We start from the raw sequence: 144,179 nt of genomic DNA, 5'->3' as shown, positions 1-144,179 counted from the left end.
AGGTGTGTGGTTATCATAACAGAAAAAAGACAAAAGAGAGTCAGATGACATTTAAACAGATCGAGTGGTGTTATTTTCCTTTTGTGCTGCTCTTTTGTATACACGAGACAGGGCAGCGTCAGTGTGGGCATGCACCAAAACAACAAAGCTAAGATCTAGAGATTTTCAAGAACTAACTTACCTATCTGAAACAAAAACAAGAAACAAAAATTACAGCCAGTCTTCCCTAACTCCTCCCTTACACCCTGGTCGGCATAAGAGTGAAAGTGTACAGAGAAAGATCATGAGCTTACTGCTAAACAGTAGAGCGAACTGGGTAGAGAACAAGATGGAAAAGCTAAGCTACATTTATGGCATTTGGCAGCTCTTATCCAGAGCGACTTAGAATTTTTAATCATTTTACACAGGTAGGCCAACGTGGTGTTAGGAGTTTTGCCCAAGGACTCTTACTGGTATAATGCAGGTTGCTTGCCCTGGTGGGGGACTGAACCCCATTCTACAGTGTAAAATGCAGAGGTGTTACCCACTACACTAACCAACCACAGGGCATCTCAAATGAAAGCTATTTCATTTGAGATGAGGACAGACAACACACTAGCCATAAAACAAACATTACTGAGCTGCAATTCAGACCTAAAAACAGTGGTGGACAGTAACTAAGTAAATGTAATTCGTTACTGTACTTAAGTACTTTTTTCATGTATCTGTACTGAAATTTTTTCCATTTTGGTGACTTTTACCTTTCACTCCACTACATTTCAAAGTCAAATATCTGACTTTTTACTCCACTACATTATTCAAAATCTGTCATTCCTTTTGGTTTCTGTGTGTATAAAAATGTAACATGTCAAAACAAAAGAAGCGCAAAGCCAGAGCACCAATCAGGGCACAGCGGTCACTTTGTTTAGAGCTGGTTTTGACCTGTTGGTCATACCGACCCAGTGCAGCACACGGTTCAACGTCAGCGCAGCAGCGTAAAATTTTAGGAGACTCTATTCAACATAAACGATGAACTAACCTAACTTTGTGTAAATAGAGCACAATATAGAAATATGTCCACATATGCAGTCGAGACTGACGCGGCTTTTTTCTGAATTTCTACAAACACCATTTCATTTTATAGTAAATTAGTTTGGGCTGGTTTATATTTATGAACAGAGGCCTACAGATCAACATAGTAAAGGAGCTCATCTGTGATCCTGAGTTTAAAGCCAGTTTTTATTAAACTTAAACTTGGAACTAAGTGGTAAATAAATCTGAAACTGAAACTTTGCTTGTGTGTAAAAGTGATTTCAGAGCCACTCGGTTCTCCCTGATGGAAACTGTTTACCTTCAGTGTTTTGTGTTATGATCATTTTAATAGACGTCAGCGTCACTAATTAATGACGTTCTATTAAAAGACTGGTTTACCAAGAGAGACGCTGGAGGATCTTCACCTGAAATGAGTTCATGAAGCGAGTCTTGTTATAAAAATGATAATAGGACATCAGAGCCAGAATTACTCTTTTAGTACTTTTACTTTATACTTAAGTACATTTGAAGGTAAATACTTTAGTACTTTTACTCAAGTGGAGGTCTAAAGGGAGGAACTTCTACTTTTACTGGAGTAATATTTTACCTTGGGTGTCTCTGCTTTAACTCAAGAACATGATTTGTGTTCTTCGTCCACCACCGCCTAAAAACAATTGCCCCAAGGCGGCCAAGCCTCTATGACATCTCGTGCGGACTTTGGAAATATATTCTGATGCAAGCATCATTACTGTACTCCAGCCAGTCATACGCAAGATTGGGTGCGTTCCTAGTAAGCAAGAGTGAGAGAGGGGGAGAGAGAGAGAGAGTAACAATATTGAATTGAACTGTTTTATATCTAAGCTCCTCATATATTTCTCCCGAAACTTGCATATGAATAACTTAATAGCCGTTTTGACTGGAAATTAAATAAATAAGAGAGTATTGATTTTTGCACTGTACTATAAAATGATCTGGTGTAAACACTTAAAAGGAAGGTTCTTAAAGGGTTCTTTAGTAAAGGTAACAGTTCTGTTTAGAACCAGAGTTCTATATAGAATGATTCCTTGTTTAAATGGTTCTTTGCATGGTGAAATGGTTCTTCAGATTGATGAAGAATGGGTTGTATATGATTCTACATACAATCTTTTTGAACTCATTGCCTTTATGAAGGAACCATTGTTCTTTGAGAAACCATCTTTAAGTATGTTGGCTTCCTGTAACGCTGGGGATCGAGGAGGTGGATGCATACGCTGAGATGACCGACTTTTATTAAGGGCAAATCTAGGGTCATGGTCAAAGCGGTCCAGGGTCAAACAGCCAACACAGAGAGAAGGAAGGACAGACATGACAAAATGAACACAGGATCAACAAACAACGGAGGCCGGAAGAAACAAACACCAAACAATATCAAACAGTATATCAAACAAAGACCAGCAAAACAAAGGGCAAAGCACAGGGCTTAAATAACGGGGTAATACGTTCCCCAGTATGTAGAATGAGGCAGCAGATTTGTTTTAAGAAAATATAAGATGTTATGAATGTTTAAAAAAATAAGGTGTTATGAATAATGTGGCTTTTTAATTTTACCAATTTTTAGTGCACACACACACACACACACACACACACACACACACACGCACACACACACACACACACGTATAATAGAATCAATGTATCAATGAATCAGTAAATATCAGCAAAGTAGCTGGGAAAGTTGTTTTCCCTCAGGCTTGCGTGACAGGTAATAGGTCACTGCAAATGAGTTGTACTCATGAGTTGCAAAATTGCAAAACATTTATTTGTAGGTCACACATGCAATTAATTTACCCTCCAAAACCTTTTTCTTCTTCATAGGTCAATGTACAAAGTTGTACAGGGTGTGCCAAAAAAACGGACATCATTTCATAGTCTAATAACAGCCCGTTCTCCCTCAAATGATCTCAAATTTGAATAAAATGTGTAAAAACTAGTTTTATTTTTAATGTTGTTTTTTCAGGTTGAGGAATGGTGTTCACTAGAAATGAAGAGGTATTTTGTGTGTTAGAATATGCTCGAACACAGTCAAACCAACACAGCGTGTTTGGCAGGAGCTGGACTATTGATTTGACACCTGTCATGTCACAGGCGGTGCGCATATCGAACAGTTGTGAAGCTGTGAAATCAGTTAAAAAATCTACATCCCTCTGAATTTCTTGTTCTTGTTCTATATATATGTATACAGTCACTGGGATGGTTGTGTAGTGTAGTGTCTCTCCTTAATTCTTTGTTTGTTGCTGAAGCCAAAAAATTAAGGCTACAAAGACATCTACAAAGTCATTCAGGGTAGTTTAATGTGAAATGCTTCGCTCTATAGGAACTTGTCAAGTCAGAATTGTTCACAGTGGTGGTGATAGAAACCAGATATCTGAGGAGTTTAAGCCACATCACATAAAGTAAATGAAGGAAATGAAGTGGTTTTGAATATGCTGATTGACATCTGGGCATTGTTTTATAATCATTTTTGGATTTAAGGGTTGTAAGTCAAAAAGTTTCCTAAAGAAAACTTTCTTCACATTTAAAACTATTTTGCCATCATCAAAATTATACATTACACACTGTTGTATAGGTTCACTGGTGGTTTTGGATAGTAAACAAAATAGCTATATTTGTGTTGTAGACTTACCCCTAGTTCCTATCTGTATTGAACCATTTCATATCAAACCATTCTGAATGGCTCTGTTTACACCTCAAAAAATGTCAGAGGAATTCCCGTTGAAGCAGCTGATAACTTTTTCCTTTGGTCATTGAGCTGTGACAGGTGTGCTATGATGGAATGAACGGAAAAAAATCCTACCACTTCAGTCTTCAGCTTCAGTACGTAGAGGGCCATTAACATTTCTTCTCACTATTTGTAAATGAATTCCAGGTTTACTCAGCGCTCTGGTACGAAGGAGTGCCCCAGTGTTTGTGACGTGAATAAAGAGATAAATATATCCAGAGAATGATTCACTGAATAAAATTCACAGGCATCAAACTCCTACCCATGCATCTGGTTACAGAATACTTGACACACAAGTGCTTATGTTTTACAAAATACATACAGAATAAAATAATGGACATCAATTGGTATTACCTATTGGCAACACCAGGACTCATTAACATCAGTAGTACTTGCTCCTGGATCTTGTTGAATCATTGCCAATTGAATATGCTGAACATGATCTAATCCAGAGCACAGGAGCATCATTGTCACTGACGCAGGAGGAAACATTCACATGAGGTGGGTTTCCAGTCCATTTTTGGTTTGAGCAATAAGCTTACACTGGAAGCCAGACAGATGTACGGGGTTTGTGGGTGAAATATTTGCCATGTTACTTACTGTATATCTCTAATTTCTTGTGCAGACAACACATTTACTTCAGAAATATATATAAAGCAAGCCAGCTGACTCAGTTTTGGGACATTCATTTAATTTACTTGGCTGTTTGAGGAACATTGTGTGGCCCCTGTGTTGCTAGGCAGGCTGGTAACACAGTGAGAGCTCACAACTGTGGCCAATCTTGGTAGAGTCATCTAGACAAAACTCTCCTTGTGGCTAAAAAAATGACGGTGGAGTTCACACAGCTGTGATACTGCCTTGCTCATGGCTAAAGGCAAAGTCCTAGCTCCATAGTACTACAGTATAATACTCAGAATCACTGTAATACTCAAAACTACTATATTGCTCAAAAATACTAAAAATGCACATTTGTCCCTTAAATGTGGAAAGATGTTTTTGCTCTATAATTTTTTGAACTATTCTTACTCACAAAATCATTTTATGAACCCCACCGCAGTGGGATTCTGTGCCATGGGCCCTTCTTCCCCCCTCAAGAACTGTTCTGGACTCGCTTCTGGTTTTAACTCTAACTCTGATTTGTAGATTTTGATCATAAACTCTCCTCGTGTGTATGTGCCTGCCAGTGTGCAAACATCTGCCTGTCATGACTATTAAATGATTCTGCTCATGTACTCCTCAGACTCCCTCTCAGAATGCGAAGATATCCAAATCATGTAAGCCCTATTTTTCACTGGAAACATGACATATCAAATGTAGATTGTGTTTTTGAAAAATAGGATGTCAATGCCAAAACCAATGTCTGTGAACATATTTTGTCACTGCATCCACAAATATAAGTTAAAATTCCTCTGTGCAAGGAAGAAACCGTATATGAACATGATTCAGAAACACTGCCACTTTCTTTGGGCCTTTAAGATGGACTGAGAGGAAGTGCAAAAGTGTCCACTGATCTGATGAATCAAAATTTGAAACTTTATTTTGGAAATCATGGATGCTGCGTCCTTCAGGTTATGGAGAGGGGCCATTTGGCTTGTCATCACTGCACAGATGACATGGGTGACTTACACATCTGTGAAAGCACCATTAATGCTGATATATACAGATTTTCACAGCATGTGCTGCCAACCAGAAGACATTTTTCAGGGGAGGCCTCGAATATTTCAGCCAGACAATGCCAAACCACATTCTGCGCAAATTACAACAGCATGACTCCATAGTAAAAGAGTCTGGGTGCTAAGCTGGCCTACAGTCCAGACTGGACACCACATGTGGCTCATTATGAAATGAAACATTTGGCAAAGGAGACCCTGAAATGTCAAGCAGTTTAAATTCTAGATCAAGAACAGGAAAACATTTTACATTCAAAACTACAGAAATTGGTCTTCTCAGCTCCCAAACACTTACAGAGCGTTGGTAAAAGAAGAGGTGATGAAACACAGTGGTAAACATTTGTGGTGAAAACAAGTGGTAAAACAACTTTTTTGGAATGTGCTATTCATTGTCAGAAATGTGTTTCCGCCAAAGACAGTTTAAATGTGAGAGTTCATGTATTCATTTGTGTTGCCTACCTTGCTTATCTCTCTGAGTTATGTGAAAGCAGAAACTGGAAAATGTACAAACAGATAACATAGTGTGGTGTGATATAGCCAGCCTATGACTGCTTTACATGCTGGAGACTGAGACATGCAGGGATTTTCCAAAATAAGTTCTTTATCAACACTTGGTGTCTCCCATGCCATTCACAAAAGACAATGCAGTCAGTCAGCCACTGCTTGTGATGAATAAGTGAATGAAACTAGAATTGTCACTTCTATGTTTTGCTTAGCTGTTTCTTTTGTTCTGTTATCTAGGAGAGATCAAGTAAGACCCCGCTGTTGATGAGTCATAATGTACTTTGCTGTTTCATGTACTTTGTAGTTTCATGCTTATGTACAACAGAGGAGTACATTTCAGCTTTCAGGCGGCTTTCTCACGTAGACTGATATGACTGCTGATTCAGAAGTTCAAAGTTGGCAACTCTTTCTTTTAACAGTGCAAAATGTGATGCTTTGCTAATGCTTGAATTGTCCTTAATTTACATTTAACTGAACATTTCAGCCATAACTTAAACCAAGCATGCACTCTAATGCTAATATTAACCTCAACTCAAAGCCTAAACCCAACCCTCACTCTAACAATTATTAAAAAAACAAACAAACAAACACAAAAAAACAAGCCTGAAAAATTGAGATTATATTTCACTTTTCTGTGCCTTTTGACCAATGCTAATAATATGTTTTGGTATTTTTTTTTTTTGCAGCAAGAGCTTTAATAAAGTGCAAGGTGCTTAATAATTAGCCTTAATGTAGTGCATTACTGTGTTATGTCTACATTGGAATTGATTGTGCTTTCTATGTGTGATTTGAAGTTTTTTGAGTCGTGGTTTCTTCTCTTTTTCTTTCAAATCAAACCAAGTCTTCACCATCACACGCCATCTAATGTTGGGTTTTCCAAGCGATTTCACTATTACAAGCCAGTTTCCCATCAGCTCCATTGTTTAGTCTGAGGTGGTCAGGATGTTGGCCTGAAGTCACTCTTTTACTCGTTTTGACGATGGAACCAAATCAACCATGTTTAATGTTCTGATAAGTTTTAAGTCTTGGCTCAAGCTAATGGTGGCATGCCAAGGGCATGTGTGAGAGAATGTGCAGAAAGACAGAGAGAGAGAGAGAGAGAGAGAGAGAGAGAGAGAGAGAGAGTACAAGGGAGTACATGGGAGAGAGTACAAGAGAATACAAAGGATAAAATGCATGAATGAGTGCCTGGAATCTGCTCCACTTTAAAATAATAATCATATCAACCTAAAAATATGAACTGATTCAAGATTCAAGAGTTTTATTGCCATAATATTTGCTCTAATATTTCAGGTTCACTCAGCCTGTAACAGTCATGTAAGAATGTGCAGGGGACTTTAAGAATGGCATTCCCGAGCAATCATCTCTTTATTTCCTTTTCTTTGTGGTTTCTTAATGTGTTTGTTTTTCAGTGGTAACTTCATAACTCATAATTCATAATGGTTAGCATAATGCATCTCATTTAAACAACAATAAAAACCAAATATCATAAGAATATGAAACATGAGGGGCCTGAGAGCAGATAACGTATTTATTTGTCTGTATTCACTGGCTATTTGTTCAGCTCAGTCACAGGCCAATGCGCACTGGCCCCACTGGCCTTGTTAGTAATCCATCCTTGGAAGCCTAAATCTCATTCTATACCCAACACTCACTGTAACGCTAAATGTAACCTCATGATATCTAAATCTAAACCTTAACCTACTGCTGTTCAGAATTGACTGTTTCACCAAATAGTTTATTAACAATTTGTGCATATGTATATAACCTATGACTGACTGAAGCTGCAACCTCATTATTAGGAAAGCCGACTCCAGGTTATTGTGAAGCAACGCCATGTTGGATTTGAGGATTTAGAGACCACTCTGGTGGAAATATGTAATTGCATGCAATGTGTGCGATAGTATTTTATAATGTCACTCGTGCTTCAGACCCCCACAAGTGGATGAATCTGATTTTGAGAGCACATTGAAAGAGAATTCATAGAGAACTGACTTAAAACTTGGTAAACAGCATGTCTTCTGAGGATATGAGTGAATTATGTACTACTCTCATCACATCTTCATCAGTATGTTGATTTAGCATTGGAGACCTAAACATTGAGTCAGACCATCTTTTTAAGCTTATGCATGTGATGGTAATATGTAAAGACATATGACGCGGTGTGAAAAACTCCACCCAAGTCTCCCACTGTCCTGGTAACTCTGACCTTCAGGCTTTGCTGGGTGACCTGCAGCAGCACATGCACACCACATTTTAGTGTGAGCTTTTCCCCAATATTCGGAATTGCTACCTATTTCAGTTTGAACAAAAATAGTATGTAATTCTGTTTTAAGAGAGAGCTTTTTTAGAGGTGCTCTGGGTGTGTCTACATATTTATCTTGCTGATTACTCACAGTAGCCCCATTTAAAGTCTAATTTTAGAAGAATTTCATGTGTATTGTCTAAAGAAACCTGACTCACTAGAGGCATATCCCATAGGCCTTATCAGAGCCGAAGCTGAAAGTTGGGCTGATAGTTTTCCACGAAAGAAGTTAAGAATGTACCCCACACGGCTCTTTTTCTAATGAAAATCCGACCAGCTGATACTGATACTGCTACTGACAGAATGTTTTTTCAACATTTTTATGTTTTATAGATGCTATTCATATAAATAGACACAAAACAGCAGACAGAATGGAGTGTATGACGAAGCATGACAAAACAGCTTGGTTTATCAGCATAAACCAAAACAGCCTAAATAAAACCAGCACAAGACAATATGAAACCTATCACACCGACCTTGCAGCTTTCAACATGTATAATAGCCAAATACCCACAAATACAAAGACACAACAACTTGAAAATACTATTATATATAATTATACAAGCCCTTTATGCTCACCAAAATGCGTTTTGTCCTATTTAAACATGAATTATAGTGCCATGAAAAAGTATTTGCCCCAGTGATTTTATTTGCATATTGCAGTAATTTTTGCATATTTATCAGTCTTAAGACAGAATAATTACACAAAATACAATCTTTTAAGTGACCATTTCACTTTTTTAAGGAACAAATTGGAAGTGCCATTATGTAAAGTATGTAATTGTCCTTTTCATTACTCAGAAGTCATTTTTAAGGCTCAGAGACTGCAACAAAACACAAGAGCCCTTATTTCTAAATGGAGAAAACATAAAACAGTGGTGAATCTTCCTAAAAGTGATCAGCCAAACAAAATGTCTCCTAGAGTGCAGAGACAATGCATTCAGGAAGTCACAAAAGATTTCAGAACATGTCAAGAACTGCAGGCCTCGCTCACCTCAAATAAGGTCAGTGTTGATTACACTGTTAGAAAGAGACTGGACAAAAATGTTATCCATGGAAGAGTTGCAAGGTGAAAAAAAAACAATGCTAACCATGAGGAACAGAAAGGCTCATCCGATGTTTTCCAAAAAACACCTTTAAGACCTCCTAGCCTTTCTAATAATATTTGAAGGTGGAAGTTTTTGAAAGACAGGGGTCCCATCATATCTGGCATAGAACTAACACAGCATTCCACAATAAGAACATCATACCAACAGTGAAACATGGTAGTGGTAGTGTGATTTTGTGGGGATGCTTTGTTGCTTCACTGCCTAGATGACTTGTCATATTTGAAGCATCACTTCTGCTCTTTACCTGAAAATCCTGCAGGAGAAAGTGCAATCAAGCTGTAGAAAGCCCTCTGATTCAGCAAAGATGATTGAATTAAATTCCTCCACAGTGATGCGAAAGACTGGTCTCCAGTTATAGGAAGCATTTGGTTGCTGTTGCTGCTGCTAAAAAGTTTGAGGAAGGGTTCAATTACTTACCTGATAGGTGCTGCAAAATGTTTTTTTCTCCTTGTCTTATATTCATCTCTTTATGCATTTTGTATGAATATCTGAAACAATTTAATTTGACAAATATACAAACAGAGTAAATCAAATTTAAAACTTCATTTTTTCAGTGTCTTAAACTGATTGAAAATTAGTGCTTCGACTATTTTATCGAACTGTTAAGCTAGCCATGTTTACTAAACCTGGCTTCAGAAACTGTTACAGAGAAAATGTATCAGTCTTTTTAAAGTGATGTGTTAATTTCACATAGCCACAACAATTAGATTGGCCATGGGCTAATAGGCCAGTGCATTATATCTGATGGTCTGTTTGGAATTCAGAGCATAGACACAGCTGTCACCATGGACTCAGCTGTTACCTTAACCCTAACCTTAACGTTACACCAGTTCCACAGACATTGATCAAAATAACAAAAGTAGAAAATTCAGTAGAAAACTACTTACATATGTTAATATGGTTATTTATAGTTACAGGTAAGCAGTAGGACAGTGACCAGCACACACAACCAAGGAAATATGCCTGGACCTGGGTTTTAAATGTAGTCAATAATACTTATTTACTGTTGATTTATAATATTTACTTTTAAAATTCACTCTTCCTGGATTGGGGCCTTGTCATGGTGGAAGTTTGTTTGGTCTAGGGATCTTCAGAGCTAAGTCATCGGGAGCAATATGCTCCTGGTACGGTCTCCCAGGGTGAACAGATCTGGAGTGAAGACCCAGACTAACACGATCCAAAAAAACCCACCATGAAAAATGGGCACAGAATACCATGTACCCTGTGTGGGATAGGGTCACCGGGACCTACCCCTGGAGCCAGGCCTGAGGGGTAGTGTCCCCTGGCAAGTGCCTGGTGGCCGGGCAGCCCACGTAACCTGGCCAGGCTCAGCCCGAAGAGGCAACGTGGGGGGACCATGTGGGCCCACCACCCGCAAGGTCCAGCATGGGGGAGCAGTGCAGTGCTGCACAGACAGTGGGAGATTGCAGGGGGACCCTTGGCGGCCTAGGCCCTTGCGGCAGATACGGACTCCTGGCATGTGGAATGTAACCTCACTGGGGGGAAGGAGCCGGAGCTTCTGTGGGAGGTTGAGAGGTACCAACTAGATATAGTCGGGCTCACCTCCACCCACAGTGTCGGCTCTGGAACCAAACTCCTTGATGGGGTTGGTCCCTCTCCTACTCAGGGGTTGCACAGGGTGAGAGGCGCTGGGCAGGAGTGGGGATACTCACGAGTGGCGGCTGTGCAGTAGGAGTTTGTCCCAGTGGATGAGAGCGTTGCCTCAATGCGAATTAAAATTGCAGAGAGGAAAACTCTGACTGTTGCGTGTGCTTATGCACCAAACAACAGGTCAGAGTATTTGGCCTTCTTGGAGCGAGTGGGTGGAGTTCTCGAAAGGGTCCCGCGTACAGACTCCATAGTCCTACTGGGAGACTTCAATGGCCCTGGGGTTGTCCTAGCATCCTAGTTGGAGGGATTACATCTCCAAGTTGGCCTGGGAGCAGCTTGGGGTCCCTGGGAATGAGCTGGAGGAAGTTGTGGGGGACAGGGTCATCTGGGATTCTCTGCTCTCCCAACTGCTACCACGTTCCTCATGAGACATTACAGTTGTTTTGACAAAACCAAAGCTGGACATTACTCTAAATTACACTTTACTCACTCTTTCACTTTCACAATTCTCACTCATTCCAGTAATAAGTTTAAAAGTACCCTCAAACAATGAGTCATCCAGCTTAAATAATAAAGTAAAAACATAACATTACTTTGAGGATGAGGATGAATAGGGCTCTTCAGTGATGGACTGAGTAAAATTATGGCCTAACAGTTGCACTACTGTTAGTGTAAAGACACTCATGCACACTCATTTTTTAGAGTACACTGAGACTACATTGTATAGTAAGTTCACTTTTAGTCTGCAGCAAGTCTAAATCAATTTTTGGGAAACATACTGTGTCATAAGCCCTGAAACTGGCTTCACAGTTTGTTTCAAAGTTTTGGTTTGGCTGAAAATCCTGGTAACACCACTGTACCTGGGGAAATGGAAGTAGTGAATCTGCAGCATTCACAGATTCCAAGACTGTAACTGCAACTGATAACCAGAAAGAGCATAAAGGCTCAACTCACATTTGCCAAAAAAACACCTTCATGACCCCAAAGCCTTTTGGAATAATGTTCTGTGGATTAGTGAGTTAAAAGTGGAAAGTTTAGTAGACACATCTGGTCCAATGCTAATACAGCATTCCACAATAAGAACATCACACCAGCAGTCAAACATGGCAGTGGTAGTCCAATGATGTGAATCTCCATAATTGACAGAACCATGAATTCTGCTCTCTTCTAGAAAATCCTGCAAGAGAATTTCCTGCCATTTGTCTGTGATCTGAAGCTCAAGCAGCAAGACAACGATCTAAGATGCAAGACCAAATCTACATCTAAATGGCTCAAAAGAAACAAAATAAAAGTTTAAAGTCATGAACCCCATTGAGAGGCCATGTCAGGACCTAAAATGGACAGTTCATGCTAGAAAGCCCTTCAATTCTGTAAAGAAGCGAGGGTCAAATTCCTCTACAGTGACGTGGAAAACTGATTTCCAGTTACAGGAAGCATTTGATTGTAGTTGTTGCTGCTGAACGTAAGTTTTCTAAGTATATTAAAGACCCATGTGTGTTCCCGCCAGACCTGCACTGTGTGATTTTGGCCTGTTTTTAAAAACAAATACAATGTAGTATAGCTACTGTATTAGCTATACAGTAGCTAATACAGTAGTTTAGTAGTAGCTAATGTCTCATGTTTTGAATACTGTCATGTATGTGGATAATTGTCCAATATAAACAACAAAAATTTGTTTTGCATGATGTCACATATACAGCTTCAAATCTGAGCAACCCTAATTGAAAACATTGTCCCTGGTCACAGCTACACTGAGAATACACTGAGAGTCCACCAAACAAATAACATCTGGCCAGCTGTGGTCCTATAGTAGTACCTTTGCGTTAATGGATGGAGTAGATGAGGAAAAATAAATAATGAATTCTGCAGCAAAAGATGAGCTACAGACAACAATTGTACACCAAGAAAGTGAACCTATATGGTAGGCATTTCTGATAAAATGTCCAATAAGTAAAGTGTGTATAATCTGGCAACTCCTAATACATGCTAGCAACTATCAAATCCTAGTTTCCCAAAAGTGTCAGTTGCTTAATAATGACAATGTCTACTAAAATGTACAAAGCAATATTTGTTCTACCAGCAAATAATGTCCTCATGATGCTTCTTGGGCCCCACAGGAGCATAAACCAGCATAAACTTACTGAAAAATTCAGACTTGCTGTGTGATTTTTAGTTATGGCAATCATGGAGTTTTAATGTAGGAACAATTTATAGATATTGCGTAGGAGGAAACAATGAGTTAGGAGTAAGTGAGTGAGTAAGTGGTCACATGACTACACATGATCACGTTTCAATAAGGAAGTGAAAACTCATGCCAAAACCAAAAGAATCATAGCCACGTAGCAGACAAAAATAGGTTAAACCAGTAGTGCACAATCTAATGGAATGAAAGTTCAAAAAGTGGTGAGAATTCCCATTGTTCCCATGGCTCACTGTGTCTCCTGACCCTTACGTCACTCTGGATGAGGCTTATACAATGAATATAATTCAGGCAGCATTGTTTTACAGTGCATGAGAGTGGCCTAAAGTAAGATGAGTGCTTCACCACAATTTTCCCATCTATTTCCTTGCTGTTTTATGTCTTTTCATACTTTCAGTCTTCATAAAACAAACCCAATTCCAAGACAGTAGGTACAATGCAAATAAAAACAGAAAGCAGTGAGACTAATTTGACCTGCATTTAAACAAAACTGGAGAAAGACAAGGTTTTTTTTAATATAAACACACTCTTGTTCTAAAATTTAGATATATACAACGCGTTCCAAATAAAGTTGGAACAGGGGCATTTTGAGACTAGCAACATTGCAAAATTTTCAAAAAAGCATCATAAATAAGTGATGCAATCAAGCTTGGACAAAAAGAACATTGCTCAAAGAGATGTTTCAAGTATTTTAGGTATTTCACCCTCTGTGGTGCATAACATCATCTGAAGATTCAGGGAATCCAGGAAAATCTCTGTGTACAAAGAAAAGGTTATCAAATTTTTTAAATAAAAACTGGGGACATTTCCAGGTCGGTGGCCAGTATATTATTGAAACATCCAATGTTTTTATTTATCTCTTAAAAAGGGCGGCAGGAAGGAAAATGTTGTACTGTAATACAACCCCAATTCCAATGAAGTTGGGACGATGTGTAAAACATAACTAAAACAGAATACAATGATTTACAAATCCTTTTCAACCTATATTCATTTGAATACACTACAAAGACAAAATATTTAATGTTAAACGGATAAACTTTATTGTTTTTTGCAAATATTCACTCATTTTGAATTTGATGCCTGCAACATGTTCCAAAGAAGTTGGGACAGGGGCATGTTTACCACTGTGTTATATCACCTTTCCTTTTAACAACACTCAATAAGCGTTTGGGAACTGAGGACACTAATTGTTGAAGCTTTGTAGGTGGAATTCTTTCCCATTCTTGCTTGATGTACAACTTCAGTTGCTTACCAGTAATAGTCCGGGGTCTCCGTTGTCATATTTTGCGCTTTTGTGCCACACATTTTTAATGGGAGACAGGTCTGGACTGCAGGCAGGCCAGTCTAGTACCTGCACTCTTTTACTATGACGCCACCACATGCAGAATGTGCTGAAATACTGCTATTAACATAGGCCATATATGGACGGCAATAAATGTGACACAATTTTAAAAAAACTATTTGTAAATTGCATTGTAGCCACATTAAAATAGACTGTATGTGTATCCAATCAGATGGCTTACCTATCACTTGATAGTATATTTCAAGTGCCGTAAACCCACCCCTACTTTTAGTCAATAGCTTAACTTGTGTATTGAAAAGACATTTGTGGTAATGCTGTGGACACTTGCTAGCTTATGGTTGAGTTTTATGCCGCAGTAATCTCTAAAACTAGGTGAGAAAGTGGTAGGTGTGGTTAGGAGACAGCTCCTTCTTTTGGCCAAAACAAGCACAATGCGAGATGTCTGCCTATCTTCGCTGCTGCCTCTTTCTTTGGTCTTTCCTGTGTATTTTTAATTCCCAGTTAAAAACAGGGACATTTCCAGGGTCAGTTCCGGCCAGGGACAGACCTCCAAAAACAGGGACTTTCTCTGATAAATGGGGTCTTTCCCAGGACACCCACACTTAGTGCAAAATGACAACGCTGAGCCACGTTCTGCATAGTATGATTGTATAATGTGTGTATGTTAGACTGGCCACTTTGCAACTGTCTCCTATTAAAAAATGTAAACGATGTAATGATAGAATATGTTTTTTTTTAACATGTATTTATTGTTACTACAGGCCTATGTAAAGAAGTTATAATCTTAAATAACTGGACTCCTAGACTAGATTTAGGAAAGAAAGGCTCTCAGTTCCCACAATACAGGCTTACAAATAGTAACACGCACAAACACACATACACACACATTCACAAACTAGAAATCTTAGAATGGAAAAATCCAAGAGCACATCCTCAGGAGTAAAAAAATAACTGTCTTGCTTACACATTGAAGGCCTACTGTATTCTTCCTCTCAGTGTAGTTGTGGACAGTCACAATGTCAATGATTACATCCTACATTGACATTCTTTGTCACCTGAGGAACAGTTTCTCTTCCTTTTTCCTTACCACTACACTGTCATGCTCAGTGAATGTGTACTTCATCAACCACATTTTCTGATGTCTTTTCTACTGATTTAAACACAGATGTGACCTTAGTTAATGTTCCTGTTGAAACATTAGTCAGTTGAGCAGTCTCTGTGACTGAAGCTCCTGCCATACAATAATGAACCTTCTTTCAAAGTTACTCAGATCTTTCCCTCTTGGTAATTTTTATCCAAAATCTGGTTCTGCAGGAATCTGCTCAGCATATACTGTTATATGCAGTTTATATTTAACTTCTTAACTGTCAGACACAGTTCCTGTCTGAGATCTGCAATCACGCAGTCACTCCAGTGACTTATGTGTCACCACTTATTTATTTTCATTTCCTTTTCCTTTGCACTCATCTGTACATCAACATTATAATGTATAATGTATATTTCAGCCTGGTGTTGTTTTTCATTGTATTCTAAAAACCCTAGAAAGCACTGGTAAAATGGGAAATGCATACAAAAAAAATCTGATAATTATTCTTTTTTTCCATGGCTGTTTGGTATGATGTTCAATTACACTAGATCTGAGACATGACAATGCTTGTCCTGAGAAACGAAGTTGTTTAGTCTGAGAAACAATGCCGTTTTGACACTGAGATCTAAGGATGTCCTAAAATGAACACTGTAGCCCCACCTAGGGTAAATGGGCATAAATTTACGTGTTGTTTACCTTGAAAATGGAAAAGCAAAGTGGTAAATGAATAGTCAATCATAGCAAATTTCACCTATGCTTGTTTCCATTTCCCTTTTTAGTCTGATGCTTAAAATGCATCCACACCGAAAACTGAATTGCAAACTGTCACTTTGCTATTGATTTATTGCATTTTCATTTTCTCAGATACGCAGTCTATTGCTATGAAAAAGAACTAAGAACATATATATTGCATTTTGATTTTAGCTTTGACATGTATTACGCATTTCATGAAGACAAGGCAAAGCCAAAGGGAACGTTGCATTTTCTTTTCTCTATTAGCTTTTCCACTTTAGATATGGCCATGAAATGCTAGAATAATTGCTAAATGTTAAATAATGAGAATAAATGCTAAATAAATGTATTTTTATTTTAGACACAACTGATGTGTGCTTATGTCAAAAGTTAAATAGCACATATATATATTTCCTTTGGTCATTTTGACAGGACATTTGTTCAGATGTTTGGAAAAAGAAATGGCAAAAAGTGGTTTTACATTTTATTGTTTAATTATCATATATTTTTAATTCCTTCCCATAGTAAACAACAACATTCAAGTAAAAATGTGAAATAGTGTAAATGAAAAAAAAAAATTCTTCAAAGAATTGGTGGGCCAAGTAAAATCTGTCAAAATGTATCTATACTGTGCTTACAACAGGCTTTCTTATAAAATGTGTTGGGATTAAACTGTGTTGTGATTAAAGCCCTCACCCTCCAAATCACTGACAATTAATGCACCCTTACCTGAAATTATGTTGAAATTAATAGAATACAGGATCATTCTCTTTGACTGGCTATAGCAAAGGTAAGAGGATTCATAGAGGATTTGTGTTTGGAAGCCGCCAATTGTAATGTCTTCAAAACCATTGTTAACGACTTGGATTTCTATGCTGATAAGTCATTTTTTATGTGGGTGACACACGTGCATCCCAAAAATGATCATTTACAGGTACAACCACAACAATCATTAGTTATCTGCAGATCTTGGAAAACTATATTCAGCCAAGGAAGAGACCTAGAGCAGTCGTGGCTGTAATGTATACATTACCCAGGGCTGCAAAACGCAAGTAAGTGGAATGGCATGTCTCCTTAAATAACATTTCATCCATCAAGAGGCTCCTGACCACTACAAATAGGGTTAAAATTTAAAGTCAGCATGGGCAAGTGAATGTACACCACCACTACTTTAACATGATGTTGTAAATTCCATAGAGATGCTAACAGAAATTAGTGTTATCATCAGTTTAGAAATAGTTATAAAGTCAAGGTGTACACGTTATTTGCCACTGTTTAAAGATATTTGCAAAATCCTTCTTTGTGTCTTCTTGAGTGCTTGCTCAAGATTCAACTCTCTCCAGCCTGGTTATAGTCGGTCTACAACTACCTTTCTGCACTCTCTTCAATCCTTGTCCCACCTGTCCTCTGTGCCACCTACAACCCTAATTATTTCCATCGTTATTATTAAGATCGATCAATAAAGCCAACTATTTTCACAGGTTACAGGTTTCAAGCTAAGACCACAAAACTATGCAGGATTGTAGTGCCTATATAAGAAAAGTACACTTGTGCCTTTAGGATTACTCACATATATGATTTTTGTACAGAATTTACTCAAACAAAGCAATTTTTTCTAATAAATGGCAAACTGTTAAGAAAATCCCAAAGTAACTGCCACAAATGAGGTCACTAGTGCAGTGAAACACCACATACACACTAGTGAATGCACACACCAGGGGGCAGTGAGCACACTTGCCTGGAGCCATAGTGCCCAGAGAGCAGTTGGGAGTTAGGTGCCTTGCTCAGGGGAACTTCAGTCACGTACTGTCAGCTCTGGGGACGGAACCAGTGGCCTTCCAGTCGCAAGGCTGGTTCCCATGACTGCCCCCAGCCCATGACTGACTGCTCATAGACATTATGCACTGTAATATACACATATTAGCAACCACCTGGTAGCAATGACCACCTGGTAGCAATGACCTAGCAACATTTTGGCAGCCACCTGGAATAACATAGCAATGGCCTAGCAACACCTTTCCAACCAACTAGGACACAAAGCAACAGCTTTGTCAAGCCAACAAAAAGTTTGTTCACAAACTTCTTCCTTCTGGTTCCCCTTATTACCAATGATGAGTCCACACTGAGTCATCAGAAACCCCGGGATCAGAGGCTGAGGAAGGTGATTAGCCTTAATGGTGTCACTAACCCTCAGACACTGTGCTAAACAGACGTTCCTCACTGGTCTGATCTTTTTAATGAGTTTCAGTGGGGTCCAGTGTGCTGCCTCTGCTTGTTTCAAATCTGTCATCAAACCAATTCCCACAAAACAGATGATCTTCTCCTCCATCATGAATTGCTTTGAGAGGCTTTTCCTTTTTTATTACTTTTCAAATACTTGTCTGTTTTAAAGTCATATTAAATAAAGACGGGTTCAGACTAATTTCATGCATTTCAGCAAGACATCTTTATACCAGGGAAACAGGAAGGCAGCTCTTATTTCCAAAAATGAGTGATTGATCTCACACACACACATACATATATATATATATATATATATATATATATATATATATATATATATATATATATATATATATAAATATAAAAATTAAAAATTACATTGACAATCAGATTTTTGCAGTTATCTAATTATTTACAAGGTCATGTAAAGAGCATCCTCTGATTTCTTCCGATTGAGAAATCCACTAAGGAGAGCTGGATTTTAGCTCAGTAATCAGATTTTTCGGTGCATGTAAACTCTTACTCAGATTACTTTCAGATTTTTCAACCTGCACATGTGCAAAAACACAAAAACCAACTACATGCTTGAGGAAATTAAGGATAAAAATGTTCTTCATCTTCTATGTGATGTATGCTCATATTTTCAGGTAAAGTGGTGAAATGTTTAATAAAAACAGCAGCAGCATGAAGTTTGAGTTTTACATTATGTTTACATCACGCCGCCTTCTGTCAGTTTATTGGCCGGTTGCAAAAAGTGAGCACTGAGCTTGGCTGTCTAATAAAAAGTGGATTTGAGTTCCGCAGTTTAAAAGCAGAATAACTGTAGCAGTCTCACCCCATTTTCTGCATTTTACAGGTGTTTGTAGAAGGTCAGTATCTGCAGATCTAAGATGATGTGTTGGAACATAAACAGACAGACATTCTATGATGTAAGCAGGTGCTTTAAAGCCATTTAGTGCTTTAAATCTAGGAGAAAGTTTTAAATGTATCCTGAAAGATACAGGTCACCAGTGCACGGGAGTGATATCAGCTCTCTGTTTTGTTGTTGGTTAGATCCACATTTGGTATGAATTGTTAAGGATGGATTGTTTTCTCCAGTAAGAAGTTCATTGCAGTAATTAAACCACAGAACCAAAGTTGTAGGACTGTTTTCTAAAATAAACAGCGGAATAGGAATATAACGGCTTTTGTCCAGTTCAAATTTACAATCTGCCTCAAAGGCCTCTTAGAGCACCACTGACTTCATGCAGCCCTGTAAATAAGGTATGATGAAAGAAAATATGAGTAAAAGTGGGAAAAAAAAACTCAAAAATGTGCTTCGGTGTGAAAAAGCTTAAAGCACCTGGTATTTCCAGACAGTCTTCCCTCCAAATACTAACCAGGACCGACTCTGCTTAGCTTCTGAGATCAGATGAGATCGGGCGTTCTCAGGGTGGTATGGCCGTAAGCAACAGTGACACTGTACATAAGACTATTTAGAGGTCTGGGCCAAGAGCAGCGTGTCATTTCGAGGCTATCAGAAAACTAAAAGAGCTCTGCTGCCCGAAAAGCAACACAGATTAGTAAGTGACCGTCTGGCATTGCTGCTACTGATCTCTGACTGTCTGGCATTGCTGCTACTGATCTCTGACTGTCTGGCATTGCTGCTACTGATCTCTGACTGTCTGGCATTGCTGCTACTGATCTCTGACTGTCTGGCATTGCTGCTACTGATCTCTGACTGTCTGGCATTGCTGCTACTGATCTCTGACTGTCTAGCATTGGTGCTACTGGTTGGTGAGCTGATTAGCTTATTGGCTAAATGAAGAAATTTGCTCTCACTGAGGTTATGAATGTACATAACACCTTTTCTTGCTCAATGTAGAAAAAGTGAGTACAAACTTGTGCATAGATAATTTATAAGCTAAGATTTTTCACAAAATCTCCATAGGAAACTACGTATTAATTTTGGACCTGCTCAAGAGTGCCCTGCAGCATCAACAAACCCAGAAAACACTCGAGTGGCAATTATCCTCATTACAAATACTCCAACCCATCCATCCAGTCAGCTTGGATATTCCTATGCCAGACCCAGAGACAACAGATAATAATAGAGCGAGTTTTTCTCCTTCGAAAGTCCACAAAACTGAACACAGGGTGAAAAAAACTAAGACACTTTTTTCCACCTGAAAAATTTATTTTGGTGGAAAAGTAATCCTGCTAGTGATTTTTATACAGTGTCTGGAATAATACAAAGTTACCTTTTTTTTAAGATCCTGATTATAATTATACCTCCATTCTGTTACTAGCCAGCCTTTGCCTTAGGGTGAGGCTAACAACCTCCACAAAAACTGTGGAGATGATTAAAGGACCAAGCCCACCCTACTTTCTCCCCTAGGACAAATCAATAGGACAAAAACAATACCACACTTACCAAGAAAACCCACATTTCAGAGGTTGTAAGGAGACATGTAATTATTTTAGTGTATTTTTTTGATCATTGTGTAAAATATGTATAGCCTAAATATTATGGGTGTATAGCGTCAAAGATTGTATTGGCTGTTTAAATAACAAACAATTAAAGATATATAAAATATATTTAAAAAATTTTAATACAAAAGTAGCCTATTTAAGCAATATCAGGAACTATGACCATTCCTGTGTCTCTGGGTTATAAATATGAGGTTACACACATATAAAATCCTTTTATAATCCATCAATGTAGGTAACACAGAACAGAAGTCTACTCCAATAAGACAGATGTTTTTTGACCTGCAAAGGTTAGGTGATTTTAATAAATCAGTAGTCAACTGAAATTACCATTATGCACAATGAGGGCGTTAATAATTTGCCCAGGATGAGGATGCTAGAGTAAACTGCCTTGACGAACAGTGAGGAGAATGATGAGAGGCAAAGAAGAGCCCGATGTTTTAAAACTGTATATTTCCGTAGAACTTTTAGTGGTTTTGACCTTTCAGTCGCCTTTCAATGCAAAATGTCATTGGTACTACAAATAGAATTGTGTAATGCGGCTGTGGGTGGACATTTCAGCAAGATAATGATCCTAAGCATACACCAAAAATGGGAACCTAATATCAGACATTTGCAATGTCAGTAATTTTTGAAACCTATGTTCTAAAGAAATGTTTTTTGTTCAAAGACAGAACACACACACACAGACGCGCACACACATTTTCCAAGCCACTTCTCCCTCAGGGTCACGGGAGGTGCTGGAGCCTATCCCACTGATAAAGACAGAACATAAAAGCAAATATATGCAGCTTACCCTGAAATATTAGTTATAGCACATGTGGTTTATTTACTATATTGTGTGTAGCTCATTTTCATGAAGAATGCCAATAATTCTGGAGTTGACTGTACATATCAGTCCTTACAATACATATGTGTGCTAAAACTCACAGTGCCGATCACATGTCGGCATGCAAAAGGCTTCTATGCATATATTGATCAATCAAAAGCTTCTGTTTTTGTGCACACAAGATGCTTTAGTGCCAGGTTTAGTAAAACTAAAGGCTAAGTAGATGTGTCCCATATTGATTAAACAAGGGGAGCTGGAATGAGAGCATATTTGGCCCCCACACAGGACGAGGAGGATGGTCTGAAAGGCAAAACTTTCCCAAAGATTACAGCTGGAAGAGTGTGAGAGTTGGCTTCAGTGTGGGCTCAGCAAATCACCAAAAATACCATTTAAAACAACTTCAATGCCAACAAACTATTTGGAAGGCCCTGCTAAAAGAAGGCCCATACTGTCTTCATAGTGGAAATGAGGTGTATGGATATCACCTAACACCACTGGGATCATGTTCTCTGGTTAAGTGAAACAAAAAGCTCTACAGTGGCTTTTTGGTAACAAACACCAGACAGAGGTGTATCATAGGAGTTTAGGTCATACAGGATTATTGATTCATTACATCATTGCTCCACCAGAGGATTTACGTCAGTATCTGGCTACCCATGCCAGGAGCATAGTGCTGTGTCATGGGTAGTGTCTTCTGCATGGTTATAATTCAAAGCAAGCCTCCAGTAACACGCAAACATTCATTCATTGGCCGGTCCAGTCGCCTGAACACGATGAATCACCAATGTTAGTGCATTACCTCCCCCTGCTGTGCTGGAGTAGTATACACAATCTTGAACTATGAGAATTTTATTTTGAGCTGCCTCGTAGTATTAAGTCCAGGCAACTGGACTCGTGGTATAGTCTTGAAGAAATTTCACCACTCATCCAATAGGCTTCATCAGTTTACATGTTAACATCTGTACTTGATTGACACCTGTGATTGTGATGGCATTGGAACAACCATCCATGCACTCTCTACTTTATTGTACTTTATCTCTCCCTAATACAAGCCACCATCCCATCTTGTCTTGTCCCATTCACTCCACCAATACCAACACCACTATTAAATTTGCCGATGTCACTACTGTGGTTGTTCAATAAACAAACTGGTACTTAAAATTAGTGAAACCAAAGAAATTGTGATTGACTTTAAGAAGCACAGAGTGGAGAGGGTTTTCATCTTCAATTTCCTGGAAACCCAAACCTTCTTCTGCTCCATGATAGAAAGTCTACAGAAGGTCATTAATATTGCTCAAAAAAATCATCAGTTGCCCTCTGGCTCTGCCCTCTGCCCTCTCTGGAAGATATCTCCAGCTCCTGATGCCTCAGTAGAGCCAGGAAAATAACAAAAGACCCTTTCCATCCTGGTTACCAAGTGTTCAATCTCCTGTGGTCATGCAGACGTTACAGGCGTATCAAAGCTGGACAAACCGATTTAAGTATAGTTTCTTTCTTTGGGCCATCAGAACTCTAAATTCCACAAATATTATGTTCTAAGAGCAGTAAACACTGGAAAAAACATAAAAAATATGAGGACTACTGCCACCTGTTGAGTTTTTTAAAGATTAATTGTGATATAACTTATAAAAAATATATATAATTTATAAAAGCAACTTTTATTATTTTAATGATCTTATATTGTTTTTTTTTACATATTATTACATGCTATATATTCTTAACATGTTTTTCTGTCTGGGTTTGCACTGATTAGGAGTAGCACACTTAATTTCGTCGTATATTTTGTACAATGACAACAAAGGCATTCTATTGGAGACATCCTCTGAAATTCAGGTTCATCACAATGTTGTTAAAACAGTTGTTTAAGACTTCATAACTTTTGTTCCAATAGTGATGGTTTTCTCTCAAAAATAAAGCTTTTTTACAGCCATTGCCTACACTGTAAAATATGCAGCTTAAACAGAAAAAGCAAGCAACTGGAAATTTTTGTAAGCTACTAAAATAGAGCTTGTAATATTTAATTGACAGAAGACTAGTATGTGTTTTATGCTTGTTAACTCATCAGTTGAAGGTCAATGAACTGAACCTGTTTTTTTTAAGTTTATAATTATATTTACTTTATAATAATACTTATTTCAGGGTGTGTTTTGTACAGTGAGATATGAAGACTTACAAGCGTTTATTCATGTTTATGTTCAGATTTTCTCCATGTGGATTGGTTATTAATAGTGCACACAACCTTATCTGTTCCAGGTAAAGCAGAAAGTCTTAAGAAGAGCTCTTATTTTACAAAAAGTGAAATTTTGTAATGTCGGTCAAAGGAAGATTCAGCTAAAGCCATGGTTCTGCTGTGAGAACACCCATTTTAATTACTGAGCAGACAGAGAGGCACATCATGTCACCATGACCCCCCCCCCCACACACACAAAAAAAACAAACAACCCACACTCCATACACAAAATAATGCATACACACACCTTAACTAAAAACAGCAACATTAACAACAATAAACAACATAAACAGTGCCTTTTTAAATGGGGCATATACCTCCCAGGAGGTCTTTTATGTGATGCCTGCTCTGTGACTATCAACCACAATACTATTAATCCATTAGCGTGCATGTGTAATGGGAAGCGAGGAGGCGGACGCATACGCTGAGATGAGCGAGATGTATTAGGGGCAAATCCAGGGTCATGGTCAAGACTGTCCAGGTTCATATAACCAACACAGATAGATCTAGGTGCAGACATGAAGAGAAACACACCCAACAGATTCAAACAACAGAGCTTCCAACAAAGACTGATACATGAAACAAAGACCAGCAAACACAAGAGGCAAACACAGGGCTTAAATACACAGGGATAACGAGGTTCAGGTGAAAACAGTCAGGGGTGGAGCTATAAAACAAGGGGCAGGACTACAGATACCATAACACAAACACATGGACAGGACTGGGAGGGGCCAATCGTGACAGCATGGCAAAGTGGCAGTAGTGGTAGCAGCTACACTTGGTCAGCATGCAGGGCAGAGTGGCAGCAATGATAACAGCCACACTTGGTCGGCGTACAGGGCAGATTAGCGGCGGTGGAAGCAGCCACACTTGACTGGCGTGGACAGCATACTGGCAGCAGTGGAAGCAGGTCGGCATGCAGGGCAAAGTGGCAGTATTGGAAGCAGCCACAATTGGTTGGCATGCAGGACAGAGTGGCTTCAGTGATAACAGCACTTGGTCGGCGTACAGTGCAAACTGGCAGCAGTGGAAGCGGTCACACTTGATTGGCATGCAGGACAAAGTGGCAGCAGTAGAATCAGCCACACTTGGTTGGTGTACAGGGCAGAGTGGCGGTAATGTAAGCAGCCACACTTGGTTGGCATGGAGGGCAAACTGGCAGCTCCACTGCTGTGGAATGGAAGGCCCTGCAAAGGGTGGTCAAAACTGCCCAATCCATCATTGCAGCTGTCCCCCCACCTATACAGGACATTTATAGTAAAAAGATATCTGAGCAAAGCCAGCCTAACTACCCCAGATCCTACACACCCCAGCTACTTTCTGTTCCCCAAGGCTGCGATCTGGGAGGAAATATCAGAATATTTGAGCCAGAACTAGGTTAAAGAGCAGTGTCTATCCTAAAGCTCTTAAACTGGTTGCATCTAACAGATCACGAATACAAACACTACTTAAACTACAACCCCAATTCCAATGAAGTCCAACTAATGTAACGGGGAGTGAGGAGGCGGACGCATATGCAGAGATAAGCGACGTTTATTGTGGGCAAATCCAGGGTCATAGTCAAGATGGTCCAGGGTCATAGATCTGACACGGATAGACTGGGGGACAGACATAACAAACCAGAATAAAACAGAACCAACAACTGTACATAGACCAGTACGAACAACACCAGTACAACCAACACAGCAGATAACAATTCAGACAACCAGCAAACACAAGGAGCAAACACAGGGCTTAAATACAACAGGGCTGATAAGGGACAGGTGGAAACAATCAGGGATGGAGTCATGAAACAAGGGGGCTGGACCAAAACAAAATGCACATGGGCTAAACGAAAACACAAACACATGGACAGGACTGGGAGGGGCCAATCGTGACACTTAAACTGTTGGACTATTTGCTCATGCAGTTGTTCGCAAAGTGGTGAACCTCACCCCGTCCTTGCTTGTGAACGATTGAGCCTTTCAGGGATGCTCCCTTTATACCCAATCCTGACACTCACCTGTTTCCAAGTAACCTGTTCACCTGTGGAATGTTCCAAACAGGTGTTTTTTGAGCATTCCTAAACTTTCCCTTGGATTGATTATTAAATAAAAGTCTTTTGTTGCCCCTGTCCCAACTTCTTTGGAACGTGTTGCAGGCATCAAATTCAAAATGAGTGAATATTTGCAAAAAACAATAAAGTTTATCTGTTTGAACATTAAATATATTTTCTTTGTAGTGTGTTCAATTGAATATAGGTTTGCAAATCATCGTATTCTGTTTTTATTTGTTTTACACAACGTCCCAACTTCATTGGAATTGGGGTTGTATAACAGAGTGGAAGCGATTATGAATGACAGCAACTCAGCCACGAAGTGGTCGGCCACGTAAAATTACAGAGGGGTCAGCGGATGCTGAGGCGCATAGTGCACAGAGGTCACCAACTTTCTGCAGAGTCAGTTGCTACAGACCTCCAAACTTCATGTGGCCTTCAGATCAGCTCAGTGTAGAGAGCTTCATGGAATGAGATTCCAAAGCTGAGCAGCTGCATCAAAGCCTTACATCACCAAGTGCAATGCAAAGCGTTGAATGCAGTGGTGTTCTCTGGAGTGTGCTTCTGGAAGAATGGTCCAAAATTCCCATAACCATACTCCATGAAATCCTCACAGAAGAGTAGAGTTGAAGCTGTTTTAGCTGCAAAGGGTGGGCCCACATCATATTAAACCTTATGGATTAAGAATGGGATGTCACTCAATTTCATTTGTGTGTGAAGGCAAACGAGCGAATACTTTTGGCAATATAGTGTATGTAAATATGTGAATAGGAATGATCTTTTTGGTAATAGTAAACATAGAATACAGAACTACAGAAATGGTTTTACAAGCTGAAATAAACTGTTTTAGATGCATTAGTTGATAATATTCTACATGAAGGCTGTGGGAAGGAAATCTTTCCAGTTGAATCACTTCTGTGGTACCAGTAAAAACAGGATGTATCACAACAGGGAATCAACAACAAAAAATGTATGGCTATTAAATATTTGTCATGTTCTGAAAGGAAAAACTAAAAGAAAGGAAATGACAGTGGATGAAATACAAACAGGGCTATGATTTCAAGATTTGGCAGTTTGTGTTTTGACAATGCAGTGTGAGTTTAAAAGAAATGTTCCTGTGGCTCATCAGTTTTCTGACTCATGCAAACCTTGTGGATTCTGTTTTTTAATACAGGCGATATCACATTCATGTGACTCATCAATGCGTGTAAACAGAAAAGACAGCATGCCATGAGTTATCTCACAGGGTATAAGTGCTTCCACGGGGCATCTGGATTGTGCGGATATGAAGCTGTAATAAAGGCAGATAGTAAATGCTGAGATATTTTATATTGTATGTACTCGTTACAACGTGTTGAGGCAAGCCATTGGCCTTCTGGTGCTCTCTGCCGGAGCCTACCAGAGCCCTAGTGAGCTGCTGCCCTGCTTCAACACGGCATCTGATGACTGGGCATCTAAGCGAGAGGCGAGGCCTCTGGACTATGCTACCTTCCCTGTGTTTGCTCTGGAGGTTTTGTGCACGGAAGCTGCTTACACCGCTTCCCGCCCTGTGTTGAACTCTCCCTAGTGCCTTGTCTGTTGGCTTGTTCTCTTGTTTTCTGCCTTGGCTGCGCTAAGCAAGTTCCCTCTCACAGAGGACGAGGATGAAGACTTCCCTTGGCCCTCATAGCTGCAGTGGGCAAAATGCCTGGTATGCCTGTGTTTTTTCCATTTAATAAATCCAAAAACTATCACGCACAGCGTACACTTAATGCTGCTTCTTCATGACAAAAGCCAGACTGGCTCAATGCCATCTCCCTAGTTTTGCCCTGTTATTAGTGTTACCAGTCTAATTGGCTGCCCCTCCTTTCCCAGGAGTTTCTATTCTTGTCTGCTGCATAAAAAGCCCTCATGTTTCCATTCACATATAATAGCCCTTTTGTTTCTGTTTCTTTATCTTTGCTGTGGTTTTAATATTTTTACATCAGGTGTGTTTTGGTTTCACACAGCATTTCTTTTAAAGTGTAAACTAGACCAAACATCTTGCTGCAGCACCTGATTCATGACACTATGCCTGGTACTCAGTGAGGGTCATAGCATCTACTGTCCATTTTAACCCCTAATTTCCCTACTAAACCCGTATGGTGACACTTTATTTTGAGTGGTCATTTTTAGATGAAGTTAGCACTCAACTGGCTCTCAGTAACATCAACAACATATTAAAGGTATAGCAGCTAACTGCATAAACTAAATTTGTTCATAATCTGCTGTAATCAGTTGATTTTTACTTTATCTGTAGAAAGTAACCTGTCACTTACATGTTAACCTGTTCAGGTCACTGAACATGTAACAGGTCTAATACAGATTATTTCAACATCCTCAACAGGCTGTTATAGACACACCACTAACACCATTCTATGACTGGAGCTTAACTGGATTAGGGTTAAGGTTAAGGTTAAGGTTAGGATTAGGGCCAGGGTGAGGGTAAGGATTAGGTTTTGGGTTGATGTTAATCTTAGGGTCAGGATTACAACATATGTTCACTCTCTGTCCTGGTCTTTCTCTATTTTTGCTTTTTTCTCGTTTCCTAGTGCCATGTGTTTTTGTTAATGTCTGCCATGTGCCTTTGTTTGCCATTGTTTACTTGTGACATGTGCCTTTGTTGTTGTTTTGATCTGTCTCCTCACTGGTTCGGCCCCCTTGTCGCCTAATCCACCTGTATGTAGTCTGTAGCCCTACCTTCTTATTACTCTCACCTGTTTCTTGCTTCCCCTCAGGTCATTTATATCCCTCTGTTTACGCAGCCCTTTTGTCTTGCTGTTTCTCTGGTCATAGGTTTTGTTTCTCTGGCCGTAGGTTTTGTTTCTCTGGTCGTAGGTTTTTTTTCTCTGGCCGTAGGTTTTGGTTCTCTGGCCGTAGGTTTTGTTTCTCTGGTCATAGGTTTTGTTTCTCTGGCCGTAGGTTTTTTTTCTCTGGCCGTAGGTTTTGGTTCTCTGACCATAGGTTTTGGTTCTCTGGCCGTAGGTTTTGTTTCTCTGGTCATAGGTTTTGTTTCTCTGGCCGTAGGTTTTGTTTCTCTGGCCGTAGGTTTTGTTTCTCTGTTAAAGCTGTTATCATGTCTGGTTGTGTTGGTTTTGATGGCCTTGGATCTTCTACCACAGGAATGTGGCTGAAACAGATGATGTCCAGGATGAAAGGGGTCAGCTGTTATTTTGCCATGTCCCTTCATCACTGCTGTTGTAGATTTCCTGATGTGTTGGCAGACTGCATCCAATTATCCTGTCCGCTGTCCTGATTATGTGCTGGAGTTAGGTTTGTTTTTGTGAGGTTGAGGAACCAAACCTGATCAGATCAGATGGTTATGGATGAATGTGTGTCCTGTTCCAGTCAGAGCTCTGCAACGAATGTGTACAACAGAGATAGCAGCAAACTCAGCATCAGTGTGTCTAGTTACTTGATGTGAATATTTCATTTTTAGGACTTAGTCTTTAATGCTTTGAAACCAGTGCTTTATTTTTCCTTTTAACATTTTGAGAGATAACGTTTCCTGTAAATGAGATTTTGTCAGTAATATCATAATCAGGGAAATCAGCCTATTAAGAAAACTCTGGGTCTACGTGTCAGGCAGTAAAAGAACAGCCGTGCTACTCTGTGAGGAGTCCAGACGGATGGATTCACGAAACACCAGCCTACGCTTTTAGAGGTGTTGAGAAACACTGGTGCCTGCTGCCAGCAGGATACAGATATTTGGATGGATACAGGATACAGATTACCTGGCCTGTTTATTTTCAGGAGCATGAGGAATTCAGTCTCGCACGTCATCAGAAATGTGAGTCCGATTAGCTTCAAATGTAGCCGTGTTGTGATGTTGTGACACACCACCATGAAGTTCACCAAATATGCACTTGCAAAAACTAGGAATATAGCCCTCATCAATCTCCTCTCAAGTACTGTCATGTCAATAATTATGAAACCTTTATCACAACATCCCGATCAAAACTCTGACAGTTATAGACAACAAGACAAGAAGCAGTTCATTGGGGGCATCAAATGACTCCTAATATTAAATGTGTGCAATACAAGATATAAAATGCATTTAATAATCTAAAAATATTAGCTATCATGAAAGTATTGTTCACCGAGTTTTGTATTTGATTTGCTGTATGCCTACAGCAACCACAACAGTATGGCCTGTAACTTGTGTGACACCAGATGAACTACTGTTACGATGTGACTGAAACCCAGACGATCGCGGATGAAAGGTTAAGCGATTTATTCGTTTAGCTAGCAGCCAAGGAAACAAAAAAGGGGCAAAACACAAAGCAGTAATCAAAGTACAGTCCAAAAGTCCGATAACAAATCCACACAATCAGCAAAAGTACCAAAAGGGAAAGGCAACCCCCAAGAGTCCGGGCGGGCCACAGAACGGGGATGACCTGGATGACGACTCCCACCACCTGGTCCATGAACAGGGGTCGGAGTAAAGCTGTCAGAACGCTGAGATGAAGGGCCATCACTGTGGTTCCTCAGACGGGCGGGCAGTGAACAGGGGAGCCCACCATGTGGACGACCTCTGGTGCGAGGAGCTGGTTTGTCTGGGTCCCGGTTGTGAAAGTCCCAGATAAGTCCTGGGTCCAACACGTCCCTAGCTGGTACCCAAGACTGTTCTTCGGGTCCATACCCCTCACAGTCCACCAACTAGTGGAGCTGCCCACCTCGTCTCCGGGAATCCAGCAAACCACGGACAGCATAAACCGGAGCCCCTTCAATCATTTCTGGTGGTGGGAGTATGGCCTCCGGGGTCGCTTCGTCCATGGGCCACACTGAAATGGGGTTAATCCTGTCGTGGAGCTTGTCAATGAGTTCTGGGCTATCTCAGCCCAGGCCAAGAATTTGGACCAACCTGCTGGGTTGTTGTGGCAATAGATCCAGAGATATTTGCCCAGTTCTTGATTAGTCCTCTCACATTGCCCATTTGTTTGTGGGTGATATCCTGAGGACAAACTGAGTGACACTCCTAAGTGCTCGAAGAAAGCAGTCCATACTCGAGAAGTAAACTGAGGGCCCCTGTCAGATACGATGTCCTCAGGAATTCCATATAGGCGAAACACCTGTTGAAATATCGTTTCCACTCTATCGAAAGCATTGGGTAAAGCCCTGAATGGTATGAAACGGACTCCTTTGAATAAGCGTTCAACGATAGTCATGATGGTGGTGAAACTCTGTGATTCTGGCAGGTCCGTAACAAAATCTATAGCAATGTGCGACCACGGACGTTGTGGTACAGGTAAAGGAAGTAATTTTCCTGCGGGTAAGAGTTTAGGGGTCTTGCATTGAGCACAAACTGAACATGATGCAACAAAGCAATGTACGTCTTGTGACATTGTTTCCCACCAATACTGTCCAACGAGAAGTTGGTGGGTGCGCGTCTCACCGGGATGTCCTGAGGTCAAAGATGAATGTGCCCATTTGATAAGTGCTTCTCTACAGGAGGGGGGAACATATTTTCTCTGGGCAGGGCAATGCTTGGGGACTTGTGCGTGTTCTAACTCTTTCACGATTTCCTCTTCTATCTGCCAGCATAGCTGAAACCCTCATTTCTGGTGGGAGAATCCTTTCTGGACCCTTGGGCGGAACCTTGGGATTCTCTCTCTGATCCCGCCTCGAAAGTGCATCTGCCTTGGTGTTTCGTGATACCGGACGATTCGTGATGCTAAACTAAAAGCGGGAAAAAAAGTGCGACCATCTCGCTTGTCTCGCATTTAGTCTTTTGGCTGTGCGTAGGTACTCTAAATTTTTGTGATCCGTCAATACTAGGAATGGGTGATTAGCGCCCTCCAGCCAGTGCCGCCATTCCTCTAGTGCTAGTTTAACAGCTAATAACTCTCGGTCACCTATGCCATAATACCTTTCCGGTGGTGACTAGGGGTAGAAGGGAGGGTAGGAGGGAGGGGAGGGGGGGGCCTGAAGAAGGTGCCCTGCTCGGCATCCCAGTCCAGGTATCTCAGTTCGCAGGCTGGTATGGCGATAACACAGCAAAATTGCCATGGAGACAACCTTGATTGGGCCAAGCGTCTCGCAGCAGTGTTCCTCTGGGGGAGATGTGATGTATGAGCCAAGGCCAAGGCCCGTGCCAATACGGGGAGCTGAAAGCAGATAAGAAGGTTTTGCAGGCTTCGAGCGAGTAGCCGTAGTTTTTACGCTAGCTCACCAAGTCCATTATGGTCACTCCAACGATCCATTTTCCTTTGCAAAGCCGCCAACTTCTCCACGATGTTATCCATCATACGACTTACAGTCAAAGTCTGAGTGTTGACAGCTCTGCCCACCACGTCAATCATGTCGGGCAGCTTCAAGGGGCCGTGGGCAGCTGCCCCCATTCTGCGAATTTTTCGATACACCAGAGCAATGCCTAATCTAATCAGCAAAACACCTGTGATCATGGTTCCGAATAGGTAGACGTCCTCAATATCCTCCACGGTGAGAGCCGCCAGGCACGACACGCCACCTCTCCCATGCGTCCATCGTGTAGCCAGCTGCAAATGTTCCAGCAGGACAGGTTGGTTCCCCCGAACCAGAACTTCTCGTCGAGAAGATGGTGTCAATTGCGTTGAGAGACAATTTGATCAAATCCATTTTTTAGGTTTGAAGAACAGCGCGGAGAGAGTCTCTCAGTAAAGAGCTCAGACAGTAGACTAGACACAGAAGCAAAGCAGGAGAGATAAGGGAGAGGAGAGGGAGAAATTGCGACTGCCTTCGTTGAGGGCCAAAGAAGTGTAGGCTATCGTATAAGTGTAGGCAGTAGTGAAGGCTATCTTTAATTTCTGAAATGCCTTATCGGCTTGTTCACTCCAAACGATCCTGCGGGGTTGGCCTTTTAGGAGTGAGCTTAATGGGGCTGCGATTACACTAAAATTTCTAATAAAACGATGATAGAAATGGGCAAACCCTAAGAAATGTTGGAGCTCCTTTACTGTATTAGGTTTAGACCAATGTAGTACAGCATCTACCTTAGATGCTACCTTTCCTGCTAGCTAATAATATATCCCAGAAACGAAACAGACTGTAAGTGAAATTCGCATTTTTCTCCCTTCAGGTAAAAGTGGCTCTCTAACAACCTATGCAACACAGCCCTGACATGCTGGACATGGCTTTCAAATGAAGGCGAATAGTCTAGGATGTCGTCCAAGTATGCCGGGATGATGTATCTCCCCAACATATCCCTGAGGGTGTCAGGAATACACCTGGAATACAGAGGGGGTGATAGAGAGCCTGAATGGCATCACCAAATATTCATAGTGCCCCCTAGTGGTCATAAAGGCGATCTTCCATTCATCCCCGTCTGTTCTAACGCAATGGGGACTAAAGGTAGCGGGTAAGGATATGTCTTAGTAATCTGGTTAAGAGCTCTATAGTCACTACATGGCCTAAGTCCTCCATTCTTTTTTCTTAATGAAGAAGAAGCTAGATGCTATCGGTGATGTGGAAGGTTTAATAAATCCTTTGGCTAGGGCATCTTCTATGTACACGTCTAATGCTTTCTGTTCTTCCTGCGTCAATGGATAAACTCTCGCTTTGGGTAGGACTGGTTCGTCTATTAGATCTATAGTGCAATCATATGAACGATGAGGGGGTAATTTGGTAGCATTTTGTTTGTTGAAGACTTCTTTTAGGTCTAAATATTCGGGCGGAATTTCAAAAGAACTCCCCACATCTGGGCTCTCTATGGTGGTGGATACGATAGGTAGGGGTTGTTAAACAATGCTTTATACAGTATTCCGACCAGCGAATGATAGAACGCTGGGTCCACGAAATATCAGGATTGTGTTGCTCTAACCAGGGGAGTCCTAATATCATATCAATGTCAGACTGGTGAAGCACCAGGAAAGATATGTGTTCGGAATATAAAGCCCTAATATGTATTTCTAATGGAGTGGTGACTTGAGATATAGGTCCTTGTCCCACGGGGTCACCATCCAACGCGGTCACCTTCATGGCAGTGTGAAGAGGACTGAGTGGAATTTGAAGTTTCTCTACGATCCGGTTGTGGATAAAATTTCCTTCAGCCCCAGAGTCAATCAGCGCTGAACGACAAGAGACACACAGTGAGAGTATATCTCTACCAATAACCTCATGGATTTGGTAACCAACCCCTTTGTGAGTAAACTCCATGTGCTGTCCAGGGGTTGGTGCCTTGTTTTGTCTTGGATTAGAGCGGCATTCTTGAAGTAGATGGCCGCCTTGACCACAATACAAACAGAGATTATTAAGGATTCGGTGCTGTTTCTCCTCTCGTGACAAGCGGACGGAGTTGCATATCATGGGTTCGTGCATCGTGGGGTTCTCTTGGGGAAGGCTCAAATGAGAAAAGTTGCTTCGTGGGCGTTTGGGGATTTTGGTAGAGGTACGTGATTGCAACAGGTGTCCCAGTTTGACGGCCAGGGAGATTAGCTGATCCAAAGTTAGGTCATCATCTTTACTGGCTAATTCATGTAAGATCTCTGCGTTCAGTCCCTGTTGAAAGGTTACTAAGAGGGCTGCCTCGTTTCAGCCACTGCTCGCCGCGAGTGTTCGGAACTCTAATGCGTAGTCCACCACAGAACGAGTTCCTTGACTTAGCCGCGAGAGAAGTTCCCCACTAACCTTCCCTTCATATGGATGGTCAAAAACCAGCTTAAACTCCCGGACAAATTGCATGTACGACAAACTATGTAAAGTATTCCAACTAGTGGTAGCCCATTCCAGCGCTTTCTCTATCAGTCTAGAGATCACAAAAGAAATTTTCACCTGATCTGAACTGGGAGGTGAATTATCAAAAAATACTGAGCACTGAAGTAAAAAGCCCCTACATTTATCGGGGTCTCCCCTATATTTATCTGGTTTACTGACCGGGAAAAAAGTGGCTACAGCCTCCGTTGATGCGGACGGAAGAGCAGACGTGTCCGTCTGATTAGCCAAGTTCATCCCCTGTTGTAATTACCAAAGGGGAAAGGCAACAGATGTAGTCAAAAACACGATTCTAAATGGTCAAAATCACAGTGAGACAAACAATCACAAGAAGAATGCGCTCAGTAAGTTTTAGAGAAAACAATACCTTATACTGACTGATTGTCAGAGCCAGGCTTAAATGCTCAGCTCTAATGAGGCACATTCATCAAAAGTCTGGGGATTGTGAGCGCAGATAGGTGCGTGTGCCTGAGTCCGGAGTCACATGATCTCCCAGGGTGTTCTGGGAGTTGGAGTTCACTTGACGAGCTGATTGCGTGACAACTACAGTGTTTCATTTTTCACCTATGTATGTATTTTCTGAAAGAAAATAAGTGAACAGATCATCATACAACATAAAATATGTTTTCTGTAAATGTTAGTCCACAATTTCTATTTATTTGTTCAACATATTGGAAAGAATGTGCCATAATATTTACACAGGCCACATTTTATAATTTTATTTATTATGTTAAATTGAACAAACACGAATTGCGCATTAAAATGTGCAGACCTGTGTTCTCTGTCGAGGATCTGTTAACTTATTTTCAACAAAGCTCTCCAAACATTTGCACACAAGTGTTATTTAATTTGAACCAAATACTTTTTATTTAATTACACTCAGTACTTTTTACTGAATTACATTTCCAAAAGAAAAAAAGCATTCCTTCTAGTTTATATCAATGTAGAATTGAACTACAAACAACTATTTTGTATGCCAGATACTTCAAGAGATGAAAGTCTGAATTTTTTTTTTCTGAACAGATTAACATTACTCCATTATTTCCAAGGCCTCCAACCTTTTATTTCTTAAAATGAAAACACTCACTCTGCATTTTGCTGATTGTTGCAAAGAACTCAATGTCTCTTCCCAGCCTGGGTGTTTTCACTATAGACTTTATAATCATTAATGCTTTGATTAAACGCCAGTAATTCCCCTCCAGAAAAAAATATATTTCACAAGTTTGCAAAAACCATGTGCTTAAAAGTCATCACATTTTTTTAATCACATGTGAACATTTTCACATGATGGTGTGCAAAAAGCACATGTTTACAATTAGTCCCACAATTGTTCACAAGACAGCGTGTTGTTCACAACAAGCATGCAAAAAACATTTTTGTAAAACTTAACCCACAAAACAACTTGTTTGTTGAATAAGAGTGTCTGCTATAAGAGTCCGAAACATCTATGGAGTTCAAGAAACAAACAGTCAGGAAAATGGAACAAAATCTGTCTCAATAAATGTTTAAAAGCATCACTGAATTGATTGATAAAGTAACAATTAGAGACATTTTCTAAACATTAAACTAACAGCGCCACATGAAGTAATCGTCATTAAATATGTAATACCACTTTCATTGAAACTGCCATTAACTAGCAACATAACAGGAGGAACCCAAACTAGCTTTTCATGAAGGCAGCGGCTACAAAAAGCCAGGGAAACATTAAATGGCTGGTCAAAACCAAGGTCCTTCAACCAAAATACTAACCTACTTTCTTCATAGTGTGATCAAGACTGTCAGAAAGGTCCAGGGTACAATTGCTTTTTACCTTAGACATCACAGAGTCTTTATATTGAGATACCTAGATGGCTTGTAATGAATGGCTGGCCTTCGCATTCCAAAAAACACAGTGTACTGACGGACTTTATGTGTCACTGCCTAAGAGCTATCTGTTAGGTCTTCTTTGGAAATCAATAATTCAAGAAAAATTGCTGTCATCAGGAAATTCTGAAGAATCAACAGTCCCCAGGAAAAAGTGTAGCCACATAAGTGGGAAGATGAAACCTGAGCGATCACTTCTCACCAAATATTTCTCTTCTGTGCTCCTGTGATATGTGTGATAAGTGATATGATGATCTTGATGAATTTGTAAGATTTGACTGAGAAAAAGTGCTTTGTGGTGGATGATGCTTGGGAAAATCAGTTTTACTCTTTATTAACAAGTTTCTATTTTTATATTCTATAATCTGGAATTTTGCTGTTATCATAATGTTTTAGCTGTTTAATGTTTTGCTTGTCTCCCTGTCTAAATGACTTTTTTTTGTAACTGTCATTTATAGAGATAATAGGAGTAGTAGCAGTATTATTATTACTCTTCTTATTATTATTATTGTTATTATTATTGTTATTATTATTACAAGTACAACAATCCAAAAAGAGCTGTGTGCCGCCTATATTGTGATTTTGGTCCACTACTGAATGTCTTATCAACAGGATTTCACAATTGTGCAATTGTGCATTTCACACGAAGCAACCTGCCTGAGAAGATTCAAACAGATAAAGTAACCTGGGGGCAGTGTAACAAACTTCCTTAACCTGAAACTGTTCTAGCTAAAATAACTAGGCTTCAATTTATTAGTTTGAGTAAACTTCTTCATTCTCATCTAGATGCATGGGAAACGAAGAAAACATCAGTTTGCCTGTTATCTGAATGATTTACCTTCTTACACCACATTGAATTGCACTGATTCATTGAAGGTTCACATATGGTTCATATGGTTTCCCACTAACTCTCAGCAGTGGTTCTGTATTTACTGAGAGATGAATGATCCACAAGGCATAATATAACCTCAAAAATTAGATACAGTTCTGATGCTGAAAGTATGCTGTCTACACAATGTAGAATGTTCCAGTGTTCCTCTGTAATTCCTAGAAATCCACTTTAGTGACTGAGTGACTCAGTTTTACCCCTTAAATGGACAGGGCCCAATATTTATGGCTCATTTCTGGAGCCTGCGAATAACTCAGCCAGTTGGCTTGATGTTGTAGAATAATAGGCCTTAGTGTGATAAACATGGGGTTTTAAGGGGTTAGTATATATTATTAAATATATATAGAAATATTTGATAAAAGAAAGATGAACAAATAAAACATCTGACCGTAAAACTTCTGTCTGTTGAGCCCAGTTGGAGCAGGTTTTCTCATTGTATTCCAACCTGAGACATTGCGCACAATCACAGGGGAAAGCTGGCTGATACATGCATGCTGATAAACCACCTTGTGCATGTGTTTACCCATGGCTGCCTATCATTTTGCCTTCTCAGAAGCCCCTTTTGCAATCAAATGGCTTAATATGGCATTTTTCAGATCATTTTCTAATATAGCAAGACCCAAAATTAAACAAGATACTTCATCAAAATTGTAATCATTGTTCTTGTTGAGTTATGAAGAAGCAAATGTTGATGAAAAGTCTTTCCTTTAGTTTATTTAAACCAGACATTCTGTTGGTTCAATACAAAATTTAAACATGAACAAGCATGAAAGGAAAATTGCTCAAGAAAATCAGTGTGTGTGCAAATAACAAGTTTCATGTTTTCCTGTGAATTGCTGCAGTAGGGCGGGTCTTTACGCGTAGAACCTCAGGGATTGGTCGACCGCTATCCTGGAAGAAGTTCAATCCTGTGAGTAACTCAACATCACTGATACGTGCCTGATGGAACCACACTAGGTCCTCCACCCAGGTTGACTCCGCTTGGTTGCTCTGTGGTCAAAAACGTATGTCTGATTATTTCAGCAAATTAAGATTCATATGTACCATGTGCTCACCATACAACCATTGCTTGTTCATCAATAATAATGTCTGATGGTGTGATCATAACATTGATAATGACGTGCAGAACTAAAATATTAAATTCACAGAATACATTTGCAAAGGTTTGGGTGAACCTGGTCAAATAACTTCTTTTATTGATTAGCAAAAGATAAGTTCATCTACAGGTCACCTAAATATGCACATTTTCGACTAATTGTAGTGCACAGTGTATTTGCTGGGTGCGCAGAAGTGCATTCTCTATAGAGGATGTGTTCATTAAATACATTTAGAAAATCGTGACTGGAGACTTTCGCCTTCAGCTGTATCTATTTGAATGTGTGTTTAAAAAGACAGAACTGACGTTACAATGCTTTGGAAAAGAGGTGTCGGGATGAGATGTGCGTTAAGTGGTAAAAGTCTGACATATCTGAGTGACACATTAAGTACGAGTGCAACACCAATTGGTCTGATGTGATCATTTGAGCTTGGGGCTGCACCAGGCCTTCCCTTGTGTTATGTAGGTTAAACTCTTCATTTGCACAACACTCAGCCCTCAAGCAGCCAAAGAACACACTGTGCTGCAACTGGTTTCCCAGAAAAACAGCTCCTGGTAGTAGATTCAGACTTGAAAACACTTGCATGAGAGATCAGGGCTATTCCATGTCACATCACGTGACAAGAGGGAAAAACCCTGCGGGAACCAAAATCAGGAATGCAAACAAAACTGCACGTCACGAAGTGAAATTGAAAATAACTAGTTCATCTTTAAGGTTCAATGATTTAAAGATCAAGTTGAGTACACTCTATTTGCCAAAACTCCTGTTGGCACTTTATGTCTACAGCCCCTCCCTCAGCATAAGCATTGCCACACAAAATAATTTAACTATACTCAGGCTGCAGGACTGTAGAGCCTCTATGAGGAAAAGTGTGCTTCTGGGACAAACTGCAGTTTTCATAGTGTTCATTCAGACAGTTTGGTTCTTGGAAGCAATGAAAGGCGGAATATTAAGAAAATTCTAATCTTTCACAAATGATGTCACAACGGATACTGACTTTCATAGACATTACATATATACCAGCACACATTTATATATACATACATATTAACAACCACTGGGACACACATGTCCTGGCAACACCTTAGTAACCACCTGGGGAACCATAACAATGGCCTAGCAACACCTTAACAACTACCTGGGATTCTATAGCAAAGGTCTAGCAACATATTTAGCAACCACCTTGAATGAGATAGCAATGGCCTAGCAACACCTTGGCAACCACCTGAGATTCTATAGCAAAGGTCTAGCAACACATTAGCAACCATCTGGGATACCATAGCAACAGCCTAGCAACACCTTAGCAACCGCAAAAAAATTCTATAGCACTGGCCTGCCAGCACTTTAGCAACCACCTGGTATACCATAGCAATGGCCTAGCAACACCTTAGCAACCACCTGGGACTCTATAGCAAAGGCCTCGCAACATCTTTTTCAACCACCTGGAGTAACATTGCAATGGCCTTCCAACACCTAAGCAACCATCTAGGAGACCATAGCAATGATGTCCTGGGCAAAACAGCAATACCTTAGCAACCACCTGGGATACCATGGCAATGGCCTAGCAACATCGAAGTAACCATCTGGGATATCATAGCAATGACCTAGCAATACCTTAGTGACCCCCCGTGGGATTCTATAGCAAAGGCCTAGGAAAATTTTAGCTACCTCCTGGGCTAAAATAGCAACATCTTAGTAACCAACTAGGACTTCATAGCAATGCTTTTGTTATGCCAACTCAAAGTTCTTTCATGAACTTTTCTTTACAATGTGTTTTGTTGGATTACTGCTGTTTTCAAATCTTTCTAGTGTCCTGGTATTGGCTGGCTGTGTATTTGTAAATATGCCATCACATATTTTTTCACTTTTGGTCAAGCTGCCTGTTTTGTTGATTTTCTGAGTGAAAATAAATGAAGATGTCCTGTACTGACCACACAATTAAAATGGTGTCATTCTGACACTTTCTATGCATAATTTCTATTTATTTAGTTTAATGTAATAGAAAAAAATAAACGTCCCATATATTTTGCGCTAGCCACATTTCCAATCTGTTAAATTCTGCAAATAAACTGTACTTCTGCATCAAAACTTGTCACTTGACAGGGCCACCTAAACCTGTCCATCTGACTGTATAATGGATGAGTTGGGAAGACTCAGAGCGCTGTCCCTAGAAAGAAAGACAGAACATGGATTCTTAGGCTATGACTGAGAGGCATGGACCGTGACACTCCTCAGACTCAGACTTTTGCATCTTTGTTTAATTTTGCTCTCCAGAATGAACAAACAAACCATGTGTGCTTGAGCAGGGAAGTCACAACAAAAATGAAACAAGGACTAAGGCTGCCAGTTTCATGGCTTTAGTTTTAAAACACAAAGATTAGGAATATTTCAAAATCTGGGTTATTGAGGTCTTTGGCATAGAGTCCTCCATAAATGTCCATAAATATTTGAGCATCATAAGCATCACACACACAAGCAATATTCATATAATGTAGTAGATCAATGGGAGCTCTATGTGCTACAGACAAACGTTTGAGGAGATGATGAGATATATGATGAGATATATATCTATCTATGTATATATATATATATATATATATATATATATATATATATATATATATATATATATATATATATACACACACACACACACACACACACACACACACACACACACACACACACACTACAATAACCCATGTTGTATTGTTTATCCTAGTCAGACTTGTAGAGATGTGACCTGAGAGCAAAGTCTCATTGTTTTTAGACTAAAAGACAGATTGTGATGTGTCACATTACTCAATTACACTTAAATTAAGTCGATTGCTGTAATTTGTTGCTTTGTACCACGTCACCTGCAGCACTATGCAAAAAGCAAAGATGCCCAGTCTTCAAAATGTGTCTAGCAGGCCTTCATGTTAGTACAGGGACACTAAAAACATTTGCATTCCTTTGAGATTTCATTTGAGTTTAACATTAATCTGAGCAGACAGTTCTGATCTAGAATTTGGGAATAGGTGAGAGAGATGTTATTCTTTGGAGATGAAGAGGATTACATGGCATTAGAGTGATAGAAGCAACAGCATTTTGCTCTAGTTCTTTCAGTTGTGTGGGAAGTTCTCCCTAAACTAAACATTTTCAAGGACTTTTGATATGAAACAATCATCACCTGTGGATGCTTTTGATTTCCCACAAATTTTTGTGTGGGTGTGCATGTATGTGTGCATACTTACCATGCAGCTTTCTGAGTTGTCAGGCCTGTGTGGTAATATGAAACACATGGTGTATAACTCCCCCACACACACACTCACTGGTTGGTTTGAATCCAAACAGGTGGTCAGTACGGCAAAGTAATGGGTTGGGATGGGAATCCGCGTTCCTGCAACAAACCTACACACACATATGCACCAGGTACTGAACTCAAATACACCATTACTAATCCTGGCCTAACGCTGACCTAGAGCCTAGCCCTATGCTTTATTCTGAGTCTGTGCGCTTTTACTATCTGGCATAATTAATAACTAATAACTATAATTAATAAGGGCAACTTGCTACAACACACATCTGCATCTGCTTAACTGGAGTTCTCTAGAGAGGCTTCTCATGCTAACATGTGTTACATTGATGGACTAACAATTGCTGATGAGTGCACCATCATTCCCTATTCTGAGCTCCAACTTCACAAGGCATTGAATTGGTTTATTCCCACCTACATTTAGCACAAAATTTTTCATGGTTGTTCCCAGATGTATATACTATGCCTGACCCTGTGAGTTATGCTTGATGCATTTTAAAGTGACAAGCCTTTCATTACAGAAAAACCTTCAGTGTGACGGACAAGATTGAAGAGCTACACGCAGCAAATGCAGAGTTTAAAGGAGTAATAAGCAACATTTATGAGCAAAAAAACCCCTCAAAACGCTACGTATTAATGTGATTTGTCATTGTCTTTATGGATCTTTCATAACATAACTCAAATGACTCTTATGACATTTGGCAGACGCTCTTATCCAGAGCAACTTACAATTTGATCATTTTTTACAGAGGTAGGTGAAGGCAGTGTTAGGAGTCTTGCCCAAGGACTCTTATTGGTATAGTGTAGGGTGTCTACCCAGGCAGGGAATTGAACCCTAGTGTACAGCACAGAAGGCAGAGGTGTTATCCACTACACTATCCCAACCCTGAAAGATTACTTTGTAGGCTTGTATGAACCATTCTATCATAATTATGTGCGGGTCCACACAAGGACAGTACCGTGGTTAGATCATGTGTCAACAGCGGGGGCAAACTTGCTGTAGAAGAAAAGATTTGCATGCTGATTGGTTAAGACTGCTAAGACTATGCTAGTCACTTGCTCACAGGTTTTTCAATGGAATACGAGACAGGTGAGCTGCATGTTGCTTCATATTGGATAGTAAAAACCATGGAGGATCATCATTACTCTTTAGAAAAGGAAACGACAGGGAGATGGCAGCAAATAACATTAGGGTGTGTAAAAAACTGCAAAATAATTGGAGAGTACCATCGGCAAAGAATCAAAGTAAACATCAACAATGTTATGCCATTTTTTTTTGTGTAAAATAAAATGTATACCTATGCGTCAAAGTGGTATTTTGCTGCTATCGCACATGCTAGTAGCGTTCCTGCTACATACTGAGCACATGCTTTGATCAGTCTGTTGCGAAGTGACAGAAACCCAGACGCTAGCGGATGAGAGGTTAGACGGTTTAATCGTTAACCTAGCCAAGGCAACAAAAAGGGGCAAAATACAAAGGAGTCATCCAAGTTCAGGCCAAATGTCCAATAACGAATCCAATCAACCAGCAAAAGTACCATAAGGGGAAAGGCAAAAGACGTAGTCAAAAACACGAATCCATCTCCATGCTAGCCAGCTGTTTCAAGTCGTTCTACCTCTTTCTTTAAAACACTGCTTTTATTTCATGTAGTGTTTCGATCTGGCCATCAGACATAATAATGAAAGGCTTGTTATTTGAAGCTGTATTACATTTGATGCCACAACAAGCAATGACTGCACATGATTGCGTGACAGGCAAAGTCACACAGTGTTAGGGCTGCCTGAAGTAAATAAATACCGCATTGGGTTTTGCCCGTGTTTTTCCCCTAAGCTGAAATTTCAGTGGACTTCAATGGATCAGTTAAGGACAAGTCCGAGTCATGAACTGGTCAGCATGTGACTTGAGTGCGACTCAAGCTCGAGTGTCTGACTTGCCTCCCCGTCTCTGAGTCAGGGAAAGTTGATATGTCTATTGGCTGGATGCTGCACTGTAGTGCTTATTGTTGCGCTTACATTAGTGCTATCATTGTCCTAAACATAAGAAGCCTAAGAATGTGTTCCTAGTAAGTGGATATTTAGTTGGGCCTTAAACAAAATACAGAAAATAAGAAAAAGAGTCAGCAAATATACCTCACAAGTTGAGACTTCAAGTATTAAGTATTAATCAAGTATTAATACGTGAAAAAATCCGGGACAAAATATCACACATACTCCTCACAAGTGTAGAGATATACAAACATATAAGCCCACACAGATACATCACCAGAGTTCCTGAGCTCTGTATAAATTGCAACTCAACAATCTACATGCTGATAAAATAGCTGGTGATGCTATGAGATGCAGGACACATACTGTATCTGATCGGCAGCGCCATTGTGGTTATAGTAAAATGCAGGTCCAGTCACCACGTTGATCCCATTATACTGGGAGGAATACTTCAGCAGTAAGACTTCCTGAAAGTACTGCCATATTTCTGCAGAATACACACACACACACACACACACACACACACACACACACACACACACACACACACATATATATATATATATATATATATATATATATATATATATATATATATATATATATATATATATATATAAATACACAAACACCACACTTTCTTTAACTGATTTACATAATTGCTGCTCAGTGTTTGATGTATGAGGAAGAGCATCACTCTCAGGGAAGTGTGAAGGGATGACTCACTCTTGAACTCTGGGTACACTGGAACTACATTACTCAGAATCAGTCCATCATAGTGCTGTTCGGCTGTGCTGTTTAGACCTGCAACACACGCGCATACACACACACACACACACACACACACACACACACACACACACACACACACACACACACACACAAGATATATATCAGTGGCAAAAACCAAGGCTGTGGTAAAATATATTCAAAAGGCTCTTCAACAGGATTTTCTGGCCCATCACCTCCTTAGCATCTGCAGATTTGTATATTTTTTGGTCGGACTGATAGGGACAAATTATTGCTATACAGGTTTGCTGTAACCAGTAAACACTGCCACAGTAACATTTTGTTATCCTCTCCCACTGCCCTGGAACAGCTTGCAGGGCCTTGTTTCCTCAATGATTTGGAACTGCTGAGTGCCTACAATCCGGAATATAGGAAGGAGATGTGCGGAAGGCACTCCCACTACAAATTAATTACGAATATGTGGCAATCTCATATGGCTCCCCCTAGATCCCCCTCTGTTCTCATGAATGAAATGCTTTACATATGCAAATGGAACGTGATGAAAGAATGACAAAGATTTTTGGGGCCTGCATTTTTTAGAAGCGTGTCATCAGTAGTTTCAGTACTGTGGCAGGCCTAATCATGTCTCTCTTGGAATGAGGATACATCACGTGCGTTTGTGTCACTTAAGCAGATACTCAGACTGATCTCACCTTTTATGGCAGAACTAACGTTAGTAGAATGGCATCTTTGGCTGGAGAGGGCTGTTAAACCCTTCATGCTTTTTATGGACCAAAGAAATTTGTAATACTGTCAAGCAATTGAAAGCTTGACAAGCATAATTGCATAATAATGAATTTCAGAATCGCTTACCGACCAGGCTCAAGCAATGGTATAGCAGACTTTCTATGGTTGTGAACATGTCCCACAAAGTAATGCTTCTTTCATTAATGTGGCTCCTGTACAGTGGCATATAAGTGAGGAAATAAGAACAGCCCATCCAGAGGATCCTATTAATGGATCTCCTAATAATCTAGGTCCCCATTTTTTGCAGATATCAGCTTCTGAGGTTGGCTCACACATTGCTGGCTACTGGGCACCTTGGCATGGTGCTCACCACACATCTCCTGACTGAAAGCTACTGTTTGCCCTTGTTACCCACGAATGTTCACACCTATATCTAATAATGCTCTCTATTAAGACTCCCAGCTGGTAAAACTTGAACTGCGCCCTGTGCCTAATAAGTGCTTTGTCTAGTTGTTTTACCGTTAAGTAAGAACTATTAGGGAGAATTTCCCTTACAAAGGGAATGAATTAAGGGTACAACATAAAATTCTGCAGAAGTTTCTTTTAGCAATGGGAAAACGCTGAGGGTTTACTGCAACCCTAATTCCAATGAAGTTGGGACGTTGTGTAAAACATAAATGAAAACAGAATACGATGATTTGCAAATCCTTTTCAACCTCTATTCAATTGAATACCCAACAAAGACAAGATATTTAATGTTCAAACGGATAAACTTTATTGTTTTTTTGCAAATATTCACTCATTTTGAATTTGATGCCTGCAACATGTTCCAAAGAAGTTCACTGGAACTTCTGGAATTGGGGTTGTATTGCGACTTATTAGGAGGGCATTCTTTCCTTCAGTATATAACGCTGGCAATCAGGATTTACCAGTGTGGCAGTCGTGGTCATCTTCCAACTCACCAGCTATTTATACATTTAGCGATGGTCAAATTTGTCCCCTCTCAATATTTTTACTGCTTGTAATTCTTTCTTTCTCAATTTGCATGTCCTATTTTCAATAAAAATGACAAAATCTCCATATCTTCAGCTTTTCATTTTGGCCAATAATCTTATAGGACGATTTTCCTTACCTTACATTATCCTAAGGGAAGTGACAGTTAAGGAACTTTATGCAATGGGTGAAGGATTATTTGAAAGAGAACTCTAATTTTTCAAGCGTTCCACATAATTAAGTGGGTAAAATGTCAACATAGATAGATAGATAGATAGATAGATAGATAGATAGATAGATAGATAGATAGATAGATAGATAGATAGATAGATGGGTCATTCCACTAGAATGGTTCAAATTGGACTTTGACATTTTCAAATTTTTTGCTTAAATGTATCATTGATATACCTCACAGTCAAACGTAACGGGGTTGAGTGTGACGGGGTTGTGATTTTTGCACAAAATGGCCGCTGCTCTACATACTGTATACCAGAGAGAGAGCACATGGCATGCATGAGATTCAGAATTAGCATATAGTTTTGAAATAAAAAAAACTTTTTTTATAAGTAATAGTTTTCTATCTTTTTTTCATGTGACGGTGTTGAGTCACTGAGTTTGGCGACCACAATATCACAAGATAAATGACCAAAATTAAATAAAAGAAGGAAGCCACTTGCCTGTCTTTGCTGTCCTGTTGTCCAAAAGACGTGATGTCACTTCTTGATGTATATGGATCATATGGATCATACCATTGTTTTTGTGGGGGAGATTCATTTGTGTTACGGGGTTGAGGGGTTACTTAGGTACAGAACTAAATAATGTGATTTTAATAAATAATTATCAATTAATTTTGAAAAATAATATCACAAACAATTAAACACAGACAGTTGTTTAGGTTGACATCAAAATATATGGACTTTTTTATAGTTGTATTTGGTATATTCTAAGTATACTTTCGTTGAAGGCCATGAGGGACATGACAAAATAGGTGGTGTCAGCAAAAATAAATAAATAAACAAAGTTCTCATAAAAAGATCAAATAAAAAAAAATACACTGTATTAAAGGAGATATTTCAATGTATGTGTAAAGCTGTTAAAATATAGATTTTTGTGACCCAGTAGATAAAATACACCTAAAGAGGAGATGAGGACTCAAAATGTGTCATTTCCATGGAATGACCCAGATAGATAGATAGATAGATAGATAGATAGATAGATAGATAGATAGATAGATAGATAGATAGATAGATAGATAGATAGATAGATAGATAGAGGAATTCCTCTTTAAGGTTAGTTTGATAATCAAAGGAAATGTAAGGATGTACGACGATTTCACTTCAAGAAACCTTTAGTAAACCTTTAGTATATAGGTACTATATAGGTAGTATATATATGGTACATCTAAGTGTTTTTTTATATGTGCAACACACTTGACCTTAAGAAATACTGAAGGGTAATCTTCGAATCTTCGAATCAAAATTCACTGAGAAATGCCTAAACAGGCCTCACTTCTCACAATTAAGCACATGCAATCTCCATAGACAAACACTGGCAGTAGAACAGGCTGTATTAAACAGCAAAGTCACTGTAAACAATGCTCTGTTACCAGATGCCACTTTTGCCACAAGTAAGGTTGTAAAATTTCTGTCCTGCTAGATCTGCTCCAGCCAACTGTGAGCACTATTATTGTGAAACAGAAATGTCCAGGAGCAACAGCAGCTACGTCACGAATAGGTATCCACGCAAACTCGCAAAGCAGGGCTGACAGATGCTAAAGCATGTAGCACATAAAAAATGCCTTAGACATTACATAGTTCTGAACTGCCTCTGGAAGGAACATTAGTACAGGTACTGTGAGTGGGGAGCATTATTGAAATGGATTATGAACACACATTTTAGACAATGATATGCTTCCAGCTTTGTGTCAGCAGTTTGGGGAAGATCCTTTCTTGTTCAAGCATGCCTGTGCCCCTCTGCAAAAAGAGAGGTCCATAAAGACATGGTTGAAGAGTTTGGTGTGAAGGAACTCCTGTGGCCTGCACAGAGTACTGACCTCTGAATAAGAAATCCACTGAACACCTCTGGGATGAATTGGAACTGTGGTTGTGACCCAGGCCTTCTTGTCCAACAGCAGTGTCTAACCTCACAAATGTTCTTTTGACTGAATGGGCACACTGCAACATCTTGTGTACTTGCAACGGTTGGGGTGGTGCGGGTGGGTAGGGGTGCAGCAATTGGGTAGGGCAACTCTATTTTAATGCCAATTTGGAATAGGATGTCCAACAAGCACATACAGGTATGATAGTCAGTCCACAAGCAGGTGTCCATATAATGAATATCAGAAAGAAAGGACAGACTGCTATTACAGAGATTCTTGAGTATCACCTCAGAGACAGGGTGTGGCTTCTTACTAAAGACCTGAATTACTGTGAAGGATAAACCAGGAGACTTTTAGCATACATCGCCATTGCCATGTATCAATGAGCTTTTTTGTTTCCTTTCATAGACCAACGGTTCCTGATGCCTCTCTGCAGATCCATTTCTGTCTATGGACAATTGACGGAGGTCTGGCTTACACAATCCATGCCTTCCTGGATTCCCACCTGCTGGAGAGGCACATCTACTGCCTCGTGAACTGGGAAGGGTTTGGCCCAGAGGAGCAATGCTGGGTTGCTGACATTCATGACACTTCAGTGATCATGATTTTCCACTGGGTCATTCCTCGGCCGTTAATATTAGAATTATTAGTGCTCGTCATCCCTGGCCTTCTGACCATTGACCCTAATTGAGGCACCTTTAGTCTATATTTCCACATTGCTATCGTGGACTGTTTAAACCCTTCTGAATGGACCTGTTAAGACTTGTTTTTGACTTCCCTTTGCGCTTCATTCTATTAATAAACTCAGCACTTCCATCCCCAACTAGCCTCCCGGTCGTCACACTAAATAATACTAAATAAGAATCTAGACTCATCAGTCCAAGAAAACCTTACTTCACATCTCAGTGTTTTAGTGTAAAAGTTCTCTTTTTAGCCTGTCTCCTTTTCTCAGTAAGAGCTTCTTGACAGCTACACATCCTTTCAGACGCATAGCGCTAAGTTGTCTATTCACAGTGGAAGGATGGACAGAAACACCTGTGGAGTTTTTGGTTCTAAAGCAAGAGTGGAGCTTGATTTTCTCCTCTCTTTCACAGGTGAAAGTTTAAAGTACTGGTTATGTGATGGTGAGGGCTCTGGTGGTTTACATGGTCTTACATGGTTGTTAGGAGTCCTATTTTTGTCCTTTTCCTTTAATACCTTTGTGATCTCCAGTTTTGATGTTCCCATTCCTTATGAAGGTGGATTATCTTGTATCTGTGGTCTCTGACTTTTGCACAGTATTGTATACTGACAGTAAAATTGAATTGAACTGACTGTTCTCTGCAGTCCTAGTGGAATCTCGGTGGCCTCGGTCAGCCAAAGCACATATAGTAGTACCGGAATGCACCACTGTGAATGCTCACACACAAAAAAGTTATAGGGGTGGCTATGGTTTTCTTTCAGTCTAGGAAATAAAGTTGGTGATCCTAGTTGCACATATAGTGGCTCATACAGGGACTTGGGCACTTTAACTGTATGTAAAATTTAACAAAGTTCTTTAGGTTATATAATACAATACTTAACAAAAAAATGTTTCAGAAAAAAATTGCAAAAAAAAAACAAAATGAACCTAATACATTTTTGAGCTTGGCACAAATGTTGCTTTCTGGATCCACCATGTACAATTAAATCACTATGACATCGCACTCTTTTTAGTAAGCATGTATTATAAAGGTGCCAAAAGTGCACTAGTGTTGCACAAAGTAATGACTTAAATAACACTATGAACTCTTTATTTCGGCCAGGGCTACAGTGACGTATTCTGCCTTTAGTGGAGTCAAACTGTGTGGACTAAGATTCATTAGCTTATCTAAAATATACAAATGAAGTATTTTATTCAATCAAATATTGACCTTGGACACATAGAAACAGTCAAAAAAGGGCAAAGCCCATTTCTGTTTTTTTTAAAACACAGTGTAATGAATGTTACACTATATTGTATTCCTTCATCCTAGTGTTAATTTCCCATTCAGAACATGCTGATCAAGGTCATGTTTAAATTATTTTGTTACTTGATCTGTCCAGCATTTAAACATTTGTTCTGAAAAAAAAAATGTGATAGTGAGACGACAATTAAGCTTTAACTATTTAAATATTTTTCTGTGTTGAATCCAAAAAACATTGGGTGTTCAGATAGTAGAGTATAGTAATATAGCTTTGGTACTGAATATTGTGATGCTTCTATTGATATCAGTGTCAAAGTTCTGGTATCCGGTAACCCATGGCTGTGCATGTGTATATGATGGGGAGTGTAGTACATACTGGGTGGATACAGGAAGGCATGCGTGATGTTGTTAGCATTGTTATACTGGTCACAGGTCGCACTCTGATCCGCTGGGACTCTAACATCAGGCCTCAGACAGTCTTCAGTCACTGCTGGCAGTGAGCCAGCATTGTCTCCAGCCTAAAAAAAGAGACACACACTCACTTATAAACTTCATACATGTTTTCTAGATATATAACATTGCAGTAGAAGTCAATGATGTAATGAGGCATAAGTCAGTAATGCCTATTTGTGCCATTGTATGAAATATTATGTATGTCTAATATGCATATATACACTCACTCAGCACTTTATGAGGAACATTTACAGACTGTAATCCATCTGTTTCTCTGCATACTTTGTTAGCCCGCATTCACTGTGCTCTTCAAAGGTCAGGATGCAATAACAATGCAATAACAAAATATAATAACATAATATCTTACTTCTACAAAGTCAGTACCATATATGGGGCAGTCGTGGGCTGGAGGTTAGGGAACTGGCCCTGTGACCGGAAGGTTGCCGGTTTAGTCCTCAGTGCTGACAGCACATGACTGAGGTATCCTTGAGCAAGACATCTAACCCCCAATTGCTCCCCGGGCTCTGTGGATAGGGCTGCCCACTGCTCCGGGCAAGTGTGCTCACTGCCCCCTTGCGTGCATGTGTGCATGTGTGCATGTGTGTTTTCTAGTTTGTATGTGGTGTTTCACTTCACAGATGGGTTAAATGTGGAGGTGGAATGAATTTCCCTGTTTGCAGGATTAAAAAAGTATCACTATATATATATATATATATATATATATATATATATATATATATATATATATATACACTACTCACAAAAGGTCAGGGATATTTGGCTTCCAGGTGAAATTTCACGATTAAACAAAATGTACTCTAACCTTTACAGGTGAACTTAATGTGACCGTCTCTAAACTTTTGAATGCACATGTCCAGCTGTTCAATGTTTCAGTACATTTTGCACAACTTGCTGTTTTCTAACAAGGAGCTTAATGGCAAGGTGATGGTGGTGGTGTTACAGTGTGGGCAGGTGTGTCTAGTCAATACAGAACTGCCCTGCACTTTGTGAATGGTAGTGACCCAGTAGCCCATACTACTGAATATCATTAATCCAGTCATTGTGCCTCTGCATGAACAACACAGGCCTAATTTCATCTTCATAGACGACAATGCTCCAGCTCACTGAGGTTACATCATTAGGGAAAGGCTGCTGGAGAGTGGGGTACCTCAAATGGAGTGGCTTGCACTTTCTCCAGACCTGAATCCCATAGAAAACCTATGGGATCAGCTGAGTCGCTGTATAGAGGCTCGTAACTCTGCACCCCAGAACCTCAGTGACCTGTCGACTTGTGAACAGCACATCGTGGTCAAGCTGTGATTGATGCTCAAGGGCACATGACAAGTTATTGAGGCATCTGTTGTCAGAAGAAAACCTTGTATCTCCATTTTTGATGTTTTCAGTTTTTGGCATCATTTGAAAATACCAGTTGTCCTTCACATTGTGTGTAAAGTTCATGATGAATGGACCAAAAGAAATGACCAAAAATGACTTGGAAAAAATTCTGGTTCCATTGACTTACATTCAAAGTAGAGTAGGTTCTTTCCTTCTCCTGTAAAGTTACCATTTTGGAGATACAAGGTTTTCTCCCGACAACAGTGACAAAGTCAGATGATTTTTTTTGTCCTTAAAATGTACAATAACAGGAGCTGACATCAAATAGACCAGGGGCCAAATACTGTAAAATACTGTTCAAGGGCTGTTAATTTGAATGTCGCAAAGCCTTAACAGGTATACCAGTAATGTGTCTCATCCACTTGTACCAGCACAACACACACTAACACATCACCAGCATGTCAGTACCACTGCAATGCTGAGAATGATCTACCACCCAAGTAATACCTGCTTTGTGGTGGTCCTGTGGGGTCCTGACCATTGAAGAACAGGGTAAAAGGGGGCTAACAAAGTATCAGAGAAACAGAGGGACTACAGTCTGTAACTGTAGAACTACAAAGTGCAGCTATAGAGTAAGTGGAGCTGATAAAATTTATGTACAAACAAGGAGGTGTTCCTAATAAAGTGCTTAGTGAGTGCAGCTTATTCTGTGGAGTCATTAGCTCCCACATAATAGTTGCGCCTCAAAGCTAAACTTAACTGTTAACCAGTTGTCCTTCACATTGTGTAAAGTTCATGATGAATGGACCAAAAGAAATGACCAAAAATGACTTGGAAAAAATTCTGGTTCCATTGAAAGTCAGATGATTTTTTTGTCCTTAAAATGTACAATAACAGGAGCTGACATCAAATAGACCAGGGGCAAATACTCAAAGAGCAACCCCTCCCAAAACACGGAATTCTCACACACACTTTATCATCCAGTCACATACTCGTTCTCATCACCCATATGTTAACAATGAGCCATCGGAAACGTCATTCTAGTGAGACTGGATGAGACCACCTTTTACTGTAGGAACAGCTTGAATTCTTTGAAACATTCCTAAGATTCTTGTCAATGTTGACACAAGTGTGTCACTGTCATATTAGTGGGAGCTGCTTATTTGTGCTGCTGCTCTCCAGTTCAACCACATCCCAAAAGTTCTTTGGTGGATTCAGATGAGCTGACTGGAAGGCAACGGAAGTACACTGAACTCATTGTCACATTCACGGAACCAGTTTGAGATGAGTTGTGCTCTGTGACATTATCACTGTGAAAGTTACCTTTAGGAGATGGGAAATTGAGCAAACCTCAAATCCTAATGGGGCCCAACATGTGCATGGTCATGCCATATTAATGCGTGGGAACGAGATTCTAATGTGTGGCCATGACTTAGTAAGGGTGTGGGAATGCTGTTCTGTTTATGTATGTTTCCTATACAGGATGTGTTAACTTATTTTCACTTATTTAATCAAGTAAAACATGTAGTTTGGCCAGGGGTGTTAAAACTTGTTCAAATACAGTAAAAGGCCTACTTATATTTTCTGTATCTGTCCCTTTCAACACATAGTTTTTTCTAAATATTTTACTCATAAGTTATATTTACTGATAATTCATTAGGTAATTCACCTTGCTAATTACAGCCAATCATCTGTGAGCAGTGATGGTCAATCAAGAGAGTAACTGATGTCAGCTTAGAGTGACTGGAGAGAGAAAGAGATGAATAGAGTTGGTAATGGTGGGGCTCTCAAGTTGTTTCTGAGAATATTTTTTCCACAGCATTGAATACTTAGTGTAATTTTGATGTGTGCTCTGCATACTATGACTTTTGTGCAGAATAAAAACTTGTACCTGCTGGCATTGTTAGCAGTGTCAACTTGGATTAAATATGTAGTTAAACAAAAGGCTCAACACTAGTCTTGAAAATTATAATATTTATGTTTAGGAGGATTAAATTTACATTTACATTTCCATTTATGGCATTTAGCAGACGCTCTTATCCAGAGCGACTTACAAAAGTGCTTGTCATTACTTCAGAATATCTCATGTTAATAAAGGTCGACATAATTTTAAAGAGCTTTGCTCTAAATTGCTACCTGAAGTTATCTATGCATTGAGACCTAAAACAAATACAACAAGTAGAAAAATACCTACAACTCAACACAGAGTCTACACAACACTAAACCTGCTGAAAAAAAGTTTGTAATAAAATACAGTGAACAAAAAGAGGTGAAGATCTTTAATAGACAGTGTTAGTGATTAGATAAGTGTAGTGTAAAGAGATGGGTCTTCAGACGTCGTTTAAAGACAGCAAGTGATTCTGCTGTTCGGACACTTAGGGGAAGTTCATTCCACCACCTTGGTGCCAGGACAGAGAACAGTCTGGAGGCATGTTCTGATTGCTGGAAATTTTCATTTTCATTTGCTGGAAAACCAGGACTAAAGCTAAGCTTACAAATCACTGTGGGAAATCTATAAACAAGATAACAGATGTCAGCTGGTGGAAGGTTTTACTCAGGAATCTCAAAATTAAACCACTCCCTGAGCTGTTCAGATTTATTTGGTCTACGAAATGCAGCGAGAGTGTTCACTCAGTTCTCATGCACGTTTTAGTAATAGACAGTAGGTTTACTGTTAATGTTATGTGTTTTAGTATTTTTATTAATTGTGTTTGAATAATGTTTCATTTTCTTAATTTTAGCCATGTTTATTCATTTTCTGAATGTGCTCATCACTGAGTACCTAGACACAACGTCTCGTTCAAAATCCCAAAATTGCTACACCGCTCATTTATTGGTTGTGATGTATCATTTTTGGAATGTAGCGAAGTGCATACTTGCTTTCAGAGAGTTTTCACTTCATTGCAAATAAGTGTAAACATGCTCGGAAATATAAGGGTGTCTGGGGCAGCTTGGGGGTGGTACGGTGGTGTGGTGGGTAGCTCTGTCGCCTCACAGCGAGGAGGGCCTGGGTTCGTGACCCTGACGGAGAAGCAGCTTAGAGAATGGAATGGATGGGGCAGCTTGGTGACTGGCATAGTAATGTGTTTCTGAGTTGGGGGGATCCCTTTCTTTTTGACCCGCAAAGGTAATTTAGGATCATTTACAAACTTTGTCTACAACAGAAAAATCATGGCAACACTCATACAGTCTGATCACAGTTTGAGCTGATTTAATTGACCCAGAAAAGGTCCTGTTATGTAATTTGTAAGGAAGTTATCTGGCCTATTCATACAGGTCGAGGTAATGGTGTGTTTGTAAAAATTACCCCAAAATGCCCAGATTGAAATTTATTGGAACAAAAACCTGTATCTCCAAAATGTTAAGTTTACAGAAGAAGGATAAACACACTGCACCTTTAATGCAAGTTAATGGAACCAAGTAATTTCAGACTCTTTCTCTTCGTCCATTCATCATTAAATTTATACCTAATGTAAAGAATATCAAGCATTTTCAAAATAGATCAAAAACTAAAAATGACAAAAATGGGCATACAAGGTTATGTGTTATCAGCAGTGATATTAGACTTACACAAAAGGTGTGACACTCAACAACATGCTGCTTGTTACATTATCCAAAAGGCCTACTACTACTGAGGGGGCTCCAGGTTCAGTCAATCACAAAGGGTCATTTGTTTGGAGTTATTACTGTCAGACTAGTGCTGCTTGGTATTGCCTTAAAATCACAGATATTTTCAGTCATCACACAGCTTGAATGTAAATTGTGTACCTCCCTAGGAAAAAATGAATACAGCTTGAAAGGGGCTTTAGACTAGTTTATACTACTATTGGTAGCAGACAAAGAACATTTACCAAGTTCTTCTTATTAGAGAGAAAAGACAACTGCAAATAAAGGAAAATTTGGATGACTAGACATTGTCATACACACACACACACACACACACACACACACACACACACACACACACATACATACATACATACATATATACATATATATATGACAGTTCCACCTAGGCCCTCCCACTAGACAATCTATACCTAAGTATAAGCATAAAGAGGCTATGCTGTTGCCCTACTGTCAGAGGTCTTTCAACATTACCAGCAGGGCTCATGTGTGAACACAAGCTAACACAGGGAAAGCAAAGAAATCCTGATTATGGTTGGGAAAGCAGAATGTTCTGCTTTTACAGATGAGTTTTCACTTTCTGCATCAGCAGGATACTCAAGACGTATCACTCAAGATAAGCAGCAGAAAACAGTCCTTTGCTCATTTGGCTTCTACAGGCCAAAAGCAACACAAAAAGCTGATGTAGGAGAACTTTTCTATTTACTTTTCCACACGTTTGTTATTACAATCAAATTTTCTGCTATGCTAGGCAGGAATATCAGGGGTGTGCATTTTTTATGTGAGTAATAAATGTATGTGCTGTTGGTTTTTCATGTTGAGGATATCAAAACAAAATCCTGTGAAAGCATGCATCCCTGTAAAATACTGTTCAAGGGCTGGAAATTTGAATGTCGCAAAGCCTTAACAGGTATACCAGTAATGTGTCTTATCCACTTGTACCAGCACAACACACACTAACACATCACCAGCATTTCAGCACCACTGCAATGCTGAGAATGATCTACCACCCAAGTAATACCTGCTTTGTGGTGGTCCTGTGGGGTCCTGACCACTGAAGAACAGGGTAATAGGGGGCTAACAAAGTATCAGAGAAACAGATGGACTACAGTCTGTAACTGTAGAACTACAAAGTGCTCCTATAGAGTAAGTGGAGCTGATAAAATGGACAAAGAGTGTAGAAACAAAGAGGTGTTCCTAATAAAGTGCTTAGTGAGTGCAACTTATTCTGTGGAGTCAGTAGCTCCCACATAATAGTTGTGCCTCAAAGCTAAACTTAAACTACCTGTTGTTCTTTACATTGTTTATACATTTTCTGATGAATAGACCAAAAGAAATGGAACGATTTGGAACAATGTCTGATTCCATTGACTTACAGTAAAAGTAAAGTATGCGGTATAGATTTACTGTCTAAATAGCTGGCAACACAAGTGAGTACACCTCACGGTGAACATGTCCAAATTGTGCCCCAAGTGTCAATATTTTGTGTTACCACCATTATTATCTAGCACTGTGTTAACCCCCTTACACATGCACATAGGAGAGACCTTTTTATAACTGGCATATGAGGGCTCCTCTTTAGTGTTCACTCATGCACATTTGAGGTGGCCTGATCAAGCTGTACTGTCAGCTTACTGACATTAGCAATGTGGCACATTTAAATCTTACCTTTAAAAGCATTAAAGTAAATTTACACGTCGTTATATTTTATTAAAAACTCTGACACTGCAGCGTTTTGCCCCGCATGGCTATTTCTGCTATTTTTCAAACTGTTTTGAGCTGCGTGTAAAGAACTGTGGAAGAAAATCTGGAATGGTACACCAGCTGCATCCTTTGTGTGTGAGAAACTAAAGGATGCAGCTGGTACATCCTTCCAGACCCTCAGCCTACATTTGAAGGATCCAATAAAAAGAGAACAGCCTTCAGTGACATGCTGGCCAAGAAACGGAAGCTTTCTTTGGCTGCATTCTTCACTTTTTGAATTTTGGATATTCGTCTACTTTTCACATGTATCCTGCCTCTAAGCTCCAAACTTACCTCCAACAAGAACAGAAGCAATATGCATATTTTACGCAGTGATAGAAAATATGGTAGCACACAGAAAGCTCTAGTTCTACATAATAAAACAGCTAAAATGGTTTTATTCTTGCCAACATCAACTTGCACACAGTTCCTTTGGCAGCAGTTTAAAGTGGATGCCTTTCTTTCATTTTTGGGGCCTGGTGTCAGACCTGATGGGTTCGTGTTGTTGCGTCCTGTCGTTTGTATGTCTGTGTATGTGCATGTGTATATGTGCATTTTATTTCTCACCGGTTTTTCTATAGTAAATGAGCTCCAGAGAGGCATGTATATGTCTCTGCTGTACCCGCTGGCAAAGCCTTCATGGTGGAGAAGGCAGTAGTTTGACTGGGACTGCAGCACTCTGGGTCTCCCAAATGGCAAGTGTTTTCTCTCACTTGTAGCTACTGTAAAATACAACCATGCACAAAATACATATTCATCAGTGTACAATCACACATGACATTCACTCAAGATAGGACCCTAAACAATGCACACTCAGTGACATGCAGTAAAGTTACAAACAAAGCACAATCATCAAAACCTACTTTAAGCATATCAGCATACAGTCATATATCATTGCTGTTGGAAGGACACCTTGTATCTCCATTTTTGTTGTTTTTTTAGACATAATGTGAAAGTACCTGTTGTTCTTTACATTGTTTGTAAACGTCCTGATGAATGGACCCAAAGGAAACAACCCAAAATGACTTGGAAAAAAGTCTGGTTCCATTGACTTCCATTAAAAGTAAAGTAGGTTTTTTCCTTCTCCTGTAAAGTTACCATTTTGGAGATACAATGTTTTCTTCTGACAACAGTGATATAATACATGCTCATTTGAGTCTACAAGACGCCTCTCCAAGGGTTCTTTAGTTCAGAACATGGTTCTATACAGACACTTTCCATGTTAAAGGGTTCTTGGCATCAAGGGTTCTTCAGAATGTGCTGTAGATGTAAAAGGTGTTCTATGTAGTATTCAAAAGGGTTCTTTTATTGTTACAAGGTGGACATTATAACAAAAAAAAGAACCCTTTTGGGTGCGATATACAACAAGGCTCTATATAGAACCGTCTACAGCACACTCTGAAGAACCATCTCACGATGCAAAGAACCCTTATAATGCAAAGGGGTCTCAGAGTGTTCATGGTTGTTTATGGAACCATTTTCTTTACTAAAGAACCCTTGAAGAACCATCTTTGGTAACACTTTCTATGAATGTCATGTTTGTAAGCATCTATAAACACATTCATAACATGTTATAATGCATTTATATATATATATAATCTATAAAAAATGTATTACACTTTGTAGCCATGCTTATTATGCAATATGAATTGTCAACACAACAAATATCATAACAAATAAGAGCTCATAAGCTGTATTTGTCCTCTCTAAGTAAAGCATACTGTACTAAAGCCTCCTCCAGTGTTATGAGTCAAGTATGTACTGAAGTATTTACTGAAGGATTTACTGAAACACTAAAACATACAGAGTAAAGCACATTACAGGCTTCAAATGTCAGTGTACACCACCGTTAGCTTGGCACTAACAGCAGAAATTAGCATTACTGTAGTGTAGTGTAGTTGTTTTACAGAGTGAAGGTTTCTAGCACTTGACATTAGAATCAGTGAGGGAATAAATTACAATGCCATCACTCAACTCTCTCGCCTCTCCCTCTCCAGGCCTTCACTCCACAATAACTTCACACTCAGTATGATGTCACAGGGGGTTCGAGGGGGAGAGAAAAGCACATTGTAGCAGTAATTCTAGGCTGGACAGCCTGTTTGTAGCATCTGAGTATTCAGGACCGAAGCCCTGAAGGTGCAGCCCGAACTCCACCAGCACAGAGCAATAAAATATTAAAATCGTGTCTTTGTCTTTACTTTATGCTCTCCAAGGTAGGAGTTCTTTGGCACTGACAGTATAACACTTTATTTATAGCCATGTTTTTAATGCCTTATGAATGCATTATAACATGTTATAAATGTGTTTATAGATGCTTAAAAACGTGACATTCATAGAAAGTGTTACCCCATCTTTTTCAAGAGTGTACAGTACCATATTGCTAAGATACTGTATATTGCTTGCATTAAAGATTTATATCGAACTTAATTATTACTTTCAGCATCAGTCAGGTTGAGGCGAGAGTTGGGATTGGTGCCTCCCTGCAACAAACACAGACACTGTTAGATTACTGTAGAAACTCCTACTGTGAAGTGTCATGTCTTAATGATTAAAGGCTCAGTAACGGAAACCTTGTAGCTATGATTATACTGCTGCAGATATGCCATGCTGGGCTTAGAACAAAGGAACAAAAACACAAAGCTAAAATAGCCCATAGCCATTTCCCAGAATTTGCTATGATAAAAATAAGACCAATTGAACTGTTAGACATTAGCTCAAGTGATTTCTCATAGCATAGTGATATGTCAAATCAAGTGAGAGTGTACAGATATGTACTGAGGACATTCAGAGCTGTTGCATTTATTAGTGTTGATTACTGAATCAATCTATAGCCTAAAATGAATGAAATGACACAAGTCACGGTCTAAATGCACTGGCACGTTTGGAAGAAAGACATGAATAATAGGCTACTGGGCTACACAGAACAATAAATAAATAAATAAATAAAATGAACACTTCTGTCTCAGAACAATTCAAGGCAAATTCCACCATTTTTGTAAAAAATGTGTGCATAATTAAATATTTAAGATGTAATGCAGGTCACTCCGAATATGGTTTAATGTGAAATGATTTACTCTCGAGAAATTCACTGACTCTGAGTTGCTCATAGCTGGTGATGAGCCAGCTGTCAGCAATGTTTAATAACTCTAAAAGCTCCCTCACAGAACGTATTTACACATTACAAATACACTGCGCGATGCCGGAGACATTGCTTTGAGAAAAGTTTTGAGAACAAAGTTTTGGCCTAACACATATTTTTTAAAATGCATTCTTGGAGCAGTTACTTACGCAGAACATTGTGAGGCAAAATAGCCCCCAAAGAAGGTTAGTTTTACTTAATGCACCAGCGTTATTAAGATTACATTGAAAAACTAGTAAATAAAGCCTAGTAAATAAAGTTTCCGTATGTGGGTTGTAGACATTCCTGTCACCACCACTGTAAAGAAATCTCAGTTTCTCACAATAAATTATTTCACATCAAGCCACTCTGATTTACTGTGTAGATCTCAATGACTGGTTTATACAGAAAAATGGAGAAAACACTGTTTGTTTCCAGTTCTCATTGTTGTTCCTAACACCTGATGTTATGTGTGTGATGGCATGTGTGTGTGTGTGTGTGTGTGTGTGTGTGTGTGTGATTCTATACAGGAGTGTCATGGTGTCGTTGGGTGTGTGCTCCATTGTGTCATAGAGGATGTGTGAGTGAGCATGTCTAATATACTGTATGTGTGTGCCTGTGAGTGTGTGTACATGTGACCTGTGAGCCAGTGTGTTAGCGAGAGTGCTGTCATAGGAGAACGTCTTAGGTGATTGTTGTTCTCTTTTCTTACTCACTGGTGTTTGATGGTGTCACAGGTTGAGTTTAGTGTTTAGCTCTACACTTAAAAATGATGGTTCTTCAAGGGTTCTTTAGTAAAGAAAACGGTCCCATAGTGACCCATGAAGGCTCAAAGAAGCCGTTAGATTCCTCAGATTGATGGAGAATGTGCTGTAGATGGCTGTATATAGAACCTTTTCTGAAAATCGTTCTTCTGTTGCTATGATGTCAAGCTTTTAAAAAGGTTTCAAACAAAACCATCTACATTCTCCATCAATCTGAAGAACCACTTCACTATGCAAAGAGCCATTTAATCAGGCAAAGGGTTCTTTGAGTGTTCATGGCTCTATATCTTTAGAAAAGAATCCTAGAAGAACCATTATTTTTAAGTCTGTAGGCTGGAACCTTTTTTTTTCAGTTTAAGAATTGCTGTAATTTTACTTTGTCAACTGTTTGTCTAAATAACAGACCAGCATGGCTGTGCAGTTATCAGTGTGTAAATTTCAAATTCTGTAGCATAAATGGACATTTTGTAGCAGACAGAAACCATCATAAACATGACACCACAGTGTGAGGTGGAGTGGAGGGGCGCTAACATTTCAGGGAGCCCTCATGTGTCTGCTAGCTTTCTGGTTGCTCAGTTTTAGTTAGGCTGTAATAACTAGACCTGGAGTCTCTGCTGCACTTTGTTAATACTGTAATCAGCCACTGTTTACAGAACTGACTCTGTGTGTTTCCATTTCTTTCCTGAGTTGAACAGCTGCCCATCATGTGCGCCTGATGCTGTTGCCTCTACTGCCTTGAATGGGTGTCCACTGCTCGCCAGTCTTCTGGACTGGTTTGACTGCCATTGACTTTCATGCTGTACAACACTGTGCAAACCTCACCCTCATGAACTGACCCTCCTGATGCTTCTGCTGCTGCACAAACGAAAACTAACCTAATTAACCATTGCTCTGCCTCTTTTCCCCATTTTGTTCTATAATATTTTATACTAATGCTGTTTGCTAACTGGTGCCGACCAGAGGAGGATGGGTTCGGTCCCCCTTCTGAGTCTTGGTTTCACTCTTGCTCTTAGGGGTTTTCTCCTTGCCACTGTCGCCACTGGCAACACGCATGGGGGCTTGGACCAGGATTTTTCTGTACAGCTGATTTGTGACAACACCTGTTGTAAAAAGCGCTATATAAATAAACTTTGATGACTTGACTATGTTTACTTTTTCCCTAAACTCTTTAACCATTTTATCTGATGCATCTAATAACTGCTGCCTAATTCCTTGTGGTTATGTAACTGGTTATGTACCTGTAGTAACCGTGATTTTTTTTCAGGATAAACATTTTCAATGATACGTGCGAGAAGCCGACCCTGCAAAAACCTTAACTTTGACAGTGTCAGCTGCTTTTCTTTTTATCACACCAGCGATGCCACAGCCATCTGTCAGCAGGTATCCAAGACAGCACAACTTGGTATAATCATGCCTTGGGGGAGACCTAGCTAGCAGGTGGAATTGGTTATGGCTAAATTGGGGACAAAGAACAAAATGCTAGCTGCTCTTTGCTATCTGTGATCATTTAATGACAAACTGACTGACCAAAATGCTGACCAAAACTGAGCCTTTTTATGTTCACAACACTATTTTCTGCTCCTATAAAGTTTGCAAAGGTTTCTTGTAAGAGTGATGATATCAAAGTAAGCTAGTGACAGTGACTGTGAGTGAGTGATAGCGAGTATCTGAGTGAGACTGTGTACCAGTGCAGGGCAGGAACAGCCTAGCGGGTCAGTGGGCTCCAGGCTGGTCAGTGGGCACTGGCCAGGTGAGCTCTGCTCCAGCGGATACTGGGGCGAGTATGGTGGCGACTGTAGTATGTGGTTCAGGCTGCCATGGGTACCGTTATTTTCGGCTGGAGTGATTTCCAAAACATCTGCAGGAGAGGCGAGGTGAAGAGAGGTGAGTATACTCATCTGAACTGGACTGAACAGCTGTTTTGTACCATGAAATAATTCTTCGAAACCACAATTGGAAATCGGTGAAATAAAATAGACCGGTTTGACTCAAATGACTTTTCCAGCTGTCATCTTAGACAGTTGAATCACTTGGCATTTTATCTGCCCTTCATACCTGAATTTGCCATATTGTACCATGAATCAATCCTTCAAAACTGCAGCTGGAAATTTGTGAACCTGAGGTTTGACTCAAATGATATACCAGGCTCCCCTGTCTCTTATTATCTTAGTCATTTCTTAACCCTCTAATGTCTTCACCGAGAAAAAACGAATTATATATATATATAAATATATATATATATATATATATGTATATATATATATATATATATATTTTTTTTTTTAATTAATTAAGTTATTTATTTATTTTTTGAGCAACAATAGAAACAATTGGTGTTGTTTTTTTGACAAATATTTGAAAAATATTTACATCTACTGGTTGCCATGGCAGTTTGTGGCATATATTGTGACTCAGAATGTGCTCCACCAAGTGGTTGAGCAGAACAGTTTAATCATCAGCAGGAGACCTAACACCCCATCCTAGTCTTTTAACCTTAAAACCTTTTAACGTTTTGCAATATCTTCTCTGCAGCATGGGAGTTCTTCCCACACCCACAGACATGGAGAAAGACCCACTTAGAAGAGCTGAAGATAGATCTGTGTAATTCATCAGCCCTACATAAACCTTCATTAATTTTATCAGTAATGTATTTGTAATGTGTATAATGTGTAAGGGATTTGACTTGGTGATTCATATGGGATAAAGTTTCTGTGTAATTTCCCCAAATTATTCTTGATAGCTCAGACCAGTGCATCACAGCCATTCACATTAGCGTTGAAGGAAAAATGTAAACATTTGGTAAAGATGTCTGCAGAATGCAGGTGTTATGACATAAACAAAGTCATGCCGAGTGGTTTGGTGTGAAATGCTGTTCTAGAGAAACCTATTAAGACTTAAGTTAATAGTTTACAGTAGGGGTGATAGGAAATGTTTAGCCACAATAAAGGCTAAGTCATTACAGAAAATGGCTATGAATCTCTGCCTGAGCAGAAGAAGGAGAAGAAAACAATGTCTTGAAACCTCTCACAGCGCAGCACTGGCACCATTTAACAAGTTAAATGAGCCTGTTTTACTGGTTTAATGCTCTTCAATCTGGCATTAACAATACATTTCTTTTTGCTGCTCATTTGGACCCATTTGATTTTAATCTAAGCGATGACTGTCTTGACTACATCACTTTGTTCTGGGCTATGAGTGGTAATTTTCCAAAATTAATCAGATGTTTCATCCCATATAAACCAGCCAGTCACATTTCTGTCTAATTAAATTACTGGACCGCCTCTGCTAAAACTAATCCAACTCAAATAGGGCTTAAGTTGTTATGTGTCATGTCTGCAGAAAGTAAGTAGGAGGAGGGATATTTTCATGAGTTTTCACTCACCGCACATAAGATTATAGAGCTCAATGCTGGAAAACGGCTCAATTTCGGTCTGAGAGTGAAATTTGGGTCCATAACTCAGAAACATAGCCTGGGAGAAAGAACAGAGAATAAGAGAGAGAGAGACAAAAACAGACATACAAGCAAGAACTAACAACAAGACGTCACAGAAAGCACACACACCTGCATGCTGGGCTCATCATTATCATAGCCATGAGTTCCTCCAGTGCAATATTTGAGGGAACCAGGATACCTGCAGGCACAAATACCAGACAACACAACACTCTCAATCTTGCAGACAGGGAGGAGTTTGTGTGTAAGTGAAAGCAGTAAATGTACTGCACCTCTCGAAAAGCCAGCGAGGGTTGACCAGCACGCTGACGTCCTCTATGCGTCTGCTGTTGATATAGTGGAAACGCTGGGGCAGGTGATGCTTCAGGTAGGCCTTTATCTGCTGATCAGGTTTCTTACACTATAGACATACATATATGCAGTGTACATGCCTGTTACGTAAAAACAAGTCAAATAATATACATAATATGTATACTTTACATACATAAACACATAAACATTCACTGGCCATTTCACTCTAAAACCCGACCTTGGAGCTCCATCTTGCTGGTGTACAGTTTATGTCAGTCATCTTCTAGCCCTTCATCAATGTTCAGTTACTGACCGCAAATCTGCTCTTGGCTGGCTATTTTTTGCTTTAAACCACTCTCACCTGACAGTGACACAGACATGTGTAAAAACACTTCTGTGACTGATACACTCATTTCAGGCACAGTGGTCCCAAATCAGTGTCACCACATTGAGAAAGATTACCAAGATATCTGGTTACCTGTGGTCAAAAACTGACCAATGATGAATGGGCTTAAGGGGGGTTTAACAAAGTCTGTAACTATATACGGATGGACTGGGCAGACAATCCAAATGGACCTCATAAAGTAGCCGCTGAAAAAAAATAATAGGTATGAGTATCTGATAAAGAGCCCAGTGATGAAGGAGGTGTTTCTAATAAAGTGGCCAGTGAGTGGAAGCACAAAGTAGGTGTTTCTAATAAAGTGGCCAGAGAGTTAAAGCACAAAGTAGGTGTTTCTAATAAATTGGCCAGTGAGTGGAAGCACAAGACAGGTGTTTCTAATACAGTGACCAGTGAATGACACTACAAGCTAGGTGTTTCTTGTAAAGTGCATGCTGAGTATAGTTATACTCAGGAATGACAGCAACATCGCCAGGCAAACACACACTTTGTACGGCACGTTCGATCATCGTTCACACCTGGACGGCACAACTGTTCCTCTTTAACCCCAGTGTTTTCATTGAATCGCTGTCTTGATTTAATTAATCAGTCATTACCAAATCCTTCATGACTTTAATAGGTTGTGCTGCAGAAGGTTAACTCTATACCCCGAAGTGCTCTAGCATCAAAATCTGACACCACTGTCATGACTAAATGATGCTTAATTTGCTTTAATTGGTTGCAGCTGAGAGACTACTGATTCAGTTAGATGTCAGTGAGCTCACTGATGAAAGCGCTTCATCACAAAGGCCTTTTTATGGTTGTAAACTGATCACTTTTTCAAGAGCTCCTTCTGTTCACATGTATTTGTTGTGGAGACAAGAACAGTAAACATGCAGAGATGAGTTCCTCTTCAAGATTCACGTACTGTCATGTTGGCCACCAGCCCCGCAGCATCCACTGCAAACACAAAACACAAGTCAGACTTACACACAGACTCACTCTGTATAAGTGCTTATGTGTTAACACACTGTTTTCTTTTGCACAAATTAAACAAATTTTGGCCAATTACTTGCCACCTAGACTGCAGGAGATACACACATTTGATCATATAAATGAAAATAATGAGCCATTTTTTTTCCAATTGAGCCATATTTAATTTTTTTTCTGGGGCATTTTAGATATTAGTACCATATCAATATTATAATAATATTAGAAAAATGTCCACACTAAATTTGTATATAGCTGTTGTCCTTGTATCTCCAAAATGGTAACTTTACAGGAGAAGGAAAAAACCTACTTTATGTTTAATGTAAGTCAATGGAACCAGACGTTTTTCTAAGTCATTTTGGCCCATTTTCTTTAGTCCATTCATCATGAAATTCAACAAACAATGTAAAGGACAATAGGCATTGTCATATCATGTCAAAAACTGGAAAACAGTGAAAAAAGAGATACAAGGCTTTCTTCTGACGACAATGATATAATGCTTTCACTTTTACTGATGTGATGTGACCCGTTCCTGAAATTATAAAAGATGTCTGTCCAAAGTAATGACAGCGTATTTCAAACAATGAAAAAGAGGAAAGGAGAACAATGACTGAATGTCACATCAAATTCTTCTGAAACCATGTGGAAAACAAACCCGTAGCACAGTGAGCATAATCCTGTGTTCACTGGAAGACAGCAGTTGGCCTTCACACTGGGGTGTGTTATCTTTAACTTTGACTCCTTGCCTTTCTGAATGTCAGAGGGAGGTTTGTGGAACATCAGAGTGCTTCCCTGAACTCACTGAACTCAACATAAATGCTCTTCAAGAATAGTCTAATTTCCCATTTAACACTATGAAAATCTGAACTCCAGCACATCATTCATAACAACTGTGTGTGTGTGGGTGTGTGTGTGTGTGTGGGTGTGTGTGTGGGTGTGTGTGTGTGGGCAACAGAGACACTTACAGATGAACCCCAGGTTGAAATGACATCTATTAGGTGTGATGACTTTCATTTAAACGAGGTACTGATTTCAAAGTGTAAATAGAAAAGTCATTAGTATGTTGTAAGCTGTAAAGCTTTTTGTCTGAGCTTGATTTATGCGTTACACTGAGTCCTTTTACGGCCTTCAGTTTAACGGATGTATTTTAGGCTTGGTTTCTATGATGTCTCTGTTCATTGCCAAGGTGTTGCAATGTGGTTGCTATAGTACACAAAGTGCTGTTGATAGGTGGTTGGTATGCTGTCCCAGCTGGTTCCTTGGGTGCTCCTAACCAGTTGATATATTATCTCTGGAGGTTGCTAGGGTGTTGTTTGGGGGTTGCTATGGTGCTGTATACATGCACACCATGGTGAATTAGTGTATTTATTATTTATTTATTTATTTTAATTACATTTTCAAAACTCTTTTAGCATTTGTTATGTTTTACCATGTATTGTCTCAGCGCCTGATCTCTATATTGGCTCAGCTACATTGTAAATGTTTTGGTGGTGTAAGGGAACTTCAAGTGATGTCTTTGTTATATTTTACTCACAGGTCATTGTTTTGTCCCTTGCTCTGATTCGCCCGAGTGCTCCTTCATACACATACAGGTTTGATATGTCACCCACTATATCCTGCAGAACTTCCCTTCTGTCACAGCTGGTTTCCACCATGCCTACACACCATACAAACAACAAAGACAAGAAGCGGAAAGGGGGTTTGTTATTATGTTTTTATTATTCATCCTTTTCATCTTTCCAGATAAGGTGACTTAAATTTTCCAGGTAACTTTCAATATTCAACACTCTCACTATTAGATCATGTTGCAGATCAGATCTTTGCCACTGGCAATTTCAGTTCAGTACAACTGAACAGGACATCATGCTTCTCAGCTTATTAAAAGAAATGCCTCTACATCTCAATTCAATTGTAGAAACAAAGTAAAGAAATAAATACAACTACCCAACAGACTGAATTTTAGTCAACCAAGAACAGTTAATTAACTTGGGTTTATCCCATCTCCTCTTTCAGGCTCTTGCAACACATTGTTTCCCCCTAGCGGCTCTTATGGTCTTATAAACACCATTTATTCAAACTGCCTTTCCAAGTTTACTCTACACTGAATAAACAGAAACTTGGATGGAAAGTTTGCAAAATCATGTTCTGGAGGAAACAGCACTGCACTGCATAGTCATTGACCAATTGGGAGGCATTTTTTGGCAAACCACAGTCAAGTGATGCGCATGACATTCATTTGAAAGGTAAAACACTAACAGAAACAATGACTCAGACAAGCCTCTTTTTACTCATGTTTAACGATGTAGAGATATTCTTTTGTCTGGCCCATTGCTTATGTATTAAAGGCAGACAAAACTAGCATGATGGGAAAAATATTTTGTCTGGAAAAGTGGTCCAAGACAAAATTTAAGAATTTAAAATTTCAGCCTGTGGATCTCACATCAGGGATCTATGCCACATCTATGGACATGCCACAGAGCTGAATGTGCTTGTATGTAATGTAGTTGGGAAAGAATAAACTAACCCACCGTGATCTGCTAAAACAATGATGTTGATACACTCATGAAGATTGAGCTGTTTCAGGCCATTCATCAGTTGTCCAAGAGCAATGTCCACTTTTTGTAATGCACTGATCACCTGAATAAAAGCAGATCAAAGACAGAGGATATCAACACCAGATTTCACAGACTGTATCATTATATTATTTATGAAATTAACCCCTTAACAGCCCAGCCTTATTACATACTAAGTAGGGCTGGGCGATAAAATGATAACAATAGTCGCGATATAACTTTTCCTCAATAGAGCAATAAGAAAGGTTCAATACATTTTCAATATAATACACCATTCTTACACTTCCACAGCCTAGTGACAGCCCTGGTGGTGTTTTCTACTGCAAGGAAAGTAACACTACTCTGCTGTCGCCAGGAGAGGGCGCACTTCCAGGTTTTTCAACATTAGAGGGGGGTGGCACGGTGGCGTGGTGGGTAGCGCTGTCGCCTCACAGCGAGGAGGGCCTGGGTTCGATTCCCTGGCCGGGTGACCGGAGTCCTCTCTGTGTGGAGTTTGCATGTTCTCCCCGTGTCTGCGTGGGTTTCCTCCGGGTTCTCTGGTTTCCTCCCACAGTCCAAAGACATGCAGTCAGGCCAATTGGACATGCTAAATTGCCCCTGGGTGTGTGAGTGTCTGTCTGCCCTGCGATGGACTGGCGACCCATCCAGGGTGTATCCTGCCTTCTGCCCAAAGACTGCTGGGATAGGCTCCAGCACCCCCCCACGACCCTGACGGAGAAGCGGCTTAGAAAATGGATGGATGGATGGATAGAGAGGGAGGCGCAACGAGTGATTTTAGTGAGTGTTTAGTAACATTTGAAACGTGGAGTTATACATCCCCTGTTTGAAGCGACTGGTGGTCTGTTCTCCTGTGACCAAGATAATGATGAGATAAGTGGTGTAACTGTACTGTCCTACAGTGAACTCACCTCTTTCTGCACATCCTAAAAAGCTTTCGCAGCGTTAACTCACATCTGCTCATCAAAACTAAAGCGCTGTTACAGCACTTTGTCATATTTAAGTATTAGTGCATCGAACGTGAAAGAAAGAAGTGGGCTCATGCGAGTTACAGCCCTGAATTTAATTAAAGAAACCTGAGGAAGCTGGCTTTTTTTTTAGCAGCTGGCTAACTTGAAGCAGTGCTCCGACACTCGCACAACACAGCAAACTGATGATACTGTAGATCAAACAAGACACAAAAGCACCACTTTCAGTTTAAACATACCTAAAAGTAGGACTTTTGTCTGGTGTTAGTTATATTGCGATAGAATAGAGAAATCCAGTCATTTGCTAGCTGGTGTTTTAATACTGTGATGTGCTCTGATATGGATGTGGTAAGACGGATGGCAGTAACACGGTGTGGTTCACCACTGACCTACCGAGCCGACTAATGTTCCCTGTTCGTACTAAGTTGATCTTGTTGAGAAACTAGTTTAGCGCTGTTGTTAGCCCCTTGTTCAGCATTTGTAACCGGATACTTGAGCAATCATCACCAGACAGCTACAAATAATTTCTTTTCTTTCTTAAATTATGACTATTGCAAAAACTGCGGCCGTGCTTTTCCAGCTGATAAAAACAGCTAACCACAAACTTTCTCCCACTCTCAGATTCATGAGATGTTCCATTGTTTGGTGAGTGTTTGTCATGTTCTTACCACAAAGGTTAGTTTAAAATAATAATTAACCACCCAGGAGCAAAAATGTGCCTTCAAACTTGAAAGAAACAATGAGTTAACATTTATCGCCATTTGTATCGATATCAAACAATATGAATTTTGTTTATCATGATAACATTTTTGGCCATATTGCCCAACTCTAATACTAAGGCTTATTATTCAGTGACTACAGGGTCTTTGGTGCAAACTGGCTGAGCTATTCTTAGGTAAAAAGTGTGTAATAAAACTTTGGGCCTACTAATATAAGCTAAACATCAACTTCAGGTCACTAAGCTACATGAAAGTAAGGTATATAAGCTTGTTATATATGTTGTTATATGAGTATAGAAGCTTGTTTCTATGGTGGTGTTCTGACAAATTGTGCCACATTATCTATGCATAATATAGATCGCTCCGTACATAAAACCTCTTATATTTTGATAGCCTAAATCATCTCAAATTCTACAAGTTTTAAATCTACAAGGCTGAAGATAGCTTCTTATTCACCAGCTTTTTCAATACATTTTACCCTTCTACCCTAAATGGTGCAGCAGATGTGATTAGCCATCACAAACATTAGCAAACAGGACCAACCAATACTGATGTGATGGTTCTATAAAACAGCAAAAATAAGTTAATGAAATATTACTCAGCTGTCAAGCAGAAATAGAGCATCCTGCTCATACCATGCCTTTCAACTCTCTGTGAAGCTGAAGTCAGCTGCTTTCTCACCAGCTGCTTGATTGAATTTTCCCGTTCCACCTTAAATGGCACAGCCGTTCAGAATGACACTGCTGCACCATATAAAGCAGAACAGAAAAAATTCAAACAAGCAGCTGGTGAATGTCCTCATCAGACAATGTTACCAGCATTACAATAATAATTAGGATATTTTGTTAGTGCACTTAAGTTTGTAGAGCTTTTGAAATTAAGCTATGAAGAGATAAGAAAGATCTGCCATGTTTCAGACTGCGACCCTGTCTGGATTAAAGCGGTTAGTATAGAAAGTACTAGAAAGTATTAGAAATGTGCTAGTTTGTTTTATGGGTTCATTTATGTCACAAAGTGTGAGCTGCGGGCTAAAAAAATGCTATTACATGAAATTATATATATATATATATATGTATATATAAAATAATCCTAATAAAATAGAATTTTTATTGTCTCGATGGCTCTACCCAGTCCGATGCCATGTTCATTTTGTCATGTCTGTCTCTCCTGCTCTCCGTATTGGCTAATTGAACTTGGACCGTATTGACCATGACCCTGGATTTGCCCATAATATGTCTCGCTTGTCTCCGCACATGTGTCCGCTTCAACCTCGCTCCACGTTACATTTATATTTCTCAGGTAAATTTTTTGAGGTTTGTTGTTGGAAGATATGTGTTCTGTCCCTCGTTTTCCCTGTGTATTTAAGCCCTGTGTTTGCCCCTTGTCTTCGCTGGTCTTTGTTGGTGTTTGAATTGTTGTCTGAACTGTTTGCATTGTTGCTTATTCTGGTTACTGTGTGTTTGAATCTGCTTCTTGTTTATTGTTGGTCTGTCATGTCTGCCCCCCGATCTATCCGTGTTGGCTCTATGACCCTGGACCGTCGTGACCATGACCCTGGATTTGCCCTTAATAAATCTCGCTTATCTCCACATATGCGTCAGCCTCCTCACCCCCCCGTTACACACATTCCGTGGTTTTAGTCCTTTTTCACAACACTGTGAGCAAAGACTACAAAGACCATAGAGCAAAGACCACAGCATGGGTAATAAAATTCATCATACAGAGCAGATGTACAAGCCATAAGATTTTACATGACCAATCTAATGTGAAGATATGTTTTACTGGGTGACAGTAATATGAAACAGCAGTGGTGTGGGAGACTGCTAGAGCCTACAGTTCAGAAGAAATGAAAGTAGAAACCCTAAGGAATTTCCTGGGGAGCTGCAGGAAACAAATTTCAATTATACAGAAAGAGTGACTTCAGCCAAGTCGTTTATAATAATAAAAGACAGATTTGCTTGTTTTAAGATTGGATGGACCACAGCTTCTGTTTTCTTGGACACACCTCAGACCACTGTAATGTCCTTACGTTCTACTAAGGAACCATGAATACTGGATACCAAGTATTACTCAACAACATCTCCTGGCTTTTCACACATTTCAGGACTCAGGAGATAAATTCCTGTGGACCTGACTCACTAAAATGTGGTCAAAAATGTCTTTGTGGCTGCAAATCATAAACCCAGATTTAGCCCAGTTTTGTGAAATACACTGCAAATATCATCTCACCAACATTGTTTCACATTCATAAACAAGGTTAACTGGCCTGTTTTACCATTTTGTGAAAATATATATACGTTTTTACTATGCAAAATATAACACCTGGTCTGATGTTAAGTTTCCTCAATAAGAACACAATAATGTTTCTGTAATGTTTTCAAAGAGGTTTGGCCTCACATGCTATTAATTTACCAAGCATGCACACACAGAGAATATGCATGAAACACACATCTTGATCTGTTTAACCTGACTATCATGGCAAACAGTACAACTGTAGTTGTAGGAGTAATAAGACCTGTATATTTTACAAGTATATTACAAAATATTACAGCAATAAAGATATGCATTTCAATGATGATATCATAGTTTAGGGTGTTGTTGCCAAGCAATATTATGATCAAAGATTATTCTGTGAATAGCACAAAAGAAACCCAATTACTCAGCTAAAAGCCAGACCACTTTTTGTCAAGCACCAGGACCCCCTACTCTGTTATAAAGAAATTCTCTGCGTGGTAAATTTTTTTGTTCATCAAGGTACAAACAATGTAAATGTTTCCTCAAAGGTACAGCAGTGGTTTGAAGGTCTTATTGTGAAGTTTAATAGGTTTTTCCAGGTGAAAAGTACACCTTTCATAACTTGTAAAATGAAAGCCTGGAGACGAGACAGGGGGTATGGAGTCAATACAACTTAGAAAATAATTATTTTATAATATATTCTAGTTATGGTTCTTTCGTGTTCCCTGACTAAAAGTACTGAGATGTACCCTTGAAGGTACCACTCCACTAACTAGAAAGGTCCTGCCCAGTGACAGTTTCGTATCTCTATCTCTGAGCGTGTAGGAAATCTGGATGCCTTTTCCTTTACTTCTATTTTTGGCAGCGAATAGAAGCTCTCATGTGTGTGTGATTGTCTGTGCGTCTGCCCTATCTAGACCTATCTGTGAGTGTATCTAGAGTGTTTCCTGCCTTCCACCTAATGAGGTCTGGGATAGGCTCCAGCATCCTCTGTGACAGAGGATGACAAGCAGCTTAGATAATTAGATAATGTAAGTGTGTGTGTGTGTGTGTGTGTGTGTGTGTGTGTGTGTGTGTGTGTGTGTGTGTGTGTGTGAAAGAAGATCTCACCCCCCCACTGACTGGTCCATAGTTGTGCCCAGATTTATCCGGTTCTTCCATATATAACGTCATAAAATCTGGTCTGCAGTGAAAACATATATTCACACTTAAAACAAATGACTAAAATAAACACTAAAATTACCTTCATTAACAGTAACCTAATAAACATTATCAATAGGAACTCAAAACCCAATGTGACTGAATGGCTTTATGCAACGTGTGAGAAAATCATCATCATTATCAACATAGACTTCTAAACCTCAACCATATACCAGTGCATTTGGCCTTTGTCATGTTTATGGCTTTATCTTGTTATCAATCTAAGGACAGAGTCTGCCATTCTTTGACAGTAGATCGGTTTAAAATGGATATAACTGTCTGATAAGCTGTGTGACAGAGTATTAAACATTCAAGGTGTGGCAGTAACAATGACTTGGACTTACCGCTGATCATCAGGCAGCTGTAACCACTTAAGCACAGTGAGAATTCTCAGCTCATATGGAATTGTTCTGTAACACACACCAACCCACACACACACACACACCCATCAACTATAATAGTAGTAATAACAAATACACTAACTATAACACTGCCTCTGCTACTACCTCTACACTGTAACTCAGAGAACTCAAAATATCAAGATGACATGCAATAAGATGCAATAAGATTTCAGAGTTTTCTCACCAGATGCTCTTGTAGTCGTCCCTACTAGGGTTCATTTGTTAAACCACTTTTTTAAGGGGAAACTTATCTTACATTAGCCTGTGTTTACGGGATAGGCTCTTATCCAGAATGACTTACCGTCTAATCATGTTAGCTAATGCAATTTTCACACTGGGAGTGCATTGATGCTGGTTGCTGAACACCTGTGGGCATTTCTGACTGCTGACCGCTAGTTGCCATAGTTTTAGTGCCCAGCATTTCACCGTGGCTGAGATAAAGCTCAATTTCCACTAGTAATGGCAGAGAAAGTGTAGAGAGGAGAATTGTCACTCAGTAATGTCTTCTGAGTGTGTCAAGTGCTTGATGGCACTAATGATCGAGTCCAAAAAGTGGAGTAAAATCATAGCTTATCAATGCTTAAACATTTTTATATAGACTAATACATTTCATAACAGTTTTCTATGACTGTGAACTCGAGTTATAGAAGTTTAAAACGGCACCTCAGGTAGAGTCTTGACCTCAGTGAGCGCAAACCGCTTCACTCGGCCAATGAGCTGATCAGTTCGCCAACCAATCAGTATATGGTCGCTGTAATGCTAACCAATTAGCACTCATTCACAGCAATGCTAGCATCCTATGGCCCAAAGCTCATATGCTGTAGAAAAAGGGACTATAGAGCTTTCTTTGTTTTTTCTTTGCTATTTCAACATTTCATTTTTAGCCATTTAGCTCAATATAGCCCCATTTATTTAGCATTCACTCACAGTTGCCCTCAGGCATTGTGCATTCATGTTTCTGATATAACAAGAGAAATAGGAAGTGGCCTAAAGCTCTGATAATAGGCCCTTTTCACAAGAAACGGTAGTATGGTTGCCAAGTTTTTGATGAGGAAAATGAAAATTGTTCCACTGACAGCAGCCAGAACAGCACCAGCTTTAAAGCACAAACTGACTTCAGCGAAATGCTCACACAAAAGTTCTTCCCCTCTGTATGACAAAGTTTAATGCTTCATCAATAATGTATAAACCCATTTTTCCTCTGTTCATCATCCAACACCTCTTCCTCCTCCAGCCTGGGGTTTGATTCCCAGATGAGACAATTCTTTAGTCACTCTGAATAAGAGTAATCAGACTTGACGTCATTCTGGATAAGACTGTTTCATTCATTCATTCATTTAGCCATCTTCCTGAACTGCTTGATCAAGTTAGTGTCGCCATAGCAATACGGAAAACAAAGAATGCTAGATGACACAACAACTCTGCAGCTCATTCTGTGGAATCCCGAGCTGCTCCCAGGCCAACCTGGAGATATAATCCCTCCAGCAGGACTTAGGACGACCTCGGGGTCTCATCCTAGTCAGCCTGGTAAACCCCCACCAGGAGGTGTCCTGGGTCCTTCACCTCAACTGGCTCCTCTTAATGTGGAGGCGTAGCGGCTCTACTCTGAGCTCCTCCCAGATGTCTGAGCTCCTCACCCTGTCAAGTAGAGAGTGACCCTGCAAAGAAAGCTAATTTCTGCCCCTTGTATCTACGATATCATTCTTTGACTAACAGCTCATGAAGGTGGGGATGCAGACCAACTGGTAAAAGGAGAGTTTTGCCTTTGCCTCACAAGCCCTCTCCCCATCACTTGAGAAAAAGACCCTGCTATACTTAACCTTCTCCATCTGGGCAAGTCCTCTCCACTTACCTGCTTTATAGACACTGGGGCTAAATTTCCAGCTCTTTTATATATTTTATTGTCAGCTTAATGATTGAATAAATAAATGCTAAACAAATGAACCTTAGTAAGGAGCATGACAAATGTAGCTGTTGTCTCTCTGCAGGTTTTTTTTTTGCAGTGTTCTATTATTGTTATTATTATTATTATTATTATTATTATTATTGGTAGTAGTAGTAGTAGTAGTAGTAGTAGTAGTAGTAGTAGCAGCAGTAGTAGTATGTAAGGCCTGTAAACTATGAAATACAGAACTGTTCATGAACAAGTTTAGAAAGTCTAAAGTAAAGTATATTATATTCTTCTTATTATTGTTTTTTACATTGCATAGTGAGTTTGTCTTATTGAACTCAAGAAGATTCTGATAATGTGTACTGTACCCGTCAAATTTCTCATAAATATTTGGGAAGGATCCATTTATTTCTACGTCTGATCCTGGCCAGAAGAACGTTCCTGCTCGCAGGCCTTGATACATTGCTGTGTGCCAGATCTGAGAGAAAGACAGAGAGAGAAAGAGTGCAGACTTCATCATGTGCAGTGATCTACAATATAGAAAGAGATATTGTTATTACTGTCCATTCTGTATTTACAAAGAAAAAAAAGAATAAATGGTTAGCAGCATAAAGATAGCAGAGAATTTAACCTTGAAAGTAAAATTAAAAAAAAATCTTTATAAATTTGTTCATTTTTAAAGCTCAAAACTCATGTGAGCTTCCTGAAACAGCTGTAATACTAACAATTTGTGTGTGTGTGTGTGTGTGTGTGTGTAATGCTTACTGGTTGTCCCAGGTACCATCTGGGTTCGGTCTTCTCTTCATTGGACAGACTGAATGAAGCATCAAATACAGGGTCATACATGCTGTTATGCACCAAACCATGCGACTCAGTGTAGAGACCCTAGTGGTAGAAAGAAGGTTTCTGTCTTATACTGCTCTTTACCATCATATTACTGATGGATGATTTTGAATATATACACCCTTAATCAATAAGTAAATACATTGAACATATAATCAATAATCAAATAATAAAATGCTTAAAGGGAATATGTTTCACTAATAGGTAATACAGGATGGATTAGGCCCTGCTCTGGGGCTTTCCAAAAGCAGATGACCTTAGATGACCTTACTTGCAGGTGCGCTCTCAGTGAACCTATATAAGTCCATATGATATATGGTCCAGTAGGGCCTTGTAGGATCAGATAAACTGGTACAAACCAGCTGAAACCAGCTTTAAAAAAAAAAAGAATTGTTGTACGAAGTGGACTTATGGGAGGTCGATTGATGGGGAAGTTTTTGAATGGGGTCTAAAAGAACATCAAGTTTGAGGTGACATCATAACAACCCTGATAAGCGTATGTAAGGCGGTGTCTGAACACTGTACTGGCTCAGTCGGCCTCTTGAGACGTGCCTGCCATCTGATGCTGGAATAAAGATCCACATATCAGGACATTCAGCAGACCCGCCTCTAACTAGCAAGCATGACGTCATCAAGCCGTCATCAGTGAGTAATTTGGCTCACCTAAAATCCTGATATTATCGCTCCTCTGTTTGGCCTTCATATTCCAACAAAAGGTTAAAACAGCCAAAGGATTCATGCATCAGATCACTCATCAGCCTCTCCCTCACCAACCAGAGCGATTTCGTCCACCTGTGACCATCCATCAGCCAGCCATCCAGCTCCAAAATCACCCAAACCCCATTCGCTACTGTTATATTGCATCTCTGCTTTTAGCTTTCATGTTATAAACAAAGGGCTTTCAGTTTATACTGTTTTTGAGTATTAAAAATATTTGATATTAAATTTGCAACTCAATTTGTTATTAAAAATAAAGTTCGTCTTGCTATGTATCAGAGGTTTACTCCAGGCTAACAATTTCTGAAAAGATATCTACAACTTGTTTTCAAGATCTCTATAATTTAATTTTTTTTATCAGAAATCACATGTTTGAAATATCAAACATGTCAAATTTCTGGTAGGACTGACATGTAAAACAATGGCATATCTGAGTAGCCCAGGGTCTCCTGAAAATAGCAGCATATGGCTATGGAATACTTTATAATTGCAATTGTAACTGAAATTGACCCAAAATACCAAAGAAAAAAAAAATCCCTAAAATTTTAGATTTCTAAGAGTTAATAAAGTTATTGACATAATCACACAGGCACTAAGAATCAAATGTACATTAGGACGTGTATATTATCCACAATCACAGGGCATAGTTGAACATCAAAATGGAGTTCTTAAGTCCAAAATTGCTAAGCTGTGTGGAGCAAGCGCACAGAAAATGAATTGGCTTAGCGTACTAGCACTAGATTTAATGAGCATGATTACCAATCAAACCACTCATGAACAGACCTCTCATGAAATGTTCACATGGCGCCCCATGCCTGTAACATATCTCTGAGGACATTTACATTATTTGGCTGACGCTCTTATCCAGAGCGACTTACAGTTTGATCATTTTACACAGGTAGGCCAAGGTGGTGTTAGGGGTCTTGCCCAAGGACTCTTACTGGTATAGTGTAGGGTGCTTGCCCTGGATTGAACCCCAGTCTACAGCATAGAAGGCAAAGGTGTTACCCACTACACTAACCAACCAACCTACTAGAGAAAGGTGTGCAACTGAACAACCACCAGCACAATAAGAAGAACACGTCTGTAAGGATGATGCCTCCCGAGAGCCTAGACTAGTGGAAGTTCTAGACCAAGAACAAGAGCCCAAGCCTGCCGAGAGACACCAATGGCACCAATGGACGGTGATGATGTGGCCTCAGACATGGATGACTGAACTGAGGAAACATAAAAACACAGTCATCAACCTCCTTGTAAGGGTCCAGCCTGTGCCACCAGCCACCAGCAACGGTGAGACGCCACAAGAACAGGGAACTCCCAGAAGCCCTTGGGCTGATTAAGCCCAACCTGACACACTGTGGACTCCTCTATTTAAGGCCTTGGCAAACAACAGTCCTTTGTCATACTTTTGTAACGGGGTGACTATTACAGTACAGCCCAGATGGATATTTAAACAATAGCGAAAGGGAAAAGAAAAGAGAGAAATTGCCCCAAAGCTACTTAAAAGCCCAAAAAGAAGGCGTAATCAAGGAACGGCTCCCAGCCACACAAAAGTGCTTGCTCCACAAAGCTGACATGAGATACAACCTCCTCGCTATTTGGAAAATGACGCACATGCACACAATCAGATCCAGGACTCTCACGAGAGGATGACCAAAACTGTAATAATCTCTTGTGCGCCAAACCTTGACTCACAGCGTGCACTGTGAATAATACTATCCAATTATTAGCCAAAAAGTTCTTATTATCCTTAGCCAAAGGATGTTCTTATATTTGCATGGGGGAAATAACAACTAGACATAAGAGTGACATTACTTGCAAGAAAACAAACCAATACTAAAGTGGATGAATTATATTTAGTACAACCAACAAAGGTCCATGAATCTCATCATCAAGGCCTTAGGACTGTTGGGTCAGCATTTAGATGCTACTTCTCAGATGGCATTACAAAATTGATTCCCAATTGATATAAGTGCTCCTGATGAGGGCGTCTGTGCTACATTGCAATGCATACAGCAGCAGAAGGTACTTTTATGAAAGTAATGGATCAGTTAAGGGCACTTAGGAAAGAGACGTGGAAAATACTAAGGGTCCTTCTCTATTTGCTGGGGGACAGTGTGAATGGTTATTTTCTAGATATGATTTTATTGGGTGTTTTTGTGATTTTTATTTGGTTTGGGGTGTTGTGTTATACCCTTTGGTGTGCAGCATGATTTGTCAAAATTGTGGGGAATATTATGGGATATTTTCCTGCGTTACATATTTAAATAACTCCTGCGTGACTTGTCATGTTGCAGCAGCTCACGGACACCTAACTAGGGCTGAGAGACGAACTGGTGACCGCTCCTCAGCCCTCGCCTGGCCCAATCCACGTAACATAAAGTTACTGGGGTGGAAGAAAAACATCGTGGGCCGACCAGAGACACTGAGATTTGCTGTGCATTGTGCTGTTTTGCTCACTGACTATGCAAAAAGCTCACCAGACTAATAATTGAGCTACTAAATGCACAGTGAGTTTAGCAGTATGATTTGCACTGCCAAAAGCTTCCCAAAACACAAAGGATCATTTACATAAGTGAATGGTGACTTTGATTTCTAATTATTTTTTATCCAATTAATTTTTTTTTCATTTGATTTATTTTGCTGTTGACTTTGACTTATTTGATTTTACCTTTTGAAATTTTCATTTTATGAAATTTGATCGTATTGGTTTACTATTCAATATTTACACTATATATTCACAGTTCAGACACCATACATGCTCTATATCATTAACCAATCATAAAGTACATAACTCAAGTTTTGCAAAGAGGAATGAGGAAAGATTTGACTTTAACTTTATTGTGCATGTCACCCAGACAATTTTTTATTTTATTTTATGTGTCCACATGTGACCATAGCTCTAAAAAATGAGTTAATTATTCACCTCTAAACTATTCAACCCTAGACAAACCCCATATCTACATGCTTTTTCAGCCACAGCTTACCTTACAAAGTAGGATTTCTCAGTAAACTGGACAACTGGTCAAAGCCATTTTGTCCTTTCAACAAAAATTAAACCCCATTTTATATCCACTTTACCATCTAGGCTGTAAATATGTCTCAGTATGTGCTAATGTACTAGTGTAGACTAAAAAATATGAATGAAAATGCTCTACTATACACTTTAGCTCAGCTATAACTATCTCAAGCAGGAAACAAAGGTAGAATAGTTTCTTGTAAAATGTCTCTCAATGTTCGATTTTTAATATCGCTTCTCATTCACCAGCTTCTTCTTCGAATTTTCCTGTTTCACCTTAAATGGTGCCTGAAACTATGTTCGAATGATCGGTAAAGCATTATGTTACTGCAAAGGAGGATTATTTTATTTTTACCTAAAAATCGAGTTCTGCTGTGGAGCCACAACAGGGCATTAAAAGAGCCAGAGACACATGTTGCCGACCCCTGCTCTAGTTGAAAACAGCATAGGCTGTTCTGGGCTACTTTTTTGCTCAGCAGGGAAGAGAATAGGTCTCATTCCCCAGCCATTCCTAAGAGGAAATGTCTTCTTAAAACCCACTTATGTAGTTTTTATGAAGATTCTGACATTCACAATTGTTTTCCTATTTGGGATTTGTTCTCAGGTTTCTCAAGAACAGAATCTACACAAACTTAAGAGCACAAAGGTGCAAACAGTTCTGTGGTTTAGGAACACGTCATCAATCTGACACACTTTTTCTTAGGAACTTTTTTTAAGGACACATTTAGGAAAAACTTAGGAAGATATTGGGGAATGAGGCCTGACCTTTATTGCACTGAGAAAGTGTTTATTAGAACCCAATTAGCAGTTTAATAACCATAGAGTTGCTGTTGCTGTGTGAGTTTTACTAGATGAACATATGCCTGTAGCTGTCTCACCACACCAGTGTAGCAGCTCTTGAGGGTATATTTTTATAGGCAACAACGTTAAAGTTTTACTGAGACACACACATATTCTTCCTCTTAGACAACTTACCGTAACAATGGAGTAGTGGTTCGGAAAAGTTACAGTAGGGAACACAGGCTGCATGAAGGCAGTAGACGTCCCACATGTTCCTAACGAAGACCCAAACCATACATGTATAATTTAGTTGTGAATGTTCAAATGTATGCACTATGGATGTTAGTGTATGTGTGTGGTATATAAGTGCTCACTTAGCTTGTCCAGCACTGGTATGAGAGAGTGCCACGTCTGCTGATACTCTGCTCTTAATCCATCCAGAGAGATCAACAGCAAAGGCTGCCTCTTAAAACTGAGAGGAAAAGAAAGTAGAATACAACACAATAATAGAATAAAACAGAACATGATAGAATTCAAACAGAATAGAATTAGAATATAGCACATTAGAATAGAAAAGAAAAGAATAGCGCACACAAGAATAGAATAGAGCACATGAGAACAGAATTACAAAGGAATAGAATAGAATAGAATAGAATAGAATAGAATAGAATAGAATAGAATAGAATGTATAAACCAGTGGACATTATTACTTGGCTGGACATTTTGGGGTGGTCATGTTCACACATTCATCCTCAACCCATGACTTCACTCCTAAGAGGGGAAAAGCACAGATCATGGTGAAAAATGTGTGTGTGTGTGTGTGTGTGCGTGTGTGTGTGTGTGCGCGTGTGCGTATGTGTGTGCGTATGTGTGTGTGTGTGTTGATGTCTATGCCCGTATAGGTTGTCCATGAGTGTCCATGCATTAATGTCTCATTACATATCTTTATGTGGGTGACAATATGAGTGCATTGTGAGTAACTGAGTGATTGTAACCCCCATCACTCCTCTGCTATGTTGTATACATCAGGTTCCTGTAGCTGCCTGCATCTTCAATATTAAGATCTAAAATTTTAGTTCTTGGATCGTACCACCTGGCCTTCTAGCAATAAGTATGAACTGTTATGACTCAGTGCTCTTAGCTGTACTTTTGTCCATTTTGTCAATTTTTCCAATTTAAAATTCTATACATTTTTGGGGGGGGGTGCTAATGAGGGTGCAATGGCGCTTACTATGCTCGAAGGGACCTTAAACTTAAAAAGTTTGAAAACTTTCATACACAAGTGGACAACACAGGTGTAAATGATCAAGGGCGGAGTCACAAAACAAGGGGGCAGGACAGTGAAGAATCAAAACAAAAAGCACAATACTGGGAGGTAAACACAAGCAGATGGAAGACTGGGAGGGGCCAATCGTGACAATGGTCCATATTTTTACTATAACTTAACTCACAATGTATATGGATAAAGCGAAATGTGGACCATCTGGGGGCTCTGAAGGCTGGTTTCAGCACACAATGTTAAACTGGTAGATATATGCTTCTATTATTTGTTAGATATGTTAGCCTTGTAGCTCCAGTTCAAAACACAGTGGAAGGTGGAAATCCTTTTTGTGTTTTATTGTAAAGCACTTTTGTTTCAAATGTGCTATGTAAATAAAATTTACTTTCTTACTTACTAAAACTGCAAAAATGTGCACTGGTAGTTCCTGTTTGCTGAAATTGCTTGGTGGGAATGCTGCTGTTTTCTGCTCCATGGTGTCACTAGTCTTTAATTTTATTGCATTTTGTGTTGGTACACATTGCTTAAAATAAAGTGCAACCACAGACTTTCAGAGGCTGTTTTGTCTCTCACTGGATTCTCGAGACACATCAGTATGGCTGAATAGTAACCTTACTTGTTTGTGAAGTTTAAAAGTTAGATTCATGCACTCAGGTATTTTTATTTTGTGTAGCACTTATATTCCACCACTGACTCACCGTTGCAGATCATGTTGTAATTAGTGCAACAGTCTCCGGCACTCAGACAGTCAGCAGAGCAGTGGCACTTACTGCCAGAGATACGCTTTTCTCCACAGCGCAGTGCAGTGCACTCCCAGCTCTCAGCTACAAGAAGAAAGTAGTGATGCACAGAAATGAATCTCAATTCTGCATTAACATTTGTCACACGGGTCGTCCATCCCAGCACTTACTTGGTTGAAGACAGATATCCTGGAAGTCATAGCAGCAGTTGTTACTGGCAATGCACTGCGCATCACAGTGGCAACCCTGAGTTTCCCTATCATAGGGCTCAAAGCACCGGTTCCGACAAGACACTGGCGCTAAGAGAGAACAGAGATGAATTAACTGAAAACTTGAGCTAATGTTCTAATCCTATGTTCTATTTCTAATCAATGTTCCAATAACAAAGGAGAAACTGTAAAGTATACTGGAAGAAAGTTACCAGTAACTATGTTCTACATAAGGTCAATAGACAATTCCTTCATGCATTTTAATGAAAAATTACATTCATTTTAAATGGAGAACAATTTCTGTCTAATCTGCAAAAAAACATTTGCAAGTTTTAAAGTTTCTGTATGATGATCACTCTCTGGAGCTCAGTGAATTCCAGTGTGGTACCATGATAGGATGCCACGTGTGCAACAAGTCCAGTCGTGAAATGTTCTCACTATTAAATATTCCACAGTCAACTGTCAGTGGAATTATAACAAAGTGGAAGTGATTGGGAATGATAGCAACTCAGCCACAAAATGGTAGGCTATGTAAAATGACAGAGCGGGGATCAATCACTACAGACCTCAAAAGTTCATGTGGCCTTCAGATCAGCTCAAGAACAGCGTAGAGAGCTTAATTGAATCGGTTTCCATGGCTGAAGGATTATGGTGTGGGGTTGTTTTTCAGAAGTTGGGCTCGGCTCCTTAGTTCCAGTGAAAGGAACTCTTGTTGCTTCAGCAGATCAAGTTTGGGAAACAGTTTGGAGACGGCCCCTTCCTGTTCCAACATGGCTGTGTACCAGTGCACAAAGCAAGATCCATAAAGACACGGATGAGTGAGTTTGATGTGGCAAAACTTGACTGGCCTGCACAGAGTCCTGACCTCAACCCGATAAATACCTTTGGGATGAATTAGAGCGGAGACTGTGAGCCAGGCCTTCTCATCCAACATCGTTGTCTGACCTCACAAACGCTCTTCTCGAAGAACGGTCAAAGATTCCCTTAAACACACTTTTTTTTTTGTCTGTGCTGTTCAGATTACGGTTTATTCTGATTCTGATTCCAACTGGCAGGAATTGTCATTTCCAAAAGGTGCACAGACTTCTCAATATTCCAACACTGGAAAATCCCCATCATAAAGGCACTCAGTGTAAATGTATCAACAGCATAGCAACTGAACTGCAAGGCATGTTGTTTGATGATATCACTATTGTTATTAAATGCTATCAAGTTAGCTTACATAGACTACACCACTTGAATTTTTCTCCTAAGTCAATGAACTTGCAGAAGAAAACACACATCAGCTTGCTGCTGCTGTTGGCTTGTGCTGATACAGTACAGAAACAACAGCTGAAATACATTTGGGTGGGGTTGTGGCTGCGAAACGTGATCAGTATGTGGTGGTTTTTGGAAATGACGCCTAAGTGCCTTGCACTCCTGCTATAAACTCAGTCAAAAAGCTCTCATTTGAATGAACTGTTCGGCATTTTTCTTTACTAATGTATGTTCTTTCCTTTTTTGTGCTCTCTGCTTTCATCGGTTCTTGATGCGGTTGATTCAGATCGACTTTTTCAGTCAGACTCTGTTCATGTATTCTAGCGTGAAATTGTCAATGACTCTTATGACTTAGTCTGGATGACTAAGACGATCCTCACCTCCCTCCACCCCATCACTCAGTGTGATGCTAGCCAGTAACAGTATTGACTGCTAGAAGTTTCCTCCAAGTGCATTGAGCTGCGCAATCACGTTATGTTAGCAGCAGTCTGAAAAGATGCGATGGTTTTTTCGTACTGGTCTTCACCCTCCTAGCTTAGTAGCATTGTGTGATGGGGGAGAGCTAGCTAGTAGGTGGACATTGGACTTGACTGAAATAAGGAGTAAAACTGGGTAAAAATCGTCCCCGTCAAAAAAAGAGTGCCTCTGTTGGGAGATATTAGCACTCAAAGAATCCCTCTCAGTTAATCACATTCCGAGGTCAGAACTAACTGAGGTATAATAACCAATAAAAGACTGCTGTTCTCTTTTATCTTCCCCTTTTTATAGCTCTAATCAAAGTACAACGTTCAGTGTTCATTAGAGGCTCTACAAAGCTGTAAAAGTCTTAGTAAGCTTAATAAGCAGGCTACTTCAGTGACAGTGGTCAGATATCACTGCAGGAGTTCAGCATTAGAGCAAAAGCTATGATAATGTGATATCATGATATGATGTTTCATGTGATATTGTACTTGCTCACCTTTGTTCCTGCAACTCTGCAATTGAAGTCCGAGACCCAGACCCAGGCCTAATATGATGGTTACAACAGAGACAGCCAAAACTCCTATCTGTTCACACACACACACACACACACACACACACACACACACACACACACACACACATACGTTATGTTAAATTACTGAACTTTTAACCTTTTTATTCAAAATATTCATCCTCTTGGTGACTTATAAGCACATTGTATGTAAATGATTAAAAATGAACACAGCATTCATTAACAACACAGAAGCAATGCTTTAAACAGTAATGCAGTTAACCAGGTTATGGGTCCAAGTGGAGCCATTAGACTATTACTGGCTTCTATTTCACTGTACTGCCAAATGGGTTCCGTTCCCATATTAGACCTTTTCTTACTGGTTTTCTGAGAGCTTTTGTGGTTTCTGTATTGATCTGCTATGCTGGCAAATCAGAGCCAAGACGTACTGAGTAAAAGCCAACACACCCAAGTCGCACAGCGACAGCTAACTGGCAAACAGCTCCATCCACCACAGAACATGTTGGATTCCGTCCGTCACTATAACACCAGTCACTTGACATTGCGCTCACTTTTTCCTCCAATTTGACCATCAGTTAGCTGGAACTGTGCTACCGTTTCACTTTTAGCATAATATCCAAGTTCGCATTAGCTTAACCCAGCAGGCTGCAGCAGCACCTCGAAACGGGTTCGAGTTTGGCTTTCTGGGACACAAATCTGTTGACTTTGCTGCCTCCAACAATGATTTATACCCTCGTTTTTCAGAACATGCCCTCTTCTGGGACCTAAAAGCTCAACATTTCTAAATTTAATATCACTCTCTCACATTTGAGTCAATACCAGACATTCACCAGTAGCTTCGGTGAGCCAGAATCCATTATGCTCTGTGGTGAGCACAGCTGTTTTAGCATGCTATGCTAATGCTAACCAGTTCCTCGCTCTGAATGGCAGCACTGTTTAAACTGTAACAGTTGTTAAATGCTGACTGAAAATAAGTTAACACATCTTCTACAGAGAACACATTGAAATGTGGCATTTGTCTGCAGAATGAATCAGAATATATAAAAAGGTGACTTTTGTACGGGTCACGTTTTATGCCCCCACCCACCCCCCAATATGTTAAATATGGTAAATAAACAGTGGTGGTGAACTAAAATGTGCAGAAGTGTGTTCTTTGTAGAGGAAGTGTTAGTAAGGAGGTCGAATGTTTGCCAAACACTTAAAAATAAATGTGACAACATTTTACTGAAACTCGAAACCGTGCTGTAAACTTAATAGAAGCAATTTCTGTGGATAATAATGTGATTGTATTATGCCAAAGGCTGACCTGGGTATGATACCCGGTACATAAAATAAAAAGGCCCCCTCCTTCTAGAAGCCTGGCTGTACGCCACTGAGATGTGGCATACAACAATGTCTTATTGTAGGTTTTACAGCTCTGTGTCTTCAAAGTAGAGCAACAGTAGAGGTTCAGGCTGAGACATGGCCAAGCCATGATGCATTCCACCGCAAGATGCTGGCTACATGACATATTTGCAGATGATATGGTACTATTGCTATTCTTTTTGAACAAGAGCAACTGATTGAATTGAACTGTAACCCGAAACCAACAGACATTTCATTCTATATAGATCTGTTTCCTTTCAATGCTCCAGTGTCTTATTTAAATAGACTTTTCCCCCAGAAGTGTAACATAAATACCTGTTGATTCCTTTTTAAAAAGTGAAAAATAATTTTATCAAACTTTTATTAAATTTGCCAAATCAACCTTCCTTGAAACAAACCTTAAAATAGTACAGTACACAGTACAATGCATTTCTGTTCTACTTTGTCAACCTTTTAGGGATTTGTTGCACAGTCATGCACAGTCATGCACAGCCACAAAGTGGAACCCTTCCCGATGCTATTGTGTTCAGTGGTGTGGGTCTAGAACACAGCATCAAAAGTCTGCGTCAATGTTTAACCATGAATGCCAAATCACAGAGTGAGTGCTCACAGGAAGAGAGAATGTGTGAGGAAAATAGAGATAAGTCTTAATCGTTTACTGTAGAACTAATGATAAACCTTCTGAGAACGCACATGTGGTAGGTCAGTCATTCACCCCAACCACATTCTTCTACAGACATGAGAAAAATACCAGGTAACTTTCACACAGTAATCCTGGGTAAAAGTACTTCAGATCTAGACTAAACATTGGAATTTAAAGGAGTTGAGAAGATCAAACACAGAACACAAATTCAGAGCAGCTTCCTACAATTCGGATTGGTGTCTATTTCTTAAATGAGCCACTGAATGAATAAATAAATATACATATATACAGCGCCCTGCACAATTATTGGCACCCCTCGTTAAGATGTGTTAAAAGCCTTCAAATAAACTGTTTTTATTTCAGAAGCATAATCTCACACTGAAAACTGTAGAAAAATGCGAATTAAAAAAAAATCCCTGACTAAGAAATCATTATTTTTCATAACATCACCTGTTCCACAATTATTGGCACCCCTAACAACCAGCAGACAGGGGTACATACAGAGCACTGCACTTGAGAGGGAGGTCACCTCTAATCATTGGCTTCACCCTGACAGTGACCCCCTCCACCCCCATGCAAATCTCACACATTAGCCCACTCCCCAACACGGAACAACATATAGAACACGTACACTATACTATAACTAATTGACAACACAAAACAACATAAGGCCCTTTGTCGGAGGGCTGCACATTACCATGGGCCTTTGTGTGTGGCCATCACCCTAGCCGCACCTCCAGAGTATCCTGGAGTCAGTGCCCACCAGTAGACACGGGACGCTACAGCATTTCAATAAAATAAGAGGTTAAAAATAATATAAAAGGCAGCATTGCCAGTAGCATCTCCAGAATGAGAACTTTGTGCTGTATTACTGCCAAAAGTGTTGCTAAAACTATGATGATGGGTTAAGAGGTATTCAGAGTCTGAGAAGCGATGCGACCCCGATGCTAACTGGTGATGGCAGAGTTGACTCACACAGCGAGTTTCACTCAAAATCTGAGGTTGAAACAGTTTGCATGTGTCCTTAAATACATGTTAAAGTGGAAGAAGTTATGATGTTATACAGAACAAACTTTGTTTAAAAAAACCATGAAGAAATAAAGGCACTATTGCCACCCTGACCCCTTGCGACACTTGCCTTCAGCTAGATTAGCCTCAGTGTGCTACGTAGCTAGCCATGCAAACTTCGTTATGAAATGTTCTTTGACAGTTTGAACATAATTCTTTCTGTGAATTATTGCTTTGTCAGGATGCAAGATATGGCTTAAAACTGGTGAATTGCCTCCGTGTTGTTCCAAGTTGTCCAGCTTGATATCTAGCAAGTTAGCAGAGTAAAGCAATTAAATTGTTTCAGCAGTCATGTGCAACAGAGGGAGTAGTATGCAGCTTGGAGCATTTTTTAAGAGCTTTTTCAAGTACTTTACTGCTGTGACCTGCATGGCTGTAAACAACATTCCCCACCACTGCTTTCAAGTTTGAACAGGGAAATGTACCAGATTACAGTCAAGCTTTGCTTCTAAAATTGACACTGGTGTTCTGCTCGGTCCCTTGCACCTCCAAGAGCTCATATGATGTTGTTGGGCTCTTTAAGATGTGGGTGGGGATTCCCCTTAGGGGAAATGATTAAGCCAATTTGATGAAGTCAAGTTAAAACGGGCACTGAAACAGGCAGACTTTGCAGATTAAAAGTCACTATCCCAATATGATCAACAAATAACAACTAATTAAAAACCAACATTTAAACTGTTTGACAAGAAGATTGATCTGTGTTTCCCATGTACACATTTCACATCAATCTGTTGTATGTAATGAAAGCAGTGTTTACAGCAGAGTTTCTGATGTAAAACGACTTTAGTTCTTTCTGTAGTGTAGTTCTTCAAGAATAATAGCTGAGTCTATTTATACTACTCACAGTACATTTATTGTAATTTAGAACCATTTGTCAACTGTGTATGCACACTGTCGAACCTCCACATTTAAACCATCTGTTCAGTGAAACACCCACATGCATGCACACTAGTGAACACACACACTTGGGGGCAGTGACCACACTTGCCCGGAGTGGTGGGCAGCCCTATCCATGCGCCAGGGGAACAATTGGGGGTTAGGTGCCTCCTAGGTCGAGGAGATCGAACTGGCAACTTTCCGGTCACAGGGCAGGTTCCCACTATCATCATAGTAACCATTACATAACTGCCTAATGTCGCTGTCAATTTAACGCTGATGTACTGTATATTGTGTGTGTGTGTGTGTGTGTGTGTGTGTGTGTGTGTATACACATCATATTTTAAGGAATCATATCTGCCTTAAGTCATTTCCAGTGTTTATGAAAAATATACCTAGGGTTAAGCTGATTTTTACTAAGTTACTGTACAGTAATTACACCTATAATATGGGGACTGTTACTCTTTACATTGTTTGTAAATTTTATGATGAATGGCCTAAAAGAAATTACCCAAAATGACATGAGGGGAAAAAATCTGGTTCCATTGACACTGAAAGTAAAGTAAGTTTTTTCCTTCTCCTGTAAAGTTACTATTTTGGAGATACAAGGTTTTCTTCCGACCGCAGCGATATGCTCGTCTTGGTGGTAACCATACTGGACTATGCTGTTTTTCTTTCAGGCTGTTTATCAGGTCAAAAAAATCACAAAGGCAGTAAACAAATATAGCTCTTAAACAGTGATCTAACAAACCCTATAAACACACAGACATAAATATTATCCTTACTTACAATGATACGTTTCTTCTTGTCCATGTGGGTCTTGCCAAATCCCATGTTGATTTTTTGAGAAGTACGCACCGCTGACCACAGGCAGGTTCAGACGCCTGAAGAAATGCTCACAGCACTAAAATGTGAACATGTTGCAGTTGAAAGTTATCAGCTGTCAACCTTTTGAAAGGCTGTGCTGTGTAGATTTATTGATTTGCTGATTGTCGTGGCATTCCTGCTCTCATACCTCCTCTTACACACTTAACGCTATGGGGAAGGCTTTTGAATATTCTGTAAACATTAACTCAGTTTACATGCCCTTTCCAATCATTCACTTCATAATTGAGTGCTATCTCATTTCTGACTTAATAATGCAATATACCCTGATCACCAAAGCCCTGCATGTTCATTTTACAGCTACGCTATCTTACATGAACCCTTAGGCTGGCTGGCACACAGCCTATCAGACATCCACATGGCATGTGTACCTTTTAGAGTTAAGGTTAAATTATTTTATTATTTTATAAACATTCAGTAATTCAGCAAAAATGGACTAGAAGACTTGGAAGAGATTTAAATGGGAATTCCACCAATCTTCAAGATTTTGGTTTATTGTAGAGAAACGTACTGTCTTGGATTTTTTTAGTGGTGGTGATGGGATCCAGGGGTCAAAGTGTCTACAACACCAATACAGTCATTTTATTAACCTTCTTAAACCACATGATCCCACAGTTTTTATGCGATAAAAAAGAAACCATATAATAATAGGATCCAGAAACACAGCCGCCTTCTCTGGGCCAAAGCTTATTTAAAATGGACTAAAGAGAAATTGAAAAGTGTTATGTGTCCTGTTCCTGTTCAATGAATCAAATTTTATAATTATTTTTGGAAGTCATGGACGGGGCATATGCCAGGTTAAGGAGGAGAGGGATCATCCGGCTTATCAGTGCACAGTTTAAAAGCCAGCATCCAAGATGGTACAGGGGTGTATTAGTGAATATTAAATGAGTGATTGCATATTTGTGAGGGCACCATTAGTGCTGAACAATATGCACAGGTTTTTTGGAGCAATATATGCCGTTATCCAGACATCTGGCCCCATAGTAAAAAAAGTCCAGGTGCTGAACTGGCCGGCCTGCAATCCAGAGTGGTCAGAGTGTTGTACGCTCTTTTTTTGAAACTTGTTGCTAGCAGCAAGTTCAAAATGGGCATATTTTTCAAAAGATAATACAATTTCTCATTTTATATGTTGTCTTGTACTGTTTACAATTAATTATGTGATTTAATTAAATGCAAATCATTACGTTCTGTTTTTACTTTTTCATTTTGCAGTGTCCCATTTTTTTTGGAAACGCATTAATGATTAGGAAACAATCTTGATCAGTGGCACTCCCTTTTAAAAACACTACAGGTCCTTGCATACCGGGGAGAATTTACATATACAGTGAGGTCTGTGAATGTTTGGACAAAATTATTGTTGGCTGTCTACAAGCGCATACTGGAGAAGTGCTGCCTTTCAGCTTTAATTCAAAGTTATTAACATCCAAAATTGGGCAGTGATGTGAAAATCACAACCACTGTCAAACATAGCTCATCATTTTTGTGGCTCAGAAGTAATTAAACTAAGAATCATAAACTCTGGCAGGCATTCCATACAGCTGCCTTCAGTCCCTGCTTTTTCTTCAGGAGTTTCACCTTCAGAAAGCGAAATTTAGATTGGACAGAGGTCAGATGATTTTGATAAGGTCACTGCAGAACATTCTGTTTTTTTTTTTTGTATGAACACTTCAGAATTCATCCACACATCCTCAATGAATACAAAGGAATCAGTTCCATTGTCAGCTATGCGTACCCCTGCCATAACACTACCTCCACCGTGTTGGAGATGAGGGGGTATGCTTTGATGAATAGATCCTCTTCTTCTCTGTATTCTTCTCTTCCCACCATTCTGGTACAAGTTGGTCTTTGTTGATCATCTGTTCATAACATATTGTTCCAGGACTGTATATAACTGGTATCAATAACACAAGCATTGTATGTAAAGAAATAGTGAAGCAGTACTAACCAATAAATGCCATTCCATTTAGTCAAGGCCAACAGCCCTGGCTGATTAACTACATCTGGGGCCAAAAGAAAATCGCATGTGTGCAGTTGCTCAATGTTTTTTGTAAGGATCATTGACCAATTCATTATTAGCTCATTTGTCACTGATTCTAGAGGCCTTAGTCTAACAGGTGATTTGACAACATCCTATTATTTTATAAAAGAGGGGGCACTGTGTATGAAAATGGTTGTGATCGTTAGATCATTCACCCAATTTGGATGGAAATCCTCAACCTTCAGCTTAAAGCTAAAAAGACTTCAAACCATCATTAATGATGTGTAATAACAGAAATAAACACTGCACATCTATCATTAGGGGCAGTCATGGGCTGGAGGTTAGGGAACCAGTCTTGTGACTGGAAGGTCGCTGGTTCAATCCCCAGAGCCAACAGCACATGACTGAGGTGTCCTTGAGCAAGACACCTAACCTCCAACTGCTCCCCAGATTGGGCTGCCTACCACTCCGGGCAAGTGTGCTCACTAGAGTGTATGTGGTGTTTCACTTCATGGATGGGTTAAATGTGGAGGTGAGATTTCCCCATTGTGGGACTAATAAGGGTCTCTTAATCAGCAGCTGGAAATTTTAACCAAAGATTCATTTTCATCTTATGGCTTTGCATTATGAAAGAATGTTCTCAGTGGCATTAATGGCACTAGCACAGTCATAAAACCACTCTTTTTTCCAGTTGAATGACTTCTCTTTCATTGCTCTGGTAATTAGCCTTGCTAATTTTGATAGAATTTCAGTTTAAAGAGCATTTGGTAACATCGCCAAGTACACAAAACCACCAGCGAACCCACACGTCTTTTGAGACTTAATGTGGGTGGTAAAACGGAGAAGCTGAAAAAATGTTTTTTGAGGAACTATTTTGCCTTGTGATGCTCTGCATGTACATTTCTGCTATTAATGCATTTAAAAAGGCAAACGCTTAGGTCAAAACTATCAGGCATCATGCAGCGTGTTGTGAACATTTAATGTAATGACTTTCTATAATGTAACTTTTACAGGCAATAATACTTTTCAGACATCTGGTTACTATCACCCCCACTGTCAACAACTCTGACTTGGTAAGTTTCTGGAGAACAGAGCATTTCACATCAAAACAACTGCAACTGACTTTGTTTACATGTCAAGAGTTGAATTACGCAGAAATGATGAAAAATTATGTTATGTTAGAAACATTGTTGTGCACTGAGACGCTCCAGTAAGGTCACCGAACTTCTTACAGAAATGCATCAAAGAGTTGTTTGTGATTTAGGTTGTAATTTGGCTATAATCCCACATTTCATTTCATTCGTAGACTTCCTGCACTCCACATGCTCAATTTTCCACCACCATACAAAAGCTCAATCATTGCTAAAATGCATGAAGTTCTTTAGTTTACTTCTTTTTAATGAAATGCTCCTTTAGCACAACATCAACCTGATAATGGATTATTTTTGTGGGAAAATTTTAGAGAGGAATTCCAATCAGATTGCACTGAAGGTTCTGTAAAGCACAGAGGAGGAAACCTCAAAGTCTGGAGATGTTTTTCTTACAGTGGTTTTGGTGATATTGTTTTCATTAATGGGGTAATAAACTCATAATTACTCAGACATTCCTTAATTGACGGATTACTATATGTTTATTTTAGACAACTGATAAAGCCTGAGTCATTAAAACAAAATCCATCAGTCGTGGAGGTATTTATATATACCAGATTCTGTTTTACAGTAAAATCTTCATACAAATTCTTCTCTTTCCTATTGAGCATCCATCTACTTTTTAGGAAAAAGACCTGTTGTTTGGGTAACACTTTATTTTACAGGCCCACTGTAGAAGCCTCTTTGATGCCCCATGTTGCCTTTAATTTACAGCAGTGTGTAAAAGTCAGAGACCCTCCTCCCTTCATTTCTTTACCTTCCAGTCAATACGGCACCTTTGTTTCATCTCCCATTCTTTTCAGGAGACTTGCTTTCAGTTTTTTTAAGAAATTTCCAGGGATATTTTTTCACATTTCCAAAGTTCAGTCTTAGACATTGGGTGCTTTTTTTGCTTCTGACATTCCAAGTGATCCCAAGCACTGGGGTGGTCAGTCCATTGTTCTCAGAGCAGCTTTGTGTTCAAATTATTTTATTTTTGCTTTTTTGGTCTATTTTTTCCCAGGAAGGGCTTCCTGATAGACTCAGTCTTGAGTTCTAACAGTGGAAAGATGGACAGAAACATCTGTCTGTATCGAATCTGCAGAAATATCTTCTAAAAAGAAATAACATGTCCTTAAGGGCTGCTTTGACTGGACATTTAAATGAAGGAAGGGTGTTTTCTGACCTTTGCACAGTACTATACATACACACTACACAACTCAAATCCTAACAAAAAAATTCTAACGTCAAGAGTTTTGCCAGATGGCTTACGAACATGAATAAGTTGAGCATGTGCAGCTCAACTGCATGGTGAATACTTTCTACGTGATTCACATTTATGACTGTGAAATGAGAACGAACACTACCCCAGAATTGCAGATGCAGTATGTGGATATATTGTTATCTGGGCTTAACTAGACTGTAAAGTGTTAATCTCATGCATTTCAGACATTCTAGTATGTTCTCCCAGCTCACGGACAGAATCATTCCTCTGACACAGACTGATCCAGTGGTCAGATGGCAGGCAGAGGGAGGAAGTGCATCAGCAAGGAGGGAAAGATGTTATTGTGCTGTAACATAATCATAGCAGTGAACAGGAGCATGGAGCCATACCTAAAACCCCGCCATTCAACACAGCTGCAGCAATCGTCTTCACATGATGTGGTCTGTAGTGTGTCCACAGAACAGCTACAAGCATACACACTAATGAATGCTTAACTTACAGCACAGCACATATACCGGTCAGGCAAAACATTAAGACCTTGTTTCTACACTCATTGTCCATTTTATCAGCTCCACTTACTCTATAGGAGCACTTTGTAGTTCTACAGTTACAGACTGTAGTCCATCTGTTTCTCTGATACTTTGTTAGCCTCCTTTACCCTGTTCTTCAGTGGTCAGGACCCCCATGGATCCTCATAGAGCAGGTACTATTTGGGTGGTGGATCATTCTCAGCACTGCAGTAACACTGACGTGGTGGTGGTGTGCTAGTGTGTGTTGTGCTGGTACGAGTGGATCAGACACAGCAGTGCTGCTGGAGTTTCCATGGGGGTCCTGACACTGAAGAACAGGGTAAAAGGGGGTAACAGAGTATCAGAGAAACAGATGGACTACAGTCTGTAACTGTAGAACTACAAAGTGCACCTATAGAGTAAGTGGAGCTGATAAAATGGACAATGAGTGTAGAAACAAGGAGGTGGTCATACTGTTATGTCTGATTGGTGTAAATGGCACAAAGACACAGTCCTCACTCACACCAACACAACCTATTCGCAATCTAGGACAGACAGCACAAATACTGTGAGTCCAATTTTCAGGTGCTGTACAGACAAAAAGCCTTCTAAGTTAAGCTGAGTTACATGTGGTACTGTCATTATTTTGTTTTAAGTGAACAATAAATATGACAAACTGTATAAAAAATATACACCTAAGCATCAGTTGACCCAGGTAGAAGGACAGAGAGACAGAACACTGATGTTGAATGATGTTGCCACGACGTTCCCATCCTTACAGTGTCTCCGTGGGGTTAGACGTCTTCCTCGAAGGTGTGCATGTAGGTTTTGAGGGTGAGGATTTGTGTGTAGGGCAAGGATGTCGAGCGGAAGAAATCCAGTCCAGTCAGTAGCTCCACATCGCGAACTCGAGCCGTGTGTGTCCGCAGAATCTCCTCGACCCAGACGGACGGCTCCTCTGAACTCTGGGCGAGGAAAAAGGCCAGAAGACAGTCGTTTTTTTATACAAGAAATACAGAGTCAGTCTTATAATGTCCTGAAATATATTTGAAAAGTCTGAGGTCAATACTGTATTTACATTTTCTGCTTTTGTTCTAAACACTGGAAACCCTGCTGCAAAGTAAGCATGTGGCTATTCCAGTTTGTTTTCCCCATTTGCTTGTGGTGACACGCAAATAGTGTACAAAACACACTCTTTTAACATTTTTTCCAAAAAGCTTTTGCAGCTGTTTAAAAACTGGACATTCATGGGCGTGTTTTGCTTTTCTGGCCTCACCGCACTGCACTGCTTCTGGCCTTAAACAGCTGTTGACAGAAATAGCACATTCAATCCACATCTGATCCACTCATACCAACGCTGCAGTACCTGCTCTGTGAGGGCCCATGAGGGTCCTGACCACTATTAATGTTGCCATACTGATAATAAGGTCATTAAATATGGAAACTTTCAAAATAAAACCTACCACCATGATAACACACAAATGTCTGGTTTAGAAAAAAACAAAGGCTACTGAAACCCATGAAAGCCATGCTGAAGACGATTAGCACTGGTTATCAAAAACGAATACTGATTAAATATCAATATATCAATATCAATATCAAACCCTAACCCTAACCGTAACCTTACCCTAACCCTAACCATAACCCGTTAAGGATTCCAGGAGGCTGTGACAACGTACGGTCAATGCCGATTACTTTTGCTGTCTCGTCAACGTCGACACAACCACCTAGAAAGCTGTCAGACAACGTTGTCATAACTTTCTGAAGAATCACATTTCACCAAGCAGACGACGCTGTGGACACCAAAACAGTACATTGTCACAATGTAACTGTGTTTGCAGGTTTGTTAGGAATTACACCTGATGGTTTTGCTTCCTAATGGGAATTGTCTTAATGGTTGCCGTTAGAGACCACTAGGAAACAATCAAATGTATGCTGTGTTTATGTATGTTATTTGACTGTGTAAACTCACAGATCACAGCATGTTTAAAATCTTTTGCACCTTATTCTCACTACCTCATATCCAGAAATGTGTGCTGTGTCGGTGCTGCACTGTCCTGTCTGTTTACTGTGTCTAATGTCTGTATAATCGTAATCGTATTTATTATAATGTTTCTAGTTTCGTTTTTTATTTGTACATGATGTCTACACATTCGCACTTTTTACTTTTTATTCCTCGTTGCACCGTGTTGTTCCTGGAGGAACATCATTTCACCCCTCTGTGGACTTGTACATAGATGGAATGACAGTAAAAGCCTCTTGATTTGACATGAGAATCATTTACACTGTGATATCTACCCATTAGTGACTACTGAAAACCACCAGGAGCCAACAGACACTTTTAATGGGTTCTTTGACGTTTTCAAATTACATTAAATGTAACTCTCTAACCGTGTTATGGATGAAAAATGGATTAAGTGATGGCATCGCTAAGCAGCAGCCAAAAGTTAACATGCTGTTGGGCTGTTTCTGCCACTGTGTCAAAGAGTGCATGTGCACGTGACGCCACTGGGGCTGAGAGTCCAGGTCTGCAGCCAGACTCAATTGTGACATCATAAGATACATCAATAAAACCGGATCATGTCACACAGATGCCTGAATTAGACAATTGTGCAGCTGCCCTCTATGATAAGGTTCATCATCAGTCAATCCATAATGTGTGTAATAGACTCGGAGATGATGTGCACGCAAGTAGGGGGCAAAAAGCAACAGTAAGTAATTCTCTTTATGGCAAAAGCAGCTCTCTTCACGACACAAAGCAACAGTGACAAGGAGCTTCTCTGCAGTAAACTGCACCAACCTCAGAAAAGATCATCCCTCTGTCAAACACCACAGAAGATTATGAATTCAAGCTGTCAAAAGGAAGGACTCGGGTCCACTTTGCATAGAAGTGCAGTTTTTTCATACTGTTGTGTATCTGCACTTATAGAGTCCTGTGTCCTGCACTTATATAGGCCTGAAGAACATACATCATTCAATGTATTCGCTCCAGTGTATACAATATATTGAGGAACGACAAAGACCTTGTGACTTGATGTACCACACTAATGCGTGAACATTTAATGGTACAGTATTATACTATTAAATATGCTAGTGTGCAGTTCATGACGCAGCAGCACAAGTACCCGATGCAGTGAGAAATCTCAGCTAAAGTTTCAGCTTTCATTTGTTCTACCTACAGCAACAAATCAAATAGAATCAAGGAATACATTCAAACGTGTGATTCTGATTTAAAATTTTAGTTTTAAAAGCCAAGATTCCCCCCCCCAAAAATTTTACTGGCTTCGATGGACCCATTATGGCTTTGGTATCTCAAAACAACTGCCAGTGTGCTGCTGAATGAACCTGAAGTTGCCGCAAAATGACTGACATTATCACAGTACTATAGCGTTTAAATGACATGATGGACTACTAAAAACACAAGAACCTCACCTACATCCCAGTTCGCACTAGGACTTGACAAACTATATCACTGGAGGTATAGACACTAAACACATACACACATAAAGGCCTTTTGCACACAAGCGACTGTGATGTTTTTTGTACTTGCACTAAACTGTGTATGACTATAGCTTAATCCTTCTGTATCTGTACGATAACCTTGATAAAACGCTAAAACATTGCAAAAGCATTATGGGGATATTATAGAGCTTTTTATGTCTGGTCTTCACAGTAGTAGTCATACACATACCAAAATGCTCTTGGGCCTAGCGCCACACTCATGTTGGGAAACTGAAAGGCTTTCATTGAGACTGTGCAGACTAAGATCCAGTGACTCAGTTTTAATTCTATTCACTAGTTTCTAATGTAATAAAAACATGCCTCAATGAGTCCACAATTAGTCTTTAATTTCTCAGGAACTACCCTTTAAATTGACTGTCAGGAAATGCAGTGGATAGAGCCAGACAGTTAATGCTTGCTTGTAGTGGCAAGCAATATATTATTTTTGCATGGGTGCACAAACATATACTCACATTGCAGCTCTCCGAGTTGTCAAGGCGGTGTGGCAGGATGAAGGTAACAGTCGAGAAGGATCCTTCACACTCTTCTACTGTTGTGTTCTCCACCTCACAGCTTGTTATTATCACATAGTAATGAGTGGGGACTGGGACAGAACCACCTGCATGCCTGCAATACAAACACATACCGGTCAGCGATCGATAATGACAGCAATCTAAAGAGGAACAATGTTGCCACTGCAGCAGTTTTATGTGCACCAACCACACGTGCACAAGTGCTTAAAGGAATAGTTCTAAAATCTAATATATACTTATTTTCCCTGAATGAAGTCAGTAAGCCAAGAGATATTTTGCATCAAACCATTGCATAAAATTAAAAATATATGTGTGTGTGTGAGGGTCTTGCTTACTCTTTTATCTTCTCCACCGTGTCTCTCAGGCCATCATAATTAATGTCAAATATGGGCCCAGTGATTATATTAATGCCATTCTTCTCTTCACTATAGCGCCTCAATGCTTCCTTCTGCAGATAGTTCCAAATTTCTGCACACACATAAGCATAGAAAAGTTACATGCTACTTTAGTGCAGCAATAACGCCCCCTGCAGGTACAACCACATACAGCACAGCATGTGAAGAAATTAAGAAATTAAGACACCCATTTGTCTTTTTTAACATATATAAACATTTGATTTTCATTTTCGCAATGCTGAGATGGAGGTAATTCAAGGAAACAAATAAAATGTCTTTTAAAGTAATTAGTAAAATGTCAATAGAAATGCAGTTCTATTCTAATGCAGTTAGAACAACCCTACTTTTATTGGTTACACTTTATTTGGACAGTCCACTTGCATAATCCAGATGCTTTGTAGATACTTAAATTCCTTTAAGTTACATTCAACTATATATGTACTAAATTTACCGTCATTTTCTCTAAGGTTAAACCTGGCTCTAATCCTAACTCTGGCCTTAACCTCAACCTCACCCTCACCCTGGTCCAAATGCTAACCCTAAGCCCACCACTGTTTAGAATCAACAGAGTTTTCACAGAGAGTTTGTGACAATATGAACATCGATAATCTATAAGGGACTATAGTGGACTATCCAAATAAAGTGAGACCTGATTATAACTATTTATAATAATTCAAATTAGAATCACATCAGCTGCAAATGATGAGACCTCTGTTAGAGAGGACTTTGGAAAAGCCCGTCTTATTTAAACCTCAGACATTCCGTTTCATTGGCTCTTGATTGTTGAAGTAAGTGGTAACACCATGGTGAGATCCAAAGGGCTCTCTGAGGCCTTCAGAAAGAAGGTGGTGTACGTATGAGTCAGAGAAGGGATTTAAAAAGATCTCCAAACAATTAGAAATCAGCCATTCCACTGTCTGAATAATAATTTACAAGTGGATAACGACTGTTAAAACAACTGCCAATATGGCCAGATCTGGCCGTCCTAGCAAGTTCAGACCAAGGGCAGCCCTCAAGATGCATTAAGAGGCTCCCAACAATCCTAAAATGTCATCACAGGGCCTGTAGGTAGCTTTTTCCCCACAGTTGATGTCAAAGTACATGCATCTACCATCAAAAAGAGACTGCACAAGTTTGATTTTCCTGGGAGGTGTGCAAGGAGGAAACCCTTGTTGTCAAAAATAGGACTAATGTCCACCAGAGAGCACCTAGAGAAAGACCAGGACTTATGAAACAATGTGCTTTAGAAAGATGAATCCAAAGTTGGATCACTTGGGCACAGTAACAGAAGACATGTTTGGCACAAACCAAATGTAGCATTTGAGCACAAGAACCTCATACAACAGTGAAGCATGGAGGTGGAAGTGTCATGGTTTGGGGCTGCTTTGCTGCAGCAGGGCCCATCAAGCTTTCCATCACAGAATCCACTATGAATTCTTTATGTGTCAGAGGTTTCTTGAGAAAAACATGAGACTATCATTCCAAAAAGCAGAGGTGGGCCGTGCAACATGACCATGACCCAAAACATTCCAGTAAATCCACCAAGGAATGGCTCAAAAGAAGGAATTGGAGAGCTCTGGAATGGCCAAGTCAATGCCTAAATCTTAAACCTACTGAGATGCAGTGGGGTGACTTTAAAAGGGCTGTGCTTGTCAGAAACCCTTCAAACATCACACAGCTGAAAGAATTTTGCATTGAGCAGTGGGAAAAACTTTTTCTCAGTCGACGTTGGAGACTAGTAGACAGTTATAATAAACATCTAATTGATGTTATTTCAGCTAATGGGGAAAATACCAGCTGTAAGGGCACATGGTGTCCAAACTCTTTCCTCAGTAGGGATTGGCATCTTTTGTTAAGTAAATGATAACAAAATAAAAATGTAATTGTTTTTGCAAAAGTGATGCAATTACAACACCTTTATCTTTAGATCCTATTTTAAAGAAGATCAATCTCAAGATTGATATGTCCGTATTTCTTAATAAGGAACTAAATACTTAATGCAGTGTCCTTAGTTTTTAACATGACTGTAGTAACACAGTATTATTATGCACTTTTATCAGGCAAAGATTAACTTCAGCACACGCAACTTCATCACTCTGCTTGCTCCTGCATTCACTTGGTTAAGAAACCCTGTAAATGACAAAAACAAACTGTGTGTGTGTGAGTCTGTGTGTGTGTGTGTGTGTGCGTGTGTGCATAATGATAGCTATCCAGCCAGAGAAGCTTCCACTCAAAGGACAATGGTATCAATCTGCTCCGGGTACGTCTCTCACACACACACACACAAACACACACACACACACACACACACACACACAAACACACACACACACACACACACACACACACACACACACACACTCATACAGACTGTGTGTGTGTGTGTGTATATATATATATATATATATATATATATATATATATATATATAAAATCAACAATACTGTACTTTTAATGCAAGTCAATGGAACCAGACTTTTTTTCAAGTCATTTTGGGCCATAAAAATTACACAGAATATAAAGGTGCAATAGGCACTTTTGAATTATGCCAAAAATTGAAAAAAGCCTACAGATGAGACACATGTAAATGTGTAGGTCTTAATAATGAACATATTTACATTAAATGCAAGAAAAAGTCTTTTTTAGCATGTTAAAGCATATCGCTGCTGTTGGAACAAAACCTCTAATCTTCAAAATGGTAACTTTACTGGAGAAGGTAAAAACTACTTTACTTTTAATGTAAGTGAAAGGAACCAAACATATTTTCAAGTCATTTTGGGTCATTTCTTTTCGTCCGTTCATCATAAAATTAGCATACAACGTCAAGCAATAGGCACTTTTGAGTTATGCCAAAAAAGGACAAAAATGGAGATGCAAGGCTTTATTTCTGACTGCTGTGAGATATACACATAGCAACAAGCGTTGATGTTTATTGTCACTGTCCAAAGGAAAAACAAGCTTCTCCAAAATTTAGAACATTTCTATCTGTCCTTTCATCATGAAAATTTCATGCAACATAAAGCACAAATGGCCAGAAATGGAGATGCATGAGTGTGACATATTCATCTATTAATCCAGAGCAAGTAAATCTTTCTATCATCTTCATAATGCAATACTTTCTCCTCGACTAACAAGCACAAGTGTGGTACTGTAGATTTGTTTTAAAGTCATCACTGAGAAATAATTGCTACAAAATGACAGCGTGCTTTTGTTACTGTTAGCCATAACTGTGACTTCTAAGGGTTAATAGTGGCAGTTCTTTTTGCAGTCGTGGCAACACTGGAACTTCCTTGCTAGTCCTGTGGCTGTCCATTTTACTACGACAGTAAATTGCAAAAACAGCTGAAAGTGGAGTGCATGAGCTACTCACTTTTAAAAGAGGGGTACATGGGCACGGTGTTTGTGATCAGGGAGGCATCATATCTGGATTCAGGTGTAAGAGAGAAATCTGTGGAACAGAGGGGTCAATAAGCATGTTTGTAACAAATCTCCATTCTGAAGTTTACTGGACCTTTGATACCTGTTTTACATGTTATATAAAAGTTAAGATGAACTGTATGATACTGCTTGTAGGCTGCCTTAATGTCTTTCATGCAGTTGTGTATTGAAATGAAAACTGTTAAAAAAAAGGATAAAAAAAAACCTGTGTGTGTGTGTGTGTGTGTGTGTGTGTGTTGGGGATGCACAGTATATGTGCACTCCTAAGCATTGTTAACCATTACCATAATATTTGTATTTTTCATTGGGTGCCTCCTGACCATATCTTACATGTTACATAAGTGGATTCTCAGGTGTGATTTCTAACAAAGGTATACAATTTTATCAATTTAGTAAAATAATATAGACTGATCTAAACACACCTGTGCCAGCAATAGAGTCCTCTTATTCTAGTAAATGTGGAAAACATGCAGTAAACTGTTAAACATGGTCAGGTGGGGGTTTGGGGGTTTCCTTCGCTTTACCTTTTATTTATTACTAGTTACTTCCACAAATGTTTACACGCATAGCAATAATCGCAATAATAACAAACAATATCAATGTTTTAATGTGTTTTTTTTTCCCCAGATCTGAAGCTGTATTGCCTGATTGCCTGCATTGTGCTGCGTCACAGATCACAGCATGTTAAATATCTCTGCACCTTATTCTCACTACCTCATGTCAAGAAATGTGTGCTGTGTCGGGGCTGCTCTGTCCTGGCTGTTTACTGTGTCTAATGTCTGTTTATCATATTTATTGTACTGTTTCTAGCTGAATTTTTTGTTTGCACACTACGTCTGCACGTTTGGCCTTTCATCAATAACTGTGGTGTAAATGCAGGATTTTCAACAGACCACTAACCAGGTGGGTAAAGAAATCCACGGACGATCTCGATGTCGTGGCTGCTGGATTGGCAGCCCTGTGTGTGTTCAGGAGCAACACGGACATCTGCTCTCACACACTCCGAGTCAGACAATGGGAGGGCAGTGCTGTCCACCTGCAGGATGGGGAGAGCAAGAAAAAAAGGTGAGGGTACGTACACAAACACTGAACCTGCAAGCCTGCCCGGTCAAACTCAGTGCTCAGATTGGATGATATGCAGATCTTAGAATATAATATTATCTTCCTTGGTTTTACATTTGATTTTTACATAGTATGTGTCCAATTTGGCCGAAATAGAAATCTTATATAGATTTTTCAAGGGAAAAATGCACTGCTGAGCATCTACACTTTTTTCTGTATATATATATATATATATATATATATATATATATATATTACTGCATTTCATTGTCTCTGACTCTGCACAATGACAAAGTTGAATCTAATCTAATCTAATCTAATCTAATCTAATCTAATCTAATCTAATCTAATTAAGTATCTGCCTTGAGATTTGATCTTTAGATTAGCAGGACTAGTGAATTTTATAAATATACCTGCAATCAAAGCTGGTTTCATATCATCGAAAACATCAATTCTAAACTTTGTAAAGTTAATATCAAACTTCTGAAAGGTAGTGTAGTAGCAGGGGTGAGGTGTGGGTGAAGGTGAGTACAGTGGTGTTTGCCTGTGGTGTAATGGTGAATGCTGTCCACAAGGGCATTTGAAGCTCATAGCTGTAGCCGCTAATATAGTCACTGTGCTGCAGTAACGTGTAGGATGACTGGAACAGGACAGCAGGACGGCCAAACAGAAGGTGGGTGACATCTGCAACACACCAGGAAACAGTTATTAGCTTTAAAAGTAACTTAGAAGCACTGTATTAAAAACAGTGTCACAGCTTTAACCACATGCATTTGATGGACGTTTATTTTACGTCACATTGGTATTGCTATTTCAGAGAAGGTTGGGCACACAAACGGGACAGAACTGTGGGAAAACAAAGCCAGACATATGAGTCACCAACTGCTAAACAGTGATTTTTTGTGAGAAATGAGAGAAGGGGTGAGAGAGTGAGATGACAAGAATGACGAAGGCTTAACTGTTTAACTGGAAACCAGTGTCTTCTGGGGAAAACCTCTGAGTGCTTTCCTCAATCTTGTTCTGTGAGAGAGCAGATAAAGAACTGTTAAACGCAGTAAAGCAGCCGGTATGCACGTCTATGTTCAAGTACTCCAAGATGTGTATATCTGTGATGCAATGACACGCGTCATGTAATGACACTCGACGTCTGCATCAGATAAACACCAGCGGTTTATCCAATATAACCTTATTCAATGCTTCCGTCTAGCAAAATAAAACACCAAAAATAACAACTTCTGGAATCTGTAAGCAACCTCAGAAAAAAGGTTAGTCATTTATGCGTAGGTGTATTAACCTTCCTGTAGTGTTCGGGTCAAATCTGACCGATTTACAACTTAAAACACTCATAAATATTGTGTTTTACATCTGATTGCCTCAGGCCCTATGATATCCTCCACACTGTGCACTTGAACATATAAAAGTGGTGATCATCTCTTTCATTGAATTTTGAGTGTTTAATCAATTGTTACACCTGTGGTGTTGCCGGTCAAAAGTGACCGCTATAGGAAATGAATGGGTATCCCGACTATATTCATCCATCAGACAGAAAACATCCTCATACACCCCCCCCCCCAACTCACTCACTCTATTTGTATTTACACTGCAGTTATTTTATGTCTAATTCTATAAATTCAGGTTAAACACTACTTTGAGACGTCCACAGCTAAAGAAGGTTGAATAAAAATATGGTGGAGAAAAATGGTTTTTGTGCTAATTTAAGAGCAGTTAAAACAGACCGGACGATTTTGACCGGGAGCACTAAAGTTAGGGGGCGGGAGGTGAAGAGGACAGGAGGGTTAAGAACATAAGCTCCTCTTCTGTGTCTCTTCTGTGTCACTCTGCACATATCCAGATGCCTGATAGTTCTGATCACCCACAGTGGTTTCCAAGAAAGACGACGCTCCTAAAAAACTGAGTGAGTGAGGAGTGTATCAGCGATGCACTCTTTCACATTCAATGCTGTACTGAAAACTCTCAAGGTTGATTGAAGCTTCTTAGATGCAAATGATCAGACTATGTTTTAGTACTGTAGAACCGGATTTTTCCCCTATAGTAAATCTAGTCAACCAGCCAAGACAGGTTTGCTGTCCATTGTTGTACCTGGCACTATGTGGCCAACTACTATTATCTTAAAAATGGACAACAGAGCACCGCTAAAAACATTCACGTCAGCCGTCTTTAACCCTGTCCATTACAGCATACAAAGTCTGAAACCACATATGTTTGTGATTAAAAACAAAAAATATGTCTTGGTTAATCGACTGCACTCAGGATCAGAAGAAAACACACAAAGCGGATTTCCCCTAAGTCCCTACTCTTTCGGACTGTTCCTTTCAGCACTCATGGATTTATTCGTGAACACTAAATCAACTGTAATGGTAACATTTTCACTTCTTACACTCCTTGTACATTTCACATTAGGAGGTGACAAGTCTGCAAAGTTGCCTCAAGTTTGACTCTTGGTTTTGTGGGGGTTTTCAAAGCCACTTTTGTGGTGGGATGAGGCAAAAATATCTTATCTATGTTTCATAATTTTACTTCAATGGCCGTTATTAGTTTGCAAGGGAATATGAACAGAAGTTCAGAAAGCAGGACAGCGACCTTAGACCCCCCTGCGGTCCTACAATGGTACGTATGACCTGATATGAGATGAATGCAGGGTCGTGTGTGTGCAGGGGTGTTTTAAGAATTAATTCAAGTTAATTTATTAGTCCCACAACGGGGAAATTTCATCTCCGCATTTAACCCATCCGTGAAGTGAAACACCACAAACACACTAGTGAGCACACTTGCGTGGTGGGCAGCCCTATCTGCAGCGCCAGGGAGCAGTTGGGGGTTAGGTGTCTTGCTCAAGGACACCTCAGTCACGTACTGTCAGCTCTGGGGATCGAGCTGGTGTTCCCTAACCTCCAACCCACGACTGCCCCTTCATTCCACATGGTTTGAGGCACATGTCTGAGTAATCTCAAACATACAGAGGCCCCAAAAAAGTATTTGGACAAAGTAACCTGTTAAACCTTTATGATGTTTTTTAGTTAGTTTAGTTCTCACCATGTTTAATAACAATTTCATTTTAGAGAAAACCACATCACACTCGTAGTGTGGACATGCTGGATAAGGGTTAGATCCCGACTGAGAGAGGATTTGTCTGATATCAATTTAGATTTTTAGAGGGTTTACAAATCCAATATACAGGTATTTCAGACGATCTTTTTTTCAGTCCATTGGAGGATTAAACAAGGCAAAACCAAAACAGTTGTCAAAATACGGCTCCATGTCAGTCATTACAGGGGATATATATATATATATATATATATATATATATATATATGAAAAGATGCGGCTTCCTTTATCCTTGAACTGTAACATCTGTATGAACTAAAGATTTTTAGAAAATGTTTATCAATCTTGTTTTTTAAGTGGATGCAAGTATTTAGAAGTATATGAAACATATATATATGTGTGTGTGTGTGTGTGTGTGTGTGTGTGTGTGAGAGAGAGAGAGAGAGAGACACCTCTTCATCACAGCTGCATCCCAAGCTGTAGATGGCAGTGGAGGTGGAGGTAGGCTCTAGAGGTTTTGGTGACGTCACTTCCTCTGGTCGTGTAGGTGTGTATGGAGGATTTCTCAGCATGGCGTTCAGACTGCCATGAGTTCCATTATTAGGGACAGGAGTCAATCCCAGGAGGTCTACAAACATTCACACCCATACACACAATTATTTAGAGCTATTAAAAATGTAAAGTTATTTATAATTCCAGTGTTTTCTAATAGGTCTGTAGGTTAAGACAGAGAACCATTTTAGGTCTCACCACACATTATGTTGTAAAGCTCAATATTCTCAAAAGGAGGAACTTGGTTCCTGAACTTGAAGCTTGGTCCATGTCCCAAAAAGATTGTCTATGAGAAACAGAGTGGGGAGAAAAACGTCAGGCTGGTTTTATGTATGACCTGAGGTGGGTCCAATATGTGGCGAATTTAACATTCAGTTTACTAAGACTGCAGCTGATCATGCAAACTGTGTATAGCTCCGCCCACTAACTGCTCACTCATGAGGTGCACGGTTTCAAATAGGCAGTAAAACGAGGGAGCAATTAACACGCTGGAGACAAAACAAGACATGAAAGTTAAGTAATGATGAGAGAGGTCTTAATAAATGATGCTCTTTCCAACCAAACAGTTTTCATTCCTCTCTCGCTAGGAACAGGGCGAGGCCCATGGCCCCATCTACCCACTGTGTCTCCAGCCATTGTTAAAGGAATTCTCACAGAAATGGGTCTTTTGAGACCCTAATGCAAACAACAAAAATCACTCCAAACTGCCCAGCACAAGCCGCTCAGCTAAGCCGCTCAGCGTTAGTTAATCAAACAGAATATGCAACCAGTCACACGTGTAATATCTCCACTCATTTTTTGTAAATGCTCCAGGTTTTGGCCCTTAAATGGCTCAAACTGTGCATTTAGACTGCATAACACACGGACACGATGCGGCTGATTTGTGCCTCAAACTGGTTCTAAAAGTACATCAGGCCCTCGGGGTCTGTCCCTGCTTCATACAGATGCTGAATCTATGAATGGAATACAGTACCTGCATGCTGCTTATTTTGTTGTCAAATCCATGATCGCCAAAATATCGACAACTGCCAGGTAAACGACTCTCAGGAGGAGCCCTACACAGAGGAAAATGACAGCACAACCTTACATCAGTTACATCTACACTAGTCAGCACACTATACCAACACGATAAAAAGTCACACAATAAAAAGATGTCGTTTAACAACTGGAAGTTAACTGAACTTCTAAGAGTAAAATACATAACTATTAATATTAATCATTCAAAATTCCCATATGGAAAAAAGTATATTCCAAATGTATTTATCAACTAAATTTTTGCAATGTTTGAAAAAGGGCAAAAAAAAATTGTTGAATATATTTTTGAAATGAATGTATTTGTATTTGTTATTATATGTTTGCAACCGTACAGTATGTAGTTTTAACATAGATTACAGGTATAATTGACCTCGTTGCTTGTGGGTGTATTTTGGATTTTCCATCTGAATTTACGTGACCAAATCATAAGGTAAACTATTCAGTAACTGCATGAAATAAATGTTCTTTTTTTTTTTTTTCCCTCAAACGAACCGAAAATGTTTTATGTTTTATGATCACACATATTACTATATGTTTACAATTTACTGCTGAAAGCCAAAAATCTTTTTGTATTATTTTATAAAAATCGTTCTTATAGAGTACGTCCCTGAAGAGACGGCATCTGTTTATAGTTTTAGCCCAGATTTGGTGAAAAATGGGTCGACTTTCAGTAGAAAAAAAAATTTGTGAGTTCAGCTTTTTTAATTATAACGGTTTAAAATGACATCACCGTCTATTAGACTGGAAAGAAGACGGTTACAGCCTCATATGACACCCACCCATTGAATGTAGCCTATGAAATATGAAAGCTATGAAGAATATGACACATTATATTTGCGTTAATCACGTAATATTGTATGTATGCAGTGAGATACACTGAATGAATTTCAAAGAAACAACATATCAAATCACAACTGCCATTTCACAGCGTATCAATACTTACAACACTCGCTTTTGTCGCGTTAAAGCTTCATTTGCTAATACTTGTATATCAAAAGGCTTTTTTTTTACTCTTCATACATTTTCAAGTGTAGTTGATGAATATATTCACATATGTTTATGTTTTGTATGTTCTAGCTGTAATATTTCTCCATACTTTTAAAACTAAATGAATACATGGAACATCTACATCTTACACACATCAACTCAGATATGCATGTGCATTACGTACATCGCTACCAGCCACTTCCTTTCCATCAACAGGTGGACGTCCTCAATCCTGCGGTTGTTGGCATAGTGCAGACGTTTGGGCAGGTGCTGCTTCAGGTATGGTTTAAAGTGCTGAATTGGCATCTTACACTGACAAACACGGTAAACAAACAATGAGATGCAATGATGTCATCGTGCAAGTGGCTTGTCATTTTACAGTGGGAATCATTTTATGTACTTACAGTTAAATTAGCTACTATCTCTTTTGGGTCATCTGAAAAGGAAAAGACAGGTACGATGATCAATTACAACTGTTATTTTTTATTTCTTTAACCCACAGGATACTGTTTTATCTGTCTTTGCTATCACTGCACTCTTAAAAGATGTGTTACAGTCAACTTGAATCAGAAATCATAACACATTTTCCTTCCAGACTCTCAGAAAAACAGGTATGTAAAATGTCATCTTGTCACTGGGGTGGTTCCCTCCAGGGTACATCTCAGTACGTTTAGTCAGGGAACATAATTGTACTATAATCCATTGAAATGATTCCAAGGTGTACGGACTCCACACACCCCGTCTCGCCTCCAGGCTTTTATCTTACCGTTCTGTTTTAAAACATTTGATTACGAAAAGGTAGAAATATGAACTTTTCAGCTGGAAACACATGTTTAAGGTACACATTTGGACCTTAAAACCACTGCTGTACCTTTGAGAGGATGTATACATTGTTTATACCTTCATGAATGAAAATGTTATCATAATTAATATGATATAAATAGGATATCAGGTTGTTTTCTCCTACTGGTGCAGGGTGAGGCAATCATAATTTAGAAGACAGGTTTTTTTTGTTAGTTTATTTGTTTGTTTTTTGTTGTTGCTACAGCCTGTGGCTGGGAGTCCAGACAGCACAATCACTCTCCCCCATCACCCAGTGCAATGCTAGCTAGCACAGGCATCTAATAGCTGACATAACACATCTGTCAAATGACGCTGAGTTCGCAACAGTTTGAAAAGATGTGGCAGCACTTCAAAGGTCTCAGAGGAAGCCTGTGCTTGCCTACAGCCTCTTACCACTGGTGGTATAGTGTAACTGGGGGAGTCCTAACTAGTGGGTGGAACTGGACATGTTTTTGAGACATTATATTTTGGCTGAGGTTTATGAAAAAGTAAATGATCTGATTTGATGAATCATGCTTAATATGGCAAAACAAGCGCATGAACTGATTAAGTAAAAAGATCGATTTTGATTTCAGATTTTAATACATCATGTATTATATGCTGTCGTCTCATGGCATGACATGAAATGTGTTAAAATAGTAAAGTAATTCTGTCAATACACAGTTGTCCAAGTGTCTAGATTCCCCATCTAATTAGTAGTTCTATGTCAGTTGTGTCTCAGTATTTTGCAATGTCCAAACAAAAGTGGTGGCAATAGAATTGAACGCAAGTCTAAAGGCCAGAGCACACTGGCCAAACAAACACCAAGAACCACAAGCCAACAAAAAATGTTTGCCATAGCTCTCAATGGCGAGCAGTAGGATGTTATTGCTTGGCGCAGAATGCTTGGTCAGTGTGCTTAAGAACACCATGTGCAATGGAAAGATACAGCTGCAAGAGTGTAGAGCTTCCCATCAATGAACTGTGAAGCAATGTAAATGTTTTTTGGTGCCATTAGGAGTCATCAAGCATCTTTTGAGACCAGTGCCCGACCTCACTAAATAATGGAGTCAAATTCCATTAATTCCATTCCAGTGTGTTCAGGAAAGCCTTCTCAGAAAAGCAGATGTTACTACAACATAGTGGGGACCCACTCACCACTAATACACTTTATTTCTGAGGAAATGTTGAACAAACTGCCTGGATGCTACTAGGCACATGCTGTATGTGTGCGTGGGCGAGTGTGTCTCACATGGCATGTTCCGGTTCTTGGGTCGCACCCTCCCAGAGGAACCCTGGATGAGCGTGAGGTCATCAACATTAAGTCCATATGAACTAAGATATTCCGTCCGGTCACAGTGGGCCTCCTCCATTCCTGTAACACACAATGGCAAAGACAGAAGGGTACTATCAGAGACCAGCTGCCCTGACACTCTTCAAAATAAGTACTGTCATCATTTGTCAGTTGACCTTGAAACATCATGAAACTTTGCCAGACTTCCCAGGAAGTAGCGGAGGAAGGCAGGACTTACAGAAAATCTTCAGATATTACCTCATCTCCGCACCCATTACACTGTTTACAAAGCACTGCTGTCACAACACTATGCACATTACTAATACCACATTTCTGAAATTGGTACAATTCGATTTGTTACATTTCTTCATCATATATAACAAATGATACGATTAACACGAATGATTTGATTCATTGTTGGCGTATCATTACAACCTCACTACAAGGTATGAAGCTGAAAGAGTGCAGTACCATGATCACCCACTAGGATGATGTTTACACAGCGGTGTAAATTCATTTGTTTCAGTCCATTCATCAGCTGACCAATGATGTTGTCGATTTCTCTGAGGGGATTATCCAGCTGCGCGGGGAACACATACGCACACATAGAAAAACACACACAAGCACACACACATGCATGCTTATTCAGCAAGGCTACAGTAGAAACATATTCATTCCATGTTTTTCTTTATTCCAAATGCACTGTTAATAAATATCATTATTATATAATGAGATAGTAAGATTTTATTACATACTTCTGATTTATGGTTTCATAGAACCCTCTATATTAAATACAGCAATGAACTAAAAATGTGTCAAATCTGTCAAATATGATGGTCATCTTGTACATGCAGGCATTATGTCGCTACTGTTGGAACAAAACATGGTATCTCCATTTTTCTGTTTTTGACATAATTTGAAAACGTATGTTACCCTTTACAAGGCGAGTAAATTTCATGATGAATGGACCAAAATAAATGGCCCAAAATTACTTGGAAAAAACGTCTGGTTCCACCGACTTATATTAAAAGTAAAGTATGTTTTTTCCTTCTCCTGTAAAGTTGTCATTTTGGAGATACGAGGTTTTGTTCCAACAGAAGTGACACACCTTAGCAAGCTGAAAAAGATGTTCATTCTTAAATTTCTCACATTTAATGTGAATGTGTTCATTATTAAGACCTGTATTTAGACGTGTCTCATCTGTATGCAAGTTAGTTTCATGACAGGTAGTTTCAAAAAACTCATTTCCATTGAAAGTTGATGTGCTAGCTTGGTATGCGCTGGTCCTACCTCATTACTGAAAGGTCCAAGTCTGTGTCCGAACGTATCGGGCTGCTCTGAGTGCACTGCGTACACATACGGCCTGAAACAGGACACAACATGAAACGCATACTGCACTGGTAAATGAGGTAACAGTATAATGGTAGAAGCAGTTTCCTGACCATAAAGGCAGATGCCCTGTAAGATACTTTAAATGAAATTCAGCTACACTAAGTACAGTTATCCAGTTTTTATATATGTGAGTATGCCTGAGTATGTCAGTACACCTCTCACAGTCATTATGTTTCAGATACACACTATTCTTGGTCAAGCTAACATATTCACCTGTGTTTTGTCATAACAGACGTTACTGCTATTACAGTATAAACATTTTAGGATTATAACTTTCAGGAGTTACCTTAAAACTAAATTAAGTGCAACACATATGAAATTGGTCAAATGTTCAATAAAAGACTATAGAACCCCCGAAATATGAAAAAAATGACTTCTTACCAGAATATGTAAAAATATTTTGATTCTTAACTCCTTAAAATCCCAGGCTTATTGCATACTAAGCCTTATTATCCAGTAACTACGGGGACTTCAGTGCAAACTAGTGAAGCCTTTCTTGTAATATAGCAGTGTGTAATAAAACTTTGGGCCAGCTGGTGGCCCTATGGTTTGATCAGGGGTTAAATGAGTAATTGGTGGCTTCCAACATCAGTGGCGTTCAAAATATCTGTACAAAAAGATATTAAAGCTGACTGCTACTGAAGTCCTTAATCACACACACTTAAAAAATGAATTGAATTTACTTTAGGTTTTATGTGTATTTAAATACCCAGTTGAAGAAAATGTTACATCTATACAAATATTGCCAAATCGTATATTTTGTGGATTATGTGCATATTTAAATAGACTGGACACCTGTTCAGGGTGTTTCCTGCCTTCTGCCCAATGACAGCAGGGACAGGCTCCAGCTCCCCCCAGCAAGCCAGAAGGATAAGTGGCTTACAATACATAAACTACTTAAACTATATTTGAAGCCTGCTGAATGAAGTGTCCTTGTTTTTTTGTGTGTGTTGGGTTTAAATTGCATGCCGTTCTTTTTTTTTTTCAGCACATGAAAGGATGCATTTAAGAGCCAGCACTGCTGACCTTTCATCATCAGGCAAGTGGAACCATCTCAGTATAGTCAGGATCCTCCTCTCCAGTGGAATCACCCTACACAACAAACAAGAGAAAGGAGGAGGAGGATTTATTCAACCATCCAACAAAAAAGCACTGTAAAGCAAAACACTCAGACTCCGTCACACACAGTTGAGTGTTCTAGTGCTGTTCTCAGTAAGCAAGGACTGTTCTGGTTCAACACTGCTGTCCTAGTTGAGTCCTGGCTCAAGACCAGCTAATCCAAATATATTACAAAAATGAAAGCAGACAAGCCTGATTACATACTGGTTTGACTAATCTAGAAAATCTGTCAACAATGTTTGGATCAGTTTAATGATGATGTTCAGATGCCCAGAAGTAATTGTTTTTGTTTTGCAATCTGTTTTCTTTTAATGTGTAACAGAGTTCCTGTCCTGAATCAGCCCTGATACATCTTGAGGACATTCTGTAGCAACACAGGACAGAACATTTCTTCCCATCTGTTGTAATGTTTATCTGCAGCAGCGTTCCACTCAGAATATGAACTATACTGTTAGCTAAGAAGGTTCTTTATGGGTTCTTTATTAAAGAAAATGATTTTATAAACAGCCATTACCACTGCATGACTAAATGATTCATGAAATGCAAACCTTTTTGAAAAAAGGTTCCATAAAGCACCCAAAAGTGTTCTACTTTTGTTATGATGCCAAGCTTCACTATTAAAAATTATAGTTCCTTAAGGGTTCTGGAAAATGGCATACCAAGAACACTTGAAGAACATCACGAAAAAGGTTCTTCAGACTGACGGAGAATAGGCTGCTGATGGTTCTATATGGAACTTTGAAAAGGCCAAAAACTACCCAACCACAACAAGAAAGACCAAACCATACCAAGAGAAACCCAACCATACCAAGAACTACCCCAACATACCAAGAACTACCAAACCCTACCAAAAACTAGCAAAATATACCAAGAACTACCTCACCATACTAAGAACTACCCCACCATACCAAGAACTACCAAACCATACCAAGAATGACCAAACTATACGAAGAACTAGCAAAATATACCAAGAACTATCCCATCATACCAAGAAATACCAACCCATACCAAGAACAACCAAACCATACCAAAAACTACTCCACCATACCAAGAACTACCCCACCATATCGAGAACTCCCAAACCATACCAAGAACATCCAAACCACATCAAGAATTATCAAACTATGCTAAGAACTACCAAACCATATTGAGAACTACCAAAATATACAAAGAATAACCAAACCATGCCAATAACTACCCCATCATATCAAGAAATACCTAAATATACCAAGAACAACCAAACCATACCAAGAACTACCAAACCATACTAAGGAAAACCAAACCATACCAAGGACTACTCCACCATACCAAGAACTACCCAACCATGCCACGAACTACCCAATCATAACAAGAACTACTAAACTATGCTAAGAACTACCAAACCACACTGAGCACTAATAAAATATACCAAGAATAACCAAACCATGCCAATAACTACCCCACCATACCAAGAACAACCAAACCATACCAAGAACTACCAAACCCTACCAAGAACTAACAAAATATACCAAGAATAACCAAACCATACCAAGAACTACCAAACCCTACCAAGAACTAACAAAATATACCAAGAATAAGCAAACCATGGCAATAACTACCAAACCATACCAAGAACTACCCCACCATACCAAGAACTACCAAACCATACCAAGAACTACCCCATCATACCAAGAACTAAACAACCATGCCAAGAACTACCAAACCATACCAAGAACTACCCCACCATACCAAGAACTACCAAACCATACCAAGAACTACCCCATCATACCAAGAACTAAACAACCATGCCAAGAACTAGCAAACCATATTAAGAACTACCAAACAATACCAAGAACTACCAAACCATACCAAGAACTACCCCATCATACCAAGAACTAAACAACCATGCCAAGAACTACCAAACCATATCAAGAACTACCAAACAATACCAAAAACTACCCCACAATACCAAGTATGACCAAACCATACCAAGGACTACTCCACCATACCAAGAACTAGCCCATCATACCAAGAACTAAACAACCATGGCAAGAACTACCCCACCATACCAAGAACTACCAAACCACACAAAGTTCTACCCCTCATACCAAGAACTAAACAACCATGCCAAGAACAATCATACCAAACCAAGAACTACCAAACCATACCAAGAGCTACCAAGCCATACCCAGAACTACCAAACCATACCAAGAGCTACCAAACCATACCCAGAACTACCAAACCATACCAAAAGCTACCAAACCATAACAACAACTACCAAACCATACCAAGAGCTACCAAACCATACCAAGAGCTACCAAGCCATACCCAGAACTACCAAACCATACCCAGAACTACCAAACCATACCCAGAACTACCAAACCATACCAAGAGCTACCAAACCATAACAACAACTACCAAACCATACCCAGAACTACCAAACCATACCAAGAGCTACCAAGCCATACCCAGAACTACCATAACAACAACTACCAAACCATACCCAGAACTACCAAACCATACCAAAAGCTACCAAACCATAACAACAACTACCAAACCATACCAAGAGCTACCAAACCATACCAAGAACTACCAAACCATAACAACAACTACCAAACCATAACAACAACTACCAAACCATACCCAGAACTACCAAACCATACCAAAAGCTACCAAACCATAACAACAACTACCAAACCATACCAAGAACTACCAAACCATACCCAGAACTACCAAACCATACCAACAACTACCCCATCAAACCAGGAATTAAGTTAGCTTACAGGTTTTAACCAGAAAACATGTTCATTTTCTCTACTTTATGCAGGCACAGCAGGTAACCTTGTGTTTAAAGAGACTCCCACCCACGTTACTATCATCATGATCTCACAAGCCTAATTACATCTGACTTCAGAACCGTCCTGTCTGTGTCAGCAGGAATGAAAAGAGAGAGAGACAATACCAAAAACTACCCCACAATACCAAGTATGACCAAACCATACCAAGGACTACTCCACCATACCAAGAACTAGCCCATCATACCAAGAACTAAACAACCATGGCAAGAACTACCCCACCATACCAAGAACTACCAAACCACACAAAGTTCTACCCCTCATACCAAGAACTAAACAACCATGCCAAGAACAATCATACCAAACCAAGAACTACCAAACCATACCAAGAGCTACCAAGCCATACCCAGAACTACCAAACCATACCAACAACTACCCCATCAAACCAGGAATTAAGTTAGCTTACAGGTTTTAACCAGAAAACATGTTCATTTTCTCTACTTTATGCAGGCACAGCAGGTAACCTTGTGTTTAAAGAGACTCCCACCCACGTTACTATCATCATGATCTCACAAGCCTAATTACATCTGACTTCAGAACCGTCCTGTCTGTGTCAGCAGGAATGAAAAGAGAGAGAGAGAGTTAGAAGAAAATAAACATGGCCTTTTGTTAGTTTATGTAAGCTAGGAGGACAAAAGGGCAAAACAGCTCAACATTGTCCTATTGCGCACAGACAAAGATGAATGGACCCTGTGTCTGTGTTAGCCAGTGTGTGAGAGGGCTTTGTTGGAGTAAACGCCTGGAGGGGACAGAAATGCATGTGCTTGTCCAATCATGTGTGCAGTGATCACATTTCTCCTCCGTATTCACTCTCGCAACCTAAAATCTGACAAGCTGTGAAGCCCATGAAACTGAAATTCAATTACTTTCAACCATTTTTACATCAGTTCATTACCGTTCTATTGTGAACCGGAGTAAAAATGGCACGTACAATATGTGAGAACAGAGACTGACAACTGCAAGAGCAGATGGATGGATAGATAGACAGACAGACAGATGTACTTTGTGTGTACTTTGAAATGCATTTAGCAACTGCATGGCTATATTTGCGCTTACCTCTGGCTCCAATAGGGGGCATAAGCACTATTCAAGCTGCAGTTTGTTTGGTCATTTCTAAGGCCTCTGACTGCCCAATACATATAGGATTAATGTTGCACCATATTCAATAAGAATAACTGTGCACTCTTTAAAAAGGTGGTTCTTTAAGCATTCTTTAGTAAAGAAAAGGCTTCTATATAGAACGCTGAACAGTCAAAGAACCCTATGCATGACTAAAGGGCTCTCTGCATCATCAATGGGTTCTTCGGATTGATGCAGGATGTGCTGTAGATGGTCCTACGTAGAACCCTTTAGAAAAGGGTTCTATATAGCAACAAAAAGGGGTTGTCTGTTCTTATGATATCAAGCTTGTAACAACAGAAGAACCTTTTCTGGTGCTTTGTAGAACCCTTAACAATGACAAAAGCATACTGTTTAAAAAGGATGTTTTTAAGTGGTTCTTTAAGTGTTCTTCAGGAAAGGAAATGGTTCTATATAGAACCTTGAACACTTGAAGAGCCCTATGCATGCCTAAAGGGTTCTTTGCATTATGAAAGAGTTCTTCAGATTGATGGAGAATGTGCTATAGATGACTCTATATAGAACCTTTTAGAAAAGGGTTTTATATGAAGCCAAAATTGGCTCTTCTGTTATTACAATATCAGGCTTGTTATAATAGAAGAACTCCTTTTGGTGCTTCATAAAACCCTTGTCAAAATGGTTCTATATAGAACCAAATACAATGTTCTCCACCAATCTGAAGAACCCATTTATGGAAAGACCCCTTTAGGCATGCAAACGATTCTTTAAGTGTTCATGATTAAATACTAAAGACAGATGGTTCTTTCCTAAAGAACCTTTTTTAAGAGCCTTGTCTGTTAGTAGGTTTTGGTATTTGTTATTAGCATGAGGTGGTCTGGTACAGGAGTTTTTGAGGGAGCTCTAGCTCCAGCCAATCACAGAAAGCCATTCACTCCATAATCATTACTGTCAAATTTGTAAAATGTGCATTTGTACTGGATTAAAATCACAGATCTTATCAGTGATCACTTAAATTACTGAACTTCTCCAGGAAAAAATAATCTGGCTGTTATAACAGTGCCTTACAGGACCAACATCACACAATCACGTCTATGTGTGGTTGCAGCATCTTATTTTCCCTTTTTCATGTGTTGCCAGCTCTAACTCGCTCTAAGGTAGGGGTCTCAAGTACCAGCCCTTGTGTATCCGCTGAGAACTCAAAACTGACTACTCGAACCACGAATGACATCAGAGTTGGTTTCATATATCACACTGATCTGCTTACCAAGGCCAGAAGAAGGTCCCTGCCTTCACTCCCTGTTTCTCTGCTGTTATCCAGATCTAAGAGGAAGAAAAATGTGGAAACAATAAAAACGTCAAAAGAAAACATCCATTATGAACTTAATTTTCACAGTAAGGTCTTTAAGGGGAATAGCCCACTACTGAACTCTTTTGAAAAACAAGGATACAATTTCCTAAGAAAGAAACTGTGAAGCACTATAAATGAATGTTATGGCCTAAGGTGGGGTCAGAGCTCTGTGCAATTAGACTTTACACTGTGAATCAAATACAGACTTTCAGTAATGGGCTTATCTGATATTCCTAATGGTGAAATGACTCAGAGAACAGGATTTCATTTATTTCATTAATCATCATTTATGGATGTGATTAATAATTTATGGACGAGTGTATTGTTAAAATGCTCTTAATTAACTAAATGTTATTATACTCTAGATTAACTGAAGCAAGAGTGCTGCTAATATGCTCTAAATTAACTGAATGGAGAGCGCTGCTAATATGCTCTAAATTAACTGAATGGAGAGCGCTGTTAATATGCTCTTAATTAACTGAATGGAGAGTGCTGTTAATATGCTCTTAATTAACTGAATGGAGAGTGCTGTTAATATGCTCTTAATTAACTGAATGGAGAGTGCTGTTAATATGCTCTAAATTAACTGAATGGAGAGCGCTGTTAATATGCTCTTAATTAACTGAATGGAGAGCGCTGTTAATATGCTCTTAATTAACTGAATGGAGAGCGCTGTTAATATGCTCTTAATTAACTGAATGGAGAGTGCGGTTAATATGCTCTTAATTAACTGAATGGAGAGCGCTGTTAATATGCTCTTAATTAACTGAATGGAGAGCGCTGTTAATATGCTCTTAATTAACTGAATGGAGAGCGCTGTTAATATGCTCTTAATTAACTGAATGGAGAGCGCTGTTAATATGCTCTTAATTAACTGAATGGAGAGCGCTGTTAATATGCTCTTAATTAACTGAATGGAGAGCGCTGTTAATATGCTCTTAATTAACTGAATGGAGAGCGCTGTTAATATGCTCTTAATTAACTGAATGGAGAGCGCTGTTAATATGCTCTTAATTAACTGAATGGAGAGCGCTGTTAATATGCTCTTAATTAACTGAATGGAGAGCGCTGTTAATATGCTCTTAATTAACTGAATGGAGAGCGCTGTTAATATGCTCTTAATTAACTGAATGGAGAGCGCTGTTAATATGCTCTTAATTAACTGAATGGAGAGTGCTGTTAATATGCTCTTAATTAACTGAATGGAGAGTGCTGTTAATATGCTCTTAATTAACTGAATGGAGAGTGCGGTTAATATGCTCTTAATTAACTGAATGGAGAGTGTTGTTAATATGCTCTTAATTAGCTGAATGGAGAGTGCTGTTAATATGCTCTAAATTAACTGAATGGAGAGTGCTGTTAATATGCTCTAAATTAACTGAATGGAGAGCGCTGTTAATATGCTCTTAATTAACTGAATGGAGAGTGTTGTTAATATGCTCTTAATTAGCTGAATGGAGAGTGCTGTTAATATGCTCTAAATTAACTGAATGGAGAGTGCTGTTAATATGCTCTTAATTAACTGAGTGTTAATATGCTCTGGATTAAATGAAGCAAGAGTACTGTTAATATGATCTAGATTAAGTGAAGGGAGAGTGTTGATAATATGCTCTGGATTAAATGAAAGGACAGTGTTGATAATATGCTCTGGATTAACTGAGGGGAGAGTGTTGTTAACATGCTCTAGATTAAGTGAAGAAAGAGTGTTGATAATATGCTCTGGATTAACTGAGGGAAGATTGTTGTTAATGTGCTCTTGATAAGTGAAGGTAGAGTTGATAATATGCTCTGGATTAATTGAGGGGAGAGTGTTGATAATATGCTCTAAATTAAGTGAAGGGAGAGTTGATGATATGCTCTGGATTAACTGAGGGAAGAGTGTTGATAACATGCTCTAGATTAAGTGAGGGGAGAGTGTTGATAATATGCTCTAGATTAAGCGAAGGGAGAGTGTTGATAATATGCTCTGGATTAACTGAGGGGAGAGTGTTGATAATATGCTCTAGATTAAGTGAAGGGAGAGTGTTGATAATATGCTCTGGATTAACTGAGGGGAGAGTGTTGATAATATGCTCTAGATTAAGTGAAGGGAGAGTGTTGATAATATGCTCTGGATTAACTGAGGGGAGAGTGTTGTTAACATAATAATAATAATAATAATAATAATAATACATTTTATTTAGTAATGGCGCCTTTCAAAGCACTCAAGGACACCTTACAACGGTTAAAAGAAGAATGGTAGAGTATAAAAGAGGATAAAAAACAAAAAACAAATAAACAGATAAACAAATCAACATACATTCAAATACTTTCAACCAGACGAGAAACAAGACAAACAGAGAAAAGTGAAGATGAGGAATCAGGAGTATGCAAGTGTGAATAGATGGGTTTTAAGCCGAGATTTGAAGGTAGTTAGACAATCAATATTGCGAATTTGGGTAGGAAGGGTGTTCCAGAGAGATGGGGCAGAGTGGCTGAAGGCTCTAGTTCCCACGGTGGACAAGCGGACTGGAGGGAGAGTGAGCTGGCCAGCTGACGAGGATCGGAGGGTGCGAGCAGGACTGTATGTCTTAAGGAGATCAGAGATATAAGAGGGAGCAAGTCCATGTAGAGCTTTGAATGTAGTTAGTAAGATTTTATACTGGATCCGGTAGTTGACAGGGAGCCAGTGGAGCTCTTTAAGGACAGGGGTGATATGTTCGGTTACAGGCGACCTGGAGATGATCCTAGCTGCTGAATTTTGAACTAACTGGAGTCTATGTAAGTGTTTCTGAGGTAAGCCGAAAAGAATAGAATTACAGTAGTCTAGTCTCGATGTTACTAATGCATGGACCAGAATAGCTGTGCAGGATTGGCTGAGGAATGGACACAGTCTGTTAATGTTCCTAAGATGGAAGTAGGCTGAGCGTGTGATATTGGAAATGTGTGTTTTGAAGGAGAGATGGCTATCAAGAACAACTCCCAGACTTGTAACCTGGGAGGACGGAGAGACAGTGGAATGATCAAGATTCAGAGTGAAAGACTGACATTTTGCAAGGATGTTCTTAGTTCCTACTAGGAGAATTTCAGTTTTATTGGTGTTTAGCTGTAGAAAGTTTTCGGAGAACCATTTTTTTGCCTGATCTAAACATTTTAACAGAGAGGAGGGTGGGAAAGTATCGTTGGGTTTAGTGGAGAGGTAAAGCTGGGTGTCGTCAGCATAACAATGAAAATGTATTTTAAATTTCCTAAATATTTGGCCAATTGGGAGAAGATAAATTATGAATAGGAGAGGTCCAAGAACAGAGCCCTGCGGAATGCCACAAATGACTTTGGACATAGATGACTGGCAGTTCTTGAGGCGGATGAACTGGGAGCGATCATTGATATAGGAGGAGAACCACTTAAGCACAGTATCGGTGAGCCCAATAGATTTTAGACGATCAAGTAGTATTGGGTGGGAGATAGTGTCGAACGCAGCTTTTAGATCTAAGAGGATGAGAATCGTAAGCCGGCCTGAATCAGCTGCCACTAGAAGATCGTTGGTCACTTTCAGGAGAGCGGTTTCTGTGCTGTGGAGAGGACGAAAGCCAGATTGAAAGGTTTCATATAGGTTATTGTTACTAAGGTAAGTATGAATCTGAGTGTAGACAGTGTTCTCTAAAATTTTTGAAATAAATGGTAGACTTGAAATTGGCCGGAAGTTATTAAAATCAGTCTGATCTAATCCAGGTTTCTTAAGTATGGGAGTAATCATGGCCAGTTTGAGAGAGGCAGGGACAAGACCAGTTGAAAGAGAAGACTGAATGATAGCAGTAATAGGCTCACTTAGAGAGGAAGAGCAAGCTTTGACAAGATTTGTTGGAAGAGGGTCTAGAATACAGGTTGTAGACTTAGCTTTCTTAATAAGATGAGCTATTTCAATAGTTGTAGGGAGTGTAAAAGTAGATAAAGAAGAAGAAGAGCATAGCAGTAGATCGGGAGTACACTTAGGGGTAGCATTAGCTGTGTGGGAAGAGGTTATCTGTTGATGGATGTTTTGGATTTTTGAGTCAAAAAATGACATAAACATATTGCATAGATCAACAGAGTGCATTTGAGTAGATGATGTGTCCGGTGATTGCAGCATATTGTTTACAGAACAGAAAAGGGCACGGGTGTTGCCCTCAGAAGCCATGAACAATGTCCGGTAGTTAGCAGATTTTGCAGCAAAGATAGCTTCCTTGTAGTGCGTTAAGTGGCTGTTGTACATTTCCCTGTGTACTGTAAGTCCACTTTTCTTGAACAAGCGCTCGAGCTGTCGTCCCCTGGATTTTAGGTGGCGCAATTCGGCGGTGTACCATGGCGCACTACGAGCAAATGAAACTGTCCTTGTTTTTAGTGGGGCGAGTTTATCCAATAGGTCGTGTAGCTCCGTGTTATACTGGGATAAGAGATGCTCTAGATTAAGTGAAGAAAGAGTGTTGATAACATGCTCTGGATTAACTGAGGGAAGATTGTTGTTAATGTGCTCTTGATAAGTGAAGGGAGAGTGTTGATAATATGCTCTGGATTAATTGAGGGGAGAGTGTTGATAACATGCTCTAGATTAAGTGAAGGGAGAGTGTTGATAATATGCTCCGGATTAACTGAGGGGAGAGTGTTGATAATATGCTCTAGATTAAGTGAAGTGAGAGGGTTGATAATATGCTCTGGATTAACTGAGGGGAGAGTGTTGTTAACATGCTCTAGATTAAGTGAAGAAAGAGTGTTGATAATATGCTCTGGATTAACTGAAGGGAGAGTGTTGTTAACATGCTCTAGATTAAGTGAAGAAAGAGTGTTGATAATATGCTCTGGATTAACTGAGGGAAGAGTGTTGATAATATGCTCTAGATTAAGTGAAGGGAGAGGGTTGATAATATGTTCCGGATTAACTGAGGGGAGAGGGTTGATAATATGCTCTGGATTAACCGAGGGGAGAGTGTTGATAATATGCTCTGGATTAACTGAGAGTGTTGTTAATATGCTCTAGATTAAGTGAAGGGAGAGTGTTGATAATATGCTCTGGATTAACTGAGGGGAGAGTGTTGTTAACATGCTCTAGATTAAGTGAAGAAAGAGTGTTGATAATATGCTCTGGATTAACTGAGGGGAGAGTGTTGTTAACATGCTCTAGATTAAGTGAAGAAAGAGTGTTGATAATATGCTCTGGATTAACTGAGGGAAGAGTGTTGTTAATATGCTCTAGATTAAGTGAAGGGAGAGGGTTGATAATATGTTCCGGATTAACTGAGGGGAGAGTGTTGATAATATGCTCTGGATTAACTGAGAGTGTTGTTAATATGCTCTAGATTAAGTGAAGGGAGAGTGTTGTTAATATGCTCTGGATTAACTGAGGGGAGAGAGTGTTGATAATATGCTCTGGATTAATTGAGGGGAGAGTGTTGATAATATGCTCTGGATTAACTGAGAGTGTTGTTAATATGCTCTAGATTAAGTGAAGGGAGAGTGTTGATAATATGCTCTGGATTAACTGAGGGGAGAGTGTTGATAATATGCTCTGGATTAACTGAGAGTGTTGTTAATATCCTCTAGATTAAGTGAAGGGAGAGTGTTGATAATATGCTCTGGATTAACTGAGGGAAGAGTGTTGTTAATATGCTCTAGATTAAGTGAAGGGAGAGGGTTGATAATATGTTCCGGATTAACTGAGGGGAGAGTGTTGATAATATGCTCTGGATTAACTGAGAGTGTTGTTAATATGCTCTAGATTAAGTGAAGGGAGAGTGTTGTTAATATGCTCTGGATTAACTGAGGGGAGAGAGTGTTGATAATATGCTCTGGATTAATTGAGGGGAGAGTGTTGATAATATGCTCTGGATTAACTGAGAGTGTTGTTAATATGCTCTAGATTAAGTGAAGGGAGAGTGTTGTTAATATGCTCTGGATTAACTGAGGGGAGAGAGTGTTGATAATATGCTCTGGATTAATTGAGGGGAGAGTGTTGATAATATGCTCTGGATTAACTGAGAGTGTTGTTAATATGCTCTAGATTAAGTGAAGGGAGAGTGTTGATAATATGCTCTGGATTAACTGAGGGGAGAGTGTTGATAATATGCTCTGGATTAACTGAGAGTGTTGTTAATATGCTCTAGATTAAGTGAAGGGAGAGTGTTGATAATATGCTCTGGATTAACTGAGGGGAGAGTGTTGATTATATGCTCTGGATTAACTGAGCAGCAGGTTGATGTGAAGTGGCTCAGTTTAGATAAACTTAACAACTTGGATATCTTTACAGTGGGGATGGGAACCAGCAGTCACAATGTCTGCAATGCAAATCTAAATGATTTACTGATTAAAACCACAAGTGAACCTACATGAGTCTTCTTAGTTTTGATTTGTAATGTTGATAATAGCAGACTATTTGTAAATTTGAAAAAGATTCTACTTCACCCTACATGTATCTCTTTGCCATGAATGTGCTTTAAAAAACCTTTTTTAGGCTAAAATGGTAAAACAGCGATCAGGCAACATATTCATAACTGTTTAACCTCTTACTGTCTAGGGTATATTTTGGTTCGTACATTTGAATTTACATGACCAAATCTCAAGGCAAATTATTCAGTAACTGCATAAAATAAATTAAAAAAATAAATAAAGCTGAACAGAAGATGTGTTTTATGATCACACATATTGCTATATGCTTACAATTTACTGCTAAAAGCCAAAGATCTTAGACGCTCTTTGTATTATTTTATAAATATAATTTTTACAAAGCAGATCACTGAAGAGACGTCATCTGTTTATAGTTATATACATCTGTATATAGCCCAGGTTTGTGGAAAAATGGGTTGACTTTCAGTAGAAAAAAAACTGAGTTCAGCTTCTTTTATTATAAGTTTAAATGACATCACCATCTATTTGACTGGAAAGAAGACAGTTATAGCTCTCATACGACGCCACCTTTTGAATGTGGCTTATGAAATATGAAAGTGATGAAGAATATGAGCATTTTGGAACTACCGGTCATTCCAAGGAGTTTAAGAGGCTACAACAACATCTGTCTGGGAGGTACCTTTTAAAGGCATGAAAACACTTCAGACCTCTGGTTCCTATCACCATTACTGTAAACAACCCTTATCCGTTAAGTTTCTTTGGACTGTCATATTTCACACCAAACCCCTCAGAATCACTTTGCCTACAACTTAATAGTTTGATTATGTAGAATTTTTGAATTGGTGTAAATGTCCATTAAAGTCTCTGCTAATGAAGGGTGGAACTCACAGGTTGCCCTCCCCACCAGCGATGGTTGAGCTTCTCTCTCCCACGTAGGTTAAAGTTTGCCTCAAACACTGGGTCATGCATTGTGTTACCCACAATACCATGAGACTCTGGGTACAGGCCCTACCAAAACACACACAGAGTAAGATTTAGAGAAACTTCCACACTATCGCATGCGTTTTTGGACTTTTATGAAGCTAAAAACACATCCGCAGCTTACCGTGGCTAGAGTGTAGAGGTTGGGGAAAGTTTTAGAAGGGTACATTGGTCTCATATAAGGGGCATGGGTCCCACACATCTCTATAAAAAAAAAATCAATTCCAATTATATAAGAAACACAATATAGTAAAAGGATCAAATTAAGAACAAGCATCCAAATGTTTTGTAGATGTTTGTAGATCATTGTCTTGTGCATTACAAAAGCACATCTCTAATGTGGACAGAGTCAGAGAGGGTAAGCTTTCAATTACTGCTAGCCGAGGAACAGAGCCCAATAAAACTACACAATGGCCATAATTTTCTATTTGACACAATGAAAAGAGGAAATCGCCTTAAAGCAGGGCGGTCCGGTCTTATCTCCAAAGTGCCAGTGTGGCTCTAGGCTTTCATTCCAAACAAGCAGGACTCCACTTGTTTAATCAGTTGGTCTCAGACTTCAGACGTTTTGATTTGAGCTCCTGCTTTGTTAGAATGAAAACCTGCAGCCACACCAGCCTTTTGCTTATAAGACTGGATACCCCTCAGTATGGTGTGTCCTAAAGAAAGACTTTTGTGTAGGGATTCAGACTGATATCGGATTCATTCGGTATTGACATTGCATGCATTCGTTTTTTTACTGTGGAACAATAGGACAATGCGGCACTTAGTTTTAATAAAGATAACGGATATAAATAAATGGTGTTGACATGTTTTGCAGTGTACTGTGCACTAGTTGTTGTGCACATGCAGTAAGACGCTCACACAAAATTTCTTTCAAATAATCAGGATTTCAAATCATCAAACTGCATTTCAAGACCTTCAAGACCTGGTACATTTTTAGGTGTAATATTTACTGCTACATTTCAAATGTGTGTATTTTACAATAAATTTAGTTAATGTGGCAATATATTTTGAAATACATGATAGCGTTTTGTATGTGTTTCAAGTTTGCATGTTTAACATGGTAGTAGCTTCAGGCTCCTGCAGCTGCCGTTGCGTAAGGATGGTCGGGCTAAAAATACCTGCAGGGTGTGTGAAGGGATTCCCAGATTGAAAGGGGTGGCACAGTGCAATGAATGTGTTACAGTGAAGGAAGCAGTTGAATTTGCAGGTTTATCAAAGTGTACAGACATATGGGTCGACCAGCAGTGGTAAAAATCCCAGTCTACAGAAAACTCATCAGAATTTTCTCCGTAAAACAGAACTGACAGACAGGTACTGATGGCAAGTTTCACGGCTTGTGCATAAAAATTGCTTCCAAGCAAGAATTGCTTCTAGAATTCAAGGCAGGTTCTTCACAACCAGTTTCTGAAAGAACACTCAAATGCAGTGAAGCATTTCTTATTCATAAGCCATGAAACATGCAGGCATTCCCTGTCTGTCAGTTTCATCTTTTGGTCACAATTCTGATGAGAATTTCTACAATTCTGCAATCACTCTTTTTCTACTTTGTGACCCATTTTCCACAAATTGAACAAGACACTCACTGCACTGTACCACCTCTTCTCAATCCATGAATCTCAATGCACGCCCCACAGACACTTGTAGCCCGACCATGCTTGTGCAGCACCATCTGCAGGAGCCTGAAGTTACTACCACCTTAAGTGATTAATATGTTATCCGAGGAGCTTATGTCCAGATCATTTTTTTGCTGTGTTACTGTGGTGGAGTCGTACTCAGTTTGTGGATGTTGGGGATGACAGATTTTCCTTTCTTCATGTAGGAAGCTCGGAATCCATCTAAAGACAGCATGATCAGGGGAGGTCGCACAAAACTGCACAGAGAAAAGATATTTTAGTTTTAATTCACTGGTTACACCTTTATAGCAATGGTTTGAAAATGTAGACGTTTTAGCTCCATAATCATTGCCAAAGATGGTGATGTGTATAGGTTTTCATTAAATTTAGGTCATTTGACGAGGATGGACATGTGAATGCCTTGATTCTGTGTTGACTGACCATTTCACTTGGACTTGGACATGTGCTTTGGAACACTGTCCCACTAGAAAATCTAACCAGAGCCAGGTTTTCGATTTTTGGCAACGGCAGCCAGAAAGAAAAGGCCTTCCAAACAGTTTGTTGGCAAAGCATTAGTGTCTAATTGTTGTTTTGGAGACATTGTGACCCAAATGTGCTAACACCTTCTGCACAACTCCAACCATGATCTGTGGAGCAATGTTCGCCTCTCATCCTCTTCACTGTATGAGGGTAAAGTGCAGATTTACTGCAACTCCTGTTGTTTGAACCTCTTAATCCTTGTTATTACCCTATTAATGGAGATTTTCAGTCATGTAGCTATTTTTGAAATATCTCTTTATAGCTACTCAACATACATTCAAACAAAGCTATTTCAACACACATTCGTCTCAGTTCATTTGTGTATTCTCTAAACTTTGGTGACCTCATATTCATACCCCAGTGAAACAAGATGTCATTAGCAGGGTTTCTATTCAATGATTTCTAACAAATTTCCGAAAAGGAAGCAAAAGAAAATATAAATGAATCAGTGTTTCCATCAACTAATGCTTTTTTTTTTTTAAACTCCTGACAATGACATTACATATTTGCACCATCTGCAAGACAAACATGGCATATGCAATGGAGCGATTCAAACCCTTATTCGCTCCTGGTAGAGCTGTTTTGACAGCCCCCAGCAACTGCACATAGTTATAGCCTTAACAGTTCAGAAACAGGGCAGAGCAGGCAGCGGCCCAATGAATGCTGAAATCAATGTCCCACTTCACTGTGGCCCACCGAACCCCTGGGAACACCACCTGGGCAAACAGTTCTGAGAGAACATAGGGCCATGCATTTGACCTTTCTTCCTGCAACTTCTACATAAAGTCTGTTTCCATTATGTTTTGCATTTCTCATTTATCAATAAAGCAAGTTTTCTACCTCATCCAGGCGTAACAGAATAAGCTTCAGACACATTTTGTTAACACGAATTGTGACCTAACCATTGATTGTGACCAATGTGGCTTTGTGCAAAATCATTTCTCTTAAATTTCTCTTAAGCTTCATTTTCTAGGGCTGGACCTGAATATTCAACTATTCTGAAATTTATTCTTTGGGTAGGTATTCAGTTTTTAATTTTGGGATTCAGATGTTCAACTGTTTTGACAAAATAAAAATAAGGGTGAACTGTAAAATACTATGACATTTGGAAAATCGTAGACAGCTTGAGGTTACGGTCCATAATGCAACTTTATTTTCAATATGCTGAAAATAGCACCAAACATAGGTAAAAGAAACAGCCTCGCCAGTGCCAACAGCTAAAAACACAACCCTCCACTCTACTCCGGAAAACTCCACTCGGATTCAGGCACCTCAACATAAAAGTCCTTACAAATGAACCTAAAACAGCCCAATGTAAACATTTGTTCTCTTTAAAAAAAAATTGAACTACATTCAACACGGCCTGGTGACACCACAATACATTTCATCAGCACATTCTTATCACTGCTGTCGGATTAAAACCTCGTATCTCCAGGCTCAAAATGAAGTGGGGAAAATGTCTGGTTCCATTGACTTACATTAAAAGTAAAGTATTTTTTTCTTTCTCCTGTAAAGTTACCATTTTTGGAGATACGAGGTTGTATACTCATGGAGGAGATGGTTTAGGCCAGATACGAGGATTTGATCCAACAGCAGCGTTATACTACATTAATACTTAGCATTGTTAAAATGTGGAAATGTAGATCACCTCAACTCGAACACCTCACATCCTGCTCACTCACATCACTCACAGTGGTGAACATCACATTAACGCTGTGCTAGACGGCATGTATTCATAGGCAGCATACAGTGCCTGTGACTAAACGCACTGAACCCTTACTGGGGGGGTGATGTATACCCTTTATACCTCTGTGATGCACTGGTTACTCTGTGTTAGTCTATGCTGATTTATGCTGGTATAGTTCTAGTTGGGTATGTGGTCATTCAAAACACAACGTATTTTGTTTCTGCTGATGAACAGCCTTGTTGACTGGTGTACATGCTGAACTTGTAATTTCTAGCAGGGAGGAGAGTCCAGCAGGTCTGTTGGATGGAGCAAAATCAGGCAGCGATCTCCACAGCACTCTGGAGATTAAGATTTTACAGAGGGTAAAGCCACGGTTGTGCTTTCAACATGGGCATCTGATTTTACAAATAATCACTGTTGGCTACTACTGAAGCTCAGGAGCCCAAAAACAAGGTTTTCAGGACAGCTTTCACTATGAGATAAAGCGAGTTAAGCACAAAACCTATTTTACTTAACTTTGTTTTCTCCAGGGTGCTGATTATAGTAATTACTCACCTTGTGTTCTTAGAGGTGCTAGACAAAGCCACTCACCCTGCTGGGCATTCTGCAGAATGAATCTCCTCACAGTCATCTTCCAACCACGTACTCTCACCTATAAACCACACACACTTAGTAAACAAGATACAGAGGCAAGACACCTACATACATACACACTCACACATTCTTATTCACTTAAAGTTAGTCAGCATGTTAGTTAGTGTGGTAGTCATTGTGGTGGTCATTGTGGTAGTTAGTGTTGTAGTCAGTGCGGTAGTCAGTGTGGTAGTCAGTGTGGTAGTCAGTGTGGTGTTAGTGTGGTAGTCAGTGTGGTAGTCAGTGTCGCAGTTAGTGTGTTCGTCAGTGTGGTCGTCAGTGTCGCAGTCAGTGTGGTAGTCAGTGTGGTAGTCAGTGTGGTAGTCAGTATGGAAGTCAGTGTGGTAGTCAGTGTGGTAGTCATTGTGGTCATCAGTATGGAAGTCAGTGTGGTCGTCAGTGTGGTCGTCAGTGTCGCAGTCAGTGTGGCAGTCAGTGTGGCAGTCAGTATGGAAGTCAGTGTGGTCATCAGTGTGGTCGTCAGTGTCGCAGTCAGTGTGGCAGTCAGTGTGGTAGTCAGTGTGGTAGTCAGTGTGGTAGTCAGTGTAGTAGTCAGTGTGGTAGTCAGTATGGAAGTCAGTGTGGTAGTCAGTGTGGCATTCAGTGTAGTAGTCAGTGTGGTAGTTAGTGTGGTAGTCAGTGTATTAGTGTGGTCATTATGGAAGTCAGTGTGGTAGTCAGTGTAGTAGTCAGTGTGGTAGTTAGTGTGGTAGTTAGTGTGGTAGTGTGGTAGTCAGTGTAATAGTCAGTGTGGTAGTTAGTGTGGTAGTCAGTGTAATAGTCAGTGTGGTAGTCAGTGTAGTAGTCAGTGTGGTAGTTAGTGTGGTCGTCGGTGTGGTAGTTAGTGTGGTCGTCAGTGTCGCAGTCAGTGTGGCAGTCAGTGTGGCAGTCAGTATGGAAGTCAGTGTGGTCATCAGTGTGGTCGTCAGTGTCGCAGTCAGTGTGGCAGTCAGTGTGGTAGTCAGTGTGGTAGTCAGTGTAGTAGTCAGTGTAGTAGTCAGTGTGGTAGTCAGTATGGAAGTCAGTGTGGTAGTCAGTGTGGCATTCAGTGTAGTAGTCAGTGTGGTAGTTAGTGTGGTAGTCAGTGTAGTAGTCAGGGTCGTAGTTAGTGTAGTAGTCAGTGTATTAGTGTGGCCATCATTATGGAAGTCAGTGTGGTAGTCAGTGTAGTAGTCAGTGTGGTAGTTAGTGTGGTAGTTAGTGTGGTAGTGTGGTAGTCAGTGTAATAGTCAGTGTGGTAGTTAGTGTGGTAGTCAGTGTAATAGTCAGTGTGGTAGTCAGTGTAGTAGTCAGTGTGGTAGTTAGTGTGGTCGTCAGTGTGGTAGTTAGTGTGGTCGTCAGTGTGGTAGTCAGTGTGGTAGTTAGTGTGGTCATCAGTATGGAAGTCAGTGTGGTAGTCAGTGTGGTCATCAGTATGGAAGTCAGTGTGGTAGTCAGTGTAGTAGTCAGTGTAGTAGTCAGTGTGGTAGTCAGTATGGAAGTCAGTATGGAAGTCAGTGTGGTAGTCAGTGTGGCATTCAGTGTAGTAGTCAGTGTGGTAGTTAGTGTGGTAGTCAGTGTAGTAGTCAGGGTCGTAGTTAGTGTAGTAGTCAGTGTATTAGTGTGGTCATCATTATGGAAGTCAGTGTGGTAGTCAGTGTAGTAGTCAGTGTGGTAGTTAGTGTGGTAGTTAGTGTGGTAGTGTGGTAGTCAGTGTAATAGTCAGTGTGGTAGTTAGTGTGGTAGTCAGTGTAATAGTCAGTGTGGTAGTCAGTGTAGTAGTCAGTGTGGTAGTTAGTGTGGTCGTCAGTGTGGTAGTTAGTGTGGTCGTCAGTGTGGAAGTCAGTGTGGAAGTCAGTGTGGAAGTCAGTGTGGAAGTCAGTGTGGAAGTCAGTGTGGTAGTTAGTGTGGTCATCAGTATGGAAGTCAGTGTGGTAGTCAGTGTGGTCATCAGTATGGAAGTCAGTGTGGTAGTCAGTGTGGTAGTCAGTGTAGTAGTCAGTGTGGTAGTGTGGTAGTCAGTGTAGTAGTCAGTGTGGTAGTTAGTGCGGTAGTCAGTATGGAAGTCAGTGTGGCATTCAGTGTAGTAGTCAGTGTGGTAGTTAGTGTGGTAGTCAGTGTAGTAGTCAGCATGGTAGTTAGTGTGGTCGCCAGTGTGGTAGTCAGTGTATTAGTTAGTGCGGTAGCTAGTCCTGGTTTGTCAGACCTTTGCAGAGAGATTTGTAGTTTGTGCAGCAGTCTCCTTTCTCCAGACAATCCTCTGAACACTGACACGCATAGTCCTCATTTCGGCTCTCCCCACACCGCTCAGCAGTGCACTCAAAGCCCCCAGCTACACACAAACACACACACACACACACACACACACACACACACACACACACACACACACACACACACACACAAACAATTATTTTTAATGTAGTTATAAAAAATGTATACTAGCATAAAATTTGCCGTGTGCATCAGAGCATGTGTGCGTGTGTGTGTGAGAGTGAATGTTAGTATTTACTACATATCTGGGTCATCAGCTGGTGGATTGTGGTCTGCATAAGGACCCAGTAAATTATTTCAGCCTACCAAGCCAAGCACTTAAAAAAATAAAAAAATTCAGTAAAGCTAAAGCAGCAGCCATAGCACTGTGTTATAGCTTATCCAAACAACTTAACCAACGAAGGGCAAAAGTGAATAATTTCACATCTTTTTATAGATTTTTTTAATCTATTATTTCTGTCTCATTAAAGGTCGACAAGGAAGATGTTTTTAAAAACAAATGAACAGAGAGCGGCATGTTTTGCCCATTTCAGGTCCTAAAACCAATGTGTCTCAACTATTCAGAAATGAAAATGATATTCTTTATCTTTTTTGAAAACCTTGTTTCTTCCAAAAGGATCTTCTGCAGATTTGTTTGTTTTGCAAACAACAGCCAGTGAGCATTCAGTCTCATACTGATCATTAAAACATAAAACTATGTTCAAAATAAAACAGTTTATCAAAATCTGTATACACACAAATGTACATATATGGGTCTTATTTGATATTGTTAGCTGCCTGGACAAATCATAAATACTTGAACATTTAAAAGCAACTGTTGTCGCGTTGCTATGTTGGTTTGTATATCGGAACCTTTGTAAGCAAGAAACTTGACAAAACTGGACCTTCCCAACGTCTAGTTGAATAACTCTGCTGTATAATTGCAGTGGCATATTCCAGACTTATTTATTTATTTATTTATTTATTTTATTTTATTAAACTACAAACATAAAAATGGGCAAAATGTATATTTGCATTTGCATTTTTTGTGTGTAATATCTTGAGAAGCTCTTATGGAAAAACAAGGTGCTTTTCACATTTCATTCTCTTACATATTCAAAACCAAATAAGAATTGTCTATTGGCCATTGCATCACCTCATCGTGGCACTTCAGCTCTGCAAAAATTAAGTTTTTAATGAAGTAAAATAAATATTTCAATGCCAGCGAGGCACTTCTGTCAAAGACTGGGCAGGATGCCAGGAGGGACGTTTTAGTGTAAGGTGGGATTCAAGAGGAAAACGTCTAGACTGTAATTGTAAATACCCAAATTAATTAGCATTTTCAGATTTGCATTTGAATTTGAAAAGTTCGTAATACGCTGCCCTAGTTTAATAGTGTTCAAAAGTTCGAAATCAATGTTTTCCACGATGTAAAACCGTTGTTGCTAATAAGTATACAAAATATTTTCTGTATGGTGGTAGAAATATAGAACATTCTTGTTCTTTTGAAAGTGGTCCAATCAATTAAAAATCAGAACATTATCTAAAATTCCTCAGTCAAAAATAACTTGAGTCTGGTTTATATACATTACACAAGTTGTAAATAAAACATAACTCATTCAAATAGTCGGTGTTGGTGGACAGGAGTAGTCTCATCTGCCACCATATTTTCATATACTGTATAAAAGAGGCATAACGCTACTGAAATAAATAGTGCTTTGGAAAGTACATGAATGTGTCAGTCGACCACACAGGAATAAAATACATCACACAATCGCTTTCTTTCACTTTCCTCCTTCTGTGTTGCCAATACATGAGCCTGTGTTCATGAGCCAGACACTGAGTGTGCGCGCACATTCAGAGTGAAACTCAGACTGCCGTGGAAATGCTTATTATTGGACTTTTATTGGATATTAAGCTGACTGAAGCAGGAAGTATATTCCTGTTTATGTGCTTGCCTGCTCTCAATGGTGGCTTGTGAGACCAACAAAATAAAAAATCTATTTTAATCTTTGTTTTTGCTCAAGTTCTTTATTCATATCAAAGTAAACAGGACATCAGCATTGAGAGCAAGCTTGTTAAAGTAAATAGCGGATTCAAAGTCAAAAATCTTTCTGGCTCCGCATTGAGGGGTTACATCTGTGAGTACTCACCAGTTTTGAGGCACTGTTCATCAAAGTCAGCGCAGCAGCTGTAGTAAGTCTTACACAGGTTATCACACCTGCAACCTGGAGGCTCCGCCTCTACCAGCTCAAAGCACCGCCCCTTACATGAGCCTGCTGAGCTCACCCATTCAGATACTGTCAGAGACACAAACCACAGTACAGAAAATAGATTCAGAAAACCAGACACAACTACAGACGGTACAGATGGTGAAATTAGTGATTACACATTGATCTGCACATTGTGAAAGTCTTACTCGGTGCTCCCAAAGGATGATGTAATCTGGTAGTAAAGTAACACTATGTCATATTTTCATTCAAACTGAAAGAAGTAGTATTATTGACTATGGAGGTAAAAAGAAAACACTAGAATAAGGTGCGTGTGCTATTGCAAGTCGCCCTGCAAAGCCTGAAATAATCATTTAAAAGTCAGAGGTAGCAAGACAGATTTGGTGGGAGTTTTTCAGACCATGTCATATATTTTTCCATGTCAACATGCAGAGGCTCAAAAATAAGGTCCGGCTTGAAGTCAAAATCAACATTATACTGATGAAGACACGATGACGATAGTAATAATTCACTCACATCATTGGAATTTACATTGGTCTCTTCAAATACTCTTTCAACGCACTTGCAAAAGTCAGGTTAATCCGCTTGTGGCGGTCCGAAATACAATTGGTTTTACAAATCGTTCGACCACATGTTGCCTGCAATTACACATTTCCACCAGAGAGGTCTCCAAATCCCCAAAACTTACACGGTGTTGCTTTAAAACACATTAACAGGTAGAACAATTCTGCTGAAAGTGTGGGCTATAAACTTTTAATCTATAGAGATCGACAGAGAACATTATGATTTCAATTTGAAAAGTTGCTGCTGTGCGTACACTTTTGTTTTTGTGGGAAGAAAAGCTAGCCTTTCCATTCTTGCCAAGGTTTGGTCACTGACATTGAAAACAAACGAAAAAAGAGGTGTAGATTCAAACCTGTCGATACAGAAAGTAAATCAATTGTAAAAGTAATTCATTCTGTAACTATGTGATACTTTTGAACTTAAGCAAATACATACAACTCATATAGCTGAACAGTACTGATAAAAGTAGACTTTTATGGGGTAAAAGAGTAGAGCTGAATACGTTTTTCTGCTTTGCTGTTTCAGAAAGGTCAATCAGGTCAGCGTCAGCTCACAGGCCACACAGGCTTCTGGGCTGGAGTGTCGTAATGAAGAAAAGAAAATGGGTAAAGTGGTTAGAGTCTCACTTTTAGTGTGTGGAGGACCATCATCCTTTTCTCCTGTTGGCTGAGCAGCCTGAAACACATAGCCCACACACACGCGAGGGCCGAGCAAAACCGAGAACGCACAAACTACCTGTGAAGAGAAGTATACGTCAGTATATGCACATGTACACACGATATTAGCTTCGGCTTTAAGAGAAAAGCCATTCTAATGTGGATAACAATGCTTTAAAACAAGTGGGAACCAGTCTCACTTGCAAAACATTCAATTACTCTTATTTTTATTCAAGAATTATTAGTAATATTGGAATTAGGTTGAAGTTGAGCTGGACAATATGACCGTATTTATTGTTATTGTTCTAAATTACATCACAATATGTCACAATAGGCTTTTCTGAGTATATCTTGGATACTGTCAATAATTAAAAAGGCTTCCCAACTGCATATTTGATTACAAAGAGCATAACTAGTTCTACTCCTTAAAAGGCCATGTTCTTTTAGACACTTCTATAGCCTAAAAACAGCTCAGCCAGTTTGCACTGAAGTCCCTGTAGTCACTGAGTAGTAAGCCTCTGTATGTAATGAGTCTGGGATTTTAAGGGGGTTAACTAAATTTAATGCAGCATAGTGTCAAATATATTGAATACCAGTGACCGTATACATAGGTTTTGATAGTATTTTTAAAATGTGGGCTTACTTTGTCTAGTCTAGCATATTAGATGACAGAACAAAAATATCATGACATATCGTGTTTTGTAAAATCCTCCTTAAGTATCATGACATCACATTTTGCCATATCGCCCACCTTTAGAGTGAAGTATTCCTCTCAAAATCAAACCCCAGGTAAAACCACTTTCCTTTACAAGGTTCCTGAGGCTCAATGACTCTCGATTGTGACTATATGGCAAACAACATTAGATAGTTCAAGACATTTTCAAGACACACACTGGAGCAGACAAAAATCAGTAACGCCACATTTCAAAACACTATTAAAAATAAATAGAAATATTAGAGGACGAATTGTCCTCTTTTCTTATGAATCAGTAGAAAAGCATACTGTGGCATAATTTATCAAAATATGAATGAATGAATATCATTATATTACCCACCTCTACTCTCCGTATCATAGAACAAAACAGGCATCTATACAGATCACTGCAGTCACATTCAATTTATGTTGTAAACAGGAAACAGTATAAGGTCAAAGCTGTGTTGTTCATCGCCAACAACTGCGTTACCAGTAAACTCAGCACTGTATTGATCACGATAGCCTGAAAGCTCTAGTCTAAGAGAGAGACCAATACACAAACACTCAAATATCAGAGTGACCTACTTAGAGCTAAACAGAGTGGACCATTTAGACCAGTGTTTCCCAGTTCCAGTCTTGTCCCCCATCCGGATTGGCCAGTTTTGTGTTTTTCCTGCTTTTACCGTGATAAATTATCTAACAGCACATCGTGTATATTGTCAGAGCTTGTAGAATACTGACCAACAGCGTGTTTCATTATAAACAGAGCAAATTAGTCACGTTTAACTGGACTTAGAGGAACATAGATGGACAAAAATTGGATGAAAATCATTGCTTTCAAAGATTTTATAGTATTTTATTTAAATATTCTTTTTTTCTCTGTTCCAATTGATCAGACGTCTTAAATAAAGGTCGTGAAAATGTCTTGAAGTATCACAATATTATACTTTTACCACATCGCCCAGAAGTATTGAAAGAAACCAGATGTTTAATTCCTCTAAAAGCAACTTCGTGCTACTTCAGCTCCACAAAATGGTTATGAAAACATTGCCTGTTCCTCAATAGTTCTCTAATGACGTTTTGACCTAAAACATGGAAATTATGTGCAGGACAGAGACGTAGATGCATTTTAAGGCAAAATAATACCCATGGCTTTCTTGTTTGTTTGTTTGTTTACTATTTTATCATTGTTAACATTAAATGTAAAGGCTTGGATACCTTGCAAGTGGAGGAGTACAAGTTTACTGGTCATCTTCAAGCAAATGTAATGGCTAAAATTGGGTTGGACACATTCTTACTACACCCACCATCGTCATTTTCAGTAAGACTCTGTATGTTTCTCTGTAAAATCTCCACTATTTCACACCAAAGCAAGTGATGTGAAAGAGTAAATGAATGTTACAGCAGACATATGTGGTTTTGTTTGTATCTCAGCCAGTATATTACATAGACACTGGTGGAATTTCCCTCTATTTATAAGCTAATGTGACTCAGGTGAAGGGAAAACACAGGTCTCTGCACTACAGGTGGACAAACGCCAATCTAGATCAAGAGTCATGGGGCGATGCTGCCCTTCACTTCACACGTGCCACTCAGACACTCCTCCGGTCCATCTGCAGGCCGTGAGTCACAGGAGCAGGTCCAGCTGAACCACTGCAGTTCACTGACCCTGCTGAACTTTCTCCTGCTGTCAGCAAAGGCCCAATCAAGGCAGAACACATGCAGTGACCACTTATTGCACCACACAGCATTTTAACCTCTTAGACTCTGTGGGCCTGTGTGTGGGCTCACAGTTCAGTACCTCACTCATTACCTCAGTACCTCAACTACGCCTGCGCATCAACCAAACTCAGTTTCATTGTAGGTATGGAATAATACACAGTTCCCTGTAAGTCAAATGGCTCAGTAATAGGCCTGGGGTTCAATGGGTTAACCCTGTTTATCTCTTTGGGGTTTTGATGCTATGCCAGAGCAGAAGCAGCACTTTAGACTAAAGGCCCTAAAGAGGGGACAGACAGCAGCAGGCAACACTGACCCTAGCCTGAACTGGATCTCATGCATAGCAAAGGCAAAATAGGCTTTTTACTGTTAATGCTGTGAAGAATGCAAAATCTGTGGACAGAAATCAGAGCCACTGAAATCTCTGCTGTGCAAAGCTCTCTCTCTCTGTATTTCTCTCTCTCTCTCTCTCTCTCTCTCTCTCTCTCTCTCTCTCAGAGCCAAATCCATGCGTCTATCTTACCGTACCAGAGTTTCCAGCAGCATGATTTTCTGTTTTGTCGTGGTGTTTAGTTTCGTATCCTTTGGAGCGCGCCAGCCCGAGCTGCTCTGCCGACCGCCGCAAGACACACGCGCGCGCGCACCCACCCACACACACACACACACACACACACTGGAGCTGCTGGTGCGTTTGTTTACCTTTCTTCAGTGCGCCCCTTGTTTAGTGCGTGTACTGTCTCTCTCTCTCTCTCTCTCGCTCTCTCTCGCTCTCTCTCTCTCTCTCTCTCTCTTTCTTTCTCTCTCTCTCTCTCTCTCTTTCTCTCTCTCTCTCTCTTTCTTTCTCTCTCTTTCTCTCTCTCTCTCTCTCTCTCTCTTTCTTTCTCTCTCTTTCTCTCTCTCTCTTTCTCTCTTTCTCTCTCTCTGTCTCTGTCTCTCTCTCTTTCTCTCTCTCTCTCGCTCTCTCTCTCTCTCTTTCTTTCTCTCTCTCTCTCTCTCTCTCTCTCTCTCTCTCTGTCTGGGTATCTCTCTCACTGGCCTCTGGAGAGCGCAGTGCAGAGTACGCGCTGTCCTCTGGTCGCGGGCTCTACACCGGACATTCGCTGGACATTCGACGTTCCTCACGAAATAAACACGATCTCACTCCTCAGAGCACAAACTACGACCAGTTACACTTTAAAAACAAATATTCAGCTCCCAACAGCAAAACACGCGCTGCTTAAGGGAGCGTCTAAAAAGTGCACAATCTGTGAAGGTTTACAGTTAAACGCATTAAAGGGTGCAGTGGCTGCAGTGGTTGTTTCGCTCTGCTGATAAAGGGACATTAGGCCATTAGAATTAAAACTTTTTTTAATGGCAGTTGGCTTAAAGGTTTCCAACAGAGACCACTAGTTTCCTGTAGAACATCTTTAGATCCCAGTGGGAAACCATCAAATGCATGTAGCCATTGTTCTCCTGTTAGGAACCAACAGAACACTTAATGTTTTCTATGTGTTCAGCAGGGAGGGTGATTTTAGGGATCTAATAACTTAGTGGCCTTTTTGAGTTTAAGGTTTGGGAGTGTGATGGAAAAGCCTCATAGAAGCTTTAAAGTGTGGTAATCTACATTTAGGGCGGCACGGTGGCGTGGTGGGTAGCGCTGTCGCCTCACAGCAAGGAGGGCCTGGGTTCGATTCCCTGGCCAGGTGACCGGGGTTCTCTCTGTGTGAAGTCTGCATGTTCTCCCCGTGTCTGTGTGGGTTTCCTCCGGGTTCTCCGGTTATCTCCCACAGTCCAAAGACATGCAGTCAGGCCGATTGGACGTGCTGAATTACCCCTGGGTGTGAGTGACTGTCTGTGTCTGTCTGTCTGCCCTGTGATGGACTGGCGACCTGTCCAGGGTGTATCCTGCCTTCTGCCCGAAAGCCTGCTGGGATAGGCTCCAGCACCTCCCGCAACCCTGACGGAGAAGCGGCTTGGAATCTACATTTCAAGCACACACAACTTAAACCTCTTAGTTGAGTCAAAAGTTCTCTTATTTTTTTTAGTTCTACACACACACACACACACACACACACACACACACACACACACATTTTCTAAGCCACCTATCCTTCTGGGTCGCCAGGGGGAGCTGGAGCTTATCACAGCAGTCAATGGGCGGAAGGCAGGAAACACCCTGGACAGGTTGCTAGTCCATCTCAGGTTCTGTTATGTAAATATAATGAACTTTTTTTATGCTCAACTTCCCCACTAGCCAGGACTCTTACCGTCACGCAACCCTGCTAGACATTTTTCCTCTTGGGTACACACTTATGGACAGCTGTGGCATTGCTGGGGCTCAAACTCACAACCTTCTCATTTTTTGGGTTGGCGGGGGATGTTGGGGGGAGGCAAGGTAGTTCACTGCACCACTCATTGGGTGGGGGGGCAAGGTAGTTCACTGCACCACTCATTAGGCAATGTTAAACACACTGTAGAAAATGTTTGTTGTTTTAACACTAAAGCGTGGCAAAGTCTCCTGCGGCGCAACTGACTAATGATTCATCCCAACATCAGAAGCTTGTGAGTTTGAATCCCAGCAATAACATAGCTGTCTGTATCTGGAAGCCCAAGAGAAAAATATGCCAGATATGATAGAAGGAGAGGCAGCTAGTGGGGAGTTTTTGTTTTGAGATACAGGCCTAGAAACAGCAGCTGGGAGAATTTTTGACTCAACTAAGAAGTTTGTGCGGTCAACTCAAAAAAGCCATGTAATCAGTTCCTGTATCATTTTAAGATGAGCAGACTTCTTATTTACAGTGCAGTGAGGACAGATGAACAGCTAACTTACCACTTACCATTGTCTATAAGTAGTTTCTATTCCACCACTGAGCCTCTTGCGATAAGAACAACTTGCGGTCACTTTTATCCTCACTGTTACCTCAGTCTGGACTTCAGATTGAACAACCTATGCTACCTATAGCCAGACTGACTGGCGAAATTCAAGAGAAACTGATCTTCCCTGACATTTATTCTGACAAGACCCAACAAATTAAGATGATTCACCTCTTAGTAATTTCTAGTAACTTATTGTGACCTCAATATCAAGTCTGTTAACATGTTTCAGGATATTAATTTTAACCATAACAAAGAACAAATGCTAGTTCAACTGCCCATTGGCTCACGCTCATGCAGATCAGTTAAGTGTCCATGTCCATTGATTTTGAATTTGAAGTGAAAGTGTGACCATTTGTGATGATTGTGACCACAAATTTTCTTTTGCATCAAATACCAAACAGTCTGCAAGCGAGCAGCCCAGCATGAATTTATAATATAAAATAAACGGCTACATTACTGTTGATCAACGCAACATTTAATAACTACTAATGCACTGGAACTCAAAACTGCATGAATATTGATGGGGTACGCAATCGGGTATGGGGGGGCATTTTTTTGCTTTTTTTTTTTGCATTTAAAGACATTCTGGATACATGTTCCCATCACTATGTTAAGCAAATGTGTTCCTGACCTGATACATTGTGCTTTGTGGACATTTTCCCTCCAAATGTCACTGGATCCTCTGAATGACCTGGTCATTCTGAAGTCGCAACACAAATATTGCTTCATGCAAGCTAACACTGCTATGCGTTGGTTGAACTTAAAAAAACAGGAAACTTAGTCAAGCATGGTGGTTAAGATGCTTACCAGTTGACGTAGTTAACCTAAGGAGTTAAGAAGGTAAGCAGGTGGCTTATGTTCATACTGTATCCTTTCATTTTCAGTTCGCTTGTTGT

At 39.7% G+C, this 144,179-nt stretch overlaps 2 protein-coding genes and 1 pseudogene across 3 annotated transcripts; all 3 read right to left on the bottom strand.

Annotated features, from left to right (window-relative positions):
* Positions 1-19,843: 19,843 nt before the first annotated feature.
* Positions 19,844-19,962, bottom strand: LOC119264452 (annotated as a pseudogene).
* Positions 19,963-38,222: 18,260 nt separating this feature from the next.
* On the bottom strand, positions 38,223-91,346 carry LOC108442488 (ectonucleotide pyrophosphatase/phosphodiesterase family member 3). Its single transcript, XM_017722552.2, has 25 exons — positions 91,122-91,346; positions 86,345-86,432; positions 84,091-84,219; positions 83,879-84,004; positions 82,612-82,672; positions 82,276-82,373; positions 82,097-82,176; positions 77,308-77,427; positions 76,911-77,020; positions 74,595-74,660; positions 74,161-74,233; positions 69,087-69,195; positions 68,093-68,215; positions 66,497-66,528; positions 65,171-65,298; positions 65,010-65,079; positions 64,830-64,917; positions 63,133-63,305; positions 60,000-60,045; positions 58,133-58,287; positions 50,784-50,925; positions 44,642-44,719; positions 44,282-44,402; positions 41,868-42,024; positions 38,223-38,524 (listed from the first exon to the last, which is right to left on the bottom strand). The coding sequence occupies exons 1-25, from the start codon at positions 91,164-91,166 to the stop codon at positions 38,351-38,353; spliced, it is 2,592 nt and encodes an 863-aa protein (XP_017578041.1). The 5' UTR covers positions 91,167-91,346; the 3' UTR covers positions 38,223-38,350.
* A 5,098-nt stretch (positions 91,347-96,444) lies between these two features.
* Positions 96,445-141,130, bottom strand: LOC108442489 (ectonucleotide pyrophosphatase/phosphodiesterase family member 2). 2 transcript variants are annotated; one of them, XM_017722553.2, is made up of 25 exons: positions 140,956-141,130; positions 137,985-138,093; positions 136,717-136,863; positions 134,517-134,642; positions 132,290-132,350; positions 129,631-129,728; positions 127,977-128,056; positions 127,760-127,879; positions 120,431-120,486; positions 115,160-115,225; positions 114,032-114,104; positions 113,213-113,321; positions 112,700-112,822; positions 111,030-111,061; positions 110,810-110,937; positions 109,577-109,658; positions 108,802-108,889; positions 108,504-108,679; positions 105,948-106,008; positions 105,521-105,672; positions 104,827-104,962; positions 103,859-103,936; positions 100,429-100,561; positions 100,034-100,187; positions 96,445-97,024 (listed from the first exon to the last, which is right to left on the bottom strand). In XM_017722553.2, the coding sequence occupies exons 1-25, from the start codon at positions 140,971-140,973 to the stop codon at positions 96,854-96,856; spliced, it is 2,577 nt and encodes an 858-aa protein (XP_017578042.1). In that variant the 5' UTR covers positions 140,974-141,130; the 3' UTR covers positions 96,445-96,853. The 2 variants fall into 2 exon arrangements, with proteins under 2 accessions (XP_017578042.1, XP_017578043.1); XM_017722554.2 differs by having other exon boundaries at positions 105,533-105,672; positions 140,956-141,129.
* Positions 141,131-144,179: the final 3,049 nt, after the last annotated feature.

The sequence above is a fragment of the Pygocentrus nattereri genome, chromosome 11 (genome assembly GCF_015220715.1).
Source record: "Pygocentrus nattereri isolate fPygNat1 chromosome 11, fPygNat1.pri, whole genome shotgun sequence".
NCBI classification, from domain to species: domain Eukaryota; kingdom Metazoa; phylum Chordata; class Actinopteri; order Characiformes; family Serrasalmidae; genus Pygocentrus; species Pygocentrus nattereri.
Note: the sequence above shows the minus strand (reverse complement) of the source record. Positions and strands in the feature narration are given on the sequence as shown.

Excerpts from the sequence above, each read along its gene's own strand:
- LOC108442488 (XM_017722552.2), bottom strand. The coding sequence starts at position 91,166 with ATGGGATTTGGCAAGACCCACATGGACAAGAAGAAACGTATCATT. Across the intron at positions 84,005-84,090 it reads GGATATCTGTCTTCAACCAA|CTGAGAGCTGGGAGTGCACT; the intron begins GTAAGTGCTGGG and ends TTCTTCTTGTAG. Across the intron at positions 63,306-64,829 it reads GCTCTATAATCTTATGTGCG|ATGTTTTGGAAATCACTCCA; the intron begins GTGAGTGAAAAC and ends CCTCTCCTGCAG.
- LOC108442489 (XM_017722553.2), bottom strand. Across the intron at positions 111,062-112,699 it reads CAAGAACCGGAACATGCCAT|ATGACCCAAAAGAGATAGTA; the intron begins GTGAGACACACT and ends TTTCCTTTTCAG. Across the intron at positions 110,938-111,029 it reads AGATAGTAGCTAATTTAACT|TGTAAGATGCCAATTCAGCA; the intron begins GTAAGTACATAA and ends CGTGTTTGTCAG.